The sequence below is a fragment of the Antechinus flavipes genome, chromosome 1, assembly GCF_016432865.1.
Source record: "Antechinus flavipes isolate AdamAnt ecotype Samford, QLD, Australia chromosome 1, AdamAnt_v2, whole genome shotgun sequence".
In the NCBI taxonomy this organism is placed as follows: domain Eukaryota; kingdom Metazoa; phylum Chordata; class Mammalia; order Dasyuromorphia; family Dasyuridae; genus Antechinus; species Antechinus flavipes.
In genome coordinates, this window is record NC_067398.1 from 472,151,257 (window position 1) to 472,295,435 (window position 144,179).

The following is a 144,179-nucleotide window of genomic DNA, read 5'->3' on the forward strand; positions in this document are numbered from 1 at the left end:
ATTTTAGAAAGGGCAATTATTTTTTTCTTTTTCTTCTTCTTTTTTTTTTTTTTTTGATTTATATTCTTTTTTTTATTTTGAAAAAATGTATTTACAACATTATCCCTTGCACTCACTTTTGTTCTGACTTTATCCCTCCCTCCCTCTACCCCCTCCCCCAGATGGCAAGCAGTCCTATACATGTTGAATATGTCACAGTATATCCTAGATACAATATATATGTGCAAGAAAGGACAATTATAAAGTGAATTATGTTCAGGGGGAGGTGACAGGCCTCAAGATCATGATACAGGAAGTTGTTTGGAGAACATGAGGATGGTTAATTTAGAGAAAAGAAGATGTAGGGGTGATTTCATAGCTGTTTTTCAAGTATTTAAAGGAATATTGGATTAGATTGCAGAGGTAAATTCAGTTTGATGTAATGAAAACTTTCTAGTAAATTTAGAGCAATCCAAAACCAAAATAGGCTATCCCAAGAAGTAAGTGAGTCTTGTACCTTAGAGATTTCCAAGCAATTGCTGGAAGACTATTTGATAAGAATTTTGTAGAGGGGATAGTTTGGACTAGATTGCTTCTGAATTCCTTTCTAGTTCAGATTCTATGATTCTGAAAGAGATAATGTTATATCCATAATCACACTATTCACTTTTCTGGTTTTGGATCTTTGTTGAGATGGGTGAACAAAGGTATCCAGTACACTCCAGAAGCCAGGGAGAGTAGGCTTTAACTATATCAGCTTCCTAATTAATCAGGTTTGAATCTAAGGGTACCTAATCTCCTATTTAATTAAAGAAAATTATATGGATCTGGAAACTGCAGCTCTTAAATCTGGTGGAGGGAATATAAGATGTCAGATGAAGCATTTTGTAGCTATCATGCAATGAAAATTTGCAAGTGAACTTTCTAGATTTTAAATCTTTTAAAAATATTTTGTATACTACTCTATGTTGTTTACATGTCATAGCAGCAAAAAAAATTCTAGATATCTTATGAGTCTAAAATTGTTTTTTTACATTAAAATTAGGCTAATGTAGAAGTTCAGATTCTCCATGCATTCTTACAGTGGACCTGGGAAACTAAGTCGCAACTGCCACCTGTTGGTGAACAGAAGACATACCCTAGGCTGACTTGACACAAATTTATACTCGTGTGCATGCATATATACTTGTATATATATTTTTTAAAATAGCATTTTGTGTGATTAGAGAACTAATAAATGGTAATTTGATTATCCTACTTTGTTATCAATGAATCAACAAAAGTTTATTAATCACTTTTTGTGGTCCTATCACGGGGCTAAGAAGATTATATGGATTTAGACATATTGATAGATAGAAGTAAATAGATAGATCTCATATGTATAGATATAGATAACGATGGTATAGGTATAGAATATGGGACTTGATACAAGAAGATTACCATTGAATGAAAGAAATAAAATTCATATGCACACAAACAAAATTTAGGAATTTAGAGCTAAAGTGTTTGCCATTGACTAGAATATGAGTTTTAAGAAAAGTGAGAACAGTGTGAGTTGATCCTATTAGAGAGAATAAAGCTTGAGATGTGGCTTTAGGATTTATCTGCACAGATAGACATAGCAGTTGAAGGTATGAGAATAGATGAGGAAAGTGAAGAGACAAAAGTGGACTAGAGCTTTTGAGGACACCCTCAGTGAGCAGGAAGAATGAGGCCAACTGAGAAAAGGAAACAGAGGAATGGTAGCTGCACAGAAAAATAATTAACCCTATTTTTTAAAGGATATATACAGATGGAGGAAACTGAGAAGGATCACTTGCTCTAAGTCCCAGAAAAAGCTAAGTTTTACAATGAATGCCAAAGAAACAAACAAAAAAGTCTTTTAAAAAGTATTAATTAAATCAAGAGGGACATTTAAAAAAGAGGACTACTGAATAGTCAAAAAGGACAACGAATGGGAGATAGTCCCACTCAATTTCCATTTTGTTGATTTCTTTTACAATGGGAATGAGTTACAAAATAGGAAACATATTGTCAAACAAAAATAGTTTAAAAGTCATTACAACATAACTTCAGATTCCCCAAAGTTCCTTTTCTAAATTTCTTTTCCTCTCAAGTCTTTTATACTACCACAAGCTTCTCTACCTCATCGTAACTCACGCTTTATGAAAAAATGCAATTTCCTTTTTTGCTACCTACAAATATGCCCCAGTCTTTTTCATGCTCATCATTTGACTTTATCATCTCCTCAAGCTATTGGATTGTATCTCCCCTCACCTTTGCTGCCAAACTGTCTATATTTATTTCCCCTATTCATTTCCATTTAATTTTCAACCCTTCCGATCTAGTTTCCACTAGTTGGTTGAAACTATTCCCTCCAGTTCACCATTATTGATAAAGCCAAAGACTTTCTCAGCCCATGTCCATTTCTGCAATACTTAACATTATGAGATGGCCTTGGATACAATAGGAGACCCAAGCCTTTTAAAGCTAAAGTCTTTTGTTTGACTGAGGCAATGCCCAATCAGTGATTAAAACTAAGAAATGAGACAGAAAATGATTTTTTATACTTAGTATATGCTTATACAAATATTATATATGCACATACACACACATATATATCCATATATACATATATATCTATATATTTACATATATACATACAGATAGATAGTTCTCAACCTGGGAGGGGAAGATCTTCAGATTTCTGTCCTAACAAACAGAAACAATTGCTATTTAGGCTAAGCCAATCAGGGACCAAACCATGACCAAAGAGGGCTTGGCCTGGAGCCTTTTTTTAGTCAATCAATGAGAGCCAGAATGATTTGAATTTAAAGCCAACCCCCAGATACCTTTAGAGGCTTTAGCAAACAAAATTTATATTTCTTTATGCAGAATACCCATAGGTAAAAGTAGGGATACCCTTTGTAGACAGAGTGACAGAAAGAGGGAAAAAAGAAAAGGAAAAGAAAGAAAGAAAAAGAAAAGGAGAGAAAAGGAAGGGGAAAAAAAGAAATGAAAAAAGCAAAAGAAAAAGAAGTTATATTGCCCAGGTTTCATGGGTTCTCCATTATCTGTTGAATGGAGTCTAAATTCATTGGCCTGATACTTCTGATCCCAGCCTATCTTTCCAACCTTATCAGATTATTTCCTTTCACTTCCTTCTCAGGTCCAATCAAACTAAATCATTCATTGTTTTCCACATTCTCAAAACTGTCTTACTTCTATGACTTTGCTTATATTATTCCTTCTCATCAAAATTCCCTTCTCCTTTCCATCTCAGCAACTTTACCAGTTGAAAACTTATATATCCATTGAGGCCTAGTTCAAATTGTACTCTGTACTTCTACCAGAAGACTTCACTGGTCAGACAACAAGCATTTATTAAGTGCTTGCTATGTTCCAAGCTTTATGATAAATCCTGGGAATACAAATCCAGCAGAAAGAAAATGAATCCCTGCTCTCAAGTAGTTTGCATTCTAATAAGGAAAGGATTAAACACAAAAAAAGAAATAGAAAAATGTGAGAAGGAAAGATACTGTAGAGAAAGTTAGAGGCCCTGATATTTGTTGGAGTATAAATTCCAATGCTGGAGTGGACTTCTTGATAAGCTACTACAAATTACAAAAGTGGGAAGTGATCCGAAATGAAATGAATTCATGGGCTCAAACCATTTCCAGGATAAAGGGCAAAGCTTTATTGTGACACTTCAATAATCAGATGAAGTTGCTAGTGAACTTGAAAAGTACAAAAGAGAAAATAAGATCTTTTATGAGAAAGGACCCAAAATAAGGTGTGTTAACTATGCTAATTGTGTACATCGGTAAATCAACTTTTGGTACTGGTCCTCCTGTTTATAGAAGATATCCTTGTAAGTTGATATCTACAGCTTAATTTCCAAATTCTATTAGGTAATAGTGGTATCAGTACAGGATGGCTCTGTCTGTACAAGATAATTCTGCAGGGTCAACTTACTCCTCACTGGGGTTCACTTAGGTACTGGGTTGCTACCAGGGACATGATCTTTGCTGGAGTCTATTCACCCCATCATTCTTATTTCTAGGGAGTGATAGAAAAGACCCAGAGTGCAACCTGGAGAGAAATGATTAACTCACTAGAAGCAGTTTCTGCTTTTTTTCTGATCTCTTACAACCAACCCTTTGTATCTCTCTGATACATTCTATGTAATAGGTTAGTTATTTGTAATATATTTTCTCTCTCTTTGTAAACTGCAAGGTGTAGGAGAGGAAAGATCTCATATTATTATTCATTTCCATATTCTCATTTGTGCATATCACAGCTCACAGGAAGCATTAAATAAATGTTTATTGAATACATAATATTAAAGTCTTTTAGCCTTGACATATTTGCCAAACTTTAGTCTTATGTTTCCATTTATTTTTATTCTCCTTCTATAATTATTCCAATTTTTTTTCACCAAAAGCAGTTCTCCCCCATGACTTATTTCCATTTCTGTTATTATCTCCAATACTTGCCACATAGTGCTGAGGAACATGGTAGTATATATATAAATATATATAAATTTTCATATCTCTTCTTTACTTCCTTTACATCTTAGTTCAAAAATATGAAGTCATCTTTCTTTTCTCTTATTCCTTCCCTCTTTCCTGCCTCCCCTATTTTACCAATCAATAAATTTTGTCTTTTTTTTCCTGACATTTGCTTAACATCCCATTTCAACCACTGCAGTTATAACCCTTATTGTTTCAGCCCATTCTTAGCAATATACTTGAATTATCCAATGTACTTTAATTATTGACATTGCCAATTAATGATAATCATTTATAGTTATAGGTAAAACCAACATCTCTATTTTACTTAAGTAAATAGAAAATAATTCATTTATGATTAGTTAAGAAGTATTAGAATCAAAAGTAGAATTAAGATTAAGCTACATTAATTTTATAATTCATTTAAATTATCTTATTTTTGCTGAAATGATTTTAATCTTTTAATAATATTCTTGGATGAGTTAAGATAAAGCAACAAATCTACCTAATTATTTTTACATAGTATGTAGAAAGAGAGGGAACAATGTTGACAGAAATTAGGAAACCTACAATGACTATGCCTAGAAGCTTTCAAGAAAGTAATTTTTAGGTATCTTAGTGTACATATGTGAAAAGTTGAGAATGAATATTTATTTTTATTCCCATTTCAATGCTAATCTTACAAGGAAAAATGGACAAAATATCATTCATTTGTTTTGTTGAAGTTCCCTTTAGGAAGAGTGAAATTTAAATGATTTCTAAAATCTATTGTGACTGCCTATTTCCATATATTGTATAATAGACATTAGAAACCATATATTATATATTAGAAATTTTGATTTTTATTAAGAAACACTAGATAGCAGCAGAACTTACATGTTCCTCGTAATAAATTCTTAGGGCTGGAAGGGACCTAATTATATCTATACCTGAAGCAGGAACCCCCCCTTCCTTATAACTTGGTACATCAATTAAGCCGATTGATTAATTCAGTGTTATGTGCTATTTACCTTTTGCTTTATGACTTTCTCACTATTAAGACATTGATTTCAGATGACAGCTTTTATCAAATTAACTCTACCCTTTAAGTATAATAGTTATATGTCTAATAAAAATAAGGCCTATTTCATATTATGTAAATAATATCCAAGCTTAAACTGAAACTCACACATTATCCTTTGGCAGAACTAGTAATAGAAGTAAAAACTCTTTTCTTTGGAATATTTAAAGAAAATAAACATTTGCAATTTATCTTGGAACCAGGGGATGCATTGATTTATTCCTTTGAAGTATCTTCTGAGATACTTTCTAATTTTTAAGTATATATATGTTAAATTTATTTTATTTTTATTTTGTAAAAAATACTGACTTTGTAGATAAAACTGAAATTTTGGGATTAATATTAATTATTTTCATTAGAAATATTAACTTTCTATCTAAGTAACAGATATAATATAAAATTTTTTTTCACATCAATAATAACTGTGGATAATGGGTTAGGAATTATATGTATTTTTTTAAAAAGCAACCCAGTAATTCTTAAAGCTTTCAAGGGTTTTGTCAATGATAGGTTTAAAATAATTTTTAAAATTTTTGTCATATTGTTTATTTTTATTTTATTAATATCATATAATAAAAAAAGATGATTGCACATGAAATTGCAAATTTCTTTTAAATATAATAAAATTATCATGTAAATTTCTTTTTTTCTTCCCCCACACCCTAAAAGTAGCTACCATTAGACACAAATGTGTGTGTGTGTATGTATATATACATATATATACGTTCCATACATATTTCTATTTATCAGTTTTTTTTCTATGTACAGATTGCATCTTTCTTTATACATCCTTTGTAGTTTTGTGAAATCAACAAACCACTATTTTCTCATTCATTCTATGATTTATTTATCATGTATGAAAAAATAGTTTTGTACTTATAAGATCTCTCAACTTAAACATATTAAACAATAAAAATCAATCCTTTCTTTGAACTCTTTTAATTTTAATTCTCTATGCTACACATTTTTATACTTAAGTATATGCTGTCAGATTGTTCTGTATCACATGTATGTTTTATCCCCCTAATGTGAGAGTACAAATTCCTTTAAGACAGGAACTTAGCCATAGTTCGTCTCCTTCCCTTTCTTTGTTTCCTTCTTTTCCTTCTCCTTTTTCTTCTTCTCCTTCCTTTCTCTTTCATTTTCTTTCCTTTCTCTTTCCCTTCTTCCTTTTCCTCTCCATGACCTTTTAAGATGAGAAACAAAAGTCAGAAAACATATCATTATTTAGCAGTCTTAAAATGTGACCTTTTTTGCTTCGTCTAACTGCATCACTTAAACAGTATTACATCACCCATTTACTAATAAAATTAGTAAAGAAGACATATTAGATTACCTAGAGGGATACCATATTAAAAACTAGAGGAAATTTTTGAATAGCAATACTTAAGAACAGGAAAAAAATTCTAAATGAATTTTTATTTAACCTTAATCTAGAACTGAAACTGGAGAAAGAAGGGAGCTCAAAACTAGCTACTCCATCCAATCCTATAACTAAGTCAAAAGGAAATTAGGTTTCAGATCATGTAAGTAGGAAGTATCATATTTGAAACCAGATCCTTTGCCTTCATAGCCTATGTTTTCTGTAGTGTTTTATGCTACTACAACTTGCAAGATAGTCTGAGAGTAGTCACAGAATCAGAGGTCCTCAGATTAGGACTAGCGAATGATTTCTTTAATTAAAAGGAATCTAGGTTATCTCAAGTAATTACACACTAGTAAGGGAGATATTGGTTTTGGATGTAGCCTATTTTACTTTGGGATAGATTTAAGGTTCTTGGAAAGTTTCTCAATCAAACTGGATAATTGAAAGAGCCCATGCTGATTGATGATAGAGCAATTAAACTTTGGTTTAAACTTGGAAGAAATCTCAGACATTATTTCTAAGTTTCTGGTATCTGATCAGAAGCTCCTCTAAAATTCCTCCAACAAGTAACCATCAGCCTTTGCTTGAGGACATGCAGTGTATATCCTCAGGCATTCTGTTTAGTTTTGAACTATTCTTAAATATTATAAAAGTTGTTTTATGTTATCATAGATATAACTATTAATGCAGTCAAGGGGGTAAGGGGATCAGATGGTGGGGGAAGGGGAAGCAAGAAGGATGGGAGGGAAAATCAAGTTTTTTTATACAGCCTTGTCAAATTTAAAATAAATATATATTTCTTTAAAAAGTCAAACTGTACATTGTATTTTACAGTTTCTTAAGCTATGTTTTTTAATTCTTTCTTTATTAAAATGATGTCTTAGTTGATATTTGTTAGGTTTAATTCCTCTGTAACTATGCTGTATGCTACCTTTAGAGTATGATTCTAGATTGATATAGAGAATGTTGATACTACCTTAAATGACTCCAGGAGGAGCAGATCTGATTAAAAAGCTTTTGATAGCAGAGATATTCCACATTCCTGCTTTAAGAGAGGACACATATATAGTTAAAGACTTTCTTGGGAATCAACTCTATATACATGAAGGGAGAAGTAGACTGTGGAAATAGGAAGGAAATAAAGGAAGTAGGATCATTATCACATCTCTGAATTCTAGCTCGACTCCCTAGAAAGTTGAGAAAATTTTCCTTTGAATGAGAGCAATCTTTCTCAGTTGATCAAGATTTCATCTCATTCTTTATGTCTAGGTCATGAACCCATTTTGACCTTATCTTGGTGTACGGTGTCATAGTCATAGTCATAGTCTGACTATTCTTATGTTTTCTTTTGTTGATCTATTCTCCATTATTGTCTTGGTTGTCGGGGAGATCTGGAGATATTGGAGTTTCCTGACTTACTCTACCATCTTCCCAGCATCCTTTCCTATTTATATTCATCTACTTACATACTCTTAGAGTAGAATTCATCATCAGTGAGATGAATATCTCTGTGCTTAGCTAGTTTAGTCAACCAATAAATGAACATTTATTAAGCAGCTACTATGTGCCTAACAGAGCAGCTACGTGGCACAGTAGATGGAGTACAAGACCTGGAATTAGGAAGAGTCATGTTCCTGAGCTCAAATCTAGTCTCAGATACTTGCTATGTGATCTTGAGCAAATCATTCAATCCTATTAACTCAATTTCTTCATTTGTAAAATGAACTAGAGAAGGAAATAGCAAACCATTCCAATATCTTTGCCAAGAAAACCCCAAATGGAGTCACAAAGACTCAGACATGACTGAACAATAAATGTACCAAGCATGGTGTGAAGCACTGGGGAAATGAAAAGAGGCAAAAGACAGTCCCTGCCATGGAGGGACTTAAAATCTAATGGGGGAGACAAGAAATAAGCAAAGCACAATCTGTTACTGGACTATATCCCAATCTTTTCCAGCAAAGCAGTATATAACAGACTTTATAATCATTTGACTTGGCTTTCAATAACTTGGAGTGATTGTCATGCTACATGGAAGTAACAGAAAAGATGTTGAAGAGGACTTTAATTTTTAGAGCTGAATTCAATCTCTCAGCAACTTCTATTATTTCTAGTTATGGAGCTTCTTCCTAAGTGTATTAACATTGTTAATATTATTAATTATTAATATTGTTAATAGGTGGCACTAGGGAAATAATAAAAATACCATTTTCTAAAGCTTTCTAGTTAGTAACATGTCAAATAATATATTAGGAACCATTTGCCTAACTTGCCAAAGAAAGTACTGGAGTAAGGTTTAATAGTATAATTACTAGGAGAATATCTTTCTGGGTTTGGGAAAATCCAGTCTAAGGCATATCATTGGACTAATTTGTTTTCATGACTCCATAATCATGCCATAATATTTGCCAAAATTAAAGAATGGTAATATATTGTAATAATAAAAATAATAAAAACAATAGCTAACATTTATATAGTGCCTACTGTGGGTCAGGCCCTGTGCTTAACTTTTTACAATTGCTCTCTCATTTGATCCTCAGAACAACCCTGGGAGGTATTTTATAGATGAAGAAACTGAGACAAACAGATTAAGTGATTTGCTTAGAATTGAACTTGGGTCTTTCTGATTCCAGACCTAACACTCTACTCACTTCACATCACTGAAACAAGATTTCCTTATTAACCTTACATACCCAAATAATTTATTCTTTGTACATGCTATTTGTTCTTTCTTTTTTTTTTTTTGCCAGTTGAATTTCTGGGGTCATTTACTATATAAAATTTCCATTTGGAAGACAACTTTGTAGGATGACTTTGAATACAGAAAAAAAAAAATGATAAATTGTTTTCTTCAAAGTCACAATTCCAGGCTCCCCTTTTAGCTGAGTACTCTGAAAATGTTTCCAAGGGACAAGAAAATTACTTGAAATGAAAGCATTGAGCTTATTTTGTTGATAATACAAGATCAATATTTTGTAGTCATTCAACTTTGATCTAACTCTAATAAAAAAGTTTTCTTCAGTTGTCCTTTGCTTACCCCTCTCTTCCTCCATCCAAGAAATCTTTGGTCTGGAATGGTTCTGACCTTGCAGCTAAATGAGTACAAAGGGTCTTTATATATGGTACACTTAGCATAGGGTCCCATAAAATGTCTAATAAATATTTGTTGATTGATGGATCATGGAAAATTTGGTTTAGTAATATTTGTGTTAGGCTTGAAAAAAAAATGAGGAAATATTCTATAACCAGAGAAAAGCAATGATTTCAGGTATGAACAAAAGCAAAGAAGTCGGAAAATGCAGGTATTTTCATGAGGCAGAGAACAATTCAGTTTGGACTGGGAGGGACATGAGCTTAAAAGATTGTAGAGAAACTTGAGTCCCCAGAAGGAAAGTTTGAATTTTCTTTAGAAGACAACAGCATGTACCTGGAAATTTTTGAGCAGAGGAATTTAAAATGTAGCTGAATAGAAGACTATATCTGTCTATAAGGAAGATATTTTGGTAGTTAGCATGAGGGATACATTGGAGGTGACAGAGGTGAGTCAAAAAAACCTGTTAGAAAGTTATTTTTTAAAATTATTTTTTTCCACTTCTGATTTCTCTACCTTTCTTAGTACATCTCTTCCATCTATTGAGAAGGGGGAAAAAGAAAAGAAATTTTTTTGCAGTCTGAATACATTCCTTTTTTTTTATTTAGAGATATTTCATTATAGATCTTTTGGAATTGCGATTGGTCATTGTTGATCATCATTCTTATGACTCTCAAAGTTGTTTATCTTTATATTATTGTTACAATTGTATAAATTGCTCTCCCAGTTCTGCTGACTTCATTTTGCATCATGTCATACAAGTCTTCCCAGATTTTTTTTTCTTTTTCTTTCCTGAATCCACCTCCTTCATTTTTTCTTCTAGAATGATTGTAATAGCACTTTCATATACTTTAACTTATTTATCCATTTCCCAATTGATGGATACCTCCTCAGTTTCTAATTGTTTGACAAGAAAAAAAGAAAAACTATATATATATATATATATATATATATATATATTTTCACATATGGATCATTTTCCTCTTTCTTTGATCTCATTGGGATATAGAACAAGTAATAGTCTAACTGGGACTAAGGATATGTACTTTTAATAGCATTTTTGGAAACAACTTCAAATTGCTTTCCTGGTGGCTGGACCAATTCAGAACTCCACCAATGGGGTATTTATGTTCCTGTTTTTCCCAAAACCTGTACAGTACTTATTACTTCTTTTTTCTTTTCTCTTTTCTCAATCTGATGGATGTAAACTGATACATCAGAGTTATTTTATTACTTGTAACAATCATAATTTAGATCATTTTTTCATATGACCAGATTCCTCCCTCTAAAAATTATTCTTTCACATTCTTTGACCTTTGACCACTTATCAGTTATGGAATGAATCCCATTCTTATAAAATTTGAATCCATTTCATAGATCTAAACTTAAAACTCTCTCTCGCTCTCCATAATATATATATATATATATATACATATATATACACATACACACACATACACATACACACATACAAAAAGTACACATATATAGGTAGATATCTAGAACTAATGCAACTTTAGAAATTAGAAAAGAACCTATTTGTACAAAAAGATTTATAGCAACTTTTTTTGTAGTGGCTAAGAATTAAAAATTGAGGAGATGTCCATCAATAAGAGAATGGATGAATAAGTTGTGTATATAATTGTAATGGGAAGTTGTTGTGCTATATAATAACAAGGGATATTAGCGAAAAAACTGAAAAGACTTATACAAACTGATACAGAGTAAGATGAACAGAACCAGGAGAAAAGCAATATTGTATGATGAACAAGTGCTTACTTATTCTAAGCAATACAATGATGCAAAGACAATCCCAAAGGATTCATGATGAAAAATGTTATCTGCTTCCGATGAAAGGATTGATGGCATCTGAATATAGATTGAAGTATACTATTTTTTGCTTTCTTTTCTTGTTTTGTTTGAGGTTTTTTACCACAAAACAACTAATATGGAAATATTTTACATGATTGTATGTGTATAATCTATATTGAATTGCTTAATACCTCAGAGAGGAGGAAGGAGAAAAAGGGAAGAATAGAATTTGGAACTCAAAACTTAAAAAATATCAAATATTAAAATTGTTTTACATAAAATTGGGTAAAATAAACTTAAAAAATTTTTTAAAACTTTTAAAAAAGTGCTGAGACTTTTTTCAAAGAAACTTTTCACAAAAATCCCCCATTTCTTGCCTTTCTTCTCATTTTATGTATTTTGTCTTATTTATTAAAAAATCTTTTGAATTTTATGTAAATAAAATTATCCATTAGAAATTTATCATAATCTATTTGGAGAATAATGTGGGTTTACACTACTATACTTGTTGTGAGACTAGATTGAAGTTGACAGCAAAAAGGAATTTATAGAGATGGAATTGATAGGATATGACACCTGACTGAAAGTAAAAGATGAAGAAAAGTGAACATTAAAAGGTAATTTAAGATTATAAATATGGGAGGTAGTGTGCCGCAGACATAAATAGTGAAGTTAGAAATATGGCCATTCTTGCAGCAAAAAATATTTGGTTTTGAAAACATTGAATATGAGGTGCCAGTAGTGTGAGAGAATAAATTCCTAAGAGAGATTGGGACTGCAGATCTAGATTTTGGGAATTATTTATATAGACATGGCACATGAAGCTTTGGGAATGAACAAGATTTCCAAATGAGAAAAGATAGAGAAAGAAGAGGGCCAGTGACAAAATTTGGGGAGAAATAAGATAATATGAAGAAAATAAAGAAGGGCAACAGAAAACTAGAAGACAGAGGCAAATCAAGAGAACTCAGTGTTTTCAAAACCAAGGGAGAAGGTTGTCTAGAAGAAAGAGTGATCAACACTATCAAATGCTGACAAAGATTTAAAAAAATTTAAAAAGAAAAGAAACCATTTAATTTGGTGATTAGGATGTCACTGGTGACTTTTCAGAAAGTTATGTCAAGCCAGTATTATTGGTAGTAGTAGTGATGTGGAGAACCAAATTGCAAAGTGGATGGTGAGGAAGTATAGATATCTAGTGTTGGTAACTTTTTCCAGGAAGTTCATAGTGGAAAAAGAGAAAATAGAATAGAAAATGGAACTGAAGAGAATAATTTGGGGGTTTTTTGGTTTTGTTTTGTTTTTAGGATTGGAGAATTGACAAATTATAAAGAACTCATGGAGAGAAAGATATACTGAAAATGACTCAGTGTCATGCAGTACAATAAAATACAATACAGTTTAACAAATATTTGCTAAGTGATTACTATGTCTAAGGCACTGTGCTAGATACAGATTAAAAAAAAAGATACTTTTGAATTTTAATGTTCTTTCATAAGAAAAGAAATGGCTTCTAGAACAAAGTCCTATAGAATATGTAAGATATGGGCTGAAAGTCACATCTTAGAAAGATTATTCTTAGTAAGGAGTGGGGATTGATTTTAATGTTGAGAAATTTAAGAATGCAGAAAAAGAGTTAAGGGACCTCACATTAGTTGGTTTCAGTCTTCTCAATGAGGGAAATTAGATCTGCTGTAAGTGTGGAAGATGGAAGTGAGATGGTAGAAGAGGTTTGCAATATTTGTTATGTGGCATGAGATAGAGTTAAAGTTAAATATGAAGACAAGTAAAGCCAAATTGGGGAAAATGAACTGGATAAATTGAATACAAAGACCACAAGAAGGGCAAAAATTGATTTAGTGTCAATGAAGGAAAAGGAAATGTAAAAAGATGGGAGGATGTGATGTGAAAGTAGTTTAGTTAACAAACTTAAAAGTAGTTTCTGGAGGCATAAGCACATTAACATACTTGCTCAGAGTTTCAAAATTAATGAGTATCAGAGGCTGAATTTGAATCCAGACCTTCACTTTAAACCTATTCCCACCATTGACTCTTCAGTTAAATATAAAACTAAAAAATGATCCACACAGTCAATAATAAAAAAAAAAATATCGGATACAATTACTTTTAATTGTGTTTTTTAGCATTTTACTTAGAACTAAAGAATTTCATCTCTTTTTTTTTTCTGGTAGCACTAGCAAATTTTGAATAGGTATTTTTTTTTGAAGTTTAAAAATACTGTCATCCTTTGAGTTCTGTGTAAGCACTGCTGATTTACAGAGAAATTAGATTTCACAAAGATCTGAGGCACTAGCTGGTGACTCTTCCCTTGAGTGCAGCCCACAGAAAGGAAAAGGAAGCAATAGAAATTTGACATGCATAGTCAATCAGGATGTACTGAAGAAAAGATTACCTAAAATGTCCTCAGCATTTGCCACCCACCCAAAGCTTACTAGTACTCTGTTGAATATGTTCATATAAAAGAGAGGAGTGGACTCCACAGGGACACTCACTCACTGTCTCCTGAACATGTATGAGAGTCACACTGCTCCAATCAGAGAGAATTCTCGGCCATAAGCAAGAACTAAAGGGCAAGAGAAGACAAGCTTTTGCTCTTTGCTGGTGGAGAAAGATTTACTCATCGGCACAAGGTAAACTCCCCCATACCACAAAGAGCATCTCCAAGAAAGACACTTCTTCCCCTCTTTCAGTAACGGGGAAGCTACTTTCTTTAGTAATTCAGTCAAGGGGTAGTTCCTTGGATGGGAAAACTTTTGGCCAGTCCAAATTGTTGCTGATTTTAGTAAACATGGTGGGAATGAAATAATATTATGTCCCAGAGAATAGTAAGAGCAGCTCCTAGAAAGTAGAGAGAAGGAGGAGGGGAATTCCCTTTTGCATTTAAAGATTTGCATTTAAAATGTTGTCTTAAGAATGGAATAATCATTTTTTCCTCTAAAAATTAATTATATTTTACAAATCCCCTGATTGAGGGTGATGAAATTTATAACAGACTTGTTATTTATTTGTTTGTTTAGAAAAAGAAAGAAAGGAAAGAAGAAAGGAAGGGAGGGAGCAAGAAAAAATGAAAAAAGGAAGGTAGGAATGGAAGGAAGGTAAAAATGGAACGGAGGAGAGAAGAAAGGAAGTTTTGTTTGATGAAACAGAGGACCCCAGGAAAAGCAGCCTGAGCATAAGGGTGGCAGTCTTTTCTATCCCCTAAGGTTTGTCAGGGGATAGAAAAGTCCTTCAAAGTCGATATAGTTCCTTCCCCACCCCCATCCCCACCCCCACCTCATCCCTTCATTCTGCCCTTTCCTCTCACTGTACTAATAGAGAAATCTCTGTAGTGAGTGTGCGCTAGCGACACTGGGATATCAGAAAGTGTTAAGCGTGTGGTTCTCAGGTCAGTCTGGCCCATTGTGCATTCCCCGCATGGCCCTGTGGCACTGGATAGTTGATAGACGGATAAAACTTAACAAATTGCTCACGAGAGGCTTTTTTCCTTAAGATTCTTTAGTTGATTCTTGCGAGAGCATGCATAACGTCCAGGGCAATCGGGCACCGAGACTTTGTTTTCTCTACATCACCTCTCCCTTCCTGCCCACCTCTGGAAAAGTTCTCCATCTTCTTGAACGCCTCTTGGAATGCTGCCCACTTTCCAATAAAAGGTTTTTAGGAAATCTGAGCTGCAAGGACTGAGGCAGGGGCTAATGAACCGGTGAGGGGACTTGTCCAGGACCACTCACTTGGCAGTGCCAATGCTCTCCGCATCGAGGTAGAGATGGGGGAAAGGGATCCAAGAGGCTAAACGGGTAATCAAGTTCTGGGGGCCAGAGACAAGAAGGGTTGCAGAAGTACTGCTTTTTAGTCCTAAACAAGATTCTCACTTGCATTTTTTCCTTTCCTTACCTTTTTTTTTTTTTTTTAAACCACTCCTCCTCTTCTCCTCCAACATCTTTGACCGAGTTTCTTTCCTTAGACATTCTAATTCTTTTCTTCCCAGTCCAGGGAGAAACTCGCCCCAGGCACGTGCTGGGTATGATCCCGGAAAGATCTAAATATTACTGTTTTCTTTTTCTCCCCTCTTCTTTTCAGACGCAGGGAAGATGCGGGCAGTTAGCGAGTGGCCGAAGGTGCCTACGCTCTTCCTTTTTATTCTCGCTTTAGCCTCCCAGGAGAGCCAAGGAATCCCTCGAAACCATAGGGAAACAGAGGCACAGGATGACAAAGACAAGCTTCTCCGTCTCCTTCCAGCTCCCGATGCTTCTAGTAGCGTCCAGATCCCGCAGCAGCACAGCTGGGGCAGGGTGCGCTCCACTAGCCAGCAGGAGAGCGTGGTGTCTATCTCCACTTCTTCCTCCTTCTCCGAACCCCTGAGGGATCGCGACAAGGCACTACTCTTTTCTGCCTCCTTCTCCACTGAACCCGCCCGCTCTTGGCTCCTCAGCTCATCCAGGAACGCAGGTAAGAGCCAGTTTCAAAGATTTGCTTTTTTCCTTCTTTACCTATTCAGTGTATCTGACCTGCGTCTAGCTTCTGGATGTTGGAAGAAACCACGGCTTGAAAGAGCTTTCTATCCCAATCCAAAAATGCCAGTCTCATTCTAAAAAACAAAAACATAAATTGTACACGTTTTGAAGGTTTCCATTCTAAAACCTACTCCTAGTAGTTTGGTCCGGAGACTTTGAGAAGAGAAAGGAGAGGAAGGGTGCATTCGGGGATACAAGGAGGATGAAAGGGAGTAAATCATGCTAAAGCAACTGGAACTCTCAGTCACAGAAAGAAGCAACATTAAACTTCTGCACGAGTTTGGGCTTTGGCTTCATTTGAGGAAAAACAGAAAGCGGTTTACATTTCTTTGCAGCTGGCCACACAGGTTGATTTCCATTATTATTAAAAACAGAGGGATAGAGTGCAAAGATTTCTGCATGAAGAGTAAGCACTTTATAATTCTAAATTATTTAGAGCTAATTTGAAGTTAGAGATCCCATGTTTGAATCAGGACTCTGCTATTTATAACCAGTGTGAGATTGTGGACAAGTCAAAAGCACTCTGGACCTCTAAGATTCCTTTTAGCTTGAAATCTGTTTTCCTATATTCTAAATTTCCAGCAGCTTTCTCTAGATCTTTTCAAATATAGAAGGGTCTGGAAAGAGACAGAATCCCTCAGACTGCTTTGCTGGGCAAGTTGCCAGAGGTAGTCCATGGGAGAGGAGAAAAGACTGCTCATAGAGAGAATAGAGAGGTGAATGAGAGAAGTCTGAATTTATCAGAAGGGCTATAAAATTATAGGGGAAAGAGGAAATGGTATATATATATATATATATATATATATATATATATATATATATATATATATATATGTGTGTGTATGTGTGTATACACATATATATGTCACAAAACATGTCTACATATATTATTCACTGGACACTTGAGACAAGCTATTATTTTCTTCTCTCACTCACATCATCAGCCTGTGACTAAGTACTGAGGACACAGTTATGCAGTTGAAGAAATCAAGGACAGAGCTATGTTAATGGCTGAACTTGAAATAAAATTTAGATCTTCTCATTCTAAAACTAGTGCCCTTTCCATTGTGCTACTATTATGTCAAGCTAGGAAAATGTCCTGGGAAATTTGTAGAAATAAAATTTTTGGAGAGATAATTAATTTTCTGATTTTTTTCATCTTTGCTCATTATTCTTTAGTATCAGATTGTTGTTAATGTTTTTTTTTTCCAACTGTGTATAATCATATGATTACAGATTTAAAACTGGAGGGACCTTAAAGGTTATATAGACTTTGACTCTATTGCTTATTGTTTACATGCCCATAGGAAACTTATCACCTCTCTGTTTTTGTTGTATAGTTCTTTTTCAGTAGAATCCCATTTTTGTAATCCTATTTGGAGTTTTCTTGGCAAAGATACTGGAGTGGTTTGTCATTTCCTTCTCCAGCTTGTGTTATAGATGAAGAAGTGAGGCTAATAGAGTTAAATGACTTGTCCAGACCTAGTAAGTATCTGAAGCCAGATTTGAATTTGGGAAAATGAATCTTAGTGCCAGGCCAGGCATTATATCCACTTCATCACCTAGCTGCTTCCTCATTTATTCATATGTAAAATGAAGGCATTTGACTCAAAGTCTATTCCACAACCATAGATATCTATGATCCTAACCTTAAAAACAGAGCAAAGATCTTTTGTTCTTTTGGTCACATATCTACTACTCTTTGCATTGTACTATTTGAAGCATTTGGAAAATCCAAAATGATGATATTTCCTGTTTTATTCTTAGCTTTCAGAAACCTACCCCATGAAAGGTTAGATAATGTAATCACAAGACCAGACTGTAAAGAAAGTATAGTTGTTTCTACTTAGATCCAATATCTCCAGGCAGATAACCTCTTCCTTAGGGCAGCTCCTTAAAGCCATCATTCTTGCCCTTTAAACATCAAAAAAAAAAAAAAAAAAAAAAAGATTCCCTGTTGCTGTGTCATGCCTATAGTTGGTCTCCTGACATAATCCTCTTTTGACTAGGAATTAAGCAAAAGACGGGAACTCAAGGTTCCTGCCAGATCCTAATTTGCTAGGTCATACCACCTATATTCACACCTCTTTACCTCATTTTTCACATTTTACAAATAGAGAAAAATCTAGGACAGTAGAATCAGAGGTCTGTTACAGAACCTTTTCCTTGTAAGTACTAGATATTTTACAAATTTGAGGTAAACCAAAATTATATTGTTCTAAGTATTTTATTCACATAAACTGATTTTAATATATTTTTAATATATATGCACATATATATATCAAATTTGTTAAGGAAAAAGCTGAGAGAAATAGATAACATACAAAATGATAAATTTAAGATTCAGTATCCTAGGAGGTACAGTGAATAGAGAACCATCCCTGGAGTCAGGAAGAATGGAATTCAAATTCTGTTCAAATTCTGGTGACCCCAGAAACTAACTAGCCTTTTTGACCCTGGACAATTCACCTCCAGAATAGAAAAAATAAAATATACAGAACCATGTGTGTATCCACAGGGCTGGAACATTATATTATACTGTATTGTATTATACTTAGAACCCAAAGGGTCTTGGATAGATAGGCTGCTAAAACATTAGACTGAATTAAATAAAATGAAATTTAATAAGGATAAATATGTTTTAACACTTGGATGCCAAAAAATCAGCTTCACAAGATGAAGGAAATCTGGTTAGAAAGCACTTGTTCTGTTAAGGAAATGGAAGATGGGATGTTAGTAGACAATTTCAATATGAATCAGCAATATGATGTGGCAGCCAAAAAAAAAAAAAAAAAAAAGCTAATTTGAACTTGGGTCTTAAAATTTAAGGAAATTGTAACTTCAGGAAGGTAAAAGCAGAATCCCATTGTACTTTTCCCTCATCAGACCTCTTGGAATATTGTGTTCACTTTTGAACATGTGATTTAAGAGGGACATTGATAAACTGGACAGTATCTCTAAAGAAGACAATCAAGATGATGAAATACCATGAAATCATGTCATCTGAAAACTGAAAGAATTGAGCATATTTAACTTGGAGAAGAGAAAGCCCCAGTAGGACAAGATAATTGAGTTTAAGCATTTCAAGGGCTTTCATATGGAAAAGGGATTGAACTTATTCTGTTTGAGACCAGACAATCAAAACAGGAACAATGAATGGAAATTGCAGAGAGGGCAGTTTAGGCTAGATGTCAACTCCCCAGCTGCTAGAATTTTCCCAAAGTTGCATGGGCTGTATGGAGGTGTGTTCCCCATTCTTCGAAGAGAGGCAATGTTTAGACATGTTATAATGGAGATTAGTTCTTTTCATCTTTCAAATTCTGTGATTCTGGTAGCATACATTTTTATCAGATGAATTGAGAGGTCAATCTTTATCACTGACCTGCTGTATAAATCTATTTCCTTTTATGTTTTTAGGGGGGTGGTTTCAGGACTGATTACCTCATTGTTATAGTGACTTTCAGGAGATAAAATTCTCTCTACAAATAAGTATCTAAAACTCTTCTGCAAATTAAAGTCTTAGAAAAATGCCTGGGAAACCAGGGTCATGTAACCAGTATGTATCACAAGCAAAAACTCAAATCCAGATTTTTCTGAATGTGATTCTAGCTCTTTAACCTCTATCATGAAGCCCCTTTTATATTAATCTTCTGGCTTTTAATTCTATTGCCGTAATACAACGATAGAAGCAAAAATTATTCCTTTGAATTTTAGATTTTATAGCTTTTGTGGAGTAGACAGAAGAGAAGGCTCTAAAAATGGTTTCTTGGTTGCTATAGGGAGAGATGAAGGAGTCAAAATTTATTTTTCTCTTCAAAAACCTATGGTAGTTATGAAGATAGTTAGACAAGTGTGAAATGGCCATATGCTAGTATATTTTGGTATATACACAGGTATTCATTAGCATCTTATAATTCTATAAACATTCATATATATGAACAGAATATATTTTCTAAGAAATTCCCTATTGTGTTTAGTTTACATGAAAATATATAATCTTTTAGAACCTTAATCAGCTATAATATATTCTCTAAATGTAATTTATTCAAAATGGATTTAGTTTCTGGTATGTTTTTGAAATGATCTGAGTTTTATTTTTCCCGAAAACATTGGCCATCATCTTTCCAATAATTAAATAAAAATCTCAGTTTCACATCTAAAATGGGTATACTAATAGTTGTTCTATTAGTCTTTTAGAATTGTTACATGGATCAAATGAAAAGACATATGTAAAAATAAATACTTTGTCAATTTTACAATCCTATTCTTAGTATGAACAGGAAGGTTGTTCAGGATAAACCAAAGAGGGAGTGACAATAGCAAAAATCAGTAGCTCTGAGTACCTTATCCAATTCTCCTGCTCAATGTTCTGCTTGTAAACAATTACAATTTAAACACCACTGCTGGTGTTTGGAAGTCAATCCCCAGCACACTATCTGAGTAGAGCTTAGAAGATTTGGAAGAAAGAGAGGGAAGGAACCTGGAAGTTTTATAGCTTAACTGTGAGGATTGGGTATTCTTAGCATGTCTCGGAGAATGTATTTTTTCCTGTGCTGTGAGTGTTCCCTGGGAAGTACCAGTGGCTTATCTTCCCTGGGAAGTACCAGGCCACACTGATGAGATTTGGGACACAAGGAATATTAAAAACATTTTGGCTATGATGTATCTGGGTCACAAGGCACTGAAAACAGGGATTTGACAGTACCGATTGAATAGTCATTTCTCAAAGTGCATCCATGTCAGAGGGCACAAATATAAGATTTAATCATTATTATTATTTATTAAGATTTGTCATGTTATCTGGTGATATATCTAACAGTTGTTTATTTATCATCTTACCCTATTGTTCTTCTATGTGAACTCTTCTTTGCTGGGTCTTCTTCCAAGTCATTGAATTCCTCTCATACGAGGTAGATGTTCCTCAAGACTCGACTCTTCTTTTTTTATTTTATTTTACCTGCTGATCTCATTATTTCCCATGGATTCAATGATCATTTTGATACTGATAATTCCCAGATCTACTTTTTCAGCCTTAAGTTCTCTTCTAACCTCCAAACTTACATCTCCAATTGACTGTTAATCATTTAAAACTGGGTGTGCCATAGACATCATAAACTCAAAACTTAAGCTCCCAAACTGAATGCATTATTGTTTTTCCCAAATCCTTTCTCTTTCTAAAGTTTCTTATTATTGTTGAGGCACCATCATTTTCCCACTCTCTCAGGCTCACAACTTAGGTGTCATCCTCAGCTCCTCATTATTTCTCACTCCCCCATATCCAATCTGTTGCCAAGTCCTGTTGATTTTACCTTTATAATATCTCTCACTCTTCTTACCATTCTGATCCAGTCCCAATCCCTTATCTAATGCCTAGACTATTCCAATAGTTTCTTGAGGTGATGGGGGGTTTCCCTCCCTCAAAGCTCTCTCTTTAGTTTATCTTCCACTCAGCTATCAAATTAATTTTTCTAATGCAGGTCTGACTTTTCCATCCATCCTCATTAATTCAGTAATCTCCAGGGGTTCCCTATCAACTTCATCATCAAATATAGAATCCTCTGGCATTCAAAGTATTTCATAACTTGGCTTCCTACTGTTTTTCCAGTCTTATAAGTTTACTGCTTCCTCATGTATACTGTAATTCAGTGACATTGGCTTCCTTGTTATTCCTCAAACAAGATACTCCATTTCCCTACTCTGGGTTTTTTTTCCCCCTCGATGTCCCCCATACCTAAAATGGCCTTCCCCCTCAGTTCCACCTTCTGGCATTCCTGTCTTTCTTTTAGTCTCAACTAAAAATCCCATCATCTCTGGGAAGACTTTCCCATTCCACCATAATGTTAGTACCTACCCTCTTTTGACTGTCTACAGTTTTTTCTGTATATATCTTATTTACAGATAGTTGTTTGCTTTTTGTTACCTACTTCCCCACTCTTACTCCCTCTCCAATTCATTAGACTATGAAATATTTGAGAGCAGGGACAGGGATTATCTTTTTGCCTTATTTTGTATTCTCCTTGCTTAGCACAGGGCCTGGTATGTCATAGGTGCTTAATAAATGTTTATTTATTGTGCAATAGAAATGACACAACTAAATATTGTAGATAATTGTGATGTTAGTCTTAATCAAAGAGCATTTATTAGACACATCACCTTTAGGGAAGTAAGAGGCAATTTGAACAACTGTCCAACTTTCTCAGAAACAGCTGTCCAAAAGGGTTATGAGGGGCATGTGGAGGTGGTGCATTCCCCCTCATAAATCTCCAAGAAAAGGCTAGATGACAACTGGTAAAGTATGTTATAGTAGAACTTTTTTCTTCCAGTATGGATTGGACTAGAGAGCTGCTTAGATTCCTTCTATCTCTGCCTTTTGTGATCCTGTGATGTATACATATATATGTAAATGTATTTTCTTGAACTTTTAACATTAATTTAGAAGGAAGGAATGACATTTCAAAAGATTCTGTTTTCTTCCTTCTGGAGTTCAGAATGCCATCCTCTGAATTAGATATTAGAAAAAAAATTAAGGAAGGAAAGAAAGAAAAGTTCAAAATAATTCATATATCCAGGGGAAAAGAATTTAATTTTTCTCATTATCTGAGGGATGAGTTGCTTTAAAGGAATCAACAAAGAGAAAACTTAAAAAAAAGTTAATCAAATTAATATCCCATCATTTTTTCTTGTATAGGGCCATTAAATTATATGAAATATGTATAAGGCAACAAATTACAAATAGAAACCTCTAGGTATAGAATTTGGCTGCAGATTTTTACATTACACTTCGGGTATGTTTTACAGGTGAGAAAACTGGACCGGTCTTATGAAGATGTTGAGAAGGTCTTCAATCTAAATACTTAGTTACAAAAAGTTACAGAGCAAATCTCAATATAGAAAAATATGGCTTTAGAAATAAAATGAATAAGTGAATAAAAAAGCATTTATTCAGTGTTTACTATGTGCCAAGAAATGTGCTAATGGAATATTAATATAAAAGTAAAGACAGTTCCCATCCTCGAGGACCTTATATTCTGATGAGAACCAATATTGATTAGGAGAATATAAAACACAATAAAATCTTATTTAGTCTTCACTAATTTATAATTATTATCTGATAATTATATTTGTTTTGAATGAAGGTTTACTTTAAAGCTTGCTTGATATACAGCTGCCTTTTTTGGGTGGGATTTATGGATGCTAATAGTTAAGAACAATTAATAGGCCAGAGGAAGAGAAGGGGAAAGGGAAACTCCCCCTCATCTTTTTTTTTAAACAATCTTATTAGAATTACTTGATTGCTGTGTTAAGATGGAAAGTTCACTAATATTCACAGATTCATAGAGCTAAGCCAAGAGTAATAAAATAAATAGGACATTTATTCAAATAAGAAGAAAGAGAGGTTTCAATAGGTCATAGTAAAGAGGCGATCAGCAAAAATAAAAAGAATGGATGACAACAACATTATGGAGCTAGATAATAAGGGAGAATAGATGGAGATGTACCAAAATGCCAGGCAATAGTACTTTTGATGAAAGACCACAAGATGTTTGTGAAAGAAAGATTATCTCACATCTCTGTCCAATTTAATATTCCTCCTAAATCAGGTGCATATGCTTTGCTATGCATCAGACTCAAGCAACATACTTGTTATAATTTATACATCTTTTCATTAAAATGGGATTTCTACTTGGTAATATAACACTAGTGTAGTGCTAATATTAGGTTAGTGTATTATAAAACCTAGAAAATAATCATGGCTTCTCTCACATATTCTACAATTTAGATTTTAAAAATTAAATAATAACTCTCATTTAGACAATGGTTTTATGTGGGATGTTACCAATAATATATTTTCGGCAAAAGACTATTGCTGTGACAATCAGTATACTTTTGTATTTGTATCATCATTGCTCTAGTACAAGGGTTCTTAGCCTGTAGTTTATGAAAACTTTTTTTCTTTTGTTTTTTTAATTTTGATAATTGTGTTTCAATGTAACTGGTTCCTTTGTCATCTCATGAATTTTCTTTATTTAAAAATAATCTGAAGAGGTGTTCATAGGCTTCTTCAGATGACCAAAGAGGTACATACCACATAAAAAAAGCTAAGAACCATAGTCTTGTTAGACATGTTTTAAAATCTATTTTAAGTTTTTTTCCCCCCACTAGGAATAGTCATTTTACAGATTCCAATGAGCTTTTTTAGATAACATGTCAGCAAAGTACGAAGTACTGAGATGTTTAGGAAGTTTTTTTGTAGTTGCAAATAAATATATTTATAAAAGAGATATTTGTAGAATAAATAATTTGTCTTGGTGGACTTTGTATTATTCATCTGGATCATTCTATTCCTAGCTACATTGCAGAAGATAATTTTGGTATGTTAAAAGCTATCTGACTAAATTTCATTTTGTAGGAAAGGATGAAAAACAGATGGGGAAAGGATGGATAGGGTTTGGAATTTAGGTTTCTTTGATAGTTATAAGGCAATTATCTTCTGAAGGGAATGTATGGTATGTGTCCAAACATTCTTCTGCAGGCCAGACAAGAAAACTGAATATTTAGAATTGTCTGGGTCAGAGAAGAATTAAAAAGAGTAACAACATGATTACAAAAATAACCACCACAACTTCCTACAGTTTAATACTGAACTATTATCCTTGTAAATCTGAATAAAATAAAGTGGTTTGTAAAATATGAAAGGAAGTCATTGTGGATTAGCTCTCATTTTTTAAAAGCTTTTCAAAAAGTCCAAAAGGAACATAGACAAGCTGATAGTTGCATGTTGAATTGATGATACCTGCAAAAAAGAAAAAGCAAGCTATACACAATAGAGAGTTGGAGATTCATGCATAATGTTCTTTTTTCTTTTCTACTTTATATATGAAAATGTCCATTTTATTTGGAGTTTTACCTTAAAAATTTAAAAAGAACAAAATAAAAATAGCCTTTCAGTGGAAAAGATATTACTATTGTCACTAAACAGTTCAACATCTCATTTTTGAGGTTAGTTCTAAGGTTTGAGGTACTTCTAAGCTTTAAGGCGAATCCTTTTGAATGCTTCTGCTTATTATGGTAAATTTTCATTTATTCAGTGTTCTAGATCTATGATATCATGAATACAAGGAACTCCTGGTATGGAAAGTTTATCCATTGATGAAGATAGATAACAAGATTGTAATTTAGAATCTTAAAAAGTTGCCTGGCATGTTAAGAAATTAAGCAATATAACTTTGAACTAGTGTTATAAGTTAATATGTATAACTGGCAGGACTTGAATCCAAGTTTTTGAGCCTTCAAGGCCAGTCCTGTAACCAGGCATTATATAATCTATTCATATATATATATATGTATATATATTAACTTTCCCACTAAACTCACTCTGCTTTCTAACTTTCTTGTTATTGTCAAGAGCAATGCTACCTAAGTATAAAACTTTACTCTTTACCCACCTTCACTTCCCCCTCCTCAACTCTATAAATCCTATCAGTTGTCAAGTGATATGGATTCTGCCACCTTAGAAATTGTTGCAACTATTCTGTTTTCTCTATTCACATCACAACCATTTAGCCCATCAATTCTCAAAAGGGCTATTGGTATAGCTTTTTAATTGAATTCTTTAAATTTAGTCTCAAATCTCTCTAATATATGTTCCATACAACAAGGGAATTATCCTTACGTATAGGTTTGACCATTATCATTCCTTTCACCAGAAAACTTTTAGTGGCTCCCCATTGCTTTCAGGATAAAATAAAAATCTCTCTCTTTTGCATTAAAATCCATTATCACCTGATTCTTTTCAGCCTAATCTACATATCGGTTATTCTCAGTCATTATAACTTGCTTGATGTTTTTCCCTACATGTCAATAAATCTACTTTATTTTGAGCTTTTGCATAAGGTGTTATTCATGTTTGAATGTTCTTTTTACCTTCACCTCTTGGAACTTCTAGCTCCCTAAAAAGTTCAATTCAGGTGCCACTTTGAGATGCCTTTTGTTTGACAAAATAGTTAATTTTCTCCTCCTTTCCCTTTCATCACTATATATTTATTATATATCTCTCTATTTACTTATCTTTGAGTATCCCTTTAGTAGGACATACTTTTGTATTTTGTATTTGTCATCTTCTGTGCTTAGTCTAGTTCTTTTTTTTGTAGTAGATGTTTAATAAATGTTTATTGATTGTTGATAGGGGCTATAAAAGCTTCCCCCACCTTTAGAAAAAGTATCAAATAGATGGTCTTTCTTCTTTACTATATGTATTTCATTGGAAATACTAGTAGATGCTAGTACAGATTGCTAGTAGAGCACATTTATCAGAATATTGACTCATGTAAGACTTTGAAATGAGAAAGGTGAAATTCATACCTAGTGATTCAAAGTCTGGATATTTTCACGTAAGATCTATTGGAGAAAGTGAGGCTGGTGATTTTGCATAACCATCTTTCACTTGAATTCAGTTTACTTACATGTCCTAGCTTAATCTTTGTGATGTCATCATGATTCTCTTCAAGAACAAAGGACAAAAAACAACATTTATTCCTCTCTAACCTTTTAGGCTTGGAATTTCATACTTCTGTGTAATTATTTCTTTTTTTAATTAAAGCTTTTTTATTTTCAAAACATATGCATAGATAATTTTCAACATTCAATCTTGCAAAACCTTGTGTTCCAAAATTTTTCCCTCCCTTCCTTCCACCACCTTCCCTAGAAGGCAAGTAATCCAATATATGTTAAATATGTGCAATTCTTCTATACATATATGTAATTATTTCTAAGGATCTAGTCTCATAGCCTAATTAATTTTAGCCATAGAAGATAATTTGTATGAAAATTATTGCCAGATGAACCCAAAGTAATTACTTACACAATTAATAAAGTACCAAATCTTCACAGAGCATAATGATTTGAACACAATTGGGAAGGCTTAGCAACTTAATTTTTTTGGGGGGAAAAATTATCACAGTTGTCAAGGTGAACAGTTATTAAACATGATTGATTATTTCATGCTTTGAAACTTGTAAATTGGCTTTTTGGAGCTGTGGACATACCTCTCATTTTTATAGTTTAGTTTGTGAAATTCAAATATCCAGTTCTGTGGACCTTAAAGTATGTTTAACAATGAATGAAATAGCAATATTAATAGATTTTTAGCAGAATTGAATGTATTTACTTCAAAACTTTAAGTATTCATAATTTTACTGGTGAGGTTATTATCTGTAATCCACTCCTAACCTCTACCTATGCAGCATAAAATTCTGCACATTTTTATACAACTTTTAATAAATTATAGTGGCTAGTCACTCTCAACTTTATTAGTCTGGATTGTATTGCTAGATTTGTATGTAAAATTTGAAACTTTTAGGTTTTGTCAGAGCTCATATATGCTCCATTGTCAAGGTCATCCCTTATCAAGTTAAGGACTTGGAGTAGGAATGGAAGCAATGGATAAGAATTATATATTCTTATATATAGGTATAATAATACCTAATAATAGGTTATCAACAAGAAGATATTGTAATTCAGGGAAAGAACAGTGATGCTGGCTGGACTCAAAGAATCTGGATTCAGCTCCTACCCTCATATGTTTACTACCTGGATGACCTTGGGCAAGCAACTTAATCTCCACACACCTCAGTTTCCTCATCTTCAAAATCAAGAGCTTAGGCTGGATGACCTCCAAGGTCCCCCCAACTCTACCTCTATGATATAAAGTAAATAAATAATCATTTGTTTTCAGAATTGTTGGTTTCAATACTTAATGGTAGAGAGTTTGGAATACTTTAGAAAGTTGACATTCATGAAGGGGTTCTATGAAATAGGTAAATTTAGTTGTAAGTGAAGCTTGTGGGATGAGGAGAGTTAATTTCAAAGTTTTCACCCCAGAAGTGAATGTAGGATAGGATCCTGCAAAAAAATGTAAGGATACATTTGAATAGAAGACTCAGTTATACTTCTCACTTCATCAGCAACTTGACTTACTCTTTTGCCTCCTCCTCCTTTCTACTATGTTCTGCTCCCACAACAGTATTTTCCTTCATCTTCATTCCTTCACTTTCCAGTTTCCATTTATGCTTTGTCTTTCCATTTTAGATTGAGAGAGTAAGGATCTTCTTTATTTTTATTTGTATCTCAGTACTTAGTCCAGTGTCTGGCACATAGTAAGTGCTTAATAAAGTCTTCCTTCCTTCCTCCTTTGCTTCCTTCCCTTTTTCTCATTCACTTCCCTCTCTCTTTTATTCCTTCCTTCTTCCATCCTTCCTTTCCTTCTTCTCTCCCTTCCTCCCTCCCCACAAAAGTCATGCTTTAGATATTGCTTTATTTATCAAATAGTAAATTTGTGTTTTATGATCTAACACTCCTTACTTAATAATTGACAGGAAATTTATTTGTTATCATGATACTTAAAACCTATATCTAAGCTCTCTATAAATTAATCATAATAAAACTGCTAAATAAAATAAAGATTACATAATTTATTAAAATTTATGGGTTTGCTTTCTTGGAAAATATTGAGCCTATAAGCTTTAAAACATTTTATTGTTATTTTTTTTGGCATCATCTCATCTCCCAGTCTGTCCTTATCTCCTTCCTTGTCCTTTGTTTATTTCTTTTAGATAAAGAATATAGAAAGAAGAAAAAAATTCAGTAGTTAACAACATCTGACATTATAGCCCGTGTTCTAACTAATAGCTACCTATTCTATAAAGAGGCAATGGAATTGCAGTCTCATCTCTCTTTCAGAATTAAGTTTGATCATTATAATTGTATAACTTTCATATTCTACTGTTTTTGTACATTTCAGAATTTGCTTTGTTGTAGTTCTTTTGTGTACTTTTTTTCTTTTTTTAATGCTTATTTCACTTTGCTTAAGTTCATCTAAGTTTTTGGATGCTTCTTAGTAGTTATTGTATCTTATGGGATAAATGATACTCTGTTAAATTTATGATTTAGTCCTTTGCCAGGGATGGTCTTTAACTCTGTTCCCAATTTTTTCTATTACAAAAAGTGTTACCATTTTTGTAACATAAATAATTTTGTAACATAAATTTGTAACATAAAAATAAATTTGTAACATAAGTAATTGTTGCACATTGGATTTCTCTGTCTCTCTTTTTGTCTCTGTCTCTCTTTCTGTCTCTGTCTCTGTGTCTTTATCTCTGTCTGTCTCTGTCTGTCTCTGTCTCTGTCTCTCTCTGTCTCTCTCTCTCTCTCACACACACACACACACACACACACACACACACACACTTATTCTCCCCTTCTTGGGGGGATAGAATGAGCTTGGAATATTTGAGTCAAAGGGAGCACAGGTAGTTTTTAAAATCATGTTATAGGAAAAGATAATTAAATTATTGCAAGGACATATTTATATTTATTTTTATAGAATAAACAACATTTTCAAATTACTTTTATCCAGTAAAAGTATTTACAAAATCTTCTACTGCATTCAACTGGCTCACTTCCCAGAAAGGATAACTCTAGTTACCTAGCCAAATATCACACAGAATATTGACACCACAGAGACCAATTTGCTATCTATGGTAACATACTGTATTCTTGTGAGTGCTTTCTGAATCATGAAGGAATGGTTGACATTAGTGAATAAAGTCATGACTGTATGGGAGAGCACTAGCAGATCCACATAAAGAAGTTTTTTTCCTTTCTGACATCTAATCATTCTGACAATCTAATTCTTGCTTACGTATATTTTGAAGTTCCTGGTTGCTAGTTGGACTATTAATAGAATAGAGTTAAAGTCTGATATTTTTCCTTTTAGTTGAGTCTGTACTTGGTTTATGAAGGGGTGATGACTAGTTGGAATGTAATCTACATAGGATAAATGTCTACATTCTCCCTTATTTCAAAAGACAGTATCATTCACATGCATAACTTTTGAGTGATTGAACTTCCTTTTTTTGTACATGAATAAGTCTAGATAGCATTGACCTTTTCAGTCATAATGCCACAATGAATGGTGGCCCAGAATAACCTGTGGAATATGGATAATAAATATCCTTCTCCTTATTACACGTATATTATGTGTATCTCTTTTTATGAAACTAGAAGTAATTCTATAATAATTATGGCAAGTGATATATAGTTAAAGAATTCTAGATTTTAAATCAAGATAGAGTTTTATTTGAAAAGGTATTTTTGATATGCTATAAATGGGAAACTGAGAAAGTTTCTTAATTTCTAAGAATCTCCATTTTCTTATCTGTCAAATGGGAATAGTATTTGCACCATTTTCCACACAGTATTGTAAGGAATATCCTTTTAATATTTTAGAGTGTTATATAAATATAAGCTATCTTCATCATCATTCTATTGATTATTTTTGGAATAAGCCTATCAGGAGCAAAAGGGGAAAAGTACACAGTAGTCTGATTATTCTGAATCTGAAAAAGAAAATATTCTCCTAAAGCCTTGGGTATTGGTGGCAGAAGTGGCTAATTAAAACTAGAATTTATAAAGCATTTTAAAGTTTGAAAAGCTCCTTAAGAATTATAGCAGATGGATTATCATAACAACTCTGTGATGTAGATGCTATTCAATCTCCATTTTCCATATGAGGAAACTGAGGAAGAGAAAGGATAAGTGACTTGCTGAGAGTCATACAGATACTATGGATATTGTGTTTGGAGTAGAACGCAAACTCAGCTGTACCTGATTCTAAATCCAGCCTTTCATTCATCATGTCTGTCACTTGACTGCATGCATAGCAGTTTAATCAGGGTTTATCAGAATGACACTGATTTGCACTTAAGGAAGGAAAGAAAGTATTGGTTTCCCATTAACTATAGTACACATCCAACTGATCTCAACAAAGACCTGCATGGTGTGATGTTTAAAAAATTTGAGAGGTATAATTTCTGGGTAATTATTTTATTAATAATGGTAGCATTTTATTAATAAAATTAGTGGACAGTTAGTCATCTCTATTTGGATCAAAGATGACTCATGGTGGTGGATTCATAGTTTATGTGCCCTGGGAAGATTGGGTGTTCCGAGGGTGGCAATTGACAATGATTGATTAACAATTAGTGAGAGAATGAACATTACAATGAGAGATAGACCCACTCTAAAGATGGGCTGGGGGATGTAATTCTGATTTTGTCATTGATTTTAAATTGCCTAGCTGTGGAAAGAATTTGTCTCCACTCAAATCTGGTAAAATGGTCTAGGTAAGATAAATTTTTGGCAGAGGTCAGTAATATCCTTCATTGACTGATTTTGAACAAAGAAATAGGACAAAGAAAAAGCCTGGATCTCCCCTATAATTGCTTATTAATAATAATTTCTTTCAGTGGTACTGTACTAGGAAATAGGAATAGAGATCAGACCTATGTTTTCATTGGCACAAGAAATTCTCAGGTGAGGAAACTCTCTATCAATGCAGATCATCACCTCTGCTATTTAGACCTTTGGGAGCTGAATAAAATACTCAGAAATTGAATCACTTCCTCAGCAGCATCCTGCCAATATGGGTCAGAGGCAAGGCTTGAACTCAGATTTTTCTATTCTAGGAATAACCATAATGGGAATAATTTGAATTTTTATGTGTCTGTGTGTATATATAGTGTGTGTATCCAAGGAGCTTAGTTTTTATATGTTTGCCTCTGAGATGAACAGAAATATTATGGTACATCTGTGCGGATCCAGAAATAGAACTCTAACTTTCTGATTTTCAGTCCGGTAAAATGATATTCTTTTTCTCCAGACCTGTGATTTCATGAATTTTAAGCAACAAGGGCAACTAAGTCTCCTTCCACTGATGCTGGTCATGTGTAATTTACAGTTTTAGAAAGTCACTTATGAGGTACTGATGTATTATTACTCATCCAGGATCACTCAGATCTACTATATGTCAGAGGCAGAATACAAACATAGTCAGCTGTCTAACCCCCACATGCTGGGGAGTTTTTGTGCAAATTACCATTCTCAAATTAAAACTCAAAGGATGACTTAAATTCTGTATTACAGCTCTGTTATTAAGATTTTCATATTTAGAGAGTAAACATATTCAGAGTTTCTGGGCACAAAGCTAAGATAACAACAGTAACAGTTTCAATAAGGTTATGTACATTTAGATTTATATCCAACTATAAAAATCTTAATTGTAGGAGTAAATTTCCATTGGTATATTTGTTTAGTGAATAGAAGTATTTTGCATAAAATTAATGGTATAATTGTGTTTATTTCAGTATTTAAAATATTTTAAAACAATTAAAATAACATATTTTCTTTGTAGAAATATTTCCAAGAGATTTGAATTTAAAAGAGAAGTTCATAAAGCATTTTACAGGTAAAAATTTTGTTTCTTAATAAAATTGCAATATGTCATAAATAGGAAAGCAAAATAGCATTATAGATTAAGATATTCAACTGTCATATATCATACATCATATATCACCTATCAATTGGGAAAAATAATGGTAAAGCTCTTTTTTTTTTTCATATCAGACCTCAGAGGATCAAAAATGTGGAGCCAAAAGAAATTTTAGCAGTTGTTGAATCTGGATCTCTTATTTTAAAGCAAAAAACCTGAGACTCAGAGAAGAAAGTCACACAAATAGTAGTGACCAAGGTGGGAATTGAATGCAATTCTTGCTGATTCCAAAACCTAAATTCTATTTACTATATCAGGAATTCTTAAAGTTTTCTACTTGTGACCCCTTTTCACCCAAGAAAAAAGAACATGCCCCTGGGCACAAATCAAACATTTGTTAGTAATAAGTTATAAAGAAATTTATTTTATACAAGGTAAATGGGGTTAAGTGACTTGCATAAGTGTTGTTACTTGTTAAGGTGCCTGAGAGTTGAACTCAGGTCCTCCTGACTTTAGGGCTGTCTAGTCAGCCACCACTGAGCCATCTAGCTGCCCCAAGAAATTTATTTTAAAACAATTCTTTGGTATATATATAATTTTATCATTTATTAAAAATGAAAGCAAATTTGCATACTAATGAGGATGTATTTATCTTTTTTTGCATAATGATTAAATCTTGGCAAAATATATGTTTTTTATTATAGCTTTTTATTGACAAAACATCTACATGGGTAATTTTTCAACATTGACCCTTTAAAAAAACTTCTGTTCCAACTTTTCCCCTCCTTCCCTCCACCCCCACCCCTAGATGGCAGGCAGTACCATACATATTAAACATATTAAAGTATATGTTAAATATAATATATGTATGCACATTTATACAGGTATCTTGTTGCATAAGAAAAATCAGATTTAGAAAGAAGGTAAAAATAATCTGGGAAGAAAAACAAAAATGCAAGCAAACAACAACAGAAAGAGTGCAAATGCTATGTTGTGGTCTGTACTCATTTCCCAGTGTCCTTTTGCTGGATGTAGCTGGTTCTGTGCGTCCTTGATCAACTGGAATTGATTTGGATCCTCTCATTGCCAAAAATAGCCACTTCCATCAGAATTGATCCTCATATAATATTGTTGTTGAAGTGTATAATGATCTCTTAGTTCTGCTCATTTCACTTAGCATCAGTTCATGTAAGTCTCTCCACGTCTCTCTGTATTCACCCTGCTGGTCATTTCTTACAGAATATAATATTCCATAACATTCATATACCACAGTTTACTCAGCCATCCATTCAATTTACAGTTTCTAGCCACTACAAAAAGGGCTTGGCAAAATATTTGATACCTTTTTACTGCTGCCAATTTTTTTTTTTTGTGAACTTCACATTTAATTATATGACCTCATAGTTTAAGAAGCTTAGCACTATACCAAACTCCGGTTTTTAAACCTTAAATGAGGGTATAATTGGCATCACACTTGTACTTAGAGAACAAATGGTTTGGGTTAGCACCAAGAGTGATATACATTAGATTAAGATTTCTCTGACAATATTAAACACTGTGATGCTTTGTCAGTGCACTAAGTTCAGTTGCAGATTTAAATGTGTTATTTCTTTTTGAGTTCTTTTTTTAAAAACAAAAGATAGATTGCCATTTGATAATAGGTTTAGATGTAGTCTTTTTGAAAGTAGGGTGTTTGAAAATCACTTGGTAGTGATCCTCAAACCTTTTGGTCTCAGGATCCATCATCACTCTTAAAAATTGTTGAGGATTTCTCAAAGAACTTTTGTTTAGGGGGCTATGCCTATCAATATTTGTTATATTAGAAAATCAAACAATTTATTATTATAATGAAAATAGTTTTGGATTCATAGACAATCTGAAAAACTTTCATCCTTTCTGATCACCTAGAAACACTGTAAGGTTTCTTACTGCCTAATTATTTTTTAATGCGAAAGCCTAACAGAATATGAATTCTAACTTTAGACAATATAATTCTCTTCTATAAACAGAAATTCCTAAGGAAACAAACAGAAGGATAATAAAGACTCAATATGTGCAGTTATGTTTAGATTTCACTATTGTCAGATTTTTTCTGACTAGTCTAATGCTTGTACCCTCCCCCCTCTCCAGTATGCTAAAGAGTCTCTCCTGAAAATAAATAGTGGTTCCATTATGTGAACTATGCATAATGGAAAGCAAAGTTGGATTTTTTTAAAAAATAGTTTACGATGAGACTGATTTGCTCCTTCCTATCTTGGAGGAATAAGGACATGGGAAAATGATCAAGCTATTTTAAGGGAAGACAAGATTGTGAACTAAGCAGCTATATTATGCTTGTCAATAAAGTGATAGCAAAGTATTTTGGATATTAGCTCTCTGTTTATAATAAACATTCTTTTACTGTTACATAGGACCAGTCACCTTTTCCGCTGAATGTAGCAAACACTTCCATCGACTGTATCATAATACTAGGGATTGCACTATACCAGCTTGTAAGTAAGACTGCAAATACTTTTTCTTTAAATGTAATCTTTCTCCATTAATAAATGCATATGATATTTAATCACATGCTTTTGACACTTGGAAGTCAATAGACAATAGTCACTGTGTGATATCATTTATACAACTGATAAGATTTGAATGTTATATTCTATTGTGTGGTAGCAATTCCTAAATGGGAACAAACCCAAACTTTAAAAAGTCAGATTCTCTTAAGGCCCCAGTGGATTATTATCAGTTTCTAAATCTTTTATCATCTTTCAAAAATATCTGGAAGGAAAATATTTTTTATCCATGTGATAAATGGTTATCTAAATTATAAGTTAGAAATTCCTTATAACATAATAATTGAAAAATAAAAAGATCTTTATCTCCTAATATAAAACCATATATGCAGAGGTTGTAAATTCTTCTGGATAATGACATCTTTTTTTTTTTCCTCTTTTTTTTTTTAAATAACTTTTTATTGACAGAAGCCATGTCAGCGTAATTTTTTTACAGCATTATCCCTTGCCCTCACTTCTGTTCTGATTTTCCCCCTCCCTCTCTCCACCCCTTCCCCCAGATGGCAAGTAGTCCTTTACATGTTAAATAGGTTACAGTATATCCTAGATACAATATATGTGTGCAGAACCAAACAGTTTTCTTGTTGCACAGGGAGAATTGGATTCAGAAGGTATAAATAACCCAGGAAGAAAAACAAAAATGCAAGCAGTTTATATTCATTTCCCAGTGTTCTTTCTTTGGGTGTAGCTGCTTCTCTCCATCCTTGATCAATTGAAACTGAATTAGCTCTCTTTATCAAAGAGATCCACTTCCATCAGAATATATCCTCAAACAGTATCATTGTTGAGATATATAATGATCTCCTGGTTCTGCTCATTTCACTTAGCATCAGTTCATGTAAGTCTCGCCAGTCCTCTCTGTATTCATCCTGCTGGTCATTCCTTACAAAACAATAATATTCCATAACATTCATATACCACAATTTACTCAACCATTCTCCAATTGATGGGCATCCATTCATTTTCCAGCTTCTAGCCACTACAAACAGGGCTGCCACAAACATTTTGGCACATTGGATAATGAAATCTTTTTTAAAAAAATTATTGAATATGTTCCTCTGGAAACTTAAGTTCTGAAAATAATTATATTTTTGAATATGATAATAAATGACATAATTTCAAATACAAATACAAATCTCCTTCATCTTCCTACACATAACAGTATCCTATAGGCATGTGTTCTTATAAAAATAAAATCAATGCACAAAAAATAATGACTGCATATATCTGTGAGGATTGACCTATTACTAGATCATAGCTGACAAATATTTGAACATTAATTGACCAGCCTATGTATCAGAAAATGACTATGTACCCAATAACGTACGGCTTAGTCAATTTCATTTAGATAAGGAATAGAAGCTTTCCTGATAATAATCAGTTCAGCAAACTTTAGTCCAAATGTGCAAAGATAGTACTTTCCTAATCACAATGGTGTACCAGTGATCAATAAACGGGTTCACAGTCCAGGGCACTGAATGAATGCCTTCTCCTAAGGTCTCCCACTTGGTTCTGTGAATCTTTCTGGCAACAACAGTCAGACATATGAGGAGACACAGAATTCTATACTCTCATTTGAGTTACTCATCTCACCATAAGACTGCACCATTTCTCATACTTGCTAATAGGACTAAGAATTGGGTTCTACATGCTTGCATGCCTGTGAGTAGGAAATGGTTTGATTTGTGACACTTGTGTGTTTGTTTCTTCTCAATGTCTCACCCACAATCTTTTCATAATATTCAATTTATTTTTGATCTGATATGATTAACATCAAAGTTCTCATCGATTGCTTAAGGAATTTGTCATATTTTTCTTTGTACTATACACTTTGTACTATACACAAGAGTTCTGTTGAGTCTTCTACAAAATAGAGGATTCATTGAATGTCTAATGAAAGGTATGGAGCAGAGTTAGATGATTTTTTTGGTTCCCTCCATTCCTGGAAGCAAGAACTGATTCATCAGTACTTTCTATGAAAAATGCTTATGGATTTTAGTTTACTAATTTCCAGCAAGAAAGAACTGTAGGATGGTTCTCTGGGAGGGAGGTACAGAGATGTATAAATAATATTAAAACAAACTATATAAATAAAATCTTTTTCCTCCCTGAGGAAATTGGGGTTAAGTGACTTGTGCAGGGTCACACAGCTAGGATGTGTTAAGTGTCTGAGGCCAGATTTGAACTGAGGTCCTCCTGACTTCAGGGCTGGTGCTCCATCCACTGTGCCACCTAGCTGCCTCAATAAAATCTATTTTTAAAATGGTAAAATAATATTTCAACATTTATTATTATCAACAATAGTTCAATACAGTGTGACGAGGCAGTCAAAAAGTCCATGACATCTCATATAATGTTAATACAAATATGGTGCCTAGAACAGAGGATTAATTTAGTTCCAATCAGATTAGATATAGATTATTACATTCATTTCGTTAAGAGGGGCATTGAAAAACTGGAATATATCTAAAGGAAGATTCTGAGGAAATTCTGTGAAGAATAGTTGAAGGAAACAAAAATATTGAACCTAGAGAAGATTTAGAATGTTAGCAATGTTCAAATATCTTGATGAATGTCATATGAAAGATAAAACTAAATTTAATCTGTATAGCTCCATAGGGATGAAGTAGGACAAATGAGTAAGAGCTATAGCAAAGCATATTTTGGCTCAATGTTAGGAAAACAATTAAAGCTGTCCATAAATGGGAAGGACTGCCTTGTGAAGTAATGAATTTTCTTATTCTTCAGTGGTTCAAGCAGAGGTTAAATTACTACTGTTTGAGATACTATTGAGAGAATTTCTGTATGAAGTGGTAGCTGGAGTAGATGACCATGAAATTATCAAATTTAGTATTATCTAATATAATAGGATGGATTTATAAGTCTCAGAGTTTTCTTTTCTGAAATTTTAATCTTGTGTTTAAGAAAATAAAATATCTTAAGGAAAAACTGTTAACAAAACTAAGTCAGCTTTATAAATCTTAATAGATGTAGAGGTGAATAAAATCATCTTGAAACCAAAGCAAAGTTACTTAATTAAGTGAGATCTTGATTATTATATATAACACAAACATTCATTGCATTTGGAGGGCACAAAAGAAATAAAAAAAACCAAACCCTGTGGCTTCAAATATTGATTTTATTTAATTACACATGATGATATAATCATTCTGTGCAATGGATAAATGATAACTTTAAGCACACAACTACTACTGGGTTTCCTAATTGAAAAATATCTCAAATGAACCATTTCCTATTTATTATTTTTTATAGATTACAAAAGATGTGCAAGACTGCTAACAAGGTTAGCAGTGAGCCCGCTGTGTACACAGCCTTAGAAAATTTGACATGTAAGTATGTACCTATTTTTGTGACATCCTTTTGCTGAATTTGCTGGCTTTATTATCAGTATTGACTAATATAGTAGCATGAAGCTAATTAATCCAACATAATTTTCTTGTGTTTTCATTCTATTGTTTGTTATCAGGGAGAACTAAGAGCTAAGACAAATTATCATTTTCTAGTGATGGAAAACTTATCTCTAATGTATATAGTCTTATATATTATTATTGTTATCTGTTAATATTGATAGTAATAAACTAAGGCTTCCTGAAGATTCCTGAAGAATATACAAGCCTTTGATATATTTTACTTTTTAACATCAAATAATATTTTCAACTGTACATTTGTATGATGTGTATGAGTGTATGCATATATGCCAGCCTTCTCTGTATATTCTCTGTACATTTCCAACAAATTAGTCAGTCTTGGCACAGAATAAGTAAATTCTTATTGATTGACACTCTTCAATACCTCTAGTATCATAGCAACTAACAGACCAGTGGGAAAAGAATTAAATGTTCATATTTAGAAAACAAGTTATTGTTTATAGATGGAGATAACAAAAATAACTTTATAATTTATATATCAAGTAGGGCACAAACGGATTGGCACAATTCAAATTAAAGAAGGATTCCCTAATATAATACTAGTTCAGATTTATTTAGTTCTTTCTCATCACGCAATATGTTTTAAAAATATTGTCTCATCATGTATACATATATTGTATTTAACATATACTTTATCATATTTAACATGTATTGGTCTATCTGCCATCTGGCAGAGGGGGTGGGGGGAAGGAGGGGAAAAATTGGAACAAAAGGTTTTGCAACTGTCAAAGCTGAAAAATTATCCATGCATATAACTTGTAAATAAAAAATATTGTCTCATTTAATATGAGTAGTGAGGTCTTCTGCATTCTCCTGGTTTGAGATGCAGTATTATTGATTGCATTAAGTCCCAGATCATTATAGTGCTTCATTCAATGAAATCTAACAAAATGAAACAGATCAGCATAACCATCACACATGGAGGAAAAAACCCAAATAGATAAAGGATATCTATCTTTTAGACTGAGATATAGATTTAAATGAGTAGTCCATTGAAGTAGTCTACCAGTGTAGGTATTGAAAATAGAGAATGAACTGGACTCAGTATTCATTACATATAAGAGAGTTTGCTTATATTTGTGAAATTAAATGTATGTGAGCCAGTTCTGTAGTCATCTCCAAAAAGGCATTATAAAACAGATGTTTAATAGTACTCAGTCTTGTAAATCATTAAAATAGGTTGTAAAGTTAAAACACAATTCAGAAGAATTGTTTGCTTCATGTACTATGGGTAATTATAATAAAGGAAGGAAATAATTATAGAAAAAATTAAAATGAATGAAGACCCTTTAATGTCAGCCTATCAGCATATCACTTGAACATGAACAAAATAATGAATCAGATTTTGCTTACCTGTTTGTAACCTGGCAGGCTTAATTTTTCCAAGGGGAGCATAAGTATTTTAAAAGATCCAACAGTACATTTTTTTTTTAGTAATTTGCATTGGGTAGAACTTTGAATTAACTACTGAAAATTGATACAAACCTAAATCTGTTCTATCACAAAACAGAATATATACACCCAAGAAAAAATGATCCTCCCCATATTGAAATATTCCATTTGCCAAAGATTTTTTGAATTTATAGTCCTAAGTAAGCAGCAAAACTTTCCTGCCCTGAATTTCAGTTACATGAAAAAGTACAGTCAAGAAAATCATTATGGTGATATTCAAATCAACATTTTAAAACTCAATCCAAATTAATTTTATTTCTTTATGTTATTAATATCATAAAATTTAAATATAATGTACAGTATAGTAAAGTAGACTGACTCTAAATCTTATAGTCCCAATTTCTGAAATGTTTAAGCTAACTAAATCTGCCTTTATATTGCATAGCTTCCACAAGTACACAAGTATATTGGCATTTGACTGACATTTTCAAAAACTTCCCTAAAATGTTTCAGCAGAAATGTTATAAGTTCCAAAAATATTACAGCATAACACCTTCTTAAAATGAAGGGTTTCTTTGAAAACTTGGAAAAATGTATATGAAAAAATAATTTAATTGATGAATTAAAATTCCACTTTTTTTATATGCCTGGAAAACTACATTAAAATATTGTCTTTTTACCCTCTCCCCACAGATCATCCCAATAAATATAATTCAAAAATTTAATAGACATTTATATTGTGAATATTCTATGACATGTCATAAGTGGTCAATTTGAAAGTTGTCCCTTCCTGAAAAATTAGAATCTAGCCAAGTGAAAAGCCTGACTGATAAGTTAGAATGCAAAGAAAAAGTTAATTTTATTGTTTTGACTTCAACAAAAGTGTGCTTTTAAAATAAAATTCTTGCCTAACTAGCCTTAGACCAATTTTTTCCCTACAATTTGTTAAGTTTCATATTAGTTCTAAAGAAGCCTTGTCCATTTGCAAAAGGGATACTTTTTGCATCAGGTCCATCATGAAATTTAGTTATATGTGAACAAGCCTATAAATAGAATAAAAGAGGACTCAAATTATTCCTCACACAAAATATGAGGTACTCTATTATCCTGGGTCTTCTAGTAATGTATTTTCATTGTACACATTGGTCTTCATGTACACTTTTACTTGGTCACCTTGTCTTGTAATGGTTCATGATTAAGAATGAACAAAAAGACAATGATGACAATTGAAAAGGTGGACAAATTATGTGATGAATTTGATAAGCTCCTCCAAATTAAGTAACAGTGAAAGCATTTAATTAGCTCCATTGTTGATTACATTTTAATTTAATTTAATAATATTGATTTAATGGAAATAACTGGAAGAGATTACAAAATTCAGATACTCTACTAATATTTAAAATATTATTTGAAGCTATTCTATCCAAGCTAGATATTTGAAAGATAGAGGTGAGAAATATTTAGTTTTAAAATACTGGACTTTTTCTCTTTTTTGCCAAAGGAATTTATCTTTTCTTCTATTTTCTGATTACTTATTTAAAAATATAAATTAGAGACTTGTGATAGAGAGAGTCATCTGTATCTAGAAAGAGGACTGTCAGGACTGGATGTGAATCACAATATAATTTTTTTCATCTTTTTTCTTGTTATTTGCTTGGCTTTTTTTTTTCTTTTCCTTTTTGATATGATTTTTCTTATGCAGCATGACAGATGTGGAAATGTGTTTAGAAGAATTGCACATGTTTGACCTATATTAGACTCACTATCTAGGGAAGAGTGTGGGGAAATGGAGGGAGAAAAATTTGGAATGCAAGGTTTTTCAGGATAAATGTTGAAAACTACCTTTGCATATAATTTGAAAATAAAAAGCTACAAAAAATACAAATTAGATGTATAAATGTCCATTAGTGTTTTTGTTTCACATTTTTTGTAAATTTTCAAGTGATGAATTCTAATTTTTTCCTTTAGCTGGATGTCATATATCATGAAAATATGATTCATTATTTTTTTTAATGTGACTTTTATAGTGGCTAATATATAACATATATTAGTCTTTAAAAAAATTCAGGTTAAAAAATGATACTTCCTCTTCTACCTCTTTAGCCAATGATGAATTTACAAGTACTTTCAATTTAAGATATTAGAGCCTTTTCTCTTTTTTTGTTATTATTATAGCTTTTTATTGGTAAAACATATGCATGGTTAATTTTTCAACATTGACCCTTGAAAACACTTCTGTTCCAACGTTCCCCCTCCTTCCCTCCACCCCTTTTCCCTAGATGGCAGGCAGTCCCATACATGTTAAACATACTAAAGTATATGTTAAATACAATATATGTATACATATTTATACAGTTATCTTGTTGCACAAGAAAAATCTAATTTAGAAAGAAGGTAAAAATAACCTGGGAAGAAAAACAAAAATGTAAGCAAACAACAGCAGAAAGAATGCAAATGCTATGTTGTGGTCTGCACTCATTTTCTAGTGTTTTTTTGCTGGGTATGGCTAGTTCTGTTTATCACTGATCAATTGGAACTGATTTGGATCCTCTCTTTGTTGAAGATAGCTACTTTCATCAGAACTGATCTTCACATAGTATTGTTGTTGAAGTGTATAATGATCTCCTGGTTCTGCTCATTTCACTTAGTATCAATTCATGTAAGTCTCTCCAACTCTCTCTGTATTCATCCCACTGGCCATTTCTTATGGAATAGTAATATTCCATAACATTCATATACCATAATTTACTCAGCCATTCTCCAATTTGATGGACATCCATTCAAATTAGAGATTTTTCTGAAATGTACGTGAAAAGATAATCTATCTAAAAATTAAAATGTTATAGATTATTTTTAATACTGAAAAGTCAGTTTAAAATGGGATTTTTGCTTTCTTTCTTCCTATAGATTAACTCAGAAAAGAAAACCCTAATTTGAAGAAAAAGTGCCTTGGAATTTTATGTAATATAATGAAAATAAAAGGCTTTGTTCCATGGTTGAATAGAATTATCAAAGAAGGAGAATTCCCTGGAATAAATTTATTTGACTTATACAGTGAAAATTTTTATCTTATTTATATTTGCATATGCAATACATTGCTGTCCATTAAAAATAGACCATAAGCTCAACTTTCTAAATTGAGTTTTCCTAATGGAGACCATCATGTGTGTTTTCTTTCGTTCTTTCTTTTTTTACTAAGTATATTTTATTTTCTTATTTCTTATTTATTCCATATTTGTTTCAATCTACAATTTAACTTTGTAAGTGTTAGTACTTATGCAAATTATTTGAATGGATTATATAACAGTATTTACAATATTATACTTGATCAGTACTTTGATCATGTAAGAATTCATTTTTATAATTTGTTGCTTTATTTCAATGTATTTAAATATTTTTCTCAGGCTCTTATGTTTCTTATTTGCACTAATTTTATATATATGTTATTACTCAATAATTTAGAATGTTTGTCTTTAAATGAAATTATATTTATATTACTAATTTATATTAGCAAATTCTGAGAAGATACTTGCATGTGAATAATGTATTCATGTATATACAAACATTTATATTTCTGTGGATGTTGCACCAGCATTTATTTGCTATGTTCCTAGCCCTCATACTGTTTCTTTAAAGTTAAAAACATGAGATAATTTTGTTTCTATTTTTGTAGCAGGGAAAGGAAGTTTCATGAAGATGGAAAATTTGTACAGTGTGTATGACTATACATGTGTATATCTGACGGTGTGTTTGTACATCCTCATGTATACAACAAAAACTAGATTATGTCCTCTTCCCAAAGTCTGGTTTAATCAGTATCAGAAAACACACACACACACACACACACACACAAACACAAATAGGAAATTGAATGAATAAATAGTCTATAACCAAAAAAATTACCCAATTGGCTATATTTTCACTTTTCCACAGTTCATGTTGGTGTTATAAAGACATAGACATGCTTTTGAATTATCTCTTGTTTTTCATTTCAGTCCTCGCCTCCATTAACAGTTAGTCAAATATGTCTAGTATATGTTTACGTATTTGCATTAAAAAATTCAGAAATGCATTTTGTTTTCAGGAATACTTATAAAGCTATTTTAGATAATCACCAGTTGTGTTTGTACTGGCATACAGATAAAAATTGCAAATGATGTATGTGATACAGACTGGAAATTTTGTTGAAATAAATAATAAAAAGAATAAAAAATAGTATGCATTTAAATGGTGGTTCTTGGTTTTACTTTTTAAATTATTTGATAGAATGTTTGATAGATTGCATGGAAAATAGAATTAGCTTTTACTTAAAGCTATTTTATTTTATTAAAGTTAGCAAATATCAAAGTTAGAATTTGAACTTAGGACTTTTAGAATCAAAGTTCAGTATTCCATACTACTTGCTATAGAAGCTATTTGCTTCTTCAAATTCTACATTATTGTTCTGTTAATAATGTTCTTTAAAAATCTTTAATTGGGACAAATGTAAATTCTTGTCCTTGGGTTCAAAAATCAGCTACACAAATAGAAGAAGATGGGAAAAGCATGACTAAAATAGTAGTCTTTCTAACAAAGATCTGTAGAGTGTGAAGAATTATAAGTTTAATATATGTCAATAGTATGATATTATAGCCAAGAAAGTTTATGTGAATTAGGATTGCATTAATATAGAGATCACTTAAAGAAATTTTTTTAAACAGATAATTCTGCTATAGTCTGCTCTGTTCAGATAACATCTGGAGTACTGTGTTCTGTTCTAGATTATCTTTTTGAGGAAAGCCATTGATAAAATGGAACATGTTCAGAGAATACAACCAGTATAGTCACTGTCTTAAGAGTCTTATGTTCATTTTATGTGAAGAGTTGTTGAAAGAACTGGAGAAATAAAAACTTTGTGAGGTAGGAGGTAGGGATAGAACATGAAAGATAATTTAGGGGACTGGATACATATTTGAGAGTCTTAGAGAAGAGGTATTAAATATGCTATACTTGGTCCCAGAAAGCATAACTGGAAGCAAAGAGTAAAAACTATAAAGAAAAAAAATTTAGATTTGATGACTAATTTGTTTTTCATTAGAGCTTTCAAAAATTTAGTCAATAATACCCTGGATAGAAGTCTTCATGGTAAAAGCTATATCAATGTCAGATAATTTGTAAAATTGGGGTTCTTGTATGTGTTAGATAAGATGGCTATGAAGATACATTCCAATTTAGAGATTCTGTGAGTTTGTAATCAATTATTAGGGATCTTTTTCAAAAAGATTAATTAAGATAATATAGCATTGATCAAAAGATATGAATAGACAATTTTCAGATGATGAAATTAAAGCCATCTATAGTTATATGAAAAAATGTTCTAAATCATATTGATTAGAGAAATGCAATGATAGAGAAATTATAAAACTCTGAGGTACCATCTCACACCTCTCAGATTGGCTAAGTTGACAGAAAAAGATAATGATAAATGTTGGAGGGGATGTGGGAAAATTGGAACATTGGCATTGTTGGTGGAGTTGTGAAATGATCCAAGCATTCTGGAGAGCAATTTGGAACTATGCCCAAAGAGCTATAAAACTGTGTATACCCTTTGATCCCAAGGATATCATAAAGGAGAGAAAAGAACCCACATGCACAAAAATGTTTGAGGTAGCTTTTTTTTTTTTTTGTGGTGGCAAAGAATTGGAAAATTAGTAAATGCCTATCAATTGGGAAATGGCTGAATAAATTATGATATATAAAAATATTCTATAAAAATAATGAACAAGCTAATTTTAGAAAGGTCTAGAAAGATTTACATGAATCAAAGCTGAGCAAAACAAGCAGAACCAAGGATATACTGTACACAATAACAGTAAATTCAGTGATTCAAAACAGAAAATGCCATCTGCATCCAGAGAGAGAATTATGGAGACTGAATGTAAATCAACACATGCTCTGTTCCCTTCTCCTGTCTCCATTCCCCCTGTTCTTTTCTTCTGTTTATTTTTTTTCCTCTCCTGGTTTTTCCCTTTTGTTCTGATCTTTCTCTCCCAACATGATTCACAAAGAAATGTATATAAAAAATGAATGTACTTGTAAAACCAGAAAAAAATAAAATAACAATAATTTATGAGGTATAATTACTCACCTTAATATATATATATGTGTGTGTGTGTGTGTGTGTGTGTGTGTGTGTGTGTACACATATATATATAATTTAGGCCACTAATTGATATAATGTTATTAATCTCAACTATATAATGAAGGGATTGGAGTCATAGTAAAAAGACTATTTGTTCCCAGAGAGAAAATTCTTCCTCATGTGTATATAAGTGACCAAAGGCTGAATAAAATATAATTTTCATTTAATCTTAGCATATGGTCCATTTTGACTATCTTTTGAAAAAACAATATTTGGTGTAGGATATATAAAAGCAGATAAATCAAGTCATATATACAACAATAATCACTTAAATAATTTAATTAAATGAGCTCAGTTTTGCTGCAGTTATCCAGATAATTAGTCAACCTTACACTTCACTTTTTCTGGATCACCTTGCCTATTTAGTTATGGTATTAAGTATCCAAATTATAATGTCATTGAGTTGGAGCTTGAAGGGACCTTAAAGACTACTAGTCCAGTCTCTTAATTTTATAAATAATAGAAATTGAAGATCCCAGACGTTAAGTGACTTGATCCAGGTTATATCAGTAGTGAGAAACAGGACCAGAATTTGGACCCAGCATTCTGACTTCAAATCCAGCAGTTTTTCTATTCCATTCTCTCTCTCCAAAAGGAAAAGATTTAAACATCTGGAGATAGTGGCTATGTCCCACTTATCTTTGTATCTTCCAAAGTACTTAGTTAACTCTCTTGCACAAAATAGGGGTCCAAAAATATCTGTTCATTAGTTAGAAAGTCAAAGCTTGGCTTAATAATTAAATAGTTATTTGAGAATCAAAGTCTTACTTTATCAAAATGATCAAATCAAATAACAATATAAACTCAGAGTCCAGTAATATTATCCTCCTAATCACCAAATCCTTTCTTCTTGCCTACCAAGACCTAGTTGTTACCTATACACTGTTAGTTTGTCTCTGTACCAAACTCTTCAGGCCCAATCTTTGAAGTTTGGCAAGAAAGCAAATGAGAGTTTTCTAGCCAACCAAAAAGCACTTGGAGGAAACATTATCCAAACAATCCCTTTTATATAGAAGAGACATTACAACAGTTAGCCTACCCCCCAATGTTTTGGTTGAAAGCAATGGGAATTGAATGGCAAAGCACTTTGTAAACCTTTAAATGCTATGTGGTTGTGAATATTATTATTGTGATGATGCTGTTGCTGCTGCTGCTGGTGGTGATGATAATGGTGACCTCAGACCCAATTAGATAACAAGACATTGACTAAAAGATCATTTGTTGTTGTTGTTGTTTTGTTTGTTTGTTTTTGTAAAAACCATTTGTGCTTGAATGTCTATATAATCAAAGATAGTAAGATTATGACTAAAGGGATGGAGTCAGGAAGATCTGAGTTCTAATCTCTTCTCAGAGACTCACCAGACATCCAGTTAATAAGCATTTATTAAACTCTTACTGTTTGCCACTAATGATAAGAAATAAAACCAAAAAGATCCACCCCCCCCTTTATTCTTTAGGAGTTTACATTTTAATGAGGGAGATAACATGCTAATAACTATACAAACAAGATATATACAATGAAAATCCAATGTTAATTTTAGAGGGCAAAAACTGGAAAAAGTGGAATGAGATGGACAGGAAAGACTTTCTGAGTTTGGTGGAATTTGAGCTGAGTCTTGAGGTAAGTCAGAGAAGCCAGGAGTCATCGGTGAGGAGGAAGAACATAACAAATATGGGGGATAGCCAATGTACATGCATGGAGTCTGATGATTGTATGTTATGCAAAGAAAAACAAGTAGGGCATTGTAGTTAGCTCATAGAGTATATGAGGAAGAGTAAAGTATGAGAAGACTGGAAAAGTAGAAACAGCTAGTTTGTGAAGGGCTATAGATACTAAACAAAATTTTATATTTAATACTAGAGGTTAGATGGAAAAAGTAACTTAGTCTCTGTGTCCAATTCAGCTCATAAAGAATAATCAATCAACAAACATTTATAAAATACCTACTTCATTCTCAGTCCTGTGCCAGGTGCTGGGGAAACAAATACAAAAGTGAGCAAGCCCTGTCCTCAAGGAGCTCATGTTTGACTAGGTTTAAATTATAGATTAAGTCAAGAGGCTTAGTAGATTATATTCTGTATTTGGGGAAATGGAATGAGTTCCTGTCATGAGTACTCTTGATTCTGATGACATCACAAATGTTCCCTATTGATGAAACCACAGGACAATCTGTTTAATGCCTGGTGAGCAATTTGCTGGGGGAGGGGGGAGAAAGTTTAATGTAATTAAAGGTACTTTTAAATTGACAATAAGATCTAAACAATGAGTCAGTGAAGCATTTCTGAAAAACTGACATTTCACTTTGGGAAAACAAATAATACAATTCATCCCAAAATGTTTATTGAGGCCTAAAAGAATATTTGGAAAACACCAATTGCATTTTACAGACTATGCTTGTCAGCAGAGACATGACTTCACCGGACAATGTTGTAACTAGTGCTGAGTCAGACTAGCTTAAAACAATAGGGAGACAAATGTTTCAGCCAAAAAATACAAAATAAAATACATCATTAGGAATTCTGAGTCCTTCTCCCCTCCTCCATTAAAACTGGAGAATCTTCTACTCAGAATGCTATGGTTCTACTTCAAACCAAGATATATCTTGACAGTTAATCATCCTTTCCCTCTATCCCAGATTATTCAACACTCAGATCCCAGGTGTGGGAATGCCCAAAGGAGAATACCTTACAGGAAATACTCCCCCCCGGATTTCTTATCAAAGTTGCCCTTTTCCCCTGTTTGTTGAATGCTGAGATCTCCTTCTCTTTACCCTTATTATTCTCACCCTATCTTCCTGAGAGGGAAACTAGAGTCTCCATTCCACTGCCACTCTTGTATTTATTCCTCCCTTCCCAATAGTTAGAGACAGCCCTTCCAGCTCCTACCACAAATGACCTCTTAACATCTCTTGAATGAATAGGCAGTCACCTATGTCAACCAAACTAGAACTGATTTTTAACCCATGAGTGTTTGAAAATGAACAGAATGGTCTAGAGACAGGAGGAGAGTCAGGAATCAAATGGAAGTTTAATTTATTTCAAAATGAGGAAAATTCTCACAAGCAGAATCCCCCTGTCCTGAGAAGGAGGGCTTAGCATGCTAAGGTCTAGGGGTTTTACACATAAAAAAACCACAAGTGGGCTGGATTATAATACAATTATTCTTCTTAAGTGATAATTCTCACAACAGACTTATGTGTAGACAATGTAGGCATTCCCGGGTCTTGTGGGAACAATCTCCAAATTACCAGTGTAAGAATAAATCAAAAATGCCTAGTAGGACATCATGGTGAGAACAAATAACATCTAGGTAGCTTTGTCACTCACTATGCAGAACTTGCTCACAGATCCAGACTAGATTGAGGAGGGCATTGGAGTAGGGACCAGTTTCAGGTATATACTGAAAAAGAGAAAGAAAAAGTGAATCAAATTTCAGGATCCATTCTAACCTCTAGTTTACTCTAAAGTCTACAGAGTAATAATAATAAGAAGAATCCGTGAGCAAAAGGGAGCCTGCAGTTCTATCACTGAAGCAGCAGAGTTTTCCAGTTGGCTAATAGATGCTGAATAAAGCAGTAGTCTAGGTAGTGCAGTAGCTGTAATCTCAGACCTGGAATCAAGTAGACTTATCTTCCTGAATTCAAATGTGGTCTTAGATACTTATTAGCTTTATGATCTTGGGCAGGTTACATAAACCCTGTTTGCTTTAGTTTCCTCATCTATAAAATGACTACAAAAGGAAATAGTAAACCATTCTGAAATCTTTGCCAAGAAAACCTCAAATTGGGTCACAAAGAGTTGTATATGACTAAAATGACTAAGCAACAACCAACTGTTGTTCATTTCCAAACCCAGGTTAGGAATTTCCAAAATTCAGATTAGGGGTAGGGAATTAGCTACAATCAATCACTCCCTGTGTCAGACCACTTGAGCACTAAAAGCTTGCAAATTCTCAGTCTGAACTTTCCTTGAGATGCTGGAAAAGAGCAACACTCAATACCCCAAAAAATCAGTAACAAGACCAGCTCAGATCTTCCTTCCAGAAGTATGCAGAGACCAGCTCTAACATCAAATCTGAAAATAGGAAGTAGGTTGAAAGAATGAGCAAATAAAAAACAGAATCCCACCATTAAGAACAGAACGTGGTGAGAATTCTGCAAGATACAAATCCAAATGAAGAGAATGACTACAAAACATGTACAAGAAAAATTTCAGATGAAAACATAGTTTAGGAACAAATTCAGCTAGAGATTCTTGGAAGAGGAGAAGCAAAACTTAGAGATTTAAATGTTTTTACAAATGAAATGAGAGTGCTAGAGGGGGAAAAACTGGGGAAAAAAACAAGAGTGCTAGTAGAGAATGTTGAAAAGAGAAGGAAGAGTTTGGAACAAGAGGTAAAAGCCTTCCTCTAGTAATAAACTCTTTGAAAATTAGAATGGACAAAATATTAGCCAATGATTCCATGAGGGAATTAGCAATATTCAGCCAAAGTCAAGAGATTTTTAAAAATAGAAGAAAATCTAAGTTATCTCAGCAAAAGAAAACTGGCCTGGAAAACAGACCAAGAAAACCTTAAGAATATTCAAAATACCTAAATTCCAAGACCAAAAAAAAGAAAAAAAAAAGATGTCATATTTTAAGAAACTTCAAAAGAAAACTGTACAGATTTTTCAAAAAAAGAGGGGCAAAGTGGAAATAGGAGGAATCTACCAGTCATTTTCTGAAAGAAATTCCAAAACAAAATTTCTAAGAACATTATAGTAAAATTATCTTTCAATTGCTAAATTTGATATCTTTCCTCTTAACTACAAAATGGGAATAAAAGCTACTTACCTCACGTTATTATGAAGATACATTGAGAATATATTTATCAAGCACTTAGGTACATAGGAGACAATAAATGTTTAGTTCCTCTTCTATTCCTAATACGTTTCCTTCCCTCCCTCACCCTCAGCTTTTCTCAATTGCTAGCTTTTATTACCTCTCTGGATTCTCAATTGTTCTTCTCTTGATATTTTCTTCTCTCTAGGTTTTTGTTAACAGTGCTTTCCAGATCTATCAGACTGCTCCTTTTCAATCTCCTCAGTGGATTTTCATCCAGATCACGCGTGTTTACTGTGGATATCCGCCCCCTAAGGATTTGTCTTGGGTCCTTTTCTCTTCTTTCTCTATCCCATTTGACTTGGCGATCTCATCAGATCTCATAGATGAGTTATCTCTATTCAAAGTATTCTAATATCTATTTATCCAGCTCTAAACTATTTCCTAATGTTTAGTCTCACATCTCCAATTGTTGGTCTTCCTGCATCAAGTCTCTTTTTACTCCGGTCTATTCTCTATTTAGCTTCAAATTTATCTTCCTAAAATTCAGGTCTGACTATGTTACCTTCCTATTCCCTGTCCTCCAAGGCATTCAAAGCCCTTCAGAACCTAGTTTTCTAGTTTTCTTCCACCATACTTTTTCTATTCCTCTCCTCCATGTTCTATGATTCAGTGGTATTGACCTCTTTACTATTCCTTGACAAGACAATCTTTTTTTTTTTAATTTTTAATAGCTTTTTATTTACAAGTTATATGTGTGGGTAATTTTACAGCATTGACAATTGCCAAACCTTTTGTTCCAATTTTTCCCCTTCTTCCCTCCATCCCCTCTCCCAGATGGCAGATTGCCCAGTACATGTTAAATCTGTTAAAGTATAAATTAAATACAATGTAAGTATATATGTTCAAACAGTTATTGCTGTACAAAAAGAATCGGACTTTAAAATAATGTACAATTAGCCTGTGAAGGAAATAAAAAATGCAGGCAGACAAAAATAGAGGGATTGGGAATTCTATGTAGTGGTTGATAGTCATGTCCCAGAGTTCTTTCACTGGGCGTAGCTGGTTCAGTTCATTACTGCTCCATTGGAACTGATTTGGTTCGTCTCATTGCTGAAGATGGCCAGGTCCATCAGAATTGAACATCATATGTATTGTTGTTGAAGTATATAATAATCTCCTGGTCCTGCTCATTTCACTCAGCATCAGTTCATGTAAGTCTCTCCAGGCCTCTCTGTATTCATCCTGCTAGTCATTTCTTACAGAACAATAATATTCCATAACATTCATATACCACAATTTATTCAGCCATTCTCCAATTGATGGGCATCCACTTAGTTTCCAGTTTCTAGACACTACAAAAAGAGCTGCCACAAACATTCATGCACATACAGATCCCTTTCCCTTTTTTAAGATCTCTTTGGGGTATAAGCCCAGTAGAAACACTGCTGGGTCAAAGGGTATGCACAGTTTGATAGCTTTTTGAGCATAGTTCCAAATTGCTCTCCAGAATGTCAGGATGTATTCACAAATTGTGCATACCTTTGACCCAGCAATACCACCATTAGGTATATACCATCAAGAGATCAAAGAACAAGGGAAAAAAATTCACATATACAAAAATATTTATAGCAATTCTTTTTTTTGTGATGTGAGTTGAGAGAATGTCAATCAATTGAAGAATGGCTGAAAAAGTTATGAGATATAAATATGATGGAATAATGTGGATAGTTTCAGAAAAGCCTGGGGAAACTGTTGTGCCATAGTTCCCTTTAACTGTCTTGACTCAGTTTCCCTGTACTAGTTTCCCTGCACTAGTCCTAAGTTTCCCTGAATTGTTCTGTCTCAGTTTCCTTAACTGTTCTGCCTCATACCCTTAGTTGTAAAACCTCTCTCTGGCCCATTAAGACTGAGGACCATTTGCTCTAAGGTTATAAATTGCTATGTAAGACTCAAGAAAAGGGGGAGTTCAGACTTCCTGACTCCTAACTCCTGCCCTCAAGAACTTATGACACTAGATAAGACTATCCCGGATACCTCATTGACATCTTTACTTCTGTTTATTCAGGCTCTGCCTTTTAGTAAGAATTTATAGCCTCCCACCATCCTGACAGAACCAAATGGCTCTGTGAAGAAGTTTCCTGCTTCTGTCCCCTTCTTTGTTTGTAAAAGGTATTTAAGGATTTGGGATTCTCCCATTCATTGCTGGATACTTTGAGACAAGAGTCCTGTCCCAGTCAATTATGCTCTCCAATTAACAAAATATTAAAAACTCTCTAATCTCTATCCTGCCTCAGTTTCTCCAGCATTACAAAACTTATGTGAACTAAAGGAAAATGAAGTGAGCAGAATCAGGAGAACAATTTACACAGTAATAGCAATATTGTAAAGATAATCAACTATGAAATACAGTAACTGACTAGTACAATGAGCCACCAAAATTCCAAAACTCTCATGATGAAAAATGTTACTTATCTCCAGAGAGAGAACAGATAGACTCAAATTGAAGATTAAAGAATATTCTCTTCCTTCTCTCCTCCCTGAACATAGCTTATGTGGAAATGTTTCACATGACATATATAATGAGTATTGTGGGGGTTTTGCCTTCTTAATGTTGGAGGAGGGAGAAAATTTGGAACTGAAAATAAAATATTCCTTTAAAAAGAGCAGTCAGGTAGGAGTAAAATCAGAATATAACAGCATCACAGAAGCCTTCAAATAATTTCTGTGTGGCTACATTCTATTGAAATAATTGTGAACAGATAAAAGAGTGTGTCTAGTCTCCAACTTGTTTTTATTATATAGCTTTTAATTTACAAGATATATGCATGAGTAATTTTTCAGCATTGACAGTTGCAAAATGTTTTGTTCCAACTTTCCCCCTCCTTCCCTTCTCCCCTCCCCCAATGGCAGGTTGACCAATACATGTTAAATATGTTAAAGTATAAGTCAAATACAATATATGTATACATGTCCATACAGTTATTTTGCTGTACAAAAAGAAACATAGTCTCCAACTTTTAAATAGTCTTAATAACATAATAAAACTAAAAATCTATTTACCTGAATGATTTTTATATTCTTCCTGATCACTTGGGAAGGGAACATAGAGAATTTTATTATTTCCTTTTAAAATTTAGTGTGTGGATTTTTTTTTTTTTTTTTTTGCCAGCAGGTGGGGGAGAATTGGAGTGGGGGAAGGCAATTGGGGTTAAGTGATTTGTCCAGAGTTTCACAACTAGTATGTGTCAAGTGTCTGATGTCAAATTTGAACTCAGATCCTTCTGACCCCAGAAATGGTGCTATGTCACATAGCTACTCTGAATATATGTTTCTTTAAAAAAATAAACTATAAAAAAGAAGTTCACAGTTTCTTATATAAATCTACTTTTTTTTATAATGGAGTATTTGTGTTTGTTGATTATTGAGTTTATAGTAAAGGGAAAAATTAAACAACAAATAATCATTGTTATCGTCATCAATACACCCATAATAGTATTAACATTGTTAGAGTCTATAAGAAAAGAAAGCTCAATTAAAACTTTACTGACCTCTAGTGGCTTTTATTGATAAATTAAATAATATTGTACTTTTTCATGAAAAATACTATAATGTTATTTATCCCCAATGTAGGTAATTATCTTAACACTTAGTTATTTTTATATCCTACGATGGAAATTCTTGGTATAATACTGGGTCAGATCTTTGAGATAATGGGATTTATTATGTCTGCTATGACCTCAGTTTAGGGATAGATGAAGGCTGAGCTCTTAGAGATATGTTATAAAATTCCACAGCTCCATAGGATCCATATTATGGGTCCAAAACATTGTCTTAATCTGGGATGAACCTTTTTTGTTTTGTTTTCTTTGAATCTATAATTTTATTTCTGCAGGGAACTTCTTGAATAACTGGCAGCACTTAAACATTTAAGTGCAGTTAAGTGACATGCAATGTTCACACAGGTAAATGGATTAGAAGCAGGAATAAGAGTCTAGATTTTCTTGATTTCATGGTTGGCTTTCTCTCCACCGTACCATGCTACTTCAATATTTAAAAAAAAATAAATTGCAAGGTTAATTCAATGTGACAGTTCAAGAGAACTGAAAGAGATATTGAAGATTATCTAATTTAACCCCCTTATTTTGAAATGGAGGAAACTAAGGCTTTCAGAAGTTAAGTGAATTGATCAAGGTCAATTAGGATTTAGGAATCTATGACCTCTTATTCCAAATCTGACTCTTTCCCCTGAATTATAATACTTCCCTATAGTAATATGATAGTACAAAAAGCTAATGTGGTGAATTTAAATTTACATTTTATTTTTTAAATTTAATTATTAATAATCTACTTTCATTTCCTTTCACCATTCCCTCCACCTGTTCCCCACAAACATTTTTTTAAAACCTTGAAATTAATATGCATAGGTAAATAAGTATTCCTGACTTGGATATGCCCCCCAAAATATATGTCTCATTGTACATCCTGAGCCTATCACTTCTCTGTCAGGAGGTGAGTTACATGTTTCATCTCTTATCCCCTGGAATCATAATTGGTCATTGGATTGATCAGAGTTCTTTATAGTGTCATTATTGAATTGTTTTCTCAGTTCTGATAATTTTGTTTTATGCCAGCTAAAACAAGTCTTTCTAGATTTCCAATGTGGTGAATTAGAAAGACTCAGTGACTGATTATCAGGATAAGTGTTATGATCTTTGTCTGACATGGACTACACGTGTAATTCTGGATATGTCATAATTCTCTTTGGCCTTTAGTTTCCCCATTTATCAAATGAGGGTTAGGGACTAAAGAATGGGTTAGCAACCTAACAAATTAGGAGAGCTAATTTTTTTGGAATTTTTATTGAAAAAATAATCATAGAAGAGCTGAAATATATAGTGTGTCCCAAAAAACATTAGTGCAGTTTTAAGCTTTAATAATATATACATGTGTATTACATATGTACATGCATAATAATAAATAAATATAATCATATGTGATAAATTTAAGTTGAAATGAGACCAGAGATATTTTAGACCAACCTCACCTACACAACTTTATACATTTTATTTAATTTACATAGTTTGTCAGTTCAATAGTGAGACAAAGTAGTAATTATTTATTGTCCCCAGATGGCCCTTGTTCTAAAGTACATGTGTGGCCTAGGAACTGGAAGAATTGCCCTGAGGAGCTTCTATAGCCTTCTACCATTGGCACATTAATATAATTACCCTAACAAATTAGCTAATTAACACTTTGGAAAGCTAGAAATGTCTGGCACTGAGGAGATGAGGTATGAGCCTGAAGGGATTGGAAATAGAAAGAGGAGGGAGAGTGAAGTATGACCTCAGCAAGTCCTAAGGGAATGGCTTTCAAAAAAGGGCAATGACTTAAGGAGAACAGACCCAACTAGGGCATGAAGCCAGCTGCAGAGGCAGTAGATGCTCGATGTTTTGGCTAGTCTTTGTGTACCTGGTAAGAACATAAATGCCTACCCTAACATTAAGAGTTAGCATTTATATAGCACTTTAAGGCTTACAAAATACTGTTTTATCTTATTTAATTTTCATTACAACTCTGGGAATTAGTTGCTGATTTTTACTATTTTTCTTTTGAGTAAACTGAGGTGAGATTGAGGTTTAAGTGATTCTTTGATGCTCTCTGTTGCATGGCCTTTGTCTTCTTATAAACTATCACAAAGAGAGCATGCATTTCCAAAATGTCCAGTTTTAAATGATATCTTATTGCATATAATATTTTGAAAAGATGATCAAAGAATCACAGAATTTGAGGGGTGAAAGGAACCCCAGAGGCCATCTAATTCAATATTCATGAAAATAAATACTAGGATAACATACATGTTTTCAGTCTCTAAAGACCTCTAAAGAAGAGGAACACAGTTTTCCTAGATAGCCCATTCTACTTTTGGAGTTCTTAAGAAAATTTTCCTTATATCAAGCCTAAATTTGTTATCAATAGATATGTTTTGTCGACCATTTAACACTGGCACTCTGTATAAGATATGTATTTGCAAGGGTTGTCTAAATACATAGACTCAGCAAGATGGCACATATATTTGAAGATTCGGTTTACCTTTCTTCAAGAGTGATTGCAATTTCTGTCTTGAGAGTAACAGGAGAAGGCTTTCAGCTAAGCACTTGCTTGTTACCTTGTCTGACTTCAAGAGGCAATGTTGGAATAGATTTATATCTATCTCTTCCCACCAAATTATTTCTGGTTTAAGAGGTATGATTTTTAGGATTTCTAAACAAGATCTACTTCCTTGTCACTCTTAAAGAGTGGTCCTCAGTTTTTACTTGCCAGCTTAACCCTTTTCTACTAAATGTCAATTATGCAAAGGATTTTCACAAATAGTCAAATACTGAATAAAGCTATATATCCAAGCAAAACAGCAAACAGAAACTGAATAAATTTTACAGATTAAAATATACCAGAAAATATTCGAGAGCAAATTAATTTTTTTGGTGAGTGACATATCACAGCCCAAACAAGAAAGAGGCCTCAGTTTCATCTAAGGGGAAATAAGATGATGATTAAGGACAAGTTGAAGTTAAAAACTTCCTCACTTGACTTCTCCATGAAAATATTTTTTAAAAAAGTTTCTTGAACAGTTTGCTCTCCTAATTTTGCTCTTCAGCCTTTTATGCAGATTCATAGTATTATCTTCTCCAATTAGCATTTACTTCTCCCTCTCTACCTCCATAAATCAGCAACATGCTAAATGTCCTCTACTTCAGTGGGAGTTTGATTACACTAAATAAAATATATCATTCAATGCAAGAGAACACTAGATGTTCACTTATCATTGTTGTTTTTGCATGAAATCTTATGAGTCCAATTAAAAAGAACCCAGTAAAATTGATGAGACAGACCACTGATGTGACTTTCTCAGAACTTGCATATAAAGTAGCCACAAGGAATTCGAAGAATTTGCAGGTGTTTGCATGGTGGACTATAATAGGAATTTTGCTCAACTAAATCAATTCAAATATCCTTCTCCTGTATGGTTAAGTAAATTCTTTTTTTGAAGGACCTATGAAGAGCTCATTCTGTTCAGGTTCTAAGCTATCCAAGAACCACTTTCAGTCCAGCCCAGAAAAGCAGTAGTAGAAAGAATTGGTCGTTAACAGTTTATATCCCTCAACCCATCCTTGACCCTATCTTTATTTCCAAATGCTGATCCTTTGTAACTCCAACTTCTAACACATCACCTGTTCATTCATCTTGGGGCAAGTTTGGAAGTGAGCAGGTCTAGCACCATCTCTCTCTCTTTCTGTCTCTGTCTATCTCTTTCTCCTTATCTCTTTCTGTTTCTCTATCTCTCTCTCTTTCTCTCTGTCTCTTTTTTGCTTCCTGTCTATCTATGTATCTGTCTGTCTCTGTCTCTGTATCTGATAGTATTTAGCCTCTATATTCTTTACTATTTAATCAAATCCAAACAACCTAGAGACTGTTCTTGTTTTTTCATCTGTTTAGAGGTATACTCACAAAGATTGATCATATACCAGCCCTTTGTACATTTTGTTCAAGCTCACATCATCCATCTGCTCAACTGGCACACAGTTCCTTTAATTACTACTCTCTGGGAGCAACCTTTCCAAATGTAACAGAGTCAGACATCTTGTCTCTCACATATTGAAGGCTACTGAAGAACTAGATATAGTGGTCCTAGGCATTCTCTGCATTATCAGATTTTTCATCCAGTCTCTGAAAGCACTGAAACACCATTTTAAAGAGTGTATCAAGTCAAAAATGTCTCCCTTTATGCTTCCTGTTATCCTTTCATATTAAAAAAAAAATCTAGTCTAACTGCCTACTACTCTGTTTTGTCCTAGCCAGGATTCAAAGGATTCTTCTCCTGGCAGGTAGGGATACTCCATAAAGACCATGGCTTTCATTGTTAAGTCCCTTGCACCAAAAATGGCTACTTGCCCTATAGGACCAACTATTTTCATGGAATTTCTATATCTAGGAAGGTATAGGTACTATGTCACTAACTTTTAAGAATGGTGGTTTCTCTGAAACCCAAATTCTCCCACCAAAACATAAACTCTGGGAGATGTAGTTGAACCTTTCAGAATGCTTCTTGTTTTTTCCTCATCCAATCTTTTTGTCATCAGGAGGATTTCAATCATTCTTACCATTTAGCAATAAGGAGGCTTAATAACTTGATCCTCAAAAGCTCTGTTGACATTTATTTCTTTGGCATTACTGAAATATCTCGGTCTTTATAGTAACTCATAAAATATAGCTACAACTTCAATATCCTTCCTGAAACATGTAGTAGCTGATATGCTTCCAAATTGTGAAAAAGTATTAAGTAGTGTCATTTTAATATCATCACCATCACCATCATCATCTTTATCAATCACCACCATCAATCATCATAATCCACAAACTGCCAAAGCAAATTATCCTTAATAAGGATTTGGTCCAAATACATTTTGGTAGCATATAATCTCTTTGAGACTAGAGATTCTCATATTTTTCTTTGTAACCCCAACATCTAGCACAGTACCTAGCACATAACAGGCACCCAATAAATGTTGCTTGTTACTTACCATAATCTTTGGCATATAGCAAGTACTTGATAAATGTTTTTTGACTAAATGATTGATTGATTGATGTTGTATTCCAATTTTCTAATAACTGAATAACTATGGTATACCAAATATGCAATGTACAAAGATGAATTCATAATGTCATTTTGGCAATAAATGAGAAAAACTCAGCGACCCTTCAACACATGACAGCTATACCTTAGGTCTTCTGGTTTGAGTCTATAAAAGTTATAGCTGAAAATTTTTGCTATCAGATGATAACTAGACAGAACAATTAAGAAGAGTAAAAAGGTCTTCATTGGATATTTAGCCTTATCCAATACTCAAAACAGTTTTACTCAAAAATACATAAAATGATTTTTAAAAGCCCCCACAAATACAGCTCAGAGACCCTATATTGGGATTCATATTTTAGACATGCCTAATTCCATGGTACTGTGGGGGTAATTATTCTAATTTATATTTCTAAGGTCCTCTTTATGTGATATATTTCTTTATAAATAAATAGGTTATGTAACATATGAATTTAAAGCAAAAGGTATTATGTGAAATAGGATAGAAAGGAAATAAAAAGGAAATGAATCTAGTATTTAATATTCTTGGCATCTATTCACCAATGACTTTGATATTCACACATGTTTTAGAGGATTAGTCAATTTCAAGCTAACCCATCTCTTATTTCTCCATTAGAATAAGAAAGGGACATTTCAGCTTACTTACAGAAGATTACTAAGGAAACTCATTTCAGAGACTGTCTTGGGAGTTCTGATACCTTGCTATGGCAAATGGAGAATACTGATTTGTGTTAAACTCTGTCAATGATACAGTTGCTTCTTTCTGTCACACTATCCACAATATAATCTAAACAGTTGCCATTTTTCTTCATTCTTTCATCTCTCTATCTTCTATCTTACATCTCCTCCTGCATTTTAAAATGCATCTATATTTACCTATCCAATTACAGTAGTCCATGTTGAGAATGGCATTTGCCAAGAATATTTCCTTCTCTTGTTAAAAGGCAATGTTCTGGGGTCATCCTACCTAGGAAAGCCTCCATCCGAGATAAACAGTCATATTCTGGAACTTTTTAAACTAGGTATTACTAGACAGGCAACATTAAATAGGTAAATAATAATGAAAACTGAAAATAGTGATAACTTTGGTAATTCATAGATTATCGAAAAATTGAAAGAGAGTAGTTTCAAAGGATTTATTAGGTCAGAAACTATATTACAAAAGGATGAAGAATGAGTGAAAAGAAAGGAAGTGGAAGTGGAGAATATAGACTGCATTTTTAAGGAGTTTGGCTGTGGAAAAAAAAAGGAAAGATATAAAACAGTAGCTGAAGGATATGGTAGGGCTTAGTGATTTTATTTTTTTTAAGATTAGAGAAGCATGGGCAAGTTTTAAGGCAGCAGGGAAGGCACCAATAGAAAGACACTTGTGGTTACTCATGGGGAAATTTCTGAGGATGACATGTGCTAAGAATATCTCCTTCTCCTGTTAAAAGGCAATATGCTGTTATCATCCTGCTTGAGAAAGCTTTTTTCCCTAGCTAAACATTTTCCAACCAGAAATTGCCAGCGAGGCAATCCTAAAGAATTCTCAGCATTTAACCAAGTGAAAAGCCCTTTTTACCTTACCTGTGCTTTTGGCTTAGTTATGCTTTTGGGATTTCTCAAAAAAAAAAAAAAAAAAGACAAAAAGAGGAAATGACAGAAATTACAAACCAGTAAAAAAAAAAAAAAAAAAAAAAAAAAAGATGGCTTCTATCATAAAAGTTCATACCAAAGCAATGGAAGTCAACCAATTGATAAATGATAGATAAATTTACACCAACAGAAGTATCCATACCATTCATAGGTAGATACCATCAAACTCATAAACAAATTCCCAACCCTAAAAGCTCATCAAAATCTAAAGGGAATTTTTTTATTATATCTTTTTATTTACAAGCTCTATGCATGGTTAATTTTTCAGCATTGACAATTGCAAAACTTTTTGTTCCAATTTTTCCCCTTGTTCCCCCCAACCCCCTCCCTCAGATGGCAGGTAGACCAATACATGTTAAATATGTTAAAGTATATGTTAAACACAATATATGTATATATATCCATATAGTTATTTTTCTGCACAAGAAGAATTGGACTTCGAAATAATGTACAATTAATCTGTGAAGGAAATAAAAAATGCAAGCGGACAAAAACAGAGGGATTGGAAATGCTATGTAGTGGTTCGCACTCAATTCCCAGAGTTCTTTCACTGGGTGTAACTGGTTCTATTCATTATTGAACAAATGGAACTGGTTTGGTTCATCTCGTTGTTGAAGAGAACCATGTCCATCAGAATTGATCATCATATAGTATTGTTGTTGAAGTACATAATGATCTCCTGGTCCTGCTCATTTCACTCAGCATCAGTTCATATAAGTCTCTCCAGGCCTTTCTGAAATCATCCTGTTGGTCATTTCTTACAGAACAATAGTATTCCATAACATTCATATACCACAATTTATTCAACCATTCTCGAACTTATGGGCATCCATTCAGTTTCTAGCCACTACAAAAAGAGCTGCCACAAATATTTTGGCACATACAGGTCCCTTTCCCTTCTTTAAGATCTGTTTGGGATATAAGCACAGTAGTAACCCTGCTGGATCAAAGGGTATGCACAGTTTGATAACTTTTTGAGCATAGTTCCAAATTGCTCTCCAGAATGGCTAGATGTATTCACAATTCCACCAACAACGTATCAGTGTCCCAGTTTTCCCACATCCCTAAAGGGGATCAATCTCCTATAAGAGAGATAATTCAAATTAGGATGATGCAAAAAAAAAAAAAATGTACTTCTATTCTTCACTACCATTTTTCCAAATGACAGTACACAACCAAGGTGTATAGATAGACAGAGATATAAAGATAGATAGATAGAGATAAATAAATAGATAGATCCCTTGGTTGTTTATATATACACATATATACATATATCTATATCTATAATGTTATATATCCCATAAAACCTACAAGAGGAATATCTAAGCACTACCAAGTCTCATCTGTGTGTATATTTCTCACAAAGATGTGAAAATCATAATTTTGTGGGTTTATAACATTATTCATTCCCACTATGTAAGACAAATTGCTTCTCTTTTGTTTCAATTTCTTTCTCTTTACCCTTTTAGAACTCACTATTCCTGATAGCCCATTCTATCCTTGTTCCATATTCCCCTAATAATATAAAGCTAGAAAGACTGACAAATGATTCAGGCCTAATAATATTTAGAGTATACCAAATTTCCAAGAAACACTTTTTGGGCAGTTTTCTGTAAAAGAAACTATTTATGATTCAACATGAATGCAGACAGACCAGTGTGATTAATAATGACCTTTAAACTCTACTTGAGAAAAATAGATTAAATGTCTGAGTCAGATTTTTCAATAAAATGATAACAAGATATGTTCAAGAGGTTAATAAAGACTCATCATCAATTTCTAAAGACTAGAACTGTTTAAATGCATTTTGCTTTGAGACATATAAAATGATATGCTGTTTTCAAAGGCAAGAATAACTAAAGAAAAAAGTTCATGCAATCTATAAGAAACACAAAGGTTCATTTTTGTGATTTGAATCATAATGAATAAATAATAATAAAGGCCTTATAGCAACATTTTGATTTCCATAGCAGTTAAATGCATACTATCCCCAATGAGTTTCATAGATTTTTTTTATAGACACACATAAATAGAGGTAGCTAAGTGATGTTACACACAACCTCTCTCAGCATCGAAAGAAATTTCATCTACAAAATCAGAATAATGATGCCATCTCACAGGTTATTGTGAATAAATGCTCTGTAAGTACAAACTGTTACATATAACTTGTTTTGCAAATCTGAAAATTCTATGTAAATAGTAGCTATTGCTATCAATAAATAATTCTTCAAAATGGCTAAACATAGAAAAAAGTCTCTTTTTATATTCTTCATCTTGACTTATTAGCAATACCATTATTTTTGATAAGCATCAACAAGTATCCTAAGGTAATTAGTTATCACCATAACTCATCCTCTTCTTTTATTTTCCTATGTGCACCTCTATTCTCTCCTTTTAACAGCGCAAGCATATTAATAACAGCACAACAATCCTGAGAAGTACATATGATATAGTATTTTTTCCATTTGACAGATAAGGAAACTGAGTCTCAGAAAGATTGTTACTACATATCCTCAAAGATCATCAATCTTTTTTCAAGTATTTATCCTTTTACTTAAATATCTACTTTTTTGCCTGTCTCCAAAAAGTCAAAAATTTAAATATGTTGATTTTATGTAACTTGTCTTTATGTGTTTATTTTAGTCTACCCAAGCTTTTTGACTCTTTATTTTTATAGACAGGATTAAACAGTTATCTCTATTGTTTCAAATACCAAGAAATCATGTATGGTTTCAACATATACATGGGAGATACCTTATTAGAGGAAAGAATTTAATGAAACACTTTTTCTGCTAAATTAAAAAGCAATTCTAATTTTAAGATAACAATTTCAGAGTTATAAGGGACATCATGGGCTATCAATCCATATCCACAAAGGAATCCTTACTACAAAATCCCTGGCAAGTGGTAATTTAATCTTTTTTTTGAAGACCTCTAATGAGAGAGAATTTATCTCATGAGATTCTCTATTTTACTTTTCATCTTTTGATTTTGTTTTGATAATTATTGTTGTTGCTTGGAGTAATTACTATCTGCTTAATCTATTCTTTTCTTTAGAAAGCTCAATTACCAAGTACATTTTATTACAATCTCTTCTAAACTATTAACTCTCCTTGTCTCTTCTAACATCACTTTTTATATCTTTTATTTCATTTCTTCTAAATATTTGTGTAGATTTTGTAATCAGAGTATCATTCTTTCTGGGACATTATAAGTGCAATGGCTCATTTTGGGCTTATCTTCTGTTTTTTCTCATTTCATATCATTCCTTCCTTGTATTTGGCATTTTCTTTTGTTTATTCATATATCAAGTCCAAATTTCTGGATTGAAGTTTTATGGTCGGATCAGACTCAGGAAACAAATATTTATTAAGTGGCTACTATATGTCAGGCTGCTAAGTACAAAGGATACAAATATAAAAAGAACAATAGTCCCTGTTCTCAAGGAGCTTATACTCTAAAGGAGGAAGAAAACATATGAAATGAAACTGAAAAGTTGGGGAGCCAAAAGTGAAGGTCATCATAAATATAATGAGAATAACATAAAATGGGAATAACAATAGCCCAACATCACAGTCTGAAGAAATGCTACTAGTCAGCCTGGGAGCCCTCCTTAAATGGAGGGTTTGGTGGAAGTCCTTTACTAATCCCAAGACAGAGGATTCTGAGGTACAGATGAAGTATGAACATTAAGGCAATATTGCAGGATTATGGGGCCTGGTGATAAGGCTTCCTGGGGCCCTGATGGATTCCAGGCTAAAGAGTGCAGATGGTAGAAAATGAAGAGAAGACTGATCTTTCCCATACTTTTGGATTAACCCTTACTTAGTCCTTGATGTAGTGGCTAACACTAAGCTCCCACAAGAATTACTAGATTTTGTCCCTGTCTCTAGGTTCTTGACTTAAATTTTGCTCTTGGCTCTTTTTCTGTCTGCTTCTCCTAACCCAGAACTGGCTTTGTCTCTCACTAGACCCTGACAGATTTTACATGTCATAAATTGTGCTGACAGGGGGCTTCCTTCAAGACTCTTGGCGTTTTATTTCCTAGGTGCAAGAAGCACCTTTTTTTTGGCCCTTTTTTTTTCCCTGCTGTGGTTCACAGCCTTCCCTGGCACCGCTATGTCATTTTTTTCCCTACTCTGGTTCAGGTGCAAGCCACAGGGGCTCATTCAACATTCACTGCCTGGATTTTGGGTCCAGTACAGCCTGCCTAGGACTGGTTTGGCCTTGAATCCTCAAGTTTTTGGGACAGGCCCTGTGCCAAATGCTGGTCTGGCCTGGTTTCCTGCTATAGGAACTCACTGTTTGCATGCATTGTCTTGTCTTTGCTCAGAGTTTCTCCAGTATTCTGATAGTGTCTTTCAATCATCCTAGATCGGGCAAAAAGAGTTTACATTTTTAAAAAATAAGTATTCCTTATGTTGCTTTTTTTTTTTTTTTAGCTTTTCTGAACTTTTTCTGGGAACCTGGGCTTTTCTATATCCTAATATGCTATCATCTTCTCACAATGTTCTCCATTCCACTTTTGGACTGCCTTTGTAGTAAGATTCTCCTCCCCCCATGTCCCCATAGCTTCTATCTATGATCCTACCTCTGCTTTTTTTCCCCCTTCCATACCATAGTTCATCAATATTTGATGAACTAGGAGCTGTGATGACCATGTATTTAAAATCAGCCTGAGTCAGGAATTTAGGTTAAGGGAAAAATCTTCAATCTTTATTGAAGTGAAGAAGTAAAGAAGGATTGTGATAGCAATATGGGCAGACAGGAAGCCATCTAGCAGAGGGGGATTGGAGGTGAAGGACGGTCGCAATAGCAACGAGCAGCTGTGACAAGACGCCAGCCAGCAGTCTCTCTTTCCACTTCCCTTTCCATTCCCCTGCCTCTACCCACCAAAAACATCATTTCCTCTACAACACATCAGGACTTGCACAAAGAGTGGGCGGGGGCCATTCTTTCTCCAAGCTTATATATTAATAGAGTATGGTCCAATTACTATTTAGCCTCACGTGCTTGGGACCTCAGTGCATCAACTCAAGCCTCAGCCCATTACATCTCCCGCTTTCTTTTGTTTTAGAAGACAGGTGGTCATGCCATCCCTGACTCCTCAGGGAGGTCAGAGCCCCCAAGGGGAGGTGATCACACCCTCCCTGACTTCTCAGAAAGGGAGGTGAAAACACTAAAAAGGAGATAATCACACCCTCCCTGACATCTCAGGAAAGGAGATGAAAAGCACCAAAGGGAAGTGGGGGGTTGCTAGCGGGTCTCTGGGCTGAAGGGTCTTATTATGCACAAACCCATCAGCATGGAAGGTATTACACAAACACATAGCAATAACACAGAGGCTATTAGTGATGGTTTTCTCCACGGTCAGTGCAGGCTTGATATGGTGTAACAAATATGAATTGTACACGCAAGTAATGGTATAACAAAAAATATAAATCAACATAGTGTTATACAAGATTGCCAGAAGTCCTAGAAGGAGAGTATGTAAACAGCAGTCACACATAGACCTTCTTCAGCAGCCAAGAGATAGTCCAAAATCATCTATGCTTCACATGTCAGGGGATCCAATGATCCCCCCAAGTTTTTGAAGTCCTGCAAAAGTCTTTTTATGTGTTAGAGAATCCAATGATTCCTGCAGATTTTGAAGTCCTGTAATAGTCTTATCATTTCTCAGAAAATCCAATGATTCCTGAGGGTTTTCAAGTCCTACAATTTTCTATATCCATGAGTCAGATGCCATAATTGCCCTGCTCTTTCAATGGTGAGCACAATCAGCAATAGAACCACCTAATATTTCTTGGGTCTTCTCCTTTGTTTCAAGGGTCTGCTCTGTCTCTCTGCGATGGACAAGGTAAATATGGCTCATTGGCACCCATCTGATTCCTTCTCCTCCTGTAAAAATATAAGCAAACCTTCTTCCCAAGTAGTTAACCTATATAATTCCCTTCTATTTACCACTTCCTGGATCTCTCCACATCACCTGGAGATTATCTAAAGATAGTGGAGCTGTTTGCACTGGACCTGTTGTGTTAAAAGACCTGTAACCTCCCCAACTATAATCCTGATTGCTTTTCTGTTGGTTGATGACATTAGAGTCCTGAATTTCTAAAGACTCTCTGGGTGTAACCTCAGTTGCTATCATGCCCCACCTATCTTTTGATTGATACCTTGGAGCTGGGCCCTGCTTCTCATTTCTCTGGGTCAATCTACATTCAGAGGCCCAGTGAAAGCCTCTGTTGCATTTTGGACATGGGGTTTTGGGTTTTATTCTCTTACCCTGTCTTCTCATTCTATCTCCATACCAACATTGAGCTTTCAGATGCCCTACTTTTCCACACTGAAAGCATCTATGAGTCTCTCTGGAAGTCCCTTGCCAGGAGGGCTTCTTCCCATATTGGGATTTTGGGAAGTCTGCATCATAGCCTGGCTATAAAAGGCATTTGTGCCCACTGTGGCATTGTGGCTCCTCTAAAGGAGCATCCTTGTGCAGTCCTAGTATAATTCTTCTGCAAATCTCATTAGCATTTTCCTTAACAAATTGCCTTAACAAAATGTCTCCATTTGTTCTTGTGATAGCTGTCTGCAAACATTCCACAAAGTCAGCAAAGGGTTCATTTGGCCCTTGTGTTATTTTTGTGAAGGCCCCACCCTTGTCATCTTTATTGTGGAGAGAAGCCATATATATATATATATATATATATATTATTATTTTATAATAACTTTATATTGACAGAATCCATGCCAGGGTAATTTCTTTGAGGATTTCTATATCAAAAGGAGCGTATCTTCTATTTTCTTGACCTGAAGAATTAAATTGTTGAATTATAGGAAAAATGTGGTGTTGAAATTCCGAAACATTTCTCCCTTTCACTTTGGCCTTAATTAGTCCCTTTTGCAATCTAGTCATAGGAGCAGCTGGATGCTGGGGGGGAGGTGCTGGTGCTGTCACTGCCCCCTCGACTCTTCCTCCTCCCTCCATCCCGGAGGGTGGAGTTGATGGAGGAGAGTCAATTACCTGCTCCTTAGGTGGGGCTGAAGCTACCTCAGATTCACCACACCCTTGAGCCTCACTTAAGTCTCCATGCCCTGTGGGGATATGGTCATTAATCTGTTCTTTGTCTTCCTCCTTTATCTCAGACTTCCCAATTTGGCTATTCCTAGAGCCTTTTCCTTTTCTTCTAGAACTTATATAGTTTCTTAAAGCCAACTGTATTATATTGTATAAATAGAATGCCTCGATGGAAATTGAATGAGGACCGTTTTTGTTGTAATATGCAGAGAGCTGTTGCCCAATTAATGTCCGATTATCTGGAGAGATTTGCTCTTCCTCTAAGAACCAAGGGGATGTGCGCTTTAATGTACCAAGAAGTCTAGCTGTCTGTTCCCAAGTTATAAGTAGCCCTTGATCTTCTATCAGCTTAAGCAGGCTTTCTATAGTGCCACTCCTGGGTGGGAATGGGGGTGGGGGGGGTTAGGGTGGGGGATGGAGAATCTTTAGCTAGGATCTGTCCCATTTCAGCCAAAAAGTTACTAGTTTAGTCTTTAAGAAAATGAATTCCCTGTTTGTCTATAATACTCACCTAAGTTCCTGGTCACTGGAGACTTCTTCAGTGAAAGTAGGGTCCTTGGTTCCCACGCTTGGGTGCCAAATGTGATGACCGTGTATTTAAAATCAGCCTGAGTCAGGAATTCAGGTTAAGGGAAAAATCTTCAATCTTTATTCTCAGTAGAGGTGAAGAAGGATTGTGATAGCAATATGGGCAGACAGGAAGCCAGCTAGCAGAGGGGGATTGGAGGTGAAGGACAGTTGCAATAGCAATGTGAGCATCTGTGACAAGACGCCAGCCAGCAATCTCTCTTTCCACTTCCCTTTCCACTCCCCTGCCTTCACCCACCAAAATTGTCATTTCCTATACAACACATCAGGACTTGCACAAAGAGTGGGCAGGGGCCATTCTTTCTCCAAGCATATACATTAATAGAGTATGGTCCAATTACTATTTAGCCTCATGTGTTTGGGACCTCAGTGCATCAACTCAAGCCTCAGCCCATTGCAATGAGCTTTTGTGTTTCATGTGGATTTATTTTTCTCCAAATTAAACATCCCCAGTTTCTTCAACTGCTCCTCATATAATGTAGACTTGAGACTTTTCAGCATTTTGAATTATCTCTGAACTTATCAATATCTGTCCTTATGTGGTGTTTGGAACATAATGCAATTCTCCTTCTATGGTCTGATTACAGCAGAGAATAATAGATCCATCTCCTGGTTCCGGGATGCAATGTTTTTCTTAATATGGTTTACATTGCATTTATATGTTTGAATGTTATCTCCCCTACTCAGTTGTAAGCTACTTGAAGGCAGAGACTGTCTTTTGCATCCTTTTGTGTTTCAAGTGTTTAGCATTGTACTGACACAGAGCAAGCATTTAATAAAGGCTTAATTGCAGTTAAGATAATATCAGGGTTTTTTGACCATCATACTGTATTGTTGACTCATATTGAGTCTGTGGTCCGTAAAAGCCTCCAGATTTTTTTCAGATAACTTAATGTCTAACCACATCTCTGCCATTTTGCATTTGGAAAGTAGATTTCTTCAATTCAAGTATATTGACTTTACCCATTTGTCTATTACAGGAGCTGAACCTGAAATCCGGAAGACTTGGGTCCAAATCCAGCCTCAAGCATTTACTAGTTGTATTACTCTGAGCAAGTCATTCAACCTTTGCCAATCTTAATTTTCTCACCTATAAAATGGAGATAATGATAGCACCTACCTCCTAAGATTGATGTGAGGATCAAACAAAATCTTTGTAAAATGCTACATAAATATTAAATGTTTTTGTTGCTATCCTTTCTTTGGTTAGAAATTCATAACCATCTCTTTAACTTATTCTAGGATTTTTTAGGAATTGAAGTCAAACTGACTTATAGACTTATGGGCCCATGTGAAATTGTGCAAAACATTTCCATAAAAATTTATATTGTAAAACAAGACATAGGTCACCCCCCAAAAAAATCTTCAAGAAAAATAAAGTTAAAAAATTAGGCTTCAATCTGTATTCAACTACCATCAGGTCTTTCTCTGGGTAAAGATACTATTTTTCATCATGAAGTCCTTCAGAGTAGTCATGGATCACTATATTGCTGAGAATAGCAAAGTCATTCACAGTTGATCATCCCACAACATTGCTAACAGTAATGTACTTGTAAAATAGTATGATAGGTAGAGTGGACAGCTTGCTGGATCTGCAGTCAGGAGATCTAGATTTGAGTTCCAGTTCTGTTGAATTTAATAGTTACATGGGTTTTTGTATGTCTCCTGGCCTCTGAGCCTCACTAAATTGTATCATCTATAAAATGGGAATAGCCATTTTTGTACTATCTGCCTCATAGTTACAGCAAATAAGTTATTCTATAAATGGAAAGTACTATGTTGTTATTTGTGACTTGACAAGACTTATAGCTGCTTACAAACAGGTCCTCCACAAACATTCTTTATTACATACATACACACACACACACACACACACACACACACACACACACACACAATATTACATTCATATATAAAGTTTCATCAACTGGGATTCTCAATTAAAAATAAAAAATGAGCTGTATTCTTTTTTTCCCTTTTTTGCATTTTCTATGAAAAAGAACCTTAAGTTATAAATGAAGAATGACATAAGCAAGATTGCAAATGGAATTTTAAAACTTATTCCATGGAACAAATTGTTTTCAAAGTTATATAAATATTCATTTATAAACAGAATGGTAGGCTAATTGCCAATCATTACCAATTAATTACAGCAAATTTCTTTGGAATCTCTACTGAACAAATCTTTTAAGTTTTAAGTTACTTTATAAATCCAAAGAGAACAAAATTATACTTAAAACAGTCCAATGTCCCAGACCTTTTCTTATCTAAGATATTCACAGTGTTAATTGGAAGGTTTCATTATACATATGAATATTCTTTTTTCTACTAGTTTATTCTGTTCCTCTTATTATATGTAATTGCCTTGTATATGTGTGATTATGACAACTTTACCTCTTAAATGTCACTGTCAGTATAAATTAATTTAGGCATAAAATACCTTTTGTGGAATTTAATAAATTGTCTGTTCCTTTCCCCACACACTCACTCACCGACTAACCTTGTAGTCATGTAATCAAATTTAAGTTCTGAGAGTCAGATCCAGCATTTTAGAAAAGAACACAGAAGTTAAATCAGCTTCCTTGAATAAATCCAAATGCTCACCCCAGAATTTTCTGGATATTTTCTGAGAAGCCTTGATCTAAAAGACATCTTGATAAATTTCCAGTGAGGCTAGGGAAAAATCAGTTTTCATTCATGATGAAAACTATAAAAATGAGGTCTGAAAGTAATCTTAGAGGAATCAGTGTAATTGAGAGAACTCTGCCTGAATTTAGCAAGAATTCTGTGTAAATCTTGCCTGTGTCAATTATTAACCATGTGAATCTAGAAAAGCTAGGATTTATCTACTAAGTTATAGATGACTGCATCTATATTAGTGGAGAAAATTCTCCATACTCACAAAACTACCAATTTTTTTTTAATATCATCTTAAAATAGCATCAAATGTCTGAATTAGAAGAGTTTTCCTCTGGCTAGAAAGTCCAGCTTTACCCAAGTCCTAATCAGCTCTGATAGTTAATTCAGGGATTAGTACTATGTTGGTTTAGAACACAAGCTTCAGTCTTTCACTGTTGACTTACACATTCTAATATTTATCATATAAGAAAAGTTGTAAGAAGCCTTAAACTGAATATTAAATAGAACAGCTAAAATGCAGACCTTGGGGGAAGGGGAGTGGGGAGGAAATTCCTAACAATGTAATATAATATAAAAATAAGTCTGTACTTGAAATCAAGAAAGTCTTGCTTCCAATACTTAAGTTTTGTTCTTGTGATCAAATTACTTTAACTCCACAAGTCTAGTTTCCTCATCTGCAAAACTGGGATAATAATATTTAATAATAATTATAGAACTACTGTTGTATGGCCCACAGGTAAGTTGTTCAATCTCTCTGAGTCTGTTTTCTCATTCATAAAATGGAGATAATGATACCTGTTGAACATGCTCAAATGTATAGTTGCAAGAGTCAAATGAAAATGCATGTAAAGGATCATATGTAAATAATAAGAATCAACTGAAAAGAAACTATCAGCTAGCTTGCTTTCTATCACCCTTTTTAGTATGTTAAGCTTCCTTTTTGATTCTACTTATGGGCCGGATCCTACTAAAAGTTTCTCCCTTTAGAGATTTTCCCTTGGAGACTCAAAGGATAAAGAACAGGGCCTATAGTCACATGTAGACTTCAGTTCCAATTTGACCTAAAATATTTACTCATTGTGTGATCTTGGGCAAGTCATGTAACATCTGTTTACCTCAGTTTTTTTATTTGTAAACTAGAGAGAATCATTGCACATATGAGATATTTGGTTGAAGTATCTGATACATAGTAGGCATCTTATAAATGTTTATTCATTTTCTGATCCCCAGTAGTTGTTAATGTTATTGCCCCTTCCAAAAATTAGCATGTATAAATTTTTCTGATTTCCTATTGTTGTTTTCAAAAAGAAGGTAAGCTCCTAGAGAGAAAAGACTTGTTTTGTCTGTTTCTCCGGCACCTTAAGATCACAATAGGTCCTTAAGAAATATTTGTGGAATTACATTTTTCCAAAAGTCAAGATGAAACAGAGTTAGACCTAGAGTGAATTGTGAATAAGCAAAGTTTATTCATTTTTTTTTTTCACTTAGACTTTCTGAGTGTCTTCTCCCATTTAATTTACTTTATATTCTTCCTATAATTGTTCCCTGGTAGCCAGCCAGTCCCCACTGCCCTCATATTGCTCTTCTGCTATCTACAAATCTCCACTGGGATGCCTGGCTTAGGATTTATGAAGAGAACATAGACAGTGGGGGAATTCTTGGTGAAGGAACCTGCTGACAATGTCTGCTTCGGCTCTCATCTCCCTTTGGGGTGTCTCACCCTTATGGAGAAGTCAGGTGGAACAAGGCCATTTGTGTTCTACTTGAAGCAAGGGATACTTACAGTAAAAAAAGCATTTACATATTAATAGCAGGGTGCTTATATTTAGCACTTGCACAGTGTGCTATGGTGGTATAATGGTACTACAGTTAGCACATGCTCAGTGTGTTGTAATGATGCAATTGTACTAAGGTATTTAGGGGCTGAGAGAACTTGAAATAAAGGAAGTCCATGTTTGAGCATCCACATGGGTCCCTACCTCACCATTCCTCCATTAAGATCAAAGACTTGGGCTGGTGTTTTGTAGTTTTGCTCATGTAATTCCTGACTTTCCCTTGGCAGATAGATTCCCAAATATTTTCTACTATCAACAGATATTTTAAATGGAATTTTGTAATGGGCTGAGGCTCAAGTTGATGCACTGAGGTCCCAAGCACCTGAGGCTAAATAGTAATTGGACCATACTCTATTAATATATAAGTTTGGGGAAAGAATGGCCCTCGCCCACTCTTTGTGCAAGTCCTGATGTGTTGTATAGGAAATGACGTTTTTTGGTAGGTGGAGGCAGGGGATTGGAAAGGGAAGCGGAAAGAGAGACTGCTGGCTGGTGTCTTGTCACAGCTGCTCGCATTGCTATCACGACCGCCCTTCACCTCGGATCCTCCTCTGCTAGCTGGTTTCCTGTCTGCCCATATTGCTATCGCAATCCTTCTTCATCTCTTCAATTCAATAAAGATTGAAGATTTTTCCCTTAACCTGAATTCCTGATTCCGGCTGATTTTAAATACGCTTATATATATTATATTTATAATAAATATAAGACTGTGATATGTCATCACAGAATTTCTCTTGATATCTCTTGTTGTTGGATTTGTCAGTGATGTATAAAAATGCTGATGATTTATGTGGATTTATTTTGTATCCTGCAACATTGCTAAAGTTGTGGATTATTTCTAGTAGCTTTTTAGTAGAATCTTTAAGGTTCTCTAAATATACCATCATATCATCTGCAAAGAGTGATAATTTGGTTTCCTCATTCCCTACTTTAATTCTTTTAATCTCTTTTTCTTCTCTTATTAATGAAGCTAGCATTTCTAATACAATATTGAATAATAATAGTGATAGTGGGCAATCTTGTTTCATCCCTGATCTTATCAGTACTGGTTCCAGTTTATGCCCATTACATATGATGCTTGCTGATGGTTTTAAATAGATGCTACTTAGTATTTTAAGGAAAAATCCATTTATTCCTATAGTCTTTGGTGTTTTTAATAGGAATAGATGTTGGATTTTATCAAATGATAAAGCTTCTATTTTAAAGCCACTATTGCACCTATGTATCAAGTTTTTATCAAATGATAAAGCTTCTATTTTAAAGCCACTATTGCTCCTATGTATCAAGTTTTCATGACAATTTTCTTTTATTAAAAACAAAATTTTATTGATAACTTTTGTTTTTATATTACCTATATTTCCCAATCTTTTTAGCCCTTTTAATAAATAGATCAGCAGAACTAATCAATACATCTAAAAAGTCTGATATTATATGTTTTGATCCTCACTCATAGTTCCCCACCACCACTTTTACAAAGAAGAGAGGAGATTCCTTCTCATATCTTTTCTTTGGGGTCAAACTTGGACATTACAATTTCATAGCATTCAGTTTTCATTTTCTTTTTTGTCTTCACTTACATTGCAATTGTTTCTCCAGTTTTTCCCTTAGCATTAGCTTGTATCAAAATATTCTCAAGCTTCTCTTTATTCATAATTTTAATTGGTAATAGCACAATAATATTCCATTCCATTACTGGTCCACAAGGTAAATAGCCATTCTTCAATTGATCAACACCAAAGGACCTTATTTGATCAAGTTTGGTTCACCATAAATTGTTCAATTCACTTCAATTCAATAAGAATTCATTAAAATAATTACTACATTATTGAAACATAATTAGGTTACATATAATTATCAACATAATGTGATTGAAGCAGCTAAGTAACAGTGGATAGAGCATTGGGTCTAGAGTCAAGAAAACTTGGTTTCAAATATAACCTAAGACCTTTGTTTTTTGACTTTAGGAAAATCACTTAACCTTTGTTTGCCTCGATTTCCTCATATGTAAAATGGCAATAATAATAGCACCTTTTTTCTATACTTGGTGTGAGGATCAAATGAAATAATATTGGTACTATGCTTAGCATAGTGTCTAGCACATTGTTACTACTATATAAATGTTAGCTTTAATCATCTTCATCATTTTAATGTATTTATTTGAAACTTAAATACAAAATAGAAAATAGAAAAATAGAAAAAGGATAAAAACATTATCATGTATAGCAGAATGTAAGAGAGGATATTAAAAAATACTACACATTGTATTCAAAATTATCCATCTTTCTTTCCTTTCTTGTAGGTTTTCTTTTGATTTCTACTGTGCACTTTTTAAATTATTCTTTTTTCTCTCTCTTTGCTCCTTTCTCCCTCAAGCAGACTATGGTTAAGCATGGAGATAGACAGACACACATATACACACAGATGTATATGTATACGCATGTGCATATACACACATATACACATACACGTATATACATGCATATATATAGGTATCTATAATCACATATATACATAAGCATCTATGTTAGGTTGTACTACGCTTATTTATCTTCGGTTTCTCTGAAGGTGGATAACATCATTATTCTTTGGTTCAAGTCTTTCCATATTTTCCTAAATATACCAACTCATCATTTCCTACACCAAATATTAATTAATTTGGCTGATCATCAGCATTATTTATATATAACAAGTATCTAGAACAGAGCCTTTCATAGGCTAGGTTACTCTGAGAAACACTAGGTATATATATGAAAAACTGAACAGTTTACTGGTATTAGTGGTAATGAAAACAAATACTGTAATAGAGCACCTAACTACTATATGACTTTGGACATGTCACTTCTCCCTGGACCTCAGTCCTAAAATGTATTGGGAGAAGATAAACTTTAAGACTCCTTACAATTGTAAGTCTGATTTATCCATGGTGACAGGAGTTCTGAACCTTTTTTATGATCCTTTAGCAGTTCAATAAAACCTATGGACACTTTTTTAGAATAATGTATTAAAATGTAAAACAACATATATAGAATCATAAAGAAAAGACATTTGTTGAAATGTAGTTGCCAAGTATTTTTTCAACATTTTGAAAAAATTATTTAAAACTAACTGCAAAATAAGGAAAAAAATAGAAAAAGAAAGACAAAAGAAGGAAAAAGAATTGTCATATGCTCAAGAAAGCATATATAATAATAGAAGTTATTATATTCATGACTGTCCATCTTTTCTTTGCTTCCTTGTAGGTTATTCTTTTGTTCTCTGATGTGTAATTTTTATTTTATTCTTTTCTCCCCTTTCATTCCTCCTCACCCCAAGTAGGCTATAGTTAAGCATGGACATATGTAGACACACACATACACACAGATATATATAGATATACAGATATAGATATATACACACAGCTACATCTATCTATACTCATATATGCCTCTATATGCATATATACATAGATATACACATATACATATATACATACACATTTGCACATATGTAGATATATATCTAAAACAATATTAATATGGCTGACATATAGCATAGATTTCTTTCTTGAATGAATCTTTTAAGTGTGATTTTGCCTGAGATCAATGAATAGCCCTAATTTTTTTCTAATAAATTCTACTCCTGATCTTTGTTTTTGTGTTTTGAATATTTCTTATTTCCTGTCCCTACTAAGTCTTTTACTTCAGTTCTACTCCTTAACTTGCCTTGCTTTTATTTAATTTCCTCCCACCCATGGACCCCTCCCTTATCTTCTCCCTCCACCCTTTCCTTTCCTCTTAATACCATTCTCATTAATCTACACAATGATCTCCATCTGCATACCCTACCTTAGCCTATTCCCTCTCCACTTATTTCTCCCCCCCTCCCCCCCACTTATTTCTTTATAGATTTTGTAGGGTGCTATATCCTTCATGGTATATATATATGTGTGTGTGTGTGTGTGTGTGTGTGTGTGTATCACACACACATATATAAATGTGTATACATACATACATGTATGTATTATTCCCTATTTACCCCATTTCTCATGTGAGTATGTTCTCAGAACTATTAGCCCTTCCCATCTAACACCTCTGCATTGATTCTTCCTCTGCATTTCATACATATAGCATAATTACTACTATTTTTAATTTTTCCCTAAGTGATTTAGCTTTTTAGGATCAGATTATACTCAGCTCTGCTCCAATATTTCTTTTGGACTACTCAATTATTTATGTGAATCTTAGACATATGGTTTACTTTTCCATATAAAAACAAACATAAACAGTTTGTTCTTATTAAGTCCCTTCAAATTAGTTTTTAGTGTTGGCTCTTATGTTTTAAATTTTCTATTGCGTTCAGGTTTGGTTGAAACAAAATCCTGAAAATCTGTGAGCTCTCTGACCATTTTTTCATTGAATATTATGCTTAATTTTGCTGGATTTAATATTTTTGGTCACAGGCCTAATTTTTTTGCTTGTCTATATATAATATTTGAGGACTTGTGTGTGTGTGTTTTTTTTTATTGTAGTTGCTGATAAATCTTGTACAATTGTAATTGTAGCTCCAGAGTACCAGAATTGTTTGTTGTTTTGTTTCTTGCAAAATTTTCTTTTTCATCTGTAGGTTTTGAAATTTATCAATGATGTTCCTATAACACATTTCTTTGAAGTGGTGATTGTGGATTTTTTCTATTTCATCTTTCCTCTCTTGTCCTATCCTTGCAGACAATTTCTTTCATTATTTTTTGTATCATTGTGTCAAGGTTCTTTTTCTGGTCCCACTTTTCAAGTAATTCAATTATTCTTATTTTCTTTTCTTGATCTGTTTTCCAGATCTGTTGTTTTTGTTATATTTCACATCCTCTTCTATTTTCATATTCTTTACTTTTTGTTTTGTTATTTCTTGGTCTCATAGCTTCACTGGCTTCCCTTGGCACAATTCTAATTTTCAAAGAATCATTTTCTTCTTTAAAACTTTAAAACTCCTTTTTTTGGTTGGTTGACTTTTTTTTTCATAATTTTTTTTGTTTTTCTTGGATTTTTTTTCTAGTTTTTCTTTAATCTTTCTCATTTGGTTTTTAATTTTTTTTAAGTTCTGCAAAATTTTTCTGGGCAAGTAGCAATTTTACATTACTCTGTGGTAGGGGAGGCTTTTTTTTTTTTTCTCCAAGCTTATGTACTTTTTTTTAAAAATTTTTTTATTTAATAATTACTTTATATTGACACTCGTTTCTGTTCCGATTTTTTTTTTCCCCTCCCTCCCTCTACCCCCTCCCCTAGATGGCAAGCAGTCCTTTATATGTTGGATATGTTGCAGTATATCCTAGATACAATATATGTTTGCAGAACCGAACAGTTCTCTTGTTGCATAGGGAGAATTGGATTCAGAAGGTATAAATAACCCGGGAAGAAAAACAAAAATGCAGATAGTTCACATTTGTTTCTCAGTGTTCTTTCTTTGGGTGTAGCTGCTTTTGTCCGTCATTTATCAATTGAAACTCAGGTCTCTTTGTCAAAGAAATCCACTTCCATCAAAATATGTCCTCATACAATATCGTTGTCGAAGTGTATAATGATCTCCTGGTTCTGCTCATTTCACTTAGCATCAGTTCATGTAAGTCTCGCCAGTCCTCTCTGTATTCATCCTGCTGGTCATTTCTTACAGAACAATAATATTCCATAACATTCATATACCACAATTTACCCAGCCATTCTCCAATTGATGGGCATCCATTCATTTTCCAGTTTCTGGCCACTACAAACAGGGCTGCTACAAACATTTTGGCACATACAGGTCCCTTTCCCTTCTTTAGTATTTCTTTGGGATATAAGCCCAATAGAAACACTGCTGGATCAAAGGGTATGCACAATTTGATAATTTTTTGGGCATAATTCCAGATTGCTCTCCAGAATGGTTGGATTCGTTCACAACTCCACCAACAATGCATTAGTGTCCCAGTTTTCCCGCATCCCCTCCAACATTCATCATTATTTTTTCCTGTCATCTTAGCCAATCTGACAGGTGTGTAGTGGTATCTCAGAGTTGTCTTAATTTGCATTTCTCTGATCAATAGTGATTTGGAACACTCTTTCATATGAGTGGTAGTAGTTTCAATTTCATCATCTGAAAATTGTCTGTTCATATCCTTTGACCATTTATCAATTGGAGAATGGCTTGATTTCTTATAAATTTGAGTCAGTTCTCTATATATTTTGGAAATGAGGCCTTTATCAGAACCTTTAACTGTGAAAATGTTTTCCCAGTTTGTTGCTTCCCTTCTAATCTTGTTTGCATTAGTTTTATTTGTACAAAGGCTTTTTAATTTGATGTAATCAAAATTTTCTATTTTGTGATCAGTAATGGTCTCTAGTTCATCTTTGGTCACAAATTTCTTTCTCCTCCACAAGTCTGAGAGATAAACTATTCTATGTTCCTCTAATTTATTTATAATCTCGTTCTTTATGCCTAGGTCATAGACCCATTTTGATCTTATCTTGGTATATGGTGTTAAGTGTGGGTCCATGCCTAATTTCTGGTTTTTTTTTTTTTTTTTTTACTTCAATGTCCTCCTCTGAAGATGAACTCCAGTCTTCCTGTTCCCATATTAACTTTCTATGATTGGTTTCTCCTTTGCCTGATCATTTTTAAAAAAATGAAACTATTAGTGTAAACACCTCTAATCCTGGAGTAAAGAGGATGATACCTTTGGTTTTACTTCTGTTCTTTCCTATGGCCTGGAACCCTAAACCAAGAACTCTCCCCATTCCCCATAAGTACTAGTATCCCTGCCCCACTACTTCTGCACTCACTAGGTGTGTTGATTTCTCCACATCCAGGGCTGTGTCTCAGCACCACAGCTGAGCCTGCCCTTTCTCTCAGTCTTTCCCAATTCAGACCCTGGGCTTCCCTAATGTTAGGTGAAGTTCTTGTAATTTGTTAAAGGTACTCCTGAATCCAGCTAGTCCCAGGGTTTCCTGCTTGCAGTTTCTGATGAGCTAATCTTGAGGTATTTATACTTTACACTCAATTAAACCTCAGTACTGAGGTCTTTCTTTGGGTTTCTGGGTTGGTCTCATGAGGATCCTTGTTCTGCTCCAATTTTATTTATTTTTTACCAGTGTATGTTTGCCCTCAGTTGAAATTTGTGGGTAGTCTGGATAGTTTGAAACTTTCTCATCTACTCCACCATATCCCAGAATCCTCCTCTAAACATTTTTTAAAGTACATTTTTACAAATCCATAGATCTTATGTTAAGAACCCCTATGCTATGAACTAAATATAAATATATTACAATTTATATTACATCATTAAATAGATAAATATATATTTTTTAAAAACCCATGAAGCACTTTGAATTAGTGGATAGAGAGGAAAATACTAAGATGGACAAGTAAAAGTGTCTCTAAGGAGATAGCATTTGAACTGAGCCTTTATGGGAAGGAGGGGTTCAAAGAGATGAGGAGGGAGAGCATTTTAGACATGAGAGATAGTCTTGTAAGGGTATGGAGGAGGTAAATGGATTGTCATAAATATGGAAACAGCAAGCAGGTCTTTTTGATTTCAACCTAGAGTATGATATAAAGACATCTTAAGTTTAAACTTTGATTTAATCTAATATCTTAAACCCAAGTAGGTCTTGAAAGATTTTCAGATGGGCTTATCTTTGGAAATTTTTTGAGTAAAATTTGGCAAGTGTATGGTTATAACAATAGATGTAAAATTTTGTAAACTTTAAAGTGTTATAAATATGATTTACTACTACTACTGCTAGTACTATTGTTACTGAGGCCACTGCTACTTTTACTAATCTTCCTTCTTCTGGGAAATTCTCTTAATAGTCAAAGAAACTCTTTAGTAAATGACTTTATCAACTCTTTGTTTAGCTGTCCTGAAACTCTAGATTTTTGTAATTTTCATTCTTTCAAAGTAATGAAATATACTTTCATTATATGAAAATATAATATCAGCTACTGCAATGTGTACTCTACTCAGCTGTTCTAGGTCTTTTCATATTCAGAACAGAATTTAGGAGTGCTTCAAAGAACAGATTTAAGGGCGAGATAGATAGGGTAACATCATTCTTGTAATGAAAGCTTAACTTATAGTTAGATATACAAGCAAAAAGATCGTTAAATCATAGATTTAGAGAAGGAAGGGACCATAAGAACTTAGAGATTGGAGTCCAATCTCCTTGTGTAGCTGAGGAAACAAGTTTATGATTGACTTGCTCAGGGTCACATAATTAATAAATATCTGTAGCAGGTTGGGAATCATTGCATTCTCTGCTATTTTGCACTGCTTCTCAGAAGATAGTTTCTTTGTCCTAAGTCTGGCCCTCAGAGTCAGCATGTGACTATTTTGGCTCAGATTCCTAAACTCTAAATACTAAAGCAAATACAAATATTAGATCCCTGTAAACAGATTGTGGTGGTTCCTATTCCTACACATTACAACCCCCTGAGGAAGCAAACACACATATTTGCTGAGTAGTCTTTTTTTAAAAAGCAACACAAAGATTTATACTAATGTAATGCACACAGATTTTATATTATTAAGACAATAGATTTCTTCAGTACCAGAGTTCTGCCTTGGAGAATATTATTCCCAGAAGTTGTCAACTAAACAAAATAAAATTTTTCTTTCTTCAGAACTAATTTACAATTTATCTCTTTATAGTGAGGTAGTGAGCTAGTCTCATGTTTTTTAAACATAATGTCTGAAAGGTGAATATTTTTAGGAAACTTAATGAAGTATTGGCACTTAACATTGATTATGTGGCAAGCACTGTGATAGACAAAAAAGGGAAAAAAATTTAAAAAATAAAAATCCTGCCCTCAAAAAGCTTGTGGGGGACATAAGCATGTACAAAACATTTTTATTTTTGAAAGATTCTGTGATTTTAATGTTGGTTGGAACTCCCAGTGAAAGAACTGCCTCTACTAATACAGATCAGTACTTTGCTTTATAAATTATCTTTTAACTTTATTGGGATTTTTGCTTCTATTCTTCCAGATTGTACCACTCTCTGTGTATTCTAATTCCAAATCAGTTCATTTTTAAAATTTCTTTGGTGAGATTTGCTATCAGATTCAAGATTTTTTTTGAGGGATGTTCTGGTTATTTCTATGACTCTGACTCAAAATTCTGCTTTCAGAGTTCTTATTTGGAAACATCTTGCTGTGGTCCAATTCTCTCTTGAGAATGCACAAAATCCTCAGTCTTGTCAGGTGTTTCATTTTTATTTGTTTTGCAATATTTGTTCAGAAATGTTTGGACTTAGATATCTGGAGGCTGTATTATCTGCTGTTATTAATATTTTCTTGATAGGTTTAGCTGCACTCAAGGTTATATTAATTTTCTTGTTCCTGAAATCTTTGGTAATTTCAATCTTTTCTTCTTCTAATCTCTATTAATCATCTTTTTAGTCCTTTCTCTTTATTGGCAATTCTCTTATTGGTTGTATTTCAAAATTGTCTCAAATTTTTATTGTGCTGAAGAATTTGCTTTTAACCTGTCTTGGTCTCTATCTTAATTGATTTAGGGGAGGGGAGTGGGCAGTAGAAATGTCCTCAACTTGGATGCTAGTGTCTTCTCTTTCAGGCCTAGTAGAACTATATATGCATGCTGGCACTCTTTCGCAATTACCTCAGTTTCTCAATTCTCTAGATGACCATTATTACAACAATCTTCTGTCACACTTATTTCAAGCAAAGCAAACTTTTAGTTTTTGACTTTGTGCTAAAAAAGGAATAGAAGGTAAAGTTGAATTCATCTGAAAGCCCATGGGTTGGATTATGTGGTTCTTCTAGAACATGGTACCTAGTCAGAGAGTAAATGCTAAATGAGTGCATGTGGGATTAGGGATTAACTATCTCTCTTTTACCTTGGAGAGATAGTTGGGAAGGAAGAAACAGAAGCAGGGAAGGACAAGGCAAGAGCTCATTTGGGCTAGTCATTAAGAGATAGAGGAAAAGAAGCTTGTTACATAATAGTTTCCTATTTTTAAAAACTTATTTTTGCTAATTAGGTATTAAATTCTGTAATTTATGATTTGTTATTTCTCTGGGACATAGACTTCTTTGTCCTGTACTAATTATGATTTTGGTAATGTGTCACTTTTCTGACTCAGGTAGAATGACCAAATCATCAGTTTTGGATGTCTTAGAGTCTTACCCAGATTTCTGTAGGGTCAACTGTTTCTAACACTTGAGAACTCAAGTTTAATTTTTCTAGATTCTTAGAAGTTCTTTAATCCAGATCTCATTTATTTCCTCTTATACTTTTGAGTTATATAAAAAATTTAAGCGAAACTTTGCTTACCTACTATATAACCTATGGGATGTTTTAAAATACTTGCTTATAAATGCCTAATTATTAAGAAGAAAATCCAATCCAATTAACTTTTATGAAGTACTTACTATATGCCATGCATTGTGCTAAACACTGAGTATACAGTTAATCCAAAGAAAGAAAGTACTTGCCGTCAAGCAGTTCACAGTCAAATTGTGGGAGACAATACACAAATGGAGACTGGACAGTTGATGGAGGATACTAGAAGCTTCTTAGCACAGCATATTATTCAGTGGAATTGAAATCAGACAGAATAGTAGATCCAGAGTAGAGTTAGTGGAAAACTCTAAATTATTGCCTTCTATAAAGAAAGGCTTTGAGAGGAGTTTAGTATGCTATCCTTCAGCTCTCCAATCAGAGGGGAAGGGAGGCTGAGAGGGGATCAGTTAAGGATTGAATTAGCAGCATAGTTTTGAGATTAGAGGTGAAGAGTTTATCTAGCAGAATGGAGAAAATCTCTTAAAAGGTAAGGCAATGACTTTCATTTTTGTCTTTGTATCACCAGTGACTTGCATAGAGGCTAAATAAACATAGCAGGAACTTCGTAAATGCTTGCCAATTGATCAGTAATAATATTTGCATATTTCTGCCTTTAAAAATGTACATTGATGGGTTTATATACCCCAAAGATGTAGATTAATATATCCTAAAATACTGGCTAGTGTTTTTCTTAGAATGGAAGAATTATGGACTTGAAAATGGAAGGACTTTAGAGAACTATTTCTTTTCTTTTGCAGATGAAAACCCTGAAGCTTATAGGTGATATAACTGATAAGATTGAAAAATCATTGACAAAATAGATTTTTTTTCTCTGCAGACGTGTGCTTATGGTTTTCATGGGAAAGAGTAGGAATTGCCATGACATGAGGGTTAAACTGTCTTCAAATACATGGAGTATGTAGCTTCTAAAGACTGACACCTGGAAATGAAAAAGGTTTAATGAGCTTTAATCTCCTGAGTATGTTAGTCACTTCTGGGTGGTAGCTAAGCAAAGAGTTTAATTTTAGGTCTATTGAGAATTAGGCAAAGCTTTCTCCTTTGTGAAGGGCAGAGCATCTGCCAATGTGTGTTAAGAACTTTTTTGCAGCTTTCAACAAAGTAGCCCACTTTCATCAAACACACACAGAATGGCAGAGTTCCCAGAACTAATGGAATATATTATGAGATTTTTAAATGGAAAAAACGGATACTCATTCACTAGTGTAGGCTTTTCTTCAGAAGACATACAAGCAAAGATAAAGAGACCCCTGTAATTATTAAGCATCTTTTCTCCATTTTCTTTATTGCTGAACTTCTTGGAAAAAAATTGTCAACACCTGATACTTCCATTTCCTCACTTCCCTGTATTTCATCAACTACCAACCCCTTTGAATCTTCTGCTTCCATTACTTTACTGACATTATGCTTTCCAAGGTCATCAGGGATTGCTTTTTTTGTTTATTTTAACATTTCTTACCCTCCTTTCTGCAAACTTTGAACCTACAGAACACCCTATACTACTGGATACTCCGCTTTAGAGAAAATTCACTTTTCCATATGAATTAAAAAGTATATAAGTGCTTATTATGAACAATGCACCATACTACTGGGAAACAAATAGAAAAATACAAATTGTCCTTATTCTCAAGGAACTCTTAATAGGAGAAAACAACATCTATAAGGCACTTCATGTTCAAATGAAAATGTTCCATTTTCTTTAAGGTAGAGTAGCAAGGTAGATGCTATTAAATTATGGCATTTCCACTGATAAAACTTTTGTTTTATATGTTGAACAAATTGATGGTACTAAGAACTTTGGTGGTAAGAATTCTCTTTTCTGAATCTTTAATAATTGTATCTGATGAGGAGACATAGTTGTAGCAATTTAAAGGTCAAGTTTATTGATGGATAAATGTTATTGATTGATTGATTGACTGTCTTCACAAGGATTGCTTTCCAGGACAGTTTCAGAGGTTAAGTTGGAAGCAGGACTTTGTGAGATAACTGGTTAATACTTTATCTTATTTTTGTCCCTCTGACCAACCTCATTCCCTCTTCTAGTTAATATAGTAAGTTTCTAAGTGCCTAGTATAAGATAATAATAGCAGGAAGTAAGATTCTAAAGAAGGACGTAGAAGTCACAGACAGTCTCATAAATTAAGGAAGCATAATAGTTGCTTTCAAATTGTCTCAAATTAGGAGAGTATAGGAGTCACTGAAAAGTTTCACAAATTAACTAAAATCCTGGGAATATGTATATAGCTCTTTCTACCATAGCCCATTCTAAATTAAAATAATAGATATATTAGGTACATAATCTCATAAAATATCTACATATGATAAGATCAAATAGAGAAAGTTAGGAAATTTCAAATTAATTTCAAACTTCTAAAAGTTTGGTCAGTTCTTTTCAAATGCACACTGATGTCCAAACAGTGATTCTCTTCAAAACAAACTTATTTTTATTGTAAGGTCTGTATCATAGGACTGATGTGAAAATACAATAATATGTGTTTCTCTGGAAATACTTTTTTTTTTGTATTGGGGCAGTAATAAAATATCTCATTCTTGTTAACCAAATTCTGAAAGTGAGTGTCAATCAATTTTCTAATTTCTTCTCTCATCTTCTAATTCTTCTGAAAGGAAATCCATATTCCTGAAGATGAGAACCTGTATTCTGGGAGGGGGTGAAATATTTACCATGCTTGGACTCTGCTTTTCTTCCAAGTTTGTTCCCCTGGAGAAACCATAACTTATAAACAGGCTTAGAATATAACAATCTCAAAGAGACCATAAGGTAAATCAGAATTTTCATAAAGTAGTAAGCTTGGGAGGAGTTGAAATAGCTTTGAAATAGCTACTGCTGTTTGTAGAGACCTGGTTGTTGCATTTCTTCTGATAGCCTAAAGAGAAAGTGGGCTTTTCTCATATTAACTAAAAATAAATGTAAGTTTTTTTCTTTTATTTAGTATAGAAAATGTTCCTTAAAACTTCTGCCCTTTCTCTCCCCCTGCCCAAATAGAAGAAAAAAAGGCAAAACCAACTTGTAGTTCTCAACTTTGACAAAAACCATTGGAAAAAAATGTGATTTCTATTTTAATAGCAAAAGCTTTGTAGTAACACGGGGAACATATTATATAATATAAGGTCCTTGAAGGGAACTTTTAGAGACTTTATCCTTTGAATTTGAGAAGCTTCTAGTTCCTTTTAAATTTGGCAAAAGTTTAAAACTGATTGAGATGTGTAAGGTACCATATAATTGTTTAACAAAACTATTTTAATCAGATAATAGATCCAGGAGCTGGAACACTCTGAAATGTACAAATCCTTAAAAAACTAAAATTAATTGTATTTTTTTTCACTAGAAAGCTTTAGAGGTTTAATGAATCTACAAATGATACAAACGTATCTTAAAATTACCTTTGTTTAGTTCATATAATTATTATTTCAGGGAACTAAATGAATGTTTAAGGTCCCAAATAGTTTTATCCAGTTCCCAAGGGTGGTGAACTTTAAAACTCAAGAATAGCTTAGGCATTGAGAGATATTAGTAAGGGAAAAGTTTTTATGCCCAGTTGGAAAAATACCTTCTATTTGTGTTATTGTTTAAAATTAAAATGTCAACTATGGGTTGAAGACGAATTAGTTCATGATTAAATTTAGTATTTCTCCAGATATTTGATTGTAAAATTCTTGATAATAAAGGTGAACCTTTTACATTCATTCTAATTAGAATATCTGGATATTAAATACTTTGTTGATCTGATGTTGTCCAGCCATAATTCTTTCTAAATAAAGTTATGTAAATATGTATGGAAAGTTACTTAACCTCTCTGGTTTTCAGTTTTTTTCAACAATAAAAGGAAGAAGTTGAGCTAAAGGATCTTTAAGACTTCTTCTAGCTTTCGGTTGTTGACTTTTTTAGGAAAGTTTGTCAGTTATTCAAATGCAAAACTCATATTTGTCCACAAGGTGTCACTTTATCGCCAAAACTTGCCTTACACACTGCCTAGAAACCTTCTTACACAAGCTGTCTGTATGATGGGGGCAGTAGGAAATATGCTCTATTGAACGTTAGTTCTTTTACTGTGAGTCTACCCTTTTCTGTCCTCACTAAACGAAGTGCTGTATTCAACCAAACAAAAATAATTATTAAAATCAAACATCAAGAAACCATCTATGAATCATTAGGGCTACTCAAGTGATGCTGGATTTTCTGGGCATCTTTGTATCATATATAATTACCACGAATCTTTTGCTAGAACAAGATGTAAAAGGTCATCACATCTGTGTTTAGTCAATTGTTCACATCGTTTATCTCATTTATCTCAGCATTATTAGCTGGTAAAGTTATGGGTAAGTTTTAACCTTTATTAATCAAAGAAGAGAATGTATGTGATACTCTATATAAGATAGTATTTTATTTAAAAAACATTTCTTAGCTTAAAAATCAATTCTAGCATATATCTATTTAAGGATGAAAATTATGGGATTATAGAATCAGGGACCTCTGAAGTCATCTAGTCCAATTCTTTTATTTTACAAACAAGAAAAGTATGAAGATGTGACTTAAAAAGAAAAATGAAATGAAAATTACAATGCAAGTAAATGGCAGAATAAGATTTTAAACCTACTGGATCTTCTCTCTCCAAATCTAGCCCTTTTTCTACTGCATCATAGTGCAGAGATTCCTACCTTCACCCATTGGAGACCATTGTTGATTTTCTTGAGGGCCATAGCCATACACACAAGGTCTGTTTATGTAAGCAGCAACATAATTCTTTATAGTTACATAGTATCAACATGTTTGAAAAATAGTAATAATAAGAACACATTTTTTTGGTGGGCAATGTGTGTTCTATCTATAGAAGGTATATTTGCTTATTCATTTTACTGAATTAGACTGTATATTTTGTTGGAACGAAATAAAGATTTAAGGCGATAATGCTTATATTCCTGGACCATTGGTAGTAATCCATCAGAAGTGGGGGAAAAATTAAGTGGTGTGAATGAGTGAACATTTTTTCTGGACCACAATTGGACCCAAATTTAGATGGCTGTTTCAATGGTTCCAAACTTGTGGACTATGAACTCCCAGGGACCTGAAGAATTACTTAATTAAGTTCAAAATTGAACAAATTCCAGGGCAATGTAATAAAATGATGACAATAATTTATTAACAACCAACAAATTATTTCTATCGGACACTCTAGCTTACCTTAGTTGTTTAATATTTATTTGTTATTTATTATTCCAGAAGTTTGTAATGTTAACAAGTCCTTCATAGACCATGCATTTTCTTTTCTATGCTGTGTATTTACCAAGCTTACCAATCATTTGATTATCACAACCTAGCTCATAGAGCTTTTATGAAGAACAGGCCTTGCAAACCCTAAAGCACAATATAAATGTGAGCTATTTGTAGTATCGTTATCAGTCCTGAGCAGCATCTCATATATATAGCCTGATCAGTTAGGAACAGTATCCTTCATGAGATATCCAGTCTTCCATTGGGCCTGGTCCATTGTTGCTGATTGGTCTGGAACATCTTAGTTAAACAAATGGGTATTCTAAAGAAAATGGCTGCCAGAACTCACAGGCAGCAATAGGACAAGGGAACAGGGGAACATCTGCTCCTTCCCTCAATGCTCCATCCGGCTTCTCACCAACTCCACAGTTTTAATACCACAATCATTTGGTAGTGTTTGCCACCTGCTGAAAAATCTCAAAGTCAGGTTACTGTTCTCTCCCCAATCTCTCCTCCCCTATCACTACTCCACAGGCCACTTGGCTTTTGTAGAATCATTTTCGAAAATGTTTATAATGTCTTACTACCGCCGGTTCCATCTGCTCCTCACTCATTGTTGTCTGGCCCCCATACAAGGCCCTGGCAGTCATGGACCCAGTGCCAGGAAAGGTTGAAAATATTTTTTACCTTATTCTCTCATATGGTTGTTTATTATCCTCTCCTCCACCATTCTCCAAATGACAAAATGAAATCTTTCCTCCAAATGTCACCAAGCCTATCATTGATCCTCCAATAAAGAAAAAGAAATAATATGACTCAATCTTTCAGTAACATCAAAGGGCCATGAATCAGTCAACAAAGGTGCTTTAGAATTCTTCTTCAATAGAAGTATTTGTGCCTGACTTTTTGTGTGGTTCTGTATGTCTGTACTTTTGGCTTTAACAAATGCCAAATTAAAAATGTATACCATTTCAAAAGCCCCGGTGCAAACTCAGTCCCTTGAGATTCATAAAAGCAGCTATTTCAATTCATTTAGGCCACCTAATTGATGATGATCTGAGTTTGAACTATGCTTTTGTATTTTATGGAATAATTTTAAAAATTAGAATATCAGGAACTGAATTTGTAGCTTGAAGTACAGGTGGAATTTCTTTTGTGCAGAAATAAGTAGCAAAGTACTACTAATAATAGCACATGTTTACATTGCACTTGAATGTTCGCCGTACATTTTATGTATCCTTAAAGCTTTGTTAATTCTTTCAATATGTTTGGCTCTTCATGATGTTTTTTTGAGGTTTTCTCAGCAAAGATCCTGAAATAGTTTGCCTTCTTTCTCCAGCTCATTTTACAGGTGAAGAAACTGAGGCAAAGAAGTTTAAATAACTTGCCCAAAGTCACAAAACCAGTAAATGACTCAGAACTTCTTTATTCCAAGTCCGCTGCTCTATACATGTACCACCTAGCTGCCTTCATTAAAGTTCTACCTTTATGTTACTTTAGTCTGAGTATTTATAAACAACATTTAGAGACAGTTTTAGCAAAGTTGTATATACATTGTGTTCTTGGATTCTCCCATAAAACCTGTGAAATAGGTTCTACTGGTAGTTCCTATAATTGTAAATGAAGAAACTGAAGCTCTAAGAAATTGAAGTTTTGATCCATAATCTCACATGTCATCAATGTAAGAGATGAAATACAATGTCCACTACTCCATTAAAAATTATTTTGAAATGTCATTTGTATAAAATGGGACTTTCAAAGATTTCTAATATTTTATTTCTTTAGCTTACCACTCAAAACATGACCTAAATTCTAATCTTTAGTTTTGTCCTAAGAAATTACCATTTTTCTAACAAAAAATTTGAATCTGTAGGTTTTAGAACTTCTACTTTTAAAAACTTCAGTTCTATTCCACTTAACTCATGAAAATTTCAAGCCCAATTCAGAAAAACCTTTTGTTTTATAGTAATGGTAGGAGCTCCCCCTGGTGGCTGAGATCAAAATTGTTTTTTAAAATTAACATTTTTTTAAAAACCCAAATTTCCCCAAATCCTTAGGAAAGTCACAAACTAAAATACATCTTAATATTCTATTCTCTGAAATTCTATTAAGTTTTTGAAAAATGTGTTCCTTGTCTCTCTTTGAAGTATAAATTCAGAACAGTTGTAGGAGATAATGAATAGAGTCTAGGCCCCTGAAATCTAACTTTGATCCTGTAAGTATAACCTAGAATATGGTATATTCAGGGAAAAAGTATAAAGATAAGATACTCATCGATTTACTCAGATTGTTTCAGTACAAAGTAGTATATTGAGAGTTTAAGGGACTTTTGGAAATTTTAGAGGAGGTATTTCTAAATAGTTACAGATCAACTTGAATATTAGAAGCCTTTACCTTTAAGAAAAAATGAGAACAAGTTGGTTTTATAGATTCTTACTATCTAATCAGATCTGTACTCTGAGTAGTTCTCCTTTTACAAGCATGTGTTGCTAAATAAATATGCCAAGTCCTGGGTATTTTAATATATTTTCCCATCATTTATGTGAAGTGGAATTTTATCAGTAATAAAGTGTGAAGTTTAGAAGAAAAAAATTATTTATGGGATACCATTCAACCTCAAACTATCAAAGTGTGATCATGGAAGATGATGATATATTTATCATTTTTCTGAAGACAGGAAGATCTAATCCTCATAATTCAATTGATGAGGTCTAGCTCGGCACCTTCCCAGGATCCTGCAGTGGACATATTTCAAAAGAAATCATTTTACAGAACACCTACGGCCAAATAAACCTCTGGTAAAGAAAACAGATCCCCAAATCCCTCTTTAAACTAAAAGAATTTGCTTGTAGCCAAACTGAAACAATAAACTCAGTCTCTCATTATTTCTCTGTCTCTCCTGTGGTGAAACACTTAACCTGTTAACATTTTAATGATGTGAAAACTCCTGGCCTTTTATTTAATTCTTAGCCTTATATGTGTGTTTTAGATAATGAATGGAGGCCACTTTTAAAAACTTATGTCCCTTTGGTTCATTGAAAAGAAAAAAAAAAACTCATTTTGTTTATGAACAATACTTCCCTTTTTTCAGTTCCTACAAGGAAGTAAATTACAATGCGTGACATTTCCTGGTTAGTCTTAAATAAGTGAAGTTATAAAGCCACCTTCTTGTCTCTGATTATTTCTTATTAGTAGTTCAAACTGTGCAAATTGCTTTCTGAAACAGGTTCTTGTGATTAATGTCTTTCCCTTCTGCAATTCAATTAACTCATTTTTCCACGCTTTTTATTACCAACTACAATTCCTTCACTTTGATCATGATGCATCATTTTGTATATCCAGCATATTGGTGTGCGTATATATTGTTTATAAAGCATTACTGCTCTGAAGCCTGGTGGCTCATAACCACTTTAAAAGAACACACTCTTTCCCAGCATCCAAATGGATTTATGGTTTAATTGGTACAGATGGAATGCTAAGCGTAAACTAGACAAACACTGTAAAACATAACGCAGTCTTACGGTAGCCCTTATGTACTGGTCATAATTGGTTCCAAATAGATCTGTTTTAAATATAAAACAATTAAGAGCAATAGCTCCATGTAGACCCATCTTTCACAACTATGGTATTGATTGTGTATACTACTGAGGAAAGCTAAAAATAGTCACAATAGTCCAATCAGTGCTTAGAAGTGTGCTTTTTCAGATCACAAAAACAACAAAAAAATTGTATCCTATAATCATAATTGATACTTCATTATTTGGGATCAATTTATAACAGTGCTCCTTGTATTTGTATAACCTTTTTTTTTCTAAAGTGTTACTGTCCTCCAACATGGCATGTTCTTTCCCATTATTATTATTTTTACAGTTTTACTATTTATTATTTTACAGTTTTTACACATGAATCTTTCCTTTTTTTTCCTCATCTATTTGCATCCTATCAAATTTTTCAAAGTCCTATATAATACCCACTTCCATAAAATCTGCCCTCAATATACCAAACCACAATGATCTCTTTTTCATCTGAAAACCTATACCATTTGTTTTCTATGTAACTCATGTGGCATTCATCAGGTTCACTCATTCAAAAAATTGTTAAATGATTCCTTGCTATGTGTAAATTATGAGATAACCTGGGCAGGAGTGGATAATAAGCTGATCCTGAAGTCAGGAAGACCTAGCTTTTAGTTATATCTCTGACAAATATTGGGTGATGGACCTTGAACTAATTACAATGTCTTGATGTTCTAGGTCAAAGCTTCTTAAACTGTGGATCACAACTTCATATGGGGCCATATAACTGAATGTGGGAATTGCAAAAAAAAAAAAAAAAAATGTCAATAATAAAAGATTTCTGAATGCTCTATGTCCTGCAGTATCAAATATTCCACCAAGATTTAATTCTTTAGATAAATATAAACAAGCACATCATCTTATTAGTATACAAATATAATATATATGTATGTATGTATATATATTATATATATATTACTTTTTCCAGTGTAGTTGGTTTCCTTTATAATCCTGTTTTGTGCATTAGAAATACTGTTCAAAGAAAAGGAGTCCACAAGATTCACCAGATTACCAAGAGGTCTATGACACAATAAAGATCAAAAATGCCTACCTTAGGGAGTGGGTTTTGAAGAATATAGATGGATGAGTTTTGAACCCAGAGCTTTTCAGACTAAAGCAACACTACCCTCCCTTTCCCTACTGACTTTTACTTTTGGATTCATTGTTGTTTTTACAAAAGGGAGAGACAATAGGATTAATATAGCTATTTGAGATTGGTATAATCTACAGGATTTATAGAGAATAGTCTTCTGTCTTTCTGTATATCAGTCAATGACTCAATTACAGCTTTAGTTTTGCTTAGCAAAGCAAAATGATTTCTAGTCTCTGAAAGGGGAAAAAATTTCCCCTTCCTTTATTTGCTTGTGCATTAAATAAAACAGCAAACAGAGTGGATTTCATTGGCCAACAAATATTATCATAGATTAATCACTTAAGAGTGAACATAAACATTTAGGAAAAGAGAAAAGCTTGCGAAAGCTAAGATAGGCCTCCAATAGAATCAGGAAGTAAAAATGAATGCTAAACAAAAGATTTTTTTGTATTGTGGATTTTGGATTCTCTTTGGAGAATGAAAGTTAGGAGAGAAAAATCATTATTTCATCTACTCAAATTATTCTAGGACTGCAATAGAAGTAAATTTTAGTCCATTGATCATCCTCAGAATATCATCATTGTCTTCTGGTCTTTGTTCTATCCACATTTGTATGGCTTATTAATTAGCAGCCTCCTCCTTACAATGACTTTTCTTTAGTAAATGTTCTGTGATGATTTCTTGGCATCTTCTTTTTTTTTCCACAAGCTAGTTTGACTTCAAAGGTAGAGATCAAGAACTTGGGGAATCCTGGGAAAATTCTCCTAAACAGTATATAGATTCCCTACTTTAAGTCTTGAGGATCCTTACTTCCTAAAGTAAGTAGAGTCAAGTCCAGGTACAAAGAAATATTCTTCGTGGAATCTAGACAAGCAAGAAGGGAGTCTAGTGTTTTTCTTGATTTTTTTTCCTTTTTATGTTTTATTCCCCAACAACTGTTCACTAGACATACTTCTTTGTTCCTCTTCTTGTACTTTCTTTTTTTTTTCAAAAATAATAATAATAGTTAACACTCACATAGTGTTTCCTGTGTAATAACTCTTTAAGATTATTATTTCACTTGATCCTCAAAACAACTGTAGCAGATAGACACTATTATTATTCCCATTTTACAGATGAGAAAATTAAGGCAAAGAATAGTTAGGTGACCTTCTTAAGTTCCCATAGCTAGAAAATATCTGAGATTGTATTTGAATTTGGGTCTTGTGACCTTCAATCCCAGTATTCTATCAGTTGTTTCACTTATACATTTATTTGCATTTTCTCAATTTGACTATAGACTGAACTTGAGATAGTGAGGTACAATTAAAAGAGAGAGCTTATTGTTGGGAATGGTGCAATTAAAAAAATAATGATTTTGTTTTTACATAAACATCATTTTGTTGTATATTTCCCATGATAAGTCCTCTCCTTAAACAAAAATAATTAAAGCAAATCAACTCTACCAACAATGTATTAGTGTCCCAGTTTTCTGACATCCCCTCTAACATTCATCATTATCTTTTTCTGTCATTTTAGCCAATCGGAGAGGTATATAGTGGTACCTCAGAGTTGTATTAATTCACATTTCTCTGATCAATAATGATTTAGAGCACCTTTTCATATGACTAGAAATGGTTTTAATTTCTTCATCTAAAAATTGCTTATTCATATCCTTTGACTATTTATCAATTAGAGAGTGGCTTGAATTCTTATAAATTAGAGTCAATTCTACATATATATCATATATATATATATATATATATATATATATATATATGCCAGCTTCAATTGCATTTTGTTTCAATAATTCCTTTGAAATTTTTGACTTTTTGTTCTTCAGATGAATTTTGTTATTTTTTTCTAATTCTGTGAAGTAATTTCTTGAGTTTTATTGGTATGGCACTGAAGAAGTAGATTTATTTAGATAGTATTGTCATTTTTATTATATTAGCTCACCCTACCCATGAGTATTTGATATTTTCTCAAGAGATTCTATCTGACTTTATTTGTGTGGAAAATGTTTTGTAATTGTGTTCATATTTAAGACTTTGACTTGCCAGGTAGATTCCCAAATATTTTATATTGTCTACAGTTATTATAATGGAATTTCTCTTTGTATCTCTTGCTGTTGGACTTTGTTGGTAACATATAAAAATGCTGATGATTTATGTGACTTTATTTTGTATCCTGCAACTTTGCTAAAGTTGTGAATTGTTCCTAATAGTTTTTTAGTTGATTCTCTAGGATTCTCTAAGTATATCATCATATCATCTGCAAAGAGTGTTAATTTGGTTTCTTCCTTACCTATTCTAATTCCTTTATTCTCTTTTTCTTCTCTTATTGTCAAAGCTAACGTTTCTAATACAATGTTGAATAGTAGTCAGTTGCTTTTCCAATGAGATATTTCACATTTTTTCTCTTTTTTCATTTTTTTTTTTTAGTTTTGCTTTATTGTATCTTGATTTCTCATAAAGTCATTAGCTTACATTTGCTCAATTCTATTTTTTAAGGAATGATTTTCTACCTTCTTTCTCAATTGGCCAATTTTGCTTTTTAAGGCATTCTTCTCTTCATTAGCTTTTTGTATTTTCTTTTGCACCTCTCTCAATTCTTTTCTTAATTTTTCCTCTATCTCTTTTACTTGATTTTCAAAGATCCTTTTGAGATCTTTCATAGCCTGAGCCCAATTCTTATTTTATGTTATCATCTTTTGAGTATGTGTTTTTATCTTCCTTGTCACCATAACTTTCAATATTCAGAAAAAAATATATATTTTGGAAATGAGGCCTTTATCAGAATCCTTGAATATAATAATAAATTAATTTTAATCAATAATAATTTTATTTATGATAATTTATATATATAATTTATAATTATTTATAATAATTTAATAATAAAAAATTTATCTGCTCATTTTCCTAGACTATTACTCAACTTTTAACTCTTGGTTAAAATAGGGCTCTGTTTCCATGGTGGTAGGTGTACTACCCCAAGCTTTATAACTATACACATATATATGTATTTGAATGGTCTCCATTTATAGAATGTGGACTTTTTGAAGACAGAGATTGTTCTATTTTTTTTTTTTACTTCCTATTCCCAATGCCTCACACAGTGTTTGACATAGTAAACTCTTGAGTATTTGATGAATAATCAAGTGATTTACTGAACCATACATATTTGGGATTGGTTCTCTTTTCAAAATGATGAAGTCACAGGTGCTTAAAGTATTTGCATATAATAATGAATTAATAAACAACAATTATTAAGTAAGCTTGACAATATACCAGGAATTCTAGACCCTATATACCGCAAAGGAAAAAAGTGAAAATTGTCAGAAAAGAGACTAAAAACAAGTCCTTTCTTTCAAACATATTAACATCAGCAAGAATATTAACAAAAGTGTTCCATTTTCTTTTGTCTTATTGTGTATTTTTATAGATTTTTTGTGAAGATTATCAATATTATCATTATTATTATTGCATATAGTATTAACCAGTGTGTTTATTTTTGTTCTGTATCTATTTACTTTGTGTCATAAAAATATTTGATTTATTTTGACATTTTACATAATTTATCACTTCTAATGGTAAAATAATATGCAATTGTGTCCACATACCATAATTTGTTCAGCAATTCCCTGGAATCATGAGATACACAGATTATTTCTGGCTTTTGTGGAGTATTTTTTTCTTTGCTATTTCATAAAAAAGGCTGCTAGAAATATTTTTGTATGACAAGTTTTTTGTTCCTTATCTTTAATATCTTTAAAGGATAATCCTAGCAGTTATACAACTGTATCAAGAAGTATAAACAATTTTGCAACTGTAAATATATAATGCTAAATTGCTTTCTTAAAAGATTGCACCAATTTATAGGTCTTGTGGATATGCTTATATTTTTTTCATATCTGTTAAGTCAATCATTAAAGATGTGATAGTTTAGTGGCCTGTTCCATTTTCTCCCCTCAGTTACTCAAAGGACAGTTTTGATTTGTATAGTGTTTAATGTTTACAATTTTTTTCCTCATAGAAAACTTGTAGGGTAGGTGCTGAATTATTATCTCTATTTTATAGATGAGAAAACTGATGTTCATTGATCACAGTGAGAAGAGCTGGGAACTAGCCCCAGTCCTCTCAACTCTGAGCCCAGCACTCTATCACAATATGTAGCTTCCCTACTATGATAAACAGATATCTAATCCTGAAAGCATCATTGATTGAAAAAATACCTGATTGCACAAAAGAAACATTTACCCTGTTGAGGTTGTATATTAATAGTTAAGAACTGTATGTTTGTTTTTTCTGCGCTGGATAACAGCTGGGTTCTCTTAGGGGATTGATAATGTAGGATTGTCCTTACCACTTAATGATTTTTTACAAAAGAAATCTGACCTGCATGCAGAATGCATTTTATGTTCACAAAATGAGTCATAGATATTTTAGCACTTAATGAACTCAATGTTGTCACCAATCTTTCAGAAGTCTTCAGATTGACCAATTGACTTTGGCTTTATTAATGTCTGAGTTTCTTATTTCAGTTTACTCTTCTATTTTCCTGAATAGATTTGTGAGCTGCTATCCAGTGAACCAAATGAAGCTAATGCACACAGTGTCTGCTTGCTCAGTTGACAATAATAACAATAATGATAATATCTCATTTGTATAGTGAGTTGCAGGTTTCAAAATACTCATTTGATCCTTACAATGACTATGTGAAGATAGACTTCCTGTTTATCAACCCCTTTTTGGGGCCTCCACAATCTATATGAAAGGAAGTAAAAAATCTAAATAGAGTCTGCACTTAATAGCAATAAGTAACCCAGGCTGTGCTTGAAGGTGGCATTTCTTTAAATGGATTTTTAAATGAAGTAGATAATTTGTATGAGCAAATAGTCACCACAACCATAATTTCTATAATCATTCTAGACTGAGTCATTCCAAGTTATACTATTAAAAGTTGATTCATAAGACAAGATTAAAAGGAAAGCAATAAAATGGGAAAAAATTTTTACATTCAAAGATTCTGATAAAGGCCTCATTTCTAAAATATATAGAGAATTGACTCAACTTTATAAGAATTCAAGTCATTCTTTAGTTGATAAATAGTCAAAGGATATGAACAATTTTCAAATGAAAAAATCGAAACATTTCTAGTCATATGAAAAGGTGCTCTAAATAACTATTCATCAGAGAAATGAAAATTAAGATAATTCTGAGGTACCACTACACACCTCTTAGATTGGCTAAAATGACAGGAAAAGATAATGATGAATATTGGAGAAGTTGGGGGAAAACTAGGACACTGATGCATTGCTGGTGGAATTGTGAATTAATCTAACTATTCTGGAGAACAATTTGGAACCATGCCTAAAAGGCTACCAAACTGCATACCCTTTGATCCAGCAGTGTCTTTACAGGGCTTGTATTCCAAAGAGATCATCAAGGAGGAAAAGGAACCCACATGTGCAAAAAATGTTTGTAGCAGCCTTTTTTGTAGTGGCAAGAAACTGGAAACTGAGTGGATGCCCATCAATTGGAGAATGGCTGAATAAATTATGGTATTTGAATGTTATAGAATATTATTATTCTGTTAGAAATGATCAGCAGGATGATTTCAGAGAGGCCTGGAAAGTTCATTTACATGAACTGATGCTAAGTGAGATGAGCAAAAACGGAAGATCATTATACATAGCAACAGCAAGATTATGCTATGATCAATTCTGATGGATATGGCTCTTTTTAACAATCAGATGATTCAGACTAGTTCCAATAGCCTTGGAGAAAGCTATCTACTCCCAGAGAAAGGACTCAGTGGGAACTGAGTGTGTATGACAACATGGCATTTTCAGTCTTTTTGTTGAGAACTTTGCCTGCTTGCTAAGCATCATAATAAAGTTTTGTCCCTTAACCTGGAAATGGCCTGATCATGTACATTCAATATGGATGACTCCTTGCCTTCTTGACTTGTTGGATCTCATCAGTAGTAAGGAATAGAAATAGTGTCTTATTGGAAATCAGGGTACCTGGTTTTGAGTCTTAGCTTTGTAACCCACCTGGCTAAGTGACTGGTCAATTCACCTCTTGGCCATAATTTCTTCACTGGTAAAATGAGAGTTTAGTATGTTAAAAGAGACTCCAACGTCCATTTCAGATTTAAACTTTATGATCCCATGATCATAAAATCATAAATCATGTGACCATTAAATAAAAAGACTTTTCAATTCTATGATTTTCCTCCACTTATTTGTTTATTTGTTTTGCCAAAGACTTGTGGCAGCTTCATTCCTATAATCAAAATAAGGCCTCTCAGACTATTTTTGTTTGACTTATTGTCCAATGGTTTTTCCTTATTCCTTCCAAATTCAGTAAAAAATGTCAAATAATGTAAATAAGAATCAGTGATTTGATACCTTCTCCTCTTCCCAATTTCACTTTTAACAAGATGTATACAAATGTAAAATGAGCAAATTGATGAGCTTTTATAGTGCTTTGAGGAGCAAGAGAAGGACTTTTCATGAAGTACTATCCCAATTACAAGACAGAATAAAATGATCTCCAATTAGAAAAATTATAATTTATAAAAATAGATGTTCTATTCAAGAATTCCTTTTGTGACCTTTGAGTCCTTCAGAGAGTATGAATACCTCTTGGTCCATTTTACACTTACTTGGAAGGTAGCTAGGCAACAACATATATTAACAGATAAGACTAACATTTCAGGGAAAGACAGGGTGATAATCTGACCTGTCCTTGCCAAATATTGGTTTTATTGGAATGACTTTTCTCTTTCTTTAAGTTTTCTTATTCAATCAATGCTGCAAGTACAAGAAGAAAGTATCCATCAGTGGATATTGATGGTTTAAGGATGATAGTTAAAGACTATGGCAATTTCTGCCATAATTAAAAAGTATCATCCTATGGAAAGGAAATGAAATAAAAATGCTTTCTTCTGAAAAAAAACTTCTAAACTTACTTTAAGAAAAAAAATTTAGATGTAGTAAGAACAGATCTAGTTATTTTTTGGGATCTCAGTGGTAGGGAATCATTTATTTAAAGGCCCACAAAACAAAGTTTTTGTTTTTACTATAGTCCGGCCCTCCAACAGTCTGAGGGACAGTGAACTGGCCCCCTATTTAAAAAGTTTGAGGACCCCTGAAATAGGATATAGACTTATAAATTAGATTGTGTCTGAGGCAGAGGTTTAACCAAAGTGCTAGAAGAAAGATGGTTTTTGGCCTGAAAGAAGTTTTGTGGTTGAGATGACATCTAAATTGGGCCATAATTTTTTTTTAATAATCACTTTTTATTTTTCAAATTGCATGCAAAGATAGTTTTCAACATTCACCCTAGCAAAACCTTGTATTCCAAATTTTTCTCCATCTATTCCCTCCATTCCCTCTCCTAGACAATATATGTTCAACATGTGCAATTCTTCTATACATATTTCCACATTTATCATGATGCACAAGAAAAATAAAATCAAAAAGGAAAAAAAATTGAGAAATAATAAAAAAAAAGCAACCAAATGATAACAACAAAGGTGAAAATACTATGTTGCGGTCTACATTCAGTCCCCAAAGTCCTCTCTCTGGAAGCAGATGGCTCTCTCCATCACAAATCTATTGCAATTGCCCTGAATCACCTCATTGTTGAAGAAGCAATGTCCATCAGAGTTGATCATCACAAAATCTTGTTTCTGTGTACAATGTTCTCTTGGTTCTACTCACTTTACTTAGCATCAGTTCATGTAAGTCTCTCCAGGTCTTCTTGGAGACCTAATTTTTTAATGTAAGCTTTTAGGGGAAAGTGAAGAGGTGACCTTGCATAGCCCTCCCCCATTAAATCCAATTCACTTATATGTCATAACATTACCTCCCTGATGTCATGGCCATCTTCAAGAACTAAGGATAAACAACAATCTCTGTGAATAAAGCCGGCCTGGAATTGATCAAGTGAAAAACTCCTTCCTCTCTTCCTCCTTCCCTCCCTCTGTCCACATAGGGTATCATACCCTTACCTATAGATGCTCTTAAAAGCATTTATTTTTTCTTTTGCACTTCTGAACTCCCCAAGACACTTTCGGGCTTACTGACTAGATTTCTTTCTTAAGAACCAGGCCTTAAACCAAAACCAATCTGATTCTACTTAGCCACCAATAGGTCTTAGACCTATTCCCATTTAGTCATTGTTTGAGTCCTGATTGACTCAGATTAAATATAAGTAGCAATCATTTCTGCGTTGGCCAGAAGTCCTGAGGGTCTTCACTTTGCATATTCACTTATTTTTGGGGGGGGAGGAGAGGACTAGATGAAAGAGGAGATTCTTTGCCTCAATTGCTAGCCTTAATCAATGAATGGCTGCAGTCTCAGTCAGACTGAAACCTGTTGAAGACCTTAGTTTAAAAAGGCCACAGTCTCCCATTTTATTCAGGGCCATCTCCATTTATGCTGCTTTATGTCTGGCCACTGGATCCAGATGGCTTTGAAAGGGAAGATAAGATGGATGACCTTGCACAGCTCTCTTTCACTTCAGTCCAATTTACTTTGTATAATGGCATCACCTCCCTGATCATGGTCCTCTTTGAAAATGAAGGACAAACAACAATAAGTATGTATGTATATATGTGTGTGTGTGTGTATATATATATATATATATATGTATATGTATATATATATATATATATATATCAACATAATTTCCTCCAGTATCCTTTCCCTCCCCCTCCCAAAGATCCAATATGACAAATAGTATTTTTAAAGACAAAATAAAAGAGTCAAAATATTAGCACAACTTATCAATACATTAAAAAAGTCCAAAAATATATGTAATTTACCTTATTGATGATTCACCCATCTCTGCAGAAGAGTAGGAGGGAAATGTTTTCTTATATTCCATTTTTTGGAACCATTTTTGTTCTGTGTAAATTTGCAACATTTACTTTTGATATATTTTTATTCTTTCTATCATACTGCAGTCATTATACTTATTTTCTTGACTCTTTTTACTTTATTTTGCATCAGTTCACATGAATCTTTCCATGCTTCTCTGTATTTGTTATATTTGTCATTTCTTACAGCACAATAATATTCTTTTACATTCATGAATCATAATTTGTTTAAACCCTCTTGATATCTACTTTGTTTCTAATTCTTTGCTAGCACAAGAAGTGCTGCAATAAATATTCTGATATAAATGGAAACTTTCTTTTTTATCAGTGGCTTCCTTGGATATAAGCCCGGTAATAGAAAATCTGTGTCCAGAGATATGAACATTTTATTTGCATGAGTCCTAATTGTTTTTCATAATGGTAGCACTGATTCGTAGCTCTACAAAGAATGCACTAACATGCCTTCCCCTCCTCCAACTCCTTTAACATTGACTATTCTGCTCTTGGTCGATTTTCAGAGTGATGTGAAAACTTTGGTGTTGTTTTGATTTTTATTTCTCTTTTATTAGCAATTTGGAGTACACTCCTGTGGTTGATAATGGCTTGCAATTCACTTGAGAGCTGTTTGTTCACATCCTTTGACCATTTTTTTTTTCTATTGAGAAATGGTGTTTGGTAGTATAAATGTTATTATTCTATTATTATTGGTCTATTTTGGATATATATAACCCTCTTTTTATAGGACTTAACCAAAAGTAAGAAGTGGAAATTGAAATATTCTGTCATTATTGTAACACTATTTTTAAAAATTCAGTTAATTTTTCTTTTATGAATTTAGATGCCATTGTGCTTAGAGTCTGTAAATTTAATATTGATATTGGTGCATTGTTACAGTATCTTTCAAAATGATGCATTTTCCTTGTTTATATCTTCTTATGCTATTAATTTATTTTTGGTCAGATAGAATGATTGCAACTTTTGCTTTTTTTTCTTTTTTGGACTTATCTAATTCATAGCAAATTTTGCTCCAGCCTCTTATTTAATTCTTCATGGTTTTTTTTTTAGAAGTTTCTTTAAAACAATTAATTGTGAGAATTTGTTTTACTTTATAATCTGTTATTCTTTTTCATTATATTATTTTCTTAAATCATTCACATTTAAAGATATGATTTTTCCTTCATTGATCTCTATTTTTTTAATTAATTACACCTTTTTTCCCACCCCAGGGAAAGATAACTCTCAAAAATTAAAAGTGAGGAGCAAGTTTGTTACAGCTTTGGAGAAAGATTGACAAATTTGTGGAGGTATAGTTTGTCTTTTGTTCTTTAAGATGATCATGACATCAGGGAGGTGATGCCATGACATACAAGTGAATTAGATTGAAGTGACAGAGGGCTGTTCAAGGTCACCTGTCTCACTTTCCCCTTCAGAGCTATCTAGGTCTAGTAGCCAGATATAAATCAGGACAACTGGAGATGGCCCTAAATGCAATGGGAGACCTTGGCCTTTGTAAACTAAAGTCTTTTAACAGGTCTCTGTTCAACTGAGGAATACCAAGGAATTTGTAATCCCCTCATTATTCTAAGTGCATCCAGCCCTTTTTTCCATTTGTGTTAGTTTACAGACTTCTTTGTAAGTAGTTTTTAAAAAAATTGTTCCCACAAAATTTTCCCAAGTAGATTTTTTAAGTTCTCAAAAGCAGAGGCCAAACACTCTGATTCCATTTTGTTCATTTACAACATGCAGTAAAATATTTTACTTAATATCATGGTATAATGGTTATTCATAGAACTACAAATCCAGACCTGGAAGAGACCTCCAAGCCATCTAGTCCAACCTGCTCAATTTATTCCCAGGGAAGTTAAGTGACCTACCCAAGGTCATCTAGGTAGTAATAATTATCATTTCTGATAATAAGTGTAATGTTCTATACCCTGAGTTTCCAATCTCTCAGAGGAAGGTAGGGAAAGCACTTAAAAATTAACTTTTTTTTTCTTTAGTCAATATAGTTTTAGTGTTGAATGTGAGAAAGGGAAGCTAGGGTAGGGAGAAGTCTGGAGGGAAAGTAGCATGTTTAACAAAGGGGTGTGGTTGCTTACCTGTGTAGGAGGAAAAGAGGAGATATTGGCCCCCAAAAGGAAAGGAGAAGCACTTCCCAAGTAATGAGAGAAAGAATCAAAGCCAAAATTTTGCAGTGGCAAAGTAGGCAAAGCCTGATAAAATGGCATATCAGAGGCAAATATTTTCCTCCACAATTCACAGGAAAGAGGAAGAAGAGGTATTAGACATGAGCTGGAACAGAACAACATTTACCCCATCCTCTATTGAGATAGAAATATACTGCATACATTGTTATGCTTAGTTGATGTGTTAATCAGTTTTACTAAACTGCTTTGTTTTCTTTAGTTTTAAAAAAATTATTTACATAGATCTCTGGGTGGAAAGCTGCTAGTTGGCACAAGTTGCTTGGAATCAGGAAGAGTCTATGAAGAAATTCATCTTCATGAGTTTAAAATATGATCCCAGACACTTACTAGAGACATAACCATGGGCAAGTCATTTAACCCTATTTGCCTCGATTTCCTTATCTGCAAAATGAATTGGAGAAAGAAATGGCAAACTACTTCAGTATCTTTGCCAAGAAACCCCCCAAATGGGGTAACAAAGAATCAGACTTCTACAACAACTAGGTAGGAAAGAGTGAGTGATATATCTAGAAGTGAAAGCAACGAATGTCAGTAGAAAAAAAATTAAAGAAAAAACAGCTAAGTTAAATCTTTGTTGAATTCACTTCAAGAAGATCAGTTAAAAGAACAGCTTACATTTATAGATTTATGTTTATAAAGTTCCTTTAAAAAGCTCTGGAAGGTAGGTACAATTATCTCAAATTTCATAGCTGTAGAAAGTGAGTCTCAAAGAGGTTAAGCCATTTATCCAAGGTTACAAACCAAAATCTTCTAAATCCAATTTCAAGGTACAAAGTGCCTCTCTCTAACTTAAAATATATCTCATCAAGGCAAGTCCTTCACATTGTGATACATAGAAAGCACTTGCTAAGTGCTTTATCTATTTTTTTTTCTTATCATGCATCTGTTTGTTTTTGACTCTGATAGCCATCTCTCCTCGTCCTATACTCAGAAAATTTCTGCTTATTTGAGATGTTTGATTGTGTGGAGATTTCATAAAAAGTACAGTAATGAACCATTCTTCTTCAGTGGTTTCATAGATCTATAATCTCATCGACATGGCTATTCTTTGCTACAGTTTAATCCAGAGCCTCTCCATGTTTCTTAGCCCATTGTTGTTGAGTTTTGTTCATGTCTTTCCCATAATTCTTCCACTGGGGTCCACTTATAAAGTTCTTCTTAGGAAATCACATTACAAATTATAAATCAATTTTTATTGCTTTAATGTTTAATGTTTTAAAATAACTTCAGTACTTACAAAGATATAGTATTTGCTGTTTTGTGGGACTTATGTCAAAGAGGAATTTAGAGATCATAAAATATAATCCTTTATTTTAGAGGTTAAAAAAACTGAAGATCACAGAAGATGATTGACTTATTAACTCACATAAGTAATAGCTAATATTTGAACCCAATTTTTCTCATCTTCCGATTCATGGCTCTTTCTATTATTTATATATTATTGTAGAGATATTTGAGGATATCTCATAAATAAAAATTAAGCTATATTTCACAGTTGTCTCACAAAAGACCTATGAAGCAGATAGGACAGGATCTGTTTGTCCTTACTTTATAGGTAAGGAAATAAGGCCTCAGATAATATGAAAATTGCACATGAAGAATCAAAGACTAGGACATACCACCAATCTCTCCCAATTCAGCAGTCAATATGTCACACAACTATTCTGTTGAATTTACAAACAATATCTTTGTAGAAGTTTTATTATGCAGATTCCTTTTGAAAAGCAGCTCTGTTTACTAATAGAAACAAAGCTTTGGTATGGTAGAAAACATGCCCAACTTGGCACCAGGATACCTGAATTTAAATATAGGATTTATGTATTGTATAACCTTAGACAAGTCATATTAACCTCTCTGAGTCTCAGTTTCAGCATTTGTAAAAATCAGAAAAGAAGCACATGCATTACCAATCTCATCAGGGTTTTTTTGAGGATAAAATTATGTGACACACTTGAATAATTTTGTAAAACAAAGAATTAGTAATAGAAATTGTATATGTGATTTCATAGGTATAAGAAAGAAATAATCTTAGAATATTTCACTCACTTTACCAATAATACAGGACAACACCTTCTCTGTCATTTAGAGTATTATTTAGTGTCTAGGGCCCTGGAAAGTGGACAAACTATCCCTAAATCCCTCAAGAGGTAGAACTTGGGACCTAAATGTGAATCCAAAAGGTATTATTTATTAATGAAGTTATTGTTTTTTGGTATTTACAGTTTGTAAAGTGCATTTCTCACAAAAGTTAGGTAGTAAAAATATTATATCCATTTTACAGATTATGAAAGCCACTTTGGAGTGATCCAAAGTCACAGACTTAAGGAGTGGCAAAGAAGGAGATCATCTGATTGGCTGAACAGATATAAGGCAGGGGTATGTGTGTGTGTGTGTGTGTGTGCGCGCGCGCGCGCATCAAGGATGGAGGAATTTAAGCCTTCCCATTTCCCTGAAATTATAGTACTGGAATATAAGCTGCCATTATTTTGAATCACAGTGGGGCCAGCTCTGTTTACTACTTGATTTTGTGATATCTCAGCTTGCCAGTCTTCTAAAAGGCATTCCAAATTTCTCCAGACAAAATTCCTTTTCAAGCATTTTAATTTTTAAAATATCTGCCAGATACAAAGAGGAGAGATGAGAGAATCTTCAAACCAAACAGGAATAAATGGTTTCCTCCCCAAAGGTCAGAAACAACTGGTATCAGCTAAATAATTCCCCCAATTTTCACAGGAGCCATATGGTGTCTAGGCAAAATGAAGACCAAAGTTCATTTTATTCAATATCCACAGGGATGAGAAATTCAACTCTTGAGCAGCAACCAAACATTTTGGGTTGATAACAATAAAGAGAGCCAGGAAACAGAAGGAACTGAGAAAAGTGTATTTACAATAGCAAACACCAAGTCAGACGAGCTAGAATCTGAGCAAACTTCCAGGTAGCACCAGGTGTGCATTATGAATCTATTGTTCAGAGTTTCTGAATGCATTACCTGAGTCAGCTTTCTGGTAATCCTTCTCCCACTTCTGTTAAATCTGTTGTGACCAGGTGTCCACAGTTTGAAGGTAATTTTAAAAGTACATTAATACTCCAATCCCCTTTAAAGTACATATGCAGAAAATATCTTCTTTAAAAGACATAATCCATATGTCTTTGTGTACTTCTTTTCCAGTTTCCTCATAAACAGCATATTGTGCAGAGTGGAGCATGAATCTTTCTTTTTGGTCTAAAAGCCAATGAATTCTTCCTGATTCTTTTTTTTTTTTTCTTTTCCAAAGATTATCTCCTTTTCCACCCCATTTTTATTTTTACTTTATGAAATAAAACAAGTATTTACATAATAGAGTATAATAAAAAGGATTATTGTACCTAGAACTGTAAATCTATTGCATCCAACTTGTTGTTCCTTTTAAATATATGTTGTCATGTAAATTTCTTTTTTTCTCCCTTCTATTCCACCCTTGAGATGGTTACCATAAGACAAAATACATATATATGTGTTAAACATCTACTTATCAATTTTCTCTGAATACATATTATGTCTTTCTTCATATGTCTTTTATAGTTAATTTGGATATTTACAATAGTCAAAATGACTTATTTGCTCCAAATTGTTATTAAAATATTACTTTTATTGTATACAATGTTCTCTTTGGTTCTGCTCATTTCATTCTTCATTATTTCATGCATATATTTAGTTCATCATTTCTTATAGCAAAGTAGGATTCCATCACAATCAATTTGGATGAAAGAAATATGTAAAAAAATGACTTACAATTTGAAAGGAGATCTGCACATAAGCAACTATTAGAACACTTCTTTGCATGTGAGCAATCTAGCCCATTATGGGTGTTCTATTCACCATTAATGCTTGAACATACCCAGTGCCTGACATTTTGCAATCTGATATGTGCTATATGTTTTTTAAAAGTCTGGCAAGCTCCTTCCCAGATATGAACTTTACCTGAGTAAATAAAGCCATCTGTCTAGTCCAAAGTTTTTCTTTACTTTACATTTAATTAGCTTCTCACGAAAGTCATTAAATATTCAGCTGTTTCAGGAGGTGAAAAGAAAAAAAAAAGCCCTCCCAGCTTTCCTTTCTTTAATTCTTGCTTTAGTTTTTGTTCCAAATAAAAGATATGATGTGTGAGTGGGCTGTGGAGAATGAACTGAATACTTCAGTGCAGTGTTCTAATTGAGAATAGAAGACTGAGTTCTCATTGAAAGAATGATTTGAAACTGTTGTGAAAATTTTATTCAACCAGCTCAACTTTTTTTTTTTTTTAAAGAAGCAGAATTTAAAATGTCTAGAAGAGACAATTAAAAATAAATTGCATTTTTTCAAATCATAGCCCTTCTGTGGATAGGAATTTGTTAAACTACAGAATATTTGTGTTAATTTTTATGTGCATATTATAATTGAGATTATAATAGACAATATAAATATATTTTAATAATATATAATGATGTTATTATTAAAATTGGTAGATGTTAAAATGACTAGATAACAATGAATAAAAGGAACGACCTGGAGTCAGGAAAATTCATCTTTCTATGTTTAAATTTGGCCTCAGATACTTATTAGCTGAGTGACTGGCATTTAAATCTATTTGTCTCAGTTTCTTTGGCTGTAAAATGAACCTGAGAAGGAAATGACAAACCATTCCAGTACCTTTGCCAAGAAAACCCTAGGTAGGGTCATGAAAAGTCAGACTAAAAAAAAAAAAAAAAAAAGATGGGACATAATAATATATGATATTTTAGTATTATTAATAAAATATTATATTGTAATTATATATTCAATGCCTAATTATGTAATATATCCCTTTATACTCATTATAATATAATTTTATTATAAAAGATAAGGCCAATTCCTAAATATTACTCCTCACTTAGAAAAAGTAATACAACAGTGTAAGAATCCCCAAAGACAGTTTGTATTATGACAGATTGAGAAATTTTCCTTATTATATTGTTTGTAATTTTAATAATTAACTAGTTATCACCATGGAGAGTCATCAGAGATTCCTTACCAAGATAAAATCCTGGGAACTATGCACAGTTGGTCATAAGGTATCAAATAAAGTTTTGTTTTTCAAATTCAATCTGATTATACCAAATTTTGATTTAGCTTTAAAGAGAAGGATATGAATAACAAGGAATGTACAAATGGAGAAGTGGTCACTTTTATTTTGTAGTTATAGATCATGATAATAAAGTGATTTTATTTGAAAAAAAATTAAGTGCCAAAGGGAAGATATGTAAATATTTCACAAAATTATGTTTGAAAAAAAATAAATTTCAGTGAACTAAATTGAGATTCTATGCAATTGATTATTTTGACAAATTAAAGTGACATTAGATGAAGCAATAATTGTGTACCTTTAATTTAAAAAGTGTCTTTTGGGCAATTAATTATAACTTTTTCTGATGGAAATTTTATTTTTGGTTTCCAGTAATTTGCTTATTATATATGCATATATGTATGTATGTATGTATGCATTTATATATGTGTGTATATACCATTTTACAAGATGGTGACCAAATTAAAAGGAAGCAGTGCATTTAGAGATAAGGATTGGTGAAGATGATTTCATAAAAACACTCCAAGTCTTAGAAATTTTGCCTCAGCTGGCATGACTTACTTTCCATCATGAAAGGTCTTTGGATTTCAAGAAAGGAAGTGGTAAGGAATGAGAAAGTGGTTTAATCCAATTTTTGACATTTTTTCTTTAGGTTTTTAATAATGAGGAAAATGTTACATAAATGTGTTAATTATTGTTATTGTAGTCTACTATTTATATATGTCTCTAGTTATTAGTGTCCATGTTTTACTATGTTATTTATATTATATTTCTAGTTATCTTTTCCTTTTCAAATTATTACATATAGTTTCATGTGTTTTCATGTTTTATTTATCCATTAAAATGTAAACTTAAAAACAGAGCTGGAGCAGGGTAGGATTCTGGGAAAATGGTAGAGTAGGTTGACAAATTTCAATGTCTCCAGATTTCTCCCACAAACAGGATAAATTTGAGCCTCAGGGCAAACATAGAACTAGTTGAAAGCTCAAGAAGACTTGGGCCAGAACACTATGGGCAAGAAGACCAGAAGACAGACCTCAGGCTAGGATTAACCTCAGGGCTAGCTCAGCAGAAACAACAAGTGGATCTTGGAGCCAAATTGCATTTGGCTGAACCCTAAGCAGGAACCAGAGAGACTTTCCCCTCCCCAACTGCTTGAGGAGTTAGGGGAATAAATTCAGGAAGACTCAGTGAACTTGGGCTGATAAGGAACACCAGATCCCAGCTGTGCAGCAGGGTTCATAGCTCTGGGTGAGAAGGAACTTGCAACACCAGGTAGTGCTGAAGCAGTGGGATAAGGATGCTGCCAACACTTTCAGGAGGGTGGAGCTTTTGGTTTGGTGTTAGAAGTCAGAGGAGAGAGCAGAAGTGAAGGCAGAGGCACCATCTCTCTAACCTACAATTAGAGGCGCTTACTCTAATACTTCTCATTTAAAAATAAATAAATAAATGAATGAATCGACAAAAAAGAAAGAACCTAACCATAGAAATCTACTTTGGGAATAGGGAAGAGTGTTTCATCTTTAGAGGAGAACTGAAGCGAAAAGAACTTTTTCTACCCCAAAGAATAATAGTAAATGTTTCCCTTTTCAGAGAGAATTTATAGAAGAACTCAAAAAAGAGACTTTAAAAATCTAATGAGAGACAGAGGAAAAATTAAAAACAAAATAAAAATAAAAACCATCCAAGAAAAACAAGATGTTTATGAAAAAAAGTTACCCAGTTAGAAAAGGAGATACATAATCTTAAGGACAAAAATAACTCTTTGAAAATTAGAATTGGGCAAGGGGAAGTCAGTAAAGCTATGAGACCAAGAAATAACAAAACAGAATATATAAAGAATGAAAAAATAAATATAGAATGTGAAACATTTTATAAGAAAAACAATTGATCTGGAGAACAGATCAAGAAGAGAAAATATAAGAATAATTGGATTTCCTGAAAGCTGTTCCCCCCAAAAAAACCTTTACACAATAATGCAAGAAATAATTCAAGAAAATTGTCTTGGTATGATAGATCATGAAGGAACAATAACAACAGTAAAAATCTGCCAATCACCATTTCAAAGAGATTTTTTGTGGAAAACACATAGGAATATTATTATCAAATTTTGAAACCCCAGATTATAAAGAAAATTTTTCAAGAAACAAAAAAAAAGCAATTTATATGCTGGAGCTATAATTTGAATTGTATAGGACTTGTCACTAGGCAAAAATTATCTATAATATTCAATGAAAAAATGGACATACAATGAACTTGCAGATTTTCAGAACTTTCTATTAATCAAACCATAACTCAGTAGAAAATTTAACATAGAATAACATAGAATAGAAATAATAAATGTGTGCATGTCTATGTATGAGTGTATGTGTGTGTGTGTGTGTGTCTATTAAATGTGTCTATGCTTAATTATAGATTTCTTGGGGAAAGAGGGAATGATGAAAAGGGGAAAAAATAACAAAGTTTAAAAAAAGTGCACCACAGAGAACAAAAAAACAACCTATAAGGAAGTAAAGAAAAGATGGACACTCATGAATCTAATTTCTTTTACTATTATATATTCTTTCTTGAACTGAAAATTCATTGTTATATTTTGAATCCTCCCTGACATTTTGCTGGGCACATGACAATGTTTTGGGATTTTTGTTTTGTTTTATTGTTCTTTTCTGTCTTTCTATTTTCTATTAAGTTAAAAACAAAACAAAACAAAACAGAGCAACACTTACCATGCTATCTTAAACAAGTGCTCATTTGGATTGGAATTATTGGCACAAGCAAAAATGGAAATATCAGCATAAAAGAAAGCAGTATTAAATGAGAAATTTTTATAATCCTTTGAAGGGTTCTTTCAGTAGAAGTTTTTTCAGTAGTAAATTATAGAAAAATGTACCCATTTCCTTCTTTCCAGTCAGTAAGATAATTAGCAAATAAATGTTTAAATGGATTTAAATTCTAGATCATTTAATTGAGAAGATATTGAAAATAATCATCAAAATATGAAAATAATCATCCTATCAAAGATCCTGAAAAAGAATATAAAAATTATGATGTCTTCCTGTCCATTGCCTCAGAAAACAGAAGGCTTATATTTAGTTCTTTTAATTATTAAATAATTCATTTATTCTATGAGTGCTTCAGTTTCCTCATCTGAGAAGTGAAATATTGACACACGTTCATCCCTAACTCACAAGAATGCTGTGAGCAACATGAGGGGAAACTTTTGAATTCTGAAGAAGGCAAGTTGTTAGCATTAAAAATATCTGATTGTAAAAGTGATTTGAAATATGTCCAGGGATGGAACTGTACAGTCTCTCTTGGAAGTCTTTTGATAGCCCTAACACACACCAGGGATTCTCTTGCTTCTGTAATTTCTTGAAACAGATAACATGGTATAATAGGAACAGCATGATTTTGAATCCAAGGACTCTGGTTTTTCTTCTTGGTTCATGTATTTATTACTAATATTATGTTTGACAAAATAAGTTACTTCTCGGGGCCTCAGTTTCTTCATCATCAAGAACCCTTTTAGCTCTTAAGTTTATGATCAAAAGGGGGAAGAAAATCTTTGATATACAACTGTGATGACTTGGCTCTTTTCAGCAATGTGGTGATTCAAAGCAATTCCAATAGACTTGCACTGAAAAATGCTATCCACATCCGGAGAGAGAATTATGGAGACTGAAAGTGGATCAAAGCATAATGTTTTCATCCTTTCTGTTGTTGTTGCTGTGTGCTTTTTTTCCCTTCTCATGTTTATTCCCTTCTGGTGTGATTTTTCTTGCACAACAAGATGAATATGGAAATATGTTTAGAAGAATTGCACATGTTTAACTTTTATCAGATTGCTTGCAATTTTGAGCAGTAGGGAAGAGGGAAGAGAAAAAGAGAAAAAAATGGAACATAAAGTATAGCAAAGGTGAATGTTGAAAACCATTTTGTGTGTACTTTGGAAAAAAATTGGAATAATAAAAAAGTATAAAACAAAATAAGTAGAGTTACCAAGAAAAAAATCTAATTTACTCTTTTTTCCCTCCAAATTGGATTGTACAATCACCATGGAAAAATAGAGTATTCATCATATGCTTAGAGATATATAACTATAGGCTTGTTGACTTGTTCCAGTAGTTAGCTCTTCTACATGCTTGCTATATTTCTATAATAAATACAGCAGAAAAAAAACAAAACAAAAACAGAAAGCCAGCCCCGAAGTCAGGAAGACTTGGATTCAAGCCCCATCTCTGATACATATTGACTTTGTGATCTTGAGAAAGCCCCTTGATCCTCCTATGCTCTTGGCCAAAACTTCTTAAACGGTGAGTTATGACCCTATGTGGGGTCATGTAACTGAATGTAGGAATGACAAGATTATGATGTATTATCAGTAAGTGTTTGATTTGTATACCTATTTTATATACCTGGGCTTGTATAAAAATTTCCCAATTGAAAAGGAGTAGCAAGTATAAAAAGTTTAAGAAGCCCTGCTCTAGGCAATTCTTGAAGCTTAAAAGTAGCAGAAAGAATGCTGATCTGTATTGGTAGTGGGGTTCCCTAGACCAGTGACATTATAGATCCAGACTCATTCTCTCTCCCTCCCATCCCTTCCCGCCCCCTCCCCCCCCTTCTGTCTCTGTCTCTGTCTGTTTGTCTCTTTGTGTATATATATATATATATATATGGCATGGTAGTAGGAGCTTGCCTCAGAAATATAATGCCTCAGAAACATTGCTCCTTTGGCTAATTATCTTGGGTCTTAACAAGCCATGATGAGAGGTGGTCTAGTGTAATAAAAAGAGGATTGATTTGCACCTAGTTTGTAATATTCTTCTCTAAAGTGTAATATTCTCTGGGAGCAGGTTTCTTGGGGGACTTCTGGAGGCAGCCTTAGTTTCAGTTCAGTATAATCACCCCAAAAGCAGCCAGGAGTTAAAGTCCAAATCCTTTATTATCTCCTTTAAAGTCTTGTCTCCTTCACTTGGAGCTCAGCTAGTTTTCTGGAGGCCTTCTGTAGTCTTGGTTCTGAGAGCTTAAGCTGCCTTCTGTGGCTTGTGGATCTCCTCAACTGAAACTTGGCTGAGGCGCCTATCTTCTAGTGGGCTTGTCCTTCCTGGTCCTGAGACCTCCTCCTTATATATCCCACACTGAATATACACCAATCATTATATCACTAGGAAATGATTATTTGTTGTAGGATTAAATCAATGCTAAACTAGATTTAATTGTTGTCTCTTCAATTCCACTTACTTAGCACCTTGTAAGAATCCTAACACTAGTTGACATACCAAAAATAGCTAGCATTTATATTACACTTTAAGGTTTTCAAAGCACTTTACATAAGTCTCATTTGATCCTTACAACTTCTCTGGGAGGTAAGTGTTCTTATTATCTCTCTTTTCCATATAAGAAAATAGGAAGTGAAGTGATTTGCTTAGGGTCACATATGTAGTAAATGTCTGAAGTAGGATTTAAACTCAGGTTGTCCTAACTCTGAGAACAACACTCTCATCTACCATGCTATCTAACTGCTTTGACAACTACTGCCCTAAACAAAAGGACCTTAAGCTCTTAATGCCTAGGCAACTATCTCCAACTCAATTGTCAATCTTCCCAGGTGATTCCAAATTGGTTCCTTCCCTATACTGATTAAAAACAGTGTTAGGATTAAAATGGAAGTAAAGAAAAGTAAAATGAGATGATCAACTATATCAGAAAATTAGCTAATTTTACCCAGTAATGTTAAAGTAGAAAGCAAAATATTATAGTAAATATAGCTATAGAAGCGTGTGTGTGTGTGTGTGTGTGTGTGTGTGTGTGTGTGTGTGTAGATGTCTATCATGTCATTAGTATAGGGACTCTTCAGAAAGAAACTCCCTGTACCTATGAAAATCAGGGACTTTTGAGTAACTTTATAGTCTTAAAGAGTTGCCTTCAGTACCAAGAGATCTCATCATTGAAAGTTCAGTATCTAAGTATAGACAAGAAGGGTTAAAGTACTTTTCAACTTTGTTCTCAACTCTGAATTACTTCCTCTATAGTGTTTCACTTCTTCATCCAAATTTCCCAGGTAGTCTAGAAATCTCAATAATTCACCCACCATTTTTGCAAGAACCGAGGTCAGATAATATGGGAGTCAAGTATTCTATAGAAAGAGAAGGTTTGTGGGAGATTTTTATTGAAAAAAGGCATTCTACTAAAGCTTGTTAGTTTGACTTTTTGGTGATTAAAAAAAAAGCAGTCAACAAGACTAGATTTCCATAGTGTTTTATAAAGTTCTCTTTCCCCAACTTTCAGTTTTCATTAACAAAGTGTAGTTTTTAAAACTGCTTGTTTTGAAACTTATAGACAGCTTCATTCATTTTTTTTGTACATAATATTAAGGTAACAGATATATTTCAGTATTTCTCTAAAGAGTAATTTTTTTTCTCTATTTGGTTTAATAAGATTGATCAGAGCCCAAAGGAATAGTTTAATAAATCAGTATTTTAAATATGTACATATGTTGTAATATGCAAGACACAAAGCAGACATATACTAACTGGGAAGGCATCAAAAGCTGTGGGGGACCTAGGAAAGGCTTTTAAATCTTGAAAACCAGATACTCCAGACTTCAGATAGAAATGGAGGGAAGAGTCATGTGTGAGGAATAACATATAGACCAGTATGGCTGGACAACATTTAAGTATCCATAATTTCCTCTTGTCTCATAACATTTTGAAGCTTTTAAAAGTTAGATATTGTTATTCAAGGACACTGACTTTGCTAAATGTTAGGAAAAGTCCTAATGTAGATAGTTCTCAAATAATAATTGAACTCATTATCCTTTGTTTGAAGTTCATTCCATAGGGAATTTATGTTTCAAGTTGTTTTACTTTTGCAAATTATTGAATTTGTTTAACTTTTAATGGTAGTATTTATATTCATTAAAAATTAACCAATTGTATCCACTCATTCATTATAGCTACATACTTAAAGAAGATTCCCCATTCCTTCCCTTGCAACTTACCTTGAACAAATGAAAATCTTTGTCTAGAATTCCACTGAAACCTATGAAAACAAGTTTATAAGGATTTATTTTGACTATTGGATTAAATGTTTGTTTCTTTGGCTATGGCAGGAACTGAACTTCATTTTTTAATTATTTTGCTAAAAATGGAACAATTTTATGCATGCAAAATAATGCAAAATTTCCCATGCAAATAGATATTTGCAGGTAGACTCTTGCAAAGACTTATTTGACTACTTTTACAATCTTATTTCCTGTTCCATGTCATTGTTGTACTAAGATTCCAAATTTATTTTCAAGTCAGAAACATGTAGGATTCATGAAAAGAAGATTGTGAATTTTCCCCTTGTCCTTGAATGAATAATCATCCACTGAGAGCTTTTGACTGTTCTTCAATATATTGCCAACAAAATTTCAAATTTGGATTCAGACTGTCACTGAGGATTGGCTTGAACTCTTACTATAAAGTGCTATAAAATCTGGACCAGCCAAATATTTGATTAACTTTTACTACATTTTCCCCATACCTTTACGCTTCTTGATTGTAGTTAAAAGCAAAAGTGGGAATTATCAAGAAGAGACATAACTGAGATATTTTGAAAATCTTGACAGAGAGTTCCCAACCTTTTATTGTTGTTAATTTTATTTCCATAGCAACAAAATGTCCTGATAAATATATATGTATGTGTATATACATATACACATACATATATATTGAGAGAATGTGAGAGTTTAATATAAACTATCGGAAAACAAGAACATTAATGTGAAATATATATTTCATATATACATATATATTAATGTGAAATATATACATATGTATTTCAGTATTTATATATATATATATATATAATATATTTCACATTAATGTTCTTGGTTTCTGGTACTTCTTATTAAGCTCTCACATTCTCTCAATCTTAACCATGAATATCTGTTAAATTTTAATAATTCTATAATTATTTCTAAGAATTTGAAAACACAATTGTCTTTAAAATATGATTAGAATGTGTAGACAGAAGAAGCACTATACTATAGTTGTTAACTTTTTTGACTATTCTTAGCATTAGCATGAAAATTTTACCCCCAAATGCTTAAAATTCCCCAATTCTTTTTATATTTCCATTTTAAAGTAAATTATGTATTTTTTCAGTCATCTGATTTGTAGGGACCATGTATTAAATTATAAATTTAGCAAATAATGATAAGTACTGGCACTGATTTGCATTTTAAATAATTTTGGTGAAAAAATCCGTGTCTCTGAAAAATAGTCCCTATGTTATTTTTTAGTTCTTCTAGAATACTATATATATTTTTTGAAATTGAGGATCATTAGCTGTTTCTACAACTGTTTCCCTCACTCCATTATTTACATCTGAAACCAGTGGTATGTTTAATTTTAGGCTTCCACATAAAACTTTGCAAATGATATCACTTCTCTTTCCTAGATATCATTCTTAAGTGTACCTTTAGGTAAGGGTGGAAGTTAAAGAAGTGATTCCTTTTTTTTAAAGTCCTATATAAATATAAGTTACTTGAGTTGTATACCAACCTTCAAGGTTTGATTTTTTTTTTTTACTAGAGGCCTTAAATCTAACTTTCTTTTAATAAAAGGTGAACCTGTAGAAAATGTTCTTCACTTTCTTCATTGTATTTTTAAAAGCTTGAGAGAAAACTAGGTTTTGTAATGGATTTTGTAAGACTCAAGTGATATAATATGTATTATATATAATATACAAGTATATTATAAATATATGTAATATAAATATATAACATATAAAGTCTTTGCAAAGCATTATAAATTCTAGCTTCTGTTGCCTTTCAAAAATAAATAAAATAATATAAAATTAGAATATTTATTGACTCCTAATATTAATAATATGATTATTTCTCATTCATCTATTTCCCAGGTCAGTTGTTATTTCAGTGAGATATTTCACATTGTTTTCTCCTTTTTTCCCATTCTTCTGGTTTTGTTTTATTGTTTCTTGATTTCTCATAAAGTCATTTATGTTCAGTTCTAATTTTCAAGTTCTTTATTTTCTTCAGTGAGCTTTTATACACCCTTTCACATTTAGCCAGTTTTGTCTTTTAAAGCATTCTTCTCCTCATTAGCTTTTTCTGTTTCTTTTTGCACCACTCTCAATTCTTTTTCCAATTTTCCCCTTTTTTCTCTTACTTGATTTTCAAAATCCTTTTTGAGTTCTTCCATGGACTGAGAAATATCTTATTTTTCTTGGAGGTTTTGGATGTAGGAGCTTTGACTTTATCTTCTTCTCAATGTGTGTTTTGATCTTCCTTGTCAACACAATAACTTTTATGTTCAGAATCTTTTTCTGTTGTTTGCACATTTCCCCAACCTATTACTTAGCTTTAACTGTTTATTAAAGTAGGGCTTGGTTTCCAGGGTGGATAGTACACTGCTCCAAGTTTTAGGGGTTTTATGCAGCTGTTTTCAGAGATCTTTCTAAGGACCTGACCCCAAACACTCTTTTCTGCCCTGGAACTGGGCACTCTACTGTGGCTGTAAATTCTAGTGGGCTAAAGTAACAGAGTCTTTCTTCAGTGCTACTAAAAAGACTTCCTGTGAACTGAAGCCTTTGGAAGCTGCCTCCACTACCATTGCTCACAACTACTTCTGGTTTACTATTTTCCCAAAGTCCTCTCATCTCTTGACAAACCTTTCCTATTGACTTTCCAAGTGGTCTTTGGTGTCTCTGAGATGAGAGGTCTAAGAACCACCATGCTACAGCTTATTAGAGGCCCCAAGTCCATTCCTTCTTTGATGACATCTGGGCTACGGCTAGGCCTAAGGCTATCTGGCATGGCCTGTGCCATTTGCATGCTGGACTTCTACTGTGCTGCTACAGATCTTTCCTGGTGTCCTTCTAAGTTTTCTTTGGCTGGGAAATTGATCCACTTCATCTTTTTGTGAGTTCTGATGCTCTAAAAAAAATTTAGATCTATTATTTAAAGGAATTTTGAGGTGTTAGGGAGAGATTGGTGAGTCCATGCCTTTACTCCACCATCTTGGCTCCACTTCCCCAGTACTATGTTTCTAATTGCCCAACAAACAGTTCTACCTGGTTGTTTTTCGCTATTACTTCAGTTTCTATCATGTTGAACAAATCATTTGACTATTCCAGGCATCAGTTTCTTAAAATGTTTGGACAACATAAACTCTAAGATCTGTCTCAGATCTAGCTTTGATTCTCTTATGATCCTATTTACAAAACAACTAATTTTCCTCTCAAAACTCTAACTTTTCCATTTTTTATTGACAATAACACTATCTCCTGGTTTCTCAAGCTTAGAACCTCAGAGTCATCTTCAACTTTTCCTTTTCCCCTTAATCCGTTTTCAAGTCCTTTTGATTTCATCTTCATAGTAGTTTAAAAATACACTCTTCATTCCCACTATAATCCCTTTACTCCCTTATTTCTTCCTTTCAGATTGTTGTAATGACTTCCTAATTTATCTTATTGGCCTTGGACTATTCACTTCCCAATCTCTCTTTAAATCTACTGTTCTAGTAATTGTAACTTGCTACTCTGAACAAGTCATTCCTCTTATTAAAGTATTTAGTAACTCTCTATTGCCTATTGATTGAAGCAAAAGCTCATAGATATAATATTAAATGTTCCTCCAAAATATGACTCCAACCTATTTTCCTACTTTACTACTAATCTCTCAATCATAAGATGTCATGTATATCAAAATTTGTATATGCCACAATTAAATAAAAGATTTAAAGAATATAACTTCTAACAATACTCCTTGAATAAAACAAAACATGAATTAATGAAGCAAAATTCTGTTTCAAAGACTCTATCTTAAAAAAAAGTTTATCATTTATATTCCAAAATTATTTAAAATTCCATGAAAGATATATAACAATATGCATGCTTATATGCAGGGAAGACAAACTTATATATAATTACCATTGGTGCTCACCATTGTTATGGAAGATATCCAACACAGATCCCCAGATGAAGAGGAATTCTTTATGAATGTTGAGATAATCAAATGGGTTTTGCTTGCCAACAACATTATAATAGTTACACTGAGCTTTGGAACATTGTAGAGCCTATTGAAAGAAATCAATAAAAATTCTTAGGAAAACTTAATAGTTTATTGATCAGAAAAAAAACCAAGTGAATGAAGAATGAAAAGATAACAGGGCATGGTGAACAGATTCTCCTTTCTGATGTTTATTTACTATCTGTATGATCTGAGACAATTTATTTAATTTATCTGGATTTCAATTTCCTAATCTGTAAAGTAATTGGATTAGATGACCACCACAAACTTTTTCAACTCTAGATCTGTGATTTGATAGATTATCTATTTATCTACCTACCTACCTACCTACCTACCTATATACTTACTTACCTACCTATCTACTTATCTATCATATCCATATAAATCTTGAGAGGTAGTAGAAATGGATGTCTCAAGTGAAAAAGAGAGAGAAAGCAAATGGAATTGTCTTCTAGAAATCTCAAAAGTCCTTTAGTAACTTCAAATGTATTAGAAGCAAAGATCCATGTTTTAAAAAATAGATTGTATTGATATATTTTGTTTTTAATCTCACCTATATTTTTCCATAATTCTTCCATTTGGGGGAAATAATTTTTTAAGTATAAGAAAAGAAAAAGAAAAAGAAAAAGAAAAAAGTTCAGCAAAGGTAATCAATCCATTGAAAAAGTTGGCTGTTACATAGAATATTCTTTGCATTCACCAAGGAGTGAGAGAAAGTATTTTCTCTGGGGCCAGACATGATCATTTTTTTTTAATTATACTTTTTATTTACAAAACATATGTATGAGCAATTTTTCAACACTGACCCTTGCCAAACCTTCTGTCCCAACTTTCCCCCTCCTTCCCCTTCCCCTCTCCCCTAGATAGGAGGTACTCTAATACATGTTAAATCCAATATATGTATACACATTTATACAGTTATCTTGCTGCACAATAAAAATCGGATCTAGAAAGAAGGTAGGAAAACCTGAGAAGGAAAACAAAAATGCAAGCAAATAATAACAGAAAAAGAGGAAATGCTATGTTGTGGTCCACATTCATTTCCCATTGTTCTCTCTCTGGGTGTAGCTGAACAATTGGAACTGGTTTGAATCATCTCATTGTTGAAGAGAGCCATGTCCATCAGAGTTGATCATCATATAATCTTGTTGCTGTATATAATGATCTCCTGGTTCTGTTCATTTCACTTAGCATCTATTCATGTAAGTCTCTCCAATGCTCTCTGTATTCATCCTGCTGGTCATTTCTTACAGAACAATAATATTCCATAACATTCATATACCACAATTCACCCAACTATTCTCCAATTGATGGGCATCCATTCAATTTTCAGTTTGTAGCCTCTACAAAAAGGGCTGCCACAAACATTCTTGCACATACAGGGATATAAGCCCAGTAATAACACTGCTGGATCAAAGGGTATGCACAGTTTGATAACTTTTTGCTCTCCAGAATGGTTGGATTTGTTCATAATTCCAACAACAATGTATCTATCTGTGTGTGTGTGTGTGTATGCCAGTTTGCCAACCTTAAAACATTATGTAAATGTTAGCTATAATTATTGTTTTAAATAATTTTACTGATATCTTTTGATTTTACGTTGCTCAAATTTCTCCTTGTATTGTTCCTGTCCTATCCAAAGAGCCATTATTCAACATAACAAAGAATTTTATTTAAAGAAAAATGGCTGCTAGTGAGATGAAAATTCTCAATTGTGATTATTAATGATAAGAATATGAATCATTCAGAAAACAATGAAAAGGTGCATTTTATAAAATAAAACAATAAGATGTCATCAGGAAATGTTATGATCAAAAAACAAGATGAGCTATTCCCATGGTGATAGCCAATTAACCTGCTATGTGTTTCACTAGTAACCTTCTGAGAGTCAGATGAAATTTAGGAAGATTGTCAGAACATTGGATAGACTTCCTGTGTTCAAAATATGGAAAGACATAGATAAGAGTAGCATAGAAAATAGTATATATAGATGTGTTACAATTATCATCTAAAAGTATCATCATTGACCTTATTGATAAGTATGGATAATTAAGAATATTTACTAGAGTTCCTGAAGGGAATTTGTCAAATGAGGCTATAAAGTTAAGTTGGACCTATGTTGGGGAAGACCTTAAATATGAAGGTAGGTAGTTTGTATCTTTACTTAGAAGCAATTAAGATACACTGAAGCTTTTTGAAGAAGAGGAAGAAGAAAGGCATGGTCATACTTGCAGATTAGGAATTATTCTGGCAAATCTGTGAAGAATGGACCTGAGAAAGAAAAGAATGAATTTAAGGAGATCAATTAAAGGGATATAACATTTTTCTAGAGGAGCCATAATGAGGACTTGGATTAGGATGGAATAGTTGAGTGGATAGAAAGGATAATATTTGAGAAGTATAGAATTAGAAATGATAGAGCTTTATAGAACATTTATAGAGGCAGAGGAGAGGGAAGTATTCAAGGGGACTTCAAGGTTTTTGAGCTTAATTGATTAAGAGAATAGAAATTTGATCAACAGGGATAAGGAAATTGGGAAGGGGAGGAGAAGGAGTTTTAGAATGGAAATTGGTGTGTTCATTGTTGGATATATTGAGTTAGAGCTATGTAAATGAAGATGAATATGAAGAAAGATGGATATGATAATAGGAAAGACAAAGATTTGTACTTGTTGATTTTTAACCCAAGAGCCTGGCTTCACATTTAGCACTATTAAATTAACCTTATTGTGTTTAGTGGCTTTTCAAGATTTTTAAAATCCTGATTCTGTTATTCTATTTATTAGCTATATTGCCACCTGTATGCCACCTGAAAATGTGATTAAACAATCTTATCCACTTGATCATATTAATGTCTTCTTCACATTTTTTACAATGCTGTTGCTCTTGTAAAATTACTCTGGTTCTTTTCATTCTTCATTAGCTTCCTTTTTTTTTTTTTTAGGATGTTCTAGTATCATCTCCTTTGTCATTTCTTATTTCAAAATATTCTATTATATTCATATAATAGTTTCTTCATTCATTCTCCCAGTTTATAAGAACTCTTAGAAGCCTGTTATATGATTTTTTTTTTCCTTTTAATTCTCCAATAACCTTCTAAATTGTCTTCTCAAGTGATTCCCCACTTCAAATCATCCTTCATTAAACTGAAAGAGTTTTTCCTAAAGTTCAAGTTTTATACTATGTCATCTCCTCCTCTACTTCATTTTACTTTATAGGACCACATGAAAATGCCTATATTTGATGTATAAAGACATTTACAACCTGACTCCTTTCTAATTTTTCAGTCTCCACACTTTTTTACTGGCTATTCTCCATACTTGGAATGTTCTGCCCCTTCATGTCCACTATTTTTCACCCTGATTTCCTTTAAAACTTAGCTCAAAACCCAAGTTCTACAAAAGACCTTTCTCAGTCAGCTCTTTTTCAGCATATATCTTGTAGCAAGCTTTCATGTATATGTTTTCATCACCTTGAATATGAGCTCTTCAAAGGCAAGATATATTTTTCTCATTTCCCTGCTTACTCTCCCCATCTCTGTCTTTTCCAACTCCAATGATTAGCATAGTGTCCAGTATATGGTTAGAGCTTAAAAAATACTTATTGACTTGCTATTAATAGATTAAGAAAATAGAAAGGTATCAAAAGACCAGAGATCATCACAGGAATGAATATGTCTTGGGGGATAGTATGGAGGCAGTAATACAGTGACAGTGATTAAAAGAAAAGAAATTACCAAAAGAGAAAAAGAATTTGGGAATTCCAGATTTTGAAGATGAAATTGTTTTAAGTAATGCTGAAGCTTAAAATTTCTCCATTCCTAAACTTGGCTTAGGTAGGGTAGTGATAAATAGAGGTCATAAGAGTTGAAGAATTGATGAATTGGAAGGTCAGGATAATATAAATAAAAATGGAGGCAGTAGTTGGAGAAGAAAGAATGATCACGAGGTAGGTGTTGAATTTATAAGATTATGATACCAAAGAAAGATACCTAGATTTGAATCCACAGAAACTGGGTACAGATCTCTAATTTACTGTCATTTACTATCTGTGTGATCCTAGACAAGTCACTTGAGTTTTATACTTTTCAATTTGTTTATCTGTAAAATAAAAAGACTAAATTAGATCACTTCTGAGGTTTCTTCTAGTTTTTGATTTATAAACTTATTGTAGAGAGTAAGCTGTAAGTCAGTAGATGATAATGATAAAGATTTTTGATAATAACATATAATTAGATGGAGTAAACTTCAAAAGAGGGCAAGTTGCTAGGTAATAGTGTCAGGAAGATTAGAAATAGTGTATAATGACCCTTCACAGGTTCTAGTTGTTGGGATGGGTCAAGGGAAAGTGAAGGAGTAGTCAGAGAACTAGGAAGGCTGGCAAGAGATTTTCTGACTTTAAAAAAGAGACAATGATACACTGCCACTGATTGTAGTGTTGATCACAACACATGAAGTTATCAAAATCTAGATCTTCACTGAACTGAGCAAACTTTTCCTTAAAATGGCAAAATAAATCTTTTAAATAACAGGGGAAAGGAGATCCTCTGTGGCAAATTGTCTTTTAGTGGAAATCTCATTCTTACCAATAATTGGCCAACCTACACTGGTCTAAGAAGACATCATTAGAATAATTTGATGTTGGGGTTTTGTCTTCTTTTTATTGTTTTCCCATAAGTTCTAACTCTCTCAGGAAAAAAAAATGATAAGTGATCTGTAACAAAATTATTTAAAGTATTACATATTTGTGATTTATTTCTCTAATAATAGAGAATGTACACTGAACATTTAGCATAATACTATTTCAGAGAGTTTTTAATAAAGATCATTATAAGTGTTTAAGACACCCCTTGGACAATCTTAGACATAGCCACACCCTGACATTGAACAATTTGATCAAGGCTATGATGTCACTCACTGGCAAAATATTTGCCTAAAGGATAAAATTCATTTAAATTTCTCACTTGTACACTTAATGAGGTTAGATTCAGGGAACCAAAGTGATGAGATTAGGGTTCCTGGTGGTCAGGGAGTTAAATGATGAGGTTCATGGAATCAAATGAAAAGGTTTGGCTCCCCTAAATCCCCTTTAGGATTGGTGCAAGGTAGGGAGTTGTGGAAACCCCCTTTCTGGCAGCACAGAGGTCCTTCCTAAAGTAATTTACAAACCTGAAAAGCTAGACTGATAAAAAGAAGTTTATTATAGGCATTGAGAAGTCAGCCTTTGCTATGCATGAATATGCATGAATAGAAAGTAATGGAGGAGTCCTGGCAGAGAAGTAAAGTTTCTAGTAGAGAGATCCTGACAGAGAGGTATAAAATCTCGTTAGGGAAATGGGTAAAGAGAGGGTAATGCTGAAAGAGAATATCATTCCAGCAATAAGAGTTTGCTGCTATGCCAGGGAGAGATTCCTTGGCATATTAGGTCCTTTGCAAGGAGTGAGTTTAAAGTTGCCATTTTTTATAAGGAAATCTGAGACGAAGTTTCAATTGAATGAAATTCCAGCAATGTTGTCACTGCCCCCAGGCCTAGATGAGACCACTTATTGGGAGTGGTTTTGAGCCAACAATAGGGGTAGAAAATCTTGGAATTGAATACTTCAACTATTCCCACCAAGATAAACCACTTTATCTTGGTTCCTTGGGGTGGGTCTCACAGAAGCAGGATTCAAGGAGAATTTCTCCTTGAAAGAGTTTCTCAAGTGCTCTACCTCATGGCTTATTCCCAAAGTCAGAGAGAGAGAAAGAAAGAATTTCCGGGCTCCTCTCATCACACTGAATGATATTCTTCTGGAAATTAGGCTAAACATTATGAAGAATATGAAAATATAATAAAAATAATCTTAGACATTCTCTAATACAAAACAGGTAAGCCCTTATTGGATCTACTCCAGAACTTTACACAGAATGTTCACTTAACCACCTTCTAAATAAAGTTGATTTGAGGCTCTAATTCGTACTTTCACTAGGAGAGAATTCTCCTATCTGTCTTTCACTTCAGTTTTTCACAAAGAAGTAAATGCAAAACCACCTGCATACAATAAATAAATCTGTGTACATTAGCAAGGAGTTTTGAATATTGAACAAACAAAGAAAAAGGAGAAGTAGCTACAGGGAATAAAGTTGGTGTCATGTGGTTCCAAAGTTTGTGGAAACTTTTTTTTTTAAGAGAGAGAGAGAGAGAGAGAGAGAGAGAGAGAGAGAATGAATGTATGTGTGTGTGTGTGTGCCTGTGTGAAATCTTTTTTTTTTAGTTCTGAGTTCTTCAAAAGTCAGAAGAAACTTCCCTTCAGCAAAGTAAGACAACATTCTTGGAGCTGGTTTCCCAACTTCTTTTGCAAGTAAGATTTTAAAACAATAGCTTTAAAAAGAGATTTAGCAGCTGGTTTGATAATTCAAAATTTTTATGGGGAAGGGACATTTTTAACCTTAGAAATTAGATTTGCTGAGAAATTGTCAAATTGTTTTAGATTTTCATTCCCTTTTTAAGCCAATATATCTGAGAAGTAAGCTGTCAAAGAAAAAAATAATGTGTGATTTACCTAATGAATAAACAAGAGGCATAGAAAGCAGTATTATAAAGTTTCAGCAGGTACTGATTTCTTTCTTTCTTTTTTTTTTTTGTTTACATATGAAGAAAGGGCCAACATATTTCACTTCTACAAAAGTTAGAGTGTTATTTTCATACAATTTTTCAAAACTGTTTTAGTTAAACTGTGAGTACGTGAAAATGGTAACAAATCAGTTTTAATCCTGAAGCACCTAAACTGTTTTGGAGATCAAGAAAGGCATTGCCAGAGCAAATCTTTATTTATTTACTTCGCTACATAAATAAGGTTATAGAAAAGCTTCCCCCTCATCTCTCTTCCCTCAAATTCTGGTGAATCACTCGATTCTCATGGAACTGTAGAAAATTACTCACCAACTCATCAGCCACAAGGTAATTTTTAATCACAAGTTTGAGTTTTAAATACAAAACTTATCTCTTCTCTTTTCTAAGAGTATTGGAGTTGGAGACAGAGGTTCAGGTTTTAATTTTTGTCACTTATCACCTGGGTGAAATGATCATACACAATTCATTTAATAACATTGAATCCCAATTTCCTCATCTGTAAAATGGGTATAAAAATATTTTCATCAGCTATCTCACAGTATTATTATAAGGGAAAGCATTTAAAAAACTCTAGAAGCATAAGCAACAATTTTCAACTTCTTATATTACTTGTGCTAGCAAGTTTTATTATGTCATTATATAGTCATCATTCATAGTTTGTTTTTTTAAATGTTCCTTAATTATTTTATTCATTTATATTTTGCCTCTCCAATAAAATTGAAAATCTCTAAGAGTGAAAGTACTATATATGATGAAGGGCCTCAGATTCATGCCATATGAGTTTAAGTTGAAGGATCTGGAATTCTTATCAAAGAAAAAAAGTTAGGAAAAGGGAAATGGGGGTGGGGGACGGATTTGAGAGTTGATTTTAAATATCGGTAGGGACAGAAATTATATTTGATCTGTTTGTCACGTTGGCTAGATCTAGGAACAATGGATTGTAGTTGAAACCAATTTAGGCCTATTGTAAGAAAAAGCTTCCTAAAGCTTCCACCACAAAAATGAAGTGTACTATTTTAGGAAGTAGGGAGTTCTACAAGCAAATGCTGGATGTGTATTCAACCATTATGTTGTATAGGGCATGTTTTTTAGTTGTGATTTTGACTAGATGACCTCAGAAGTCCCTTCTAATACTAGGATTCTGTGATCTTGCTTTTTGAAAAATTCTCTTCCTTCCCCAAAGCAGCTAATAAGCACAGCAAACATAATTGATATTTTTTTGAAAAAAATGAACAAATAAGTAAAAGAATTAATGGACAATGAAATAGATTTTATTTTTACAATAATTTCTTTTTTTTTTTTGACACTAGGAAAAGTCTCCCTTTCTCTCTTGCTTTCTCTCACAATATTAATTTCACCAGGTAGCTTTTTGAATTCAGTGACTTGTACTCCAATAATCAATAATAATAATAGCTAGCATTAATGTAGCACTTGAAATTTCAAAAAATACTTTACAAATATTATTTCATTTTATCTTCACAACAACTTTGTAAGGATCCCATTTTAGCACTGAGGAAACTAAGGCAGACAATTTGCCTAAGGTCACACAGCTAGTAAGTGTGTGAGGTCTATTTTGAACTCAGGTCTTCCTGACTCCAGATCCCGAATTGTATCCAATCCATTGTAACATTGAACTGTCATAAGAGAGTTCAATCATGACCCTAGAATCAGGATTTAGAGGATGTAGGAAAAGTAAAAAGACCCAAATCCTCCTTTTACAGATGAGAAACTGAGATTCAAAGAGGAAAGGAAATGACTTATCACAGGAATTTGTGTTTGTTTTAGGACAGCTGCTATTAAATTGGATGATTTCTCTTTTATTTTTTTCATACGTACATTCACAAGCTAGAAAACTGTAGATTGTGTAAATTTCAATTACTAATTCTTTTATTAGTCAATTTGGACTTATTTCTTTCATAATGCCTACAAAGAGCATTGGATTTAGAGGGCAAAGTAAAAGTTCCAATCCCAGTTTTGACCTTCCCTTGTTTATATAATCTTGAACAAATAATGACCTCTCTTTACTTTTTTATATCTCAAATGAGGATAATAATATTTGCATTAGCACCTCACAGGGATGTTGTGAGAAAACGACTTTTAAATAGTAAAATTCCATATAAATCTGAGTCATTATACAGAGCAATTTATTTTATGGTTATGGACTCTCAAACTCTTACATAAGTTTTTGTGTATCCAGATTCTAAGTGAGAAGCAATAAAGAGATAAAATGACACCCTATGAATACCTTTTGCCAAGAGGATTGGGTCTTACAGCTTTTCCTCTACTTGTGGAATGATGCTGGCTTTCCAAAGGAGACACAGACGGCAATGATGATTAATGAAATATAATTATACTTTATAACTGATGATACGTTAGTGGTAAAGCCACTAACAGGAGGAGGGCCTCCTGACTTCACTAACTTTTCTGCTTTGCCATAATAAATCAGTACCTAGACTCCAAGTAACTAAGGTTATCTTGACTTATGTAGTAAGTCATATTAAAAAACAGATAACTATGATTCAGTCTCTTAGGCGCATGGAATAGATGTCCCCTCTGGATATCCCTCAACCTGACCATACCATGTTCTGTTCTTTTCAAGGAGTAGAAGATTAATGGAGGAATCTAGTTCATCCATCCACTGAATGATACTTAGCAAGAAGATGGTTACAATTACTGTCCTATAGCCTTGGAGGTTTGAAGATGGTGTCATGAAAGGAGAACTGAATTTGATATCAGACCACCTGTATTTACCAGTTACTTCTTTACATAACCTTGGACAAATCCATCACTTTGTCTTTATGGGTTTTAATATCCTCATCTGTAAAATATGGGCTGCCTTTGAGGTCTCTTCCTTCTCAAAAATCTATGATCCTGGGAATTTCTAACTGTAGCTGTGGGACACCATGCAAACAATAGGCTCTCTATGTCTCAATTTTATATTCTTTGGAAATAAAGAAAATGATGATCACAATCTACTTCACAGGGAGATTTTGAGTTTAATGTTGTTCAGTCTTGTCCAACTCTTTGTGACACTATTTGGGATTTTCTTGGCAAAGATACTGGAGTAAAGTGCTATTTTCTCCTCCAGTTCATTTTATGGATAAGGAAACTGAGGCAAACAGTGTTAAATAACTTGCCCGAGGATTTGAACTCAGGAAAATGAGTCTTCCTGTCTCCAGGCCTGGCATTCTATCCACTATAGAATTGAGCTTCCCTGAGTGTGATGAGGGGCTGGTAAATGAGGGCCTAACGCTGAAAGCATGCACAAATGGGAAAGCCCACTGTTAGAAGTTTATGATGACATGAAAAGGAGGGATCCAGCTTTCCACTTTAATCCTTTTGCTCAAAAACAGATAATCTACATATATTGTAGAGGGCTGAAACTCCAAAAAGGTATGCTTGAATCAGACAATCGAGCACTTAAGGCTAATTACCTATTTGATGTGAGACAATGACTCTATTAGCATATATTTGGATAAATGGCTCTTCTCACCCCTGGTGCTTGCTGAATATTTGGTGTTAAGATAATCATAGACAAGGATTGGAGGGCAGAGGGAGAGAGGGCAGAGTCACTTGGCAGCATTACAGGACGAAGAGGAGAGAGGCTGGTGACTCCGGACTCCAGAATCCAGGATTTTGTTTGTCTGCCTCCTTCACTTCTCCCCCTAAAAATCAAGGAGTTTAATTTATCTTGACTCTGGCTGACCCCAAGGCCCTTCAGGGAACTAGCCCATACTTTACAATATATGTGCAGCTTTTAACTCTTTATTGATACCACTTCTGTGGGTGATGTATAAGGCTGCTGCTGCTGATATCATTAAACAGCTTGTCTTTAAGATTGTTTCTGAGATTGTCCATCATGAAAAAAGAATATTCCTAGAGCTTTCTTTGAATGATTAGAATCAACAGACTGCATCTTTCATGTAACTTTGCACTGGCAAAAAACACTGGCTCTTTTGACCTTTTGAAGCTCACAAGGTCATTCTGTCTCCAATGCACCATCACCTAAAAATAGGAAAGAATGGATACAACAGGGTAAAAACCAACATTGGGAACATGGGTTAACAATCCAGTCCACATGGCATCATTCTAAATAAGGAGGGTCTGAAGTCCCTTCACAACCAGAAAATTCACTATTATTCTTACCTCACTAAAGAAAGGAAAGAAAAAGAGTTGATTTGACTACCAATGAGTTCATCAACCAATTAGGTCAATTCTTGCTATGTAGTTAGAGAATATCTGTATGTTTTAAATTCCTATACTCCTTGAACATCCATGAAAACTATATAGATATTTTCAATAGATGAGAGATAAGAAGTACTAGAGAACATCAAAAGAACAGCTTCTTTTCAGCTTCTGGTCTGGATACCTAAGTTATTTACTAAAGGATTTGAATAGTCCTCTAGTAACATAGTAAAAGAATGGGTTGAAGCTGAAATTCAGTAAGAGAAATGGGATATTTATACTTTATGAATGGATGTGGGAGGTTAAACTCAGAGAATCCAATTAACTGATTTCCTTTCTTTTTGAGAAAGTTGAAGGAAGATTCTTTTGAAGGAGGGGACTAGAGTGGAGAATAATTCCTTTCATCACATTCCATCATAACATTCCAGAAGCAGGGTCAACCTTGTCCATTTTCTCCTAGGATGGGATCCCTATTGATTAGTCTCTCATCACATGAGCAAAGCTTTTTATAAATTCCAAATCACTATAGAAAGATGAGTTATTCTTCTCTGCAAAATCTAGCCCATGTCATAAATATACTCATTTCTTTTGCAAGGATAGGGTATTGCACAGCCAACCAGGTTACCTCCACAACATAAAGCAATTCCCTGGATGCCCATAGCAATTAGAAATAGCTACTTCTTTTCCTTTTTTCTTCCTTGTTCTTCCTTCTTCTTTCACTTCAACTGAAATAAAAGAACTAATAATGTTCCTGTAATCCTTGGGAAGATTATTTGTCATCCCATCCATTATCTAACATCTTAAACTCAATATGTCCAAAACCAAACTCATTATCTTTTCCCCAAGCTCTCTTCCTTTCTTCTTAATATAGCTAAAACTGTCAAATATTTCACCAACTTCCCAGCTTAATAACTGAGATGTCATTCTCAGTGTAACCAGGTGGTGCAGTAGAGAGAGTGCCAGACATAATCTGAAAGACATGAGTTCAAATCTTACCTCAGACACTTACTGGCTGTGTGACCCTGGACAAGTCACCTAAATCCATTTGCCTCAGTTTATTCATCTGTAAAAAACAAGGTGGAGAAGGAAAAGCAAACCACTTTACTATCTTTACTAAAAAAAACCCAAATGGAAACACAGAATTGGACATGACTGAAATGACTGAATAACAGCAACATATTTAATGCCTTAGCCTCTCTCATCAGCCCTGCATATACAATCATGTCAAAGCCTGTCAATGTTACCTTCTTAACAGTTTTGTATATGCCCTCTTTTCGCCTCTGGAAACTGCCACCAACCTGATGCAGGCCCTCATCACCTCTTCACTCCTACATTATTAAATCACCTTTTGGTAGACTTTCCTACCTCATTTTTCTCTCCAATGGGCCTTCAAATTTATTTTCCTAAAGGTCAAATATAATAATGACATCCTCCTATTCAATCAACTCGAGTAATTCCTATTGTCTTCAGGATCAAATGTAAAATCCTTTGTTTAGGTTTTAAAGTCCCCCGAATTTGTGATCCTATCTTCCTAGACTTCTTCCCCTTCCCATACTCTGCAATCCAAGAATACCTCCTTGTTGTTCCTTGTCTTCCAATGCCAAGGGTTTTTACTGACTTTCTGCTCTGCTGGAACATTTTCTTCAACTCCATCTTTGAATTTCCCCAATTTCCTTCAAGTCTCAGCAAAAGTCTTCGCTTTTACAAGAAGCTTTTCAAAAAGGCTCCCTTTAATCTTTGTCCCTTTCCTCTGAAATTATCTCCAATTGACCCTGTTTTTGTTTCCTTGTTGTCTTCCCCCTTTAAAAAGTAAACTCCTCCAGGATGGGAATTGTCTTTTGCCTATCTTCATATCCCCAGAACTTAGCACAATGCCTAGGACATGGTTGGTACTTCATAAATGCTACTTAACTGAGTTAACTGACTACCTAAGTGAAGATTAGCATGTAATAAGTTTAAAACAAGGCCTAAGTATTAATAATTCATTATGAAACAGCCTTACCAGTTTAAACTAACATAATTGATATTTTCTGTTTCTTGTGGTCTGATACTTAAAGCCTCATATTGCAACATAATCAGAATGCAAACTTTTAAGACTAAAATGGTAGACTTTCTCTTTGGGGTAATTATAATAAACAATTTTATGAGAAATTGGGAATTTTAAAAGAAAAGAAAAATATATATTCTGCTAGACCTATAAGCTATAAAAATGTCTTACTTAGCAAGAAATTTGTGAAATAGATACTAAAAATAAATACAAGAGACCCATATGGATAGTAAAATGAAGACAACTTATCCAAGAGACAAATCTCTGTACCAGCCCCATCTCTGCTTTAAGGGATTGTGATCAAATGAACAAGGGATTTCATCTCTGCATCTCAGTTTTTTATCTGTAAAATGGAGGCTCTGGCTTAATAGCCCTGGCTAGTCCTCTCTAGTCCCAACAGTGTAGGGATGAGACTTGTTTTTCTCTTGTGGTTCAATATGAGTGGAAAAACAAAAAACTACATAGACCAGGAGGTGCTTTTCCCTTTCAGGAGGGATGAGTAACTGCCAGGAAAAAGGAAGAAGAAAGGCCATTCAGAAGAATAGCTATATTTAAGACCCTGGTAGAAAATTGGTGAATTTGTTGGGTGTTTTCTTTTTTTAAAAAAATGAGGTTTGTATTACAAATGAGATAAGGACCATTTGTACTTTGGCACTATCTAACATCAATTACCCCTCCTCCCCACTGGATTGTGCTGTTATACACTTTATCAGTTTTCTATGGCTATAATCACAGAATTGCCCTCCTCATTTGCCCCTTTTCTTTGAGATGTGATTCTAATTATTTGTCTTGATTTCTTCCCTTTGACTCTTTCAGTGGTCTTCTTTGGTTAAGTAGAACAAGTGTTAGAATGAGGAACCAGGCTAGTGCAGCAAATTAGGAGCCAAGTATACTGTTCTATTCCTGGCAACAGCACTGATGATCATCCACAGAGGAAGCAAGACTGTATCTCTCCATTTTTTCCTTATGTGAATTGGGGTTGGACAAAATTAAGGTCTGCACAATACCTCACAAGGGCCAGGTGGCCACTGACTAAGCAGAATGCATAATTGAGACAATTATCTATATAATTCAGGGAGAATAAAACACTTTGGCATCAATTATCAAGGGCTTTTAAAAATTTTTGCCTGAAATATTGGGATAACTATCTGACTCTTCCATATTACTTTGCCAATAGTAACCAGGCAAGGTGTGGTAGATGCTATTGTTTGGAGGGCACTCAGATTTGCAGAGCAAAAGTAAAAAGTGTGTTTATCCTCTAAGTCTTTCAAATGAACTTTGGGAAGATCTATTCTGGAAAAAACAAAACAAAAACCTTCTTCCATCTCACTTATTAGAGGGATGATGACATTAATTTTTGGTTTTGTGGTTAATATTTTGTTAGATTTATTGCTTGAAGTTATATTATATTACAATAATAAATATTGCAACTGTAATTATTCCTTTTTTATTCATTTTTTAAGCTGTACTATTCCTACAAGGAATAGGTACTAATGGCTCTACTATTTAATTAATTACCTGCAATGTTTAAGACTTGGTTCCTTTTACTCTAAGTGGTACTGTTATATTAATGCTATGAAAAACTTTATGTCATGCGTTATAGGAGCATACATGAATGTATATAAATTCACTAGTAATAAAGGCAAGATATTGTTTTTACTTAAAAATTAGATTTAACTAATTGCATAGTCAAGTTTTCTGACTTAACTCTGATGATAACAAGAGTACTGGAGGAAAACCAGTAGATTTGTTTATTCAATGAGTTAAATCTAACTTTTAGATAAGAGCAATTTGATTGTTCCTAAAAGGTTGAATATAAATTAAAATTTTCAAATTAAAATGTGTTTACCATATTCAGAATACTATGATCAAATATAGATTATTATACATATTTAAAGTGGAATATAGATTTTTTTAAGTCTCTAATGTGCTAGGCATATGCTAAATATTTTTATAAGTATCTTATTTTTCCCTTGATAGAAAATTGTTAATATAATTGTTTTTAAAAAGGCAGCGATTGGGACAGTTAGGTGGAACAGTAGAAGGAGCATCAGCCTGAAGTCAGGAGGACCTGAGTTCAAATTTGATCTCAGATACTTAATATTTCCTAGCTGTATGACCCTGGGCAAGTCACTTAACTCCAATTGCCTCAGCAAAAAAAAAAAAAAAAAACAGCAATTGTTAATACCAAATGTAATATTGACTGACATATCCATAAATGATCCTTGTAATGTCAGAATTTCAATAACATCTTTATATTTCTACTCTTAACACATTTACTCTTGATTAGGTTGAGTTGAATCACTTTCTAGGACTCCTTACCCAGGGAGTTTGCCTTGTGGAAAACACAGTTCAAATTACATCTCTTTTAGTGTCCATTGAGATTCATGATATGAAGGACAAAACTGCCAGAATGAAATTAATTTCTTTGCCCTAATTGCCAAGGACCACTGGGATGTCATGACCAGGTCTTGCTGCTTCATTCTACCTCCTCCTCCTCTCCTCCTAAAACTACAAAAACTTTCTCAGGGTCTCTTTGGTTGGGAAATCCACTGGACATTCCCAGGGTAGCAAAGTTGGTACCCTGTTATCTAATTTACTTTAATCTTCCACTCATGGCTTTGATTTACTTCAGAACTTGATACTCTCACAACTCTGGGAGGTACAGGTACTTTTATTATCCTCATTTAACAATTGAAGAAACTGTGGCAGATGAAGATTAAGTGATTTTTTTCCCAGTATCACATAGCTAGTGAGTATCTGAGTCTAAATAATCTGGATAATGTCTAGGAGTAAGTCACCCCGCCCCCCCAAAAAAGAAACCAAAAACAACAAAACTTATATCATGCTATATGAAGAGTAGTTGAAAAAAACTAGGGAGGATTTGTTCTTCTTAGGTCCCAAAAGGCAGAATTGGGAAGTAATGAGCAGAAATTTCTAAAAAGAAGATTTAATCTTGAAGTAAAAAGTACTTCTTAAAAATGAGAGATATCCAATGGACTACCACAGAAAGAAGGGGAATTCGTGTGACCACAAGATGGAAAAACCACTTGTTGGGTAGGTTGTAGAAAAGATTCTTGCTCAGGTAGAGGCTAGATTAAATCAAACCTTCTTAAACTGTGGATCACAAGCTATGTAACTAAATGTGGGGGGAGGGGGTTGCAAAATTATGATTTATTATCAGTAAATGCTTGAATTGTATACCTATTTTGTATAATTGTATGCCTAGGATTGCATAAAAATTTCTTAAAAGAAAAAAGTTCCTGAGTTGAAAAAATTTAAGAAACCCTGGATTAGATAAACAAAGGTATTCCTTCTAACATTGACATTCTGTGTTTCAATTTTGAGTCTCTCTAAAAATAGCACCCTGCTTAAGATAGTTTAGTTTTATTGACAGGTAAGTCTAGTGGTAAATCAAAAACAAAAACTTCAAATAAATTGGGGGGAGAAACAAGGCTGAATCCCATGCAATAGAATTTTCATCAGAATGTCCCTCTTTCACTATGGATCACACATCTGGTTCTGAAAGGCCTTTTTATCTATGCTCTGTGCAACACATTTCTATTGATTAACAAATGCAAACCAGTAGTATTTCAGGAAATTTTAAAATCGTATCATTCTGATGCAGCTGATAAATGCAATTGTGCTTCATATTTGCCTTTCAAATTGCATGAAAATTAACTGAAAAACCTATCTTATGATTCCCTTAACAAATCCTAAAGAGAAGTAATATAAGGCTTGGACTCTTAGCAGTTTAACTAAAAGCTGAACTAAAATAATCTAGACTGACTGAATGGAAAACCATTATTAAGCACTCACTACTTAGTAGGCACCATACTCAGACTTACCTTCTCTCAAGAAGCTTATATTCTAATGAAAGAAGATAATAAATATATAAAGGAGGACTAGAAAAGGGAAAGGGTATAGATAAGTCAGCGTATTTTGGAAATATGTTATCGTGGATTGGTTCCTGTTAAAATAAGCCAAAAACTCCCTCTCATGGCCAAGGGAAAGATTTAGCTGCATTTAGATAAATCTCTCAATCTTTCTTTCTCTCTTCTTCCTTTCCTCCCTCTCTTCCTCCTTTCCTCCTCCCCACCTTCTCTGTCTCTCTCCCTCTCTGTCTGTCTGTCTCCTCTCTCTCTGTCCATCTCCATCTAGCTATCTTCTCATTTGTCCATTCATTCATAGAATACACTTGATGTGGCTAGTGCAATGAAACATCAGGTATATACTGATTCTCACTTGAAAAAGAATAAGAATTCTAATAATTAAATATCTTGCTATGTATTGATCAAAAAAAAAAAACAGCAACAAAGATTCTGATAACTCATATGGGTTTATCACCATTATTTTCTAAAAGGTAACTGAGAAAAACTCAAATTATAGACTTTCCCTTTTATTTGAAGTAGAATTAAAATCAGTTTTAATTGATTTGTAAAGTCACATGTTTACACACAGCATGACACAATAATAGTAAACACCAAATTTGGATTCATAAGGATCTTAGTTCAATTCCATGTGCCCCTAACCAAGTTTTTCACTGCTCTAGTCTTGTTATCTTATCAGTAAAGTGAGGGTTGAAACCAGTAACTTCTATCAGCGTTTCTTAACCTGGGATACTTAAAAAGGCAATTGTGCTTCAATATAATTGGTTTCCTTTGTTATCCTCTACATTTTATTTTGATTATTTTAAAACATTCTGAGAAGGCATCTTACTGAAAAAAAGGGTCTATAACACAGTGAAAGTTAAGAAACAACACTTTCTCTATATTCTTTTCTACCTCCAAATATTTGATCCTATACATACAACTAAAATTATTTGGTAATATCATCTTTTATTTCATTTATGGAAATTTTGAGTAAAGCATTCATATTTCTATAACTTTCAATTACATGTTATTGTTGATTTGCAAAATTCTATTTAAACACCTCTAGAGGATTAATGAGAGTAACTGTAGGATGAGAAGGTATAGAGATATATCTCATTATGCCCCCACTGGTAGTTGCATTTATGATGGTGGGACTGAGATACAAAACAAAAAGAAGAAAGATGTTGAATGAAATGTGTCCAGAGCCAGAATCCTAAGAAAGAGAAAAGCCACGATAGAATAACTCAGTCAAATACACCCCATCCAGGTATGATTTGCACTGCTGTAATCCTTCTTGGAGAGATTGAGACTAGGGGATCATCAGAGCTCAAGAGTTTTGAGCAGCAATAAAGTTAAAGTTGATCAGGTGTCAATACTAAATCTGGTGAGTCCGAGTGAGTCCAGACAATCCAATAAAAGGCCAATCAGCCTAGGATATATTGAAGCTCACATGCTTATCACTGGTGGGATAGATCTGAGAGGGGCTTTTACACTTCCATCCTGGGAGAGAAGATGCTGAGGAAGAAGCTATTATAAAGTGTCAGACCTGAGTCCTTTATCTGACACAGTGGGCCTGTACCCCAAACTAAGCATAGTCTATCTCACTCAGGGTGGGGAAAAGAAACAAAAATTCAAAAAAATACTTTTTAATATTATAATTATGATTTTCTATTTCCCTTTGGAAATGTCAGTTGAAAGGGGGAAAATATAAAACAGCCACAATAGCAGGTTGATGATTTTAAAAATCTATTTAATTCTATAATTTATTCTTATGAAATTTTAGTTAATGATACCTTTCAGTTAAGATTTTTGGTAATTGAAAAAATATCCAGGAAACTGTATACCAGTTTTTAAAAAAATACAATGAAAAACAGCTTAAACTAAAAAAAAAAAAAAAAAAAAAAAAATTGCACTGAACTTTTTGATACTTCAGAAGGTATTTTTGGTAAACCTTAAGGTCTGGGTGATAACTTTCTATTTTCATTGACCTGAAACAGTTTAGAAGTGCTGATGTAGGAGGAAGTTCTAGTGAATAGAATGCCTAACAAATGAATTTTAACACATTACAAGATGGAAGCATTCAAGATGGTACCCATGTTCTTTACACACACAATTTGGTAGAAATGATGTGTTCCCTTTACTTATGAAATAAAATAATAAAGTAATGCAAATACCTCAGGCTCTGAAAGGAATGTTGCCTCTTCCATTTTTATTTTGTTTTGTTTTGTGAGAAGGGGCAAAGTGATTTTCTGTGCTGGCAATTAGAGGTATCTGCTCAACGATTTATAAACCACAAAATCTATTATTTGTGGGCTTAATGATGCTAAGATCTCCTAAAGATAAAAACTAAGGGCATAATAACTAGCAAAAGATTTTAAATAATAACACCTAGAATTTATATAGGGTTTGAACTTTTACAGAGTACTTTCCACATGCTATTATTATCTTTATTTTACAGATGGGGAAATTGAGGCTAAGAGTTTTAAGTGACTTGCCAAGGGTCAAATAGGAAGTATTAAGAATCTGAGGCCAAATTTGAACTCAGGTTCTTTTGACTCCAGAATGGGTGGTCTATCCTCTGCATCATCTAGCCACCCCAGATTTTCTTTTTTTATGACAAAAATAAGATAAACTAATAGGATTAGTGTTCAATCAGTGCTTTGTCAAAATTCCTATTTTTCCCCTCCCCCAACAAAGAGATCCAAAATGATTCATAATGTGTATGCACCTGGGATTAATTTTTATTTGAAGTCTGTTTTTGCCCTAAGTGATAGGAGCAGCTTGCCTCTATTCTGCAAAATCTGAGTAAGGTTAAGTTATCAGTGATTCAAGCCAAACCATATTATACATGGTTATTCAATTGATAGAAATGGTTTCCATTAATTTTTTTTTTCCTGTGGGTTGCTAATTGCTATTTTCAGCCTACAATTTCTTGCAGATGATTTGTTTGAAACCATGATTGTGGCTTCTGCTAAATCCTTTGAAATTCAGGCCTTTAATCCTATGCTTTACAAATTGTTTTAAAAGTACTGATCTAATTAAGCAAATTGATGCAAATATCACTTGCCAAGACCAAATTTTTCTTGTTTAATGGACACTCTTTGTTCACATCATAACTTTAATTAAGCTCATGGATTCTGACATGCATAGTGAAGTATGCTGTGTGATCCTTCAGCATCACAAAATAATAATAGAGAAAGCAGAGTGTTCTAGGTTTCTCTGAGAGACAGTAGCAATGATCTTCCAACTTAAAAAACATAACTAATGTTTTGGGTTTGTAAATTTACTGCAAGTCTTTCTTTTGTCCTTATATAAAGTACAGATGATCTACAAAGCTTGGCATTTAATTCTTGGACTAGAAATAATATTGTGATGATAATTCATTTTTTATATTAGTATGATGAGCTAGAGAAAAATGAAGTTTTTTCATTTTTCATTTTCATTTCATTCAATGAAGAAAGATTCCTTCCCCTCTTTTTCTTCCCTTCCTCTCTCCCTGTTTCTTCCTTTACTTCTTTCCTTTTTTCATTCTTTTCTCTCCTTTCCTTTCCTTTCTTCTTTTCTTCTTCCCTCCCTCGCTTCATTCCTCCTACCTCCTTTTCTCCCTCCTTCATTTATTTCTTCCTTATTTCTATTTTCCCTCCTTCCCTCCTTTTCCCCCTTTCTTCCTTCTTTATTTTCCCCTTACTCCTTTCTTTTCTTTTCTTTCCTCTCTCCCTTTCTTCCTCCCAATCACTCTATTCCTTCCTTCCTTCCTTCCTTCCTTCCTTCCTTCCTTCCTTCCTTCCTTCCTTCCTTCCTTCCTTCCTTCCTTCCTTCCTTCCTTCCTTCCTTCTTTTCATTTTTCATTCCTTCCTTTCTTCTTTCTTCCTTGCTTCCTAAATTTCCATTTAGAGCTTATTAATTAAAACTCAGAAGACTATTTTGATACTTTTAAAGATTGTGATTTCATCATGACCACTCCTTATCCTTTGGGATTCTTCTCCATATTTTCCCAGAAATCCCCCACAAAAACCTAAATAATGGCTGTTATTTTATAGCACTTTCAGACTTTTAAAGTCTTGCACAACATTTGAAGCTAATTGCTTCCTATGACTTAGGTTCCAGAAGTTTCATTTTTCTCTTTTTACAGATGATTAAATGGAGGCTTAGAGCTGAAGTGACTTATCCAGGGTTACAAACTTCTACGAGCCGGAGGCTGTATTTAAATCCAGGGTTTTTTTGACTTTCATATCAGCACACAGTCTACTATACCATACTCTGCTTTTATTGATGCTAGGGACTTTATCACCTAGAAAGAGAGATTAGAAATTACAGAATTACCAAGTTATGCTTTTAAATATAAAGAATTTTAGAGTTCATCTAATCCAATCCACTCATGGATTGTGAGGATTGTGAAGAGACTCAAGTCTAGAAAATTTCATTGATTTACTCCAATTTCTGTAGCCGGTTGGTTGCAGACCTGAGTAGAACCCTGAGGGTATGCTCCTTACTTGGTTTTCTTTCTAAAATGCTACTTATATAATTGTAATAAGAGAAAATATGTAATGAGTTCCCAAAGAAGGTTATTTTCTAAGTTCTAATCCTGATTCTGTCTCTTGAAACATGGGCAAATCATTTAGCTTGTCTAGGTATGAGTCTTCTCTATGTAAAATGAAGAGGTTGCTCTAGATCACAGCTTTTTAAACTATGGTTCAAAACCCTATATATGGAATTTTGTAACTGAATTTGGAGGGATTGCAGTTATGATTAATTTTCAGTAAATGTTTGATTCGCATACCAATTCTGTGTATCTACCAACCTGGTATTACATAAAAATTTCTCAGACAAAAAGTGGTAATGAATGGAAAAAGTTTAAAAAGCATTGTTCCAGATAATCTTAAACTCAAAATCAGTGAATCTATAACCTTTGGGGAGTTCAAAAAGAAGAGACTTCTTTAGGCCTGAAATTATGAAGAGACAGAATATAAGTTTCAATTCAGAATAACTTAATAATAATTCTAATTTTTATAGCACATAAGGAAAATACATTTATATAGATTACCTTATTTGATCCTCACAACAACTCCATGAGGGAGGTGCTATAATTCTTTCCATTTACAAATGAGGAAAGTGAGTCACAGATTAAGTATATAATTCAGGGTCACATAGTACGTAAAGTAGAATTTGAATTGAGTTCTTCCTAACTTTTAAGGCCAGGAAGTTATCAATTATACCACCTGGTTGTCCAGAAATCACACAAAAAAAGTTTTGTGTGATAAGATAATAGAGATGAGATAATAGAGGCTAGGTGGTAAAAGTGGTTAGAGCCCTGGGGCCTTGAATCATTTCAATCATATCTAATTCTCTCGGATACCATTTGGGGTTTTCTTGGCAAAGATACTAGAGTGCTTTGCTATTTCCCTTTCCAGGTCATTTTACAGATCAGGAACTGAAGCAAATAGGTTAAGTGACATGCCCAAAGTCACATAGCTATCAAGTATCAATTGGGTTTCAACCTAGATCTTCTTGTGCTAACCTTCAATCAAGAACAGCTGAATTCAAATCCAATCTCAGATACTTCATAGTTACACGACTCTTGACAAATCACTTAATCCCAATCTGACTCAATTTCCTCAACTGTAAAATGTAGATAGCACCTGTCTACCGGGTTATTGTGAGAATCAAATATAATGATATTTGTAAAGCACTTAGCACATTGGCTGGCACATAGTAGGCACTATTCAAATGCTAATTATTATGATGATGATAGCCAGAGAGATTGTGATATACCCAAAGTCCCACAAGTAGAAAATGTCAAAGACAGAATTTGAATCTAGATCATCTGGCTTAAGAGTACATCAACTGAAAAACTAATTTAAAGGAAGTGCTTAGAACTGGACACATTACTCACAATAATCTTCAACCTCTCTCCATTCTCTGTAAAATTTAAAGAAATTCTATTTGAGAACCAAATAATATCATAAGATTTAGTTATCAATATATTGAAAGATCACCATCAGTAGCTAGAAGGCATCACAATGAAATATAGTAAGTAGTGAGATAGATTCATAATTTCAAAGACTTTAGAGATCTAACTTCTTTTTTTTTTTTTTGAACGCACTAATTAAGCCAAAGACAATTGTCCTGTGGCTTCACTTACCCACAATTCCTAGGATGCCCCTAGACCAAAATTCATTCCCTGGCTACCACTATCTATTAGAATATAAGCTCCATTGTTTTCCAGAATATAACATTCCAAAATAAGAATAATAAGAATAAGCTCTTTAATTGCAGGGAAGGTTTCACTTTTGAATTTATGCCCTCAACACCTAACACAGAATATGGCACAGAGGAGGAATTTAATAAATGCTTGTGATTCATTCTTGCTCATTCCTCTCTCAGATGAGAAACCTTAAGCCCAGAGGGATTTTGATTAAACCCTGTTTAAGGTTTAGAATAGAATTCAGTTCTCTGGAGCTTTAAATATGTTATTTCAATTCAAAGCTCTTCCCAGACAGTCTTTCAGCATTAATGAGCAA

The 144,179-nt window shown here is 33.4% G+C and overlaps 1 protein-coding gene across 4 annotated transcripts; it reads left to right on the forward strand.

Annotated features, from left to right (window-relative positions):
* The first annotated feature begins 14,185 nt into the window (after positions 1-14,185).
* On the forward strand, positions 14,186-70,239 carry ALKAL1 (ALK and LTK ligand 1). Of its 4 annotated transcripts, none has more exons than XM_051970205.1 (6): positions 14,190-14,470; positions 15,918-16,286; positions 32,601-32,654; positions 35,090-35,170; positions 38,516-38,592; positions 70,023-70,239. In XM_051970205.1, the coding sequence occupies exons 1-5, from the start codon at positions 14,353-14,355 to the stop codon at positions 38,578-38,580; spliced, it is 687 nt and encodes a 228-aa protein (XP_051826165.1). In that variant the 5' UTR covers positions 14,190-14,352; the 3' UTR covers positions 38,581-38,592; positions 70,023-70,239. The 4 variants fall into 4 exon arrangements, with proteins under 4 accessions (XP_051826168.1, XP_051826165.1, XP_051826166.1 ...); XM_051970206.1 differs by lacking the exon at positions 70,023-70,239 and adding an exon at positions 42,991-44,311; XM_051970207.1 differs by lacking the exon at positions 14,190-14,470 and adding an exon at positions 15,230-15,597.
* Positions 70,240-144,179: the final 73,940 nt, after the last annotated feature.

Bases quoted from the DNA above. Each gene is read 5' to 3' on its own strand.
- ALKAL1 (XM_051970205.1), top strand. From the start codon at position 14,353: ATGAGAGTCACACTGCTCCAATCAGAGAGAATTCTCGGCCATAAGCAA. The intron at 32,655-35,089 runs GTAAAAATTTTG...ACTGTTACATAG, and splicing joins GTTCATAAAGCATTTTACAG to GACCAGTCACCTTTTCCGCT. The intron at 35,171-38,515 runs GTAAGTAAGACT...TATTTTTTATAG, and splicing joins GGATTGCACTATACCAGCTT to ATTACAAAAGATGTGCAAGA.